Here is a 119,626-nt window from a genome sequence, read left to right on the forward strand (position 1 = left end):
CACCTCTAGGCTATGTAAAGGTTAATTGAGCATGAGGAGAGTGAAGGAAGGCTGCATTAGATGACCTGTCCTCTACAATCACCAGACCTCAGACCTAATTTGAGATGGTTTGAGATGAGTTGTACCAGTGCTGTAATCAAGGCAATGGGTGGCTACTCTGAAGAATTAAAAATAAATAAATAAATGTCTTTGTAAACAGTTCAATGGAAAGGAGGAGGCGAGAACCGGCCTGGCGATATAAACAATATTTTAATGATTAACTTAAACAAAAGACAAACACACACACGATAGACATGTCCATAAACGATCTCTCTCTCGTCGCACCACCATCCACAATCGGCCTTTATCCCTCTCAGAGGCTTAATTAGCCTGATAAGGGACCGGGTATGTATAATCACGACCCGGCCCCGCCGTTGTGGTCGCGGCTTGCTTACAACCGTGAGCAAGCCACTCCAGCCGCCCCCCCCGTGTCGCTCCTTCTTCCCACGGGATTGAGGACGATGCGGCTGGCGATGGAGGCGATTTGGGGATGGCAGGGGGTGCAGCTCCGCCGGGTACGCCCCCTTGGACCACCCGCGCCCCGACACGCTCGTTGATTCCCGTCCGTGCTCGAGGTAGCGGTGACTTGCCTCACAGCCAGTCGGCCGACCCTCTCGCGATGGAAGCCGATGAGCTCGCCGCGGCATCGGAGGGCGGGTTATCTGATGCTGAGGACTCCCTGGGCTGCCGCTTGGGCCTGCACGCCCAGGCTGAGGCCGACGCACAGATGACCGAACATGCTTTCCCGGGCAGCCGACAGCGTGGGTTTGGACTGGAACCCTCCATCCTCCCCACAACCATCACGGCTCGACGACTGGTTCCTGGGGTCTGGGCGCCGCTCGCAGCCTCGCCCCCCCGGTCCCGTTTTTCCCGGAAGTGCATGACGAGCTGACATCTTCGTGGAGAGCACCCCTCTCCACTCGTCACATCGCCACAGGCTCGTCCGCCCTCGCCACCCTCGATGGCGGAGCGCGCCATGGGTACGAGGCAATTCCCCAGGTGGATAGAGCGGTTGCGATCCATCTATGCCCCGGTACCCCTACCACCTGGCGAGGTCGCCCCGTACTCCCTTCCCGGACCTGTAGAGCAACCTCCTCGCTGACAGCGAAGGCCTACAGCCTGATCCCGACACGCTGCAGGAACTGCGCTCAGCGACCGACCTTGCCCTGAGAGCGACGAAGGTCACAGCGCAAGCACTCGGGCAGGCGATGGCCACGCTAGTGGTCCAGGAACGTCAACTGTGGCTGAACATGGTCGAGATGCATGAAGCTGACAAGACTCGCTTCCTCAACGCCCCTGTCTCCCAGTTCGGCCTCTTCTGCGACACCGTCGAGGACTTTGCCCAGCAGTTCTCCATCGTGAAGAAGCAGACGGAGGCCATCTCTCACATCATGCCTCGCCGCAAGCCTGCCGCCACGGCCCATGCCCCGTCTGCTCGCCGAGGGCGTCCTGCCGCGGCCAGAAGGCAAGCCCCTGCTCCGCCTCAACCCGGGCCCAGCTCTCAGCCCCAGCGTCGAGCAAACTGCGGGAAGCGCACGCCCCCTGTCTCACGGACCCCCTCGAGGACCCAGAAGGCTCCCAGGCGCTCCTGAGACAATGCACCCAGAGCCCAAGACGTTAGCTCCGAGGTGGTAAGACCGCTCCGCCCCCGGTGGAGGGCCGGGAGGAGAATTCTTTGTTTTTCATTTGCCGCACCCCTAACACGGGCTGCGGTATCCAAATTCTCAATAAAAGAGCTATTTCCTTTGTCTCTGGGGCACATGGCCCGCAAATGCCGCTTCTGACGTCACTCTGCTTTCAGGCCTCAACAGTCCCGCTCCACGGACGCTGTGTCCCCGCCTTCAGTGCCACGACTGTTCCCCGGCCGGCCGGTTCAGACGAGTCCAGAGGACGCCAACATCAGACCTCCTCCTCAGTCACTGAACCCGCCTGCCGGGTGCGCGGAGCAAGGTAAGTGCTTTGAGTTCATTCTCAGCACCAGAGCCTCGGACGCCACGCTGCCTCCCGACGCCGCGTTACCTGTTCCGCGACCACTGCAAAGCCCCGCCGGGTACGCCCAAAAACCCGTCCCCTTGGTGCCCCTAGCACGGAGTTTAGAGGCGTGGCTTTCACTGCCCAACCCGCCACGCTGGCTGCACCGACCATTCGACTCGGTTACGCAATTCAGTTTGCCAGGTCTCCGCCCCTTCGTGGGCGTACATTTTTCCACAGTACACGGCCAACATGCCCTCTCCCTGCACGAAGAAATCGCCTTCTATTAAAGGACGTAGAGCCTGTCCCTCCAACCGAAATGAAGAAGGGTTTCTACAGCCCTTACTGTTGTACCCAAGAAAGGCGGCGGCTTACGACCGATCTTGGACCTGCGAAGTTTTCAATCGGACCTTGTCCAAACTCCCGCTCAAAATGCTCACCCAGAAACAAATTCTATCTGGCGTCCGCATCTAGATTGGTTCGCAGCGGTAGACCTGAAGGACGCGTACTTCCATGCCTCAATTCGCCTCGACACCGCCCCTTCCTAAGGTTCGCGCTCGACGGCCAGGCGTATCAGTACAAAGTCCTCCCCTTCGCCTGTCTCTGTCCCTCGCCTTCACGAAAGTCGCAGAGGCAGCTCTTGCTCCGCCCGAGAAGCCGGCATACGCATACTCAATTACCTCGACGACTGGCTCATACTGGCCCACTCCCGAGAGTTACTATGCACACACAGAGACCAGGTGCTCAGCCACCTCAGCCGCTTGGGGTTTCAGGTCAACTGGGAAAAGAGCAAGCTCTCCCCGGTCCAGAGCATCTCTTTTCTCGGTCTGGAGTTAGACTCAGTCCCAATGACAGCACGTCTCTCCAACGAGCGTGCTCAGTCAGTGCTGAAATGCCTCGCTTCTTCAAGCCAGGCGCCATGGTCCCGCTTAAAACGCTTCCAACAGCTCCTGGGGCATATGGCATCCTCCGCGGCGGCAGCCGCTGGGGTTGATGCATATGAGACCACTTCAGCACTGGCTCCGGACTCGAGTCCCGAGATCGAGCATGGCGCCGCGCACGCACAACATAAAAGTTACCTCTGCCTGCCGCCAAACCTTCAAACCCTGGACAGACCTCTGCTTCCTAAGGGCAGGAGTACCCTTGCAGCAGGTGTCCCGACGCGTTCTGGTCACAACCGACGCCTCCAAATTGGGTTGGGCGCCGTATGCAACGGGCGCGAGTCGCAGGCCGGTGGAACCAAGGCCCGCTGCGCTGGCACATCAACTGCCTAGAGCTGCTGGCTGTTTTTCTGGCCCTGAAGAAGTTTCTCCCATTAATTCGAACAAACACGCCCTAGTCAGGACAGACAGCACCACGGTCGTAGCCTACATAAACTGCCAAGGCAGAGTACGCCCCTCCACATGTCACAGCTCGCCCGCCGCCTCCTCCTTTGGAGTCAGCAGCGACTCAAGTCACTGCGCGCCACTCACATCCCCGCAACCTCAATGTGATAGCGGACGCGCTGTCAAGACAAAGCTTGCCCGGCGGAGAGTGGAGGCTCCACCCCCAGTCGGTCCAGCTGATTTGGGACCGGTTCGGCAAGGCTCAGGTAGACCTGTTTGCCTCCCAAGAAACCTCCCACTGCCCGCTCTGGTATGCCCGACAGAGGCTCCCCTCGGGCAGATGCGCTGGCACACAGCTGGCCTGCGCGGGCTGCGCAAGCACGCATTTCCCCAGTGAGCCTTCTTGCACAGGTGCTATGCAAGGTCAGGGAGGACGAGGAGCAAGTCATTCTGGTAGCCCCTTACTGGCCTACCCGACTTGGTTTTCGGACCTCACGCCCTCACTGACAGCCCCTCCCTGGCGGATTCCCCTGAGGAAGGACCTTCTTCTCAGGGACGGGCACGCTCTGGCACCCGCACCCAGACCTCTGGAACCTCCACGCCTGGCCCTTGGACGGATGCGGAAGATCTAGCCGCCTACCACCGACCGGCCATAGATACAATCAATCAAGCCAGAGCCCCTCTACCAGGCATCTCTACACTCTAAAGTGGCGCCTGTTCACGGACTGGTGTTCTTCCCGAGCTGAAGACCCGCAGAAGTGCGCAGTTAGGTCAGTGCTCGTGTTTCTTCAGGAGAGGCTGGAGAGGAGGCTGTCCCCTCCACCCTCAAGGTGTATGTCGCCGCTATCGCGCCCACCACGTACACGGTAGACGGCAAGTCTCTTGGTAAGCACGACTTAATCGCCAGGTTCCTAAAAGGTGCCCGGAGGATAACTCCTCCCGCCTAACCTGTTCCCCTCCTGGGATCTCTCGGTCGCCCTCACGGGCCTCCAGAGACCCCCTTCGAGCCGCTTGACTCAGCTGGACTCAGGGCCCCTCTCTCAAGACTGCCCTGCTGATCGCGCTCGCTTCCATCAAGAGGGTCGGGACCTGCATGCGTTCTCTGTTAGCGACGCTTGCCTGGAGTTCGGTCCGCAGATACTTTCGTGATCCTAAGACCGCGACCGGGCTATGTGCCCAAGGTTCCTACCACGCTCTTCAGGGATCAGGTAGTGAACCTGCAAGTGCTGCCCCGGGAGGAGGCAGACCCAGCCCTTTCACTGCTGTGTCCAGTACGTGCTTTACGTATTTATCTGGACCGCACACAGAGCACCAGACGCTCTGAGCAGCTCTTCGCCTGCTTTGGGGGACAGCAGAAAGGGAATGCTGTCTCCAAGCAGAGACTCGCCCACTGGGTTGTCGACGCCATTTCCCTGGCTTATCACACCCAGGCCGTGTCCCCCTTGCGGGTCCGAGCTCACTCCACCAGGAGTGTTAGGCCCTCATGGGCACTGGCTAGGGGCACTGCCCTAGCAGACATTTGTAGAGCAGCAGGCTGGGCAACACCTAACACTTTTAGCAAGATTCTACAATCTCCGAAGTTGAGTCAGTATCGCCCCGTGTTCTCTCAGGTACCGAGCCCGTAGAACTCGGTGGCACGCCCACGATCTGACCAGGTGAATCGCTTGCACCTAGCTCCTTCCCCTAACCAGGGGAAACAGTGCTCTTCATTCCCAGGAGATCTCAGGTTTGGGACACTGGTCGATTCCTCCCTAGCCCTCGTGGGTCGCAGTTCAGCGGAGGAACTCGCTGACCCAAGCCACTGCGGTACCGTAAGCTACCCTGTACTGGTATAGGTGCTCCACAGGTAAGGCCTCCTTCGGACTCCCCTGTGTGTAACACCACTGGTTCTGTCCCTCTGGCTAGCTGACTCCTGTGTTCCCTTAGGCAGTCATGGCTGCCTCGGCTGCCGTGCTGTATGTTCCCCTCTATAGGCTGGATCCACCACTCAAGACCGACTTTTCCACAGAGGCCCTAAGCAGGCCTCTGATGGTTTTGCCACTTAAACTTGCCTCCCTCTCGGGTAGGCGTGGCCTCCGCGAGGGTCTTCTCCGCCCTGGATAAGGGCTAAGACCCCTTCCCTCAACGCGTGTAAGGGCCCCTGCCTAAGTTGCTCTATGCGAGAAACATAGAGAGAAAAGAGGCCCGCCAGGCTTGGCCCGTTCCCAGGTTGGCGACCAGCACCTTGTTCCCCTTCAGGGTAACGATAAGGAATCCTGATGGCTTAAATGGGGCATTGGGGAAGGGTACGTGCAGCCTGATACAGTTGGTCGTCCTGCACGTAAGGATACCTGCTCGCTCCTGTATCAGCAGTTCACGTACACGGCTCAGCACATGGCGCTTTTATAAGTGGACCCCTAGTGTCGCTTCTCTGACACAACGTGGAGAGAGTGACAGAAGGGGAACGTCTAGGTTACGTATGTAACCTCCGTTCCCCGATGGAGGGAACGAGACGTTGTGTCTCCCCTGCCACGTCGATGAGCCGAGCCACTGTTGTGGCCGGACCATTTCCGGCTCCTCAGAAAATTCCTGAATGAACTCCCATATTTGCGCCGCTTAAATACCCGTATGTCCGGGGGCGGGACATGCAAATACTGGTTGCCAACTCTCATTGGCCTTTTTTCATAGTCCAGAGGTGAATATCGGCGCCAAGAGAGACCCCTAGTGTCGCTTCTCTGACACAACGCCTCGTTCCCTCCATCGGGAACGGAGGTTACATACGTAACCTAGACGATTTATATATATCTGTGTGTATATATATTTATATATATCTGTGTATATATATTTATATATATCTATATATATATATATATATATATATATATATATAACACACAAAATTAGTTTTGTTTTCTCTAAAAGAGTGGCGCAAAAGGAAAACGTCTTTTTCAAGATGCCTTTTAGTTTGTGTTTATTTCCTGGTTGCGGTCGATGTCGATCTTGGTTACAAGAATGGGGGATGTCCAGAAACGGATCAATTATCTGGAGTTATCGGAGAGGGAATTAGGTGCTAACCCGCTAGAGACCAAGGTGGATTTGCAATGTGTTTGGGAAAAACTAAAGGATTTGGAGAATCATTATTGACGAAACAATGTCCGAATTCTTGGAATTCTTGAGCATGAGGAAGGCTGAGATATGGTAAATTTCTTGGATGAGCTTTTTCCAAGTCTGCTCGACATAACAGGCCATAAGCTGGAAATTGAGTGAGTGCATGGGGTTCCGGCTCGGAGATCCGGATTCAGAGGCCCCGAGCAATTCTGCCAAATTTCTGAGATCTTCCGATAAAGATCTCCTGTTACACGAGGAGTAAAGGAAAGCTTTCTTGGAAGAACCACAGCATTTTCTTGCACCCAGACTTTGTGAATTCGACAAGAAAGAAATGTGAACGATTCTGGTAATGCAAGAATCTCTTACATCAATGGAAGGTCGCTTTTGCTCTGATGTTTACGGCCAAACTGAGAATAGATACTAAAGACGGCCATAGAGAATTTACATGCCCACAGCAAGCATTGTCCTACATAAAGACAATGGAGTGAGTAAGCCATTTGGTGAATTTCATCTTGCTGCCTAGTGGGCCTGACTCACTGAACATATACTTGATTGTCCAAGGAAGCTGGGCACCTTTTTAGTATCTTTTTGTGCTGATTCCACCCAGTGGTTTGGAATGGTAAACATCCCAGATTACATTTCAGTAAGTTGCATAGGCCGATTGACAAAGGTGGGCTAGGTCTACCCAAGATTTAGCTTTATTATTATGCATACGGTCTCAGACATTTGGCACATTGGTCGCTTCCACCTCAGAGAGCCCAGAGTGTTTAATTCAGACATTTCTTTAAATGTTGCCTCAAGCAAATGGCTGAACCCTAAATTTTTATTAATAAGTCCCCTTTCTGCTGGTCTGACTGGATTGTGAGGGGGTTACTACACTCAGTGACCTATATGAATGTGGAGTATTGAGATATTTTGAAAATTCGATTCAACATTTTAGGATTTCCAGATCTCAATTCTATAGGTATTTACAGCTGCGCCACCTGCTCTGTATTGTTTTTGGGATTAGCGCACACACCCCATAAGCAGCAGTTACTCTGGGAGTGGTGATTACTGCTTTTGGAAAAGGTCATGATGCATCAGTGTATTACACCCTGCTAATTCAGAGTCTGGGGGACGGAGCTTCAACTTCTCACAAGAGATTATGGGAGAGAGATTTAAACTTGGTATTAGAGGAGGGAGTGTGGGCTAGGATTCTAAAAAATGTCAAGTCTACATCTAGAGATGCAGAGGTGCACCTTATACACTTTAAGATTTTACATCGATTCTATTGGACCCCCTCTAGATTGTATAGGCTTGGTCTTAAATACACACCCACCTGCTGGTGATGCTACTCAGAAGATGGAGACACAACCCATGTTTTTTTGGGGGTGTGTTAAGATACAAAAGTTTTGATTTAAGGTTCAGAGTTTCATATGTGATATTTTGGGTATTCAAATTTCATTTAGCCTCAGACTCTATATTCTGGGCGATGGGGCAGTCATACATTTGGGAGAGAAACACACAAAAAATTGGGTCCTGACTACTATTATGATTGGCAGGCAGATTATTTTAAGGGGATAGAAGTCAGATGGGGCTCCCTCATTTCCAGAGTGGTGTGCGGATATGGGGAGTATAGCGGCTTTTAGGAGATGTTGAGCAGAGGGGATGTTGAGCAGAGGGCTGGGGGTTAAAGATTAGTTTGATAGGAAGGTATTTGCTGTTTTGGGGGGACACGGGGAGGGGCTGTGGAGAGAGAGATTTAGTTGTAATTATATATGATTATTACATTTGGGGGGTGGTGGTATTTATTTTTATTTTTTTGTGTGTGTGTGTATTCTATTTGGGATCACAGGGGTGTTCATTGGGGGTCAGGGTAGGGTTGGTGATTGGGGAGGGGTAATGGGGGGGATAAATGTTAAATGTTGACTCAATGTATTTATGTTGTGTTTTTTCTTTGTTATATGTTTATTAGCCAATAAAAAATGTTAATTGAAAAAAAAGAAAAGAAACTGGATGAAGAAAAGCAATTGCCAAATGCTTTTTAAAAAGCAATTTAAAAGGTGCATTTAAAAATTACTTAATGTGCTGTTTTGTCGCTAAATATAAGTACATTTAAAAAAAATAATTAAATAAAAACATTTAACACATTAAATGAACACATATTTATTTGTCCATTTATGATTTGGTTTATTTATTCATGTTTAAATTTGTCTATTTGTCCATTTATAGATTGATAATTTATTCCTTCTTTGTTTTGTAAATGGCACTTGTGGGCTTCCATACGTACCTTAAAATATGTTATGGCTGCCAAAGCTAATTTACTGGTACCATTTAAAATGCGTAACATCATTAAATTTCTCAGGGCAGTGCAGTCTTGTGTTTTCATTATCGCTATCTAGTGGCATTTTCATGTTCAATTAAGAGATATTGTAAAATGGGACAGTTAAGCTTGACCACTATTGTATCTAAATGCATGTAAATCTTTGAAAAGTAAAACAAATCACTTTTTGAGGTTTTAAATGATTTACATCAGGATGTGTGGAAGAGTTAATTTCATGACCACTGGTGGGAAAAGCCATGGTAAAGAAAATTACAAAAATTTGACAAATCTTTTTAAGGTTATAAGTAAAATTTGGCTTAATGTTTGTCAATGGTACAAATTATAATTTATCATTTTTATGTTGATGTGTATGATGTAAAATAATTTGTAGATGTTATTTTTCATCTGTCCCATAAAAATCCATCAATTTATGGAAACAAAAATGTGTATGTCAAAAATATTATTGGCTAGATATTGTTTAAATCAGTTAAATAGAAAGATCTGTGATTTAAGAAACTGAAAAAGTTTAAACATATCAATGTCATATTCGTTTATTTATTTTTTCCAACATCACCATTATCACATTCAGTTTTAACTGCTTCAATATGAGGTACTAGTCTGACTCACCTTTTCTTGTAATATACAAGGATAGAGTACTTTTCACAAATGTTCATCTCCCCTATTATACCCATTCTGAGCCACCATTACAGATTACAGAGATTTATATTTAAGGTTGAGAAACTTGCATAATATTTCAACAGAGCCCCTTTACTACATCTACAAAATATACTATTTCCACAACCCAACTAGTTAAAATAATATATAAAAACCAATACAAAAAAATGCACAGAAAAAAAAAAGACTCAACACAAACAAAGCCACCTTTCTAAGGTCATCTAAAATTGCCCAATATAAACATGAAGTCATGACATTTCTAAAAGTGATCAAGGCAGCAATTCCACTAGATGCAGGCTAACATTCAATTTCCAATCATCAGTCAAAAAGGGCAACTTTGGTGTCATCACACATTTGTGTTCATACCACATGCACATAGCATAATCAACCAAACATGCTCTACAGTGTTTCAAATGATACCACTAAACCCCAGGAGACTGTATAACCCAATATAATGTACTCAGACCCCTTTGAGTGGAAAGCCCTCCAACCTCCCAAAGATCAAATGTAATGGAAACAATTAGGGATGGGAGGGCAGGCCTAATGGGGGCTGGGCTGGATTCATTCACCAGGGCCTCCACATGGAGGGATCACCCCCAGGAAAGAAAGGGGGGAGGGCTGATTGTGCCAGAGGCAGAGGGGAAGGAGACCTGGGTGGAGAGGGCTGTTCTTGGGGTATGGTGCAACTTCGCTCTCTACTGAGTGGGACACTAGGAGAGTGAGAGGAACTGCAGGGAGAGGAGGGAGGGGTGTGCAGGTGGAGAGGGTGGGACTGTAAGGAGGGCAGGCTTAGAGGGGAATGGGTAGGGGATATCGGAAGAGGACTGGAGGTGCCAACAGAACATGTGCCACTGGCCTCAGTACTAATATGAGGCAGAGATTTCAGTAAATGGTTTAGCAGACGTGCGCCCAGAGACTTGTCCATCCCAGGGCAGCTCAGGAGCAGATTATGTACCTCGTGCATGCACTGAATATAACCGCTACTGTATCTTTGTCGTGACTCAAACCCAGTGCCTGGTCCTTGACTACCACCTGAAAATCAAAGCAAAATGATACATGAATATCTAGGGGTCTGATTTTCTGACCACATGTAAAAATTTGGTCAATCCTGAATTTCACCTCAGAGAAAAGTAGGCAATGGGCACTGTCCATCTATATGTTTCAAATAATACAGAGCAATGTTGGGTGTAATCCGATTACAAAGTAATTAGTTACTGTAATTTAACTACTTCTAAACCCTAAAGAACATTTTTACATTTTTGTAGACAGAGTACAGTTACTGACTTTCAATTAAGTTAGTTCAGTACACGTAGTTTTAAGTACATTACTTGGGTTTCTCATTGCCAAAATAATATTAACACTTAAAACAGGGTAATGGGGTGTGCCCCCAAATGAACCCTATGCCCCCTCAAGTGGAAGTGAAGCACTTGGCATCATGGCGCTAAACATAACCCTAACCAAATATGGTGGAGACACACTCACGCAAAACTGGTATCAGTGCGTGAAACTGTCACAAGTCAACCCACAATGACAACATAACACATCATCATCTACATGATTTCACTTTAAACCCCCAATGTGTGGGGTAAAAGGCTCCATTACCACCTTTTTTTTTTTTTACTGAATTTTAATCGAAACAACCTTCTGTTATTATTTCTTTTAACACAAACTATGTTGCTCCATCTATATTCAATAAAAATTTTTTTTTTTTTTTTTTACCTTGATACATTTTGTGAACAGAAAAAGCTTAATTTCCTGAAGGGGTGCCTTTAGCCCTGTTGTACCCTATTCATTATATAGACTGAGTGTCAGCAATTGGGCAACTATCAAGTTTATTATTATTCTTTTTTTTTCATAATATCAGTTGTGAAAGCAATTATATTGAATTTGTGAAGCAGAAAAATAAAAACATCAGAGTTATGCAAAGTAACTTCATGTAAGTAATTATTAATGTGATTACTTTCCCATAAAGTAATCAGTAAAATTATCTGATAAATTTTTTTTTGTTGTTGTTGAAATAATTAGTCATTTGTAGTGAATTACTTTTTTTTAAAGTGACTTACCCGCCACCACTGATTGTGAATTAATACATTTTTAAAAAGGTCATTTTATGGACCTAGAAACTTGACTAAACTAGATTTAACACAGAAAGCCTAACCTTGTCCATGGCCTCTTTGAAGTTGCTCCATGTGCTGAACTGTTATCTCAAGAACATCAGCCTTCTCCAATTTAGATTGCTGTGGAACGAGTCAGGAAAAAAAAAATCAGTCAATATACATATGTACAAAACCAATATTAGTCCATATTGGTGCAAAATGATAATGTAAATATATGATTGTTGTTTATGTGGGTTGTCACTTACATCCAAATTGTAGGCATCCACCATAATTCCCTTTAGTTGCTCAAGACTTGAGTTTATCCGCTCTCTGCGTCTCTTCTCTATCAAGGGCTTGCGCAGCTAAAAAAAAAAAAAGAAATAGCATGCCAGTTTTGATTGTGTACTCAATAATATATATTCATAAGACATCCATAAGAGGTAAATTAAGTATATGATAAACCTGCCCTTTTGTAAGGTGCCGAAAAGTGAACTATTCATCATACATCCTCAATGAGTAAATTATTTCTGGTCACAAAGTGTATCAAGTATCCACTCTTGGGGTAAAAGGACCTCAGGGAGTTATAGTAATAAAAAGCATAGAGAAAATAGCAATAGTTTTAGGGCAATATTTGTAAACTAATGCAAATTCTTTTTAAATATCAAGATGCTTTTTTGAGTAACAAATTAAGCTCATTATTATTCAAATTGGCCACTTCAGAGAAAGATGCACCATTTCCATCAAAATTGTCATTTCATACCATCTAATGTATTCTATAACTAATTAATCTGCATTGTGATGAGCTCAGTCAATGTGGCTTCATTTGAAAATTATTCATAACAAATCTATTCTCTCTAGTTGGGAAGAACAATGTGTTTAATAGGGCCTTTAGCCTTTCACTTATTGGACAGTTTTTTCTTTTTTTTTTTTTATTATATTTTTTTCTTTTTTCCTGTTTTACTGGATAGAAAAACTTTTGATTTAATCAACTTGAGCAAAACTTAAAATGACAAATAAGTATTTTATCTCAAAATAAATGTGGTAACTTTAGGGATTTTCATTAGCTACAAAAATGTGCAACATTTTAAAAACAATTAAATGTTAGATGATCAAGTTACCAGTGATCTCATGAATCAGAAAAATGTTGCGGTGCATAGTGTCAAACAGGTGTTTAGGAAAGTGCTGAGGAAGTTTTTGTTGCTCAAACGTGTCTTGTATCCCGGGTGCCTTTATCCCAGCTGAATCTAAATTGATACAGTTTTCTCCCATCAAAAATATTCAACACAAAATGACGACGTTGTCAATGCACACTACCTTTCGCTCTTCTTTTGCGTTGAAACTCTTATCCGGACCGTTGCCGAGATTGGAGGCCGTCATTTTTCTGCACCAAATAAAACTTCTTAAGTTTAAAACTTTTTCGACCGCGCAACTGCCTTCCCACGACTCAGTCTGAAAATGTAGGTTGCGGTGGCGTTGCCTTGATATGATGGAAGAAAAAACTAAACAGACTCACTTAGCCTCCTTTAACATGTAGCTACTCTTGCTCCCCCTCAAACCTCCACCCACTGAAATTACCATGACAAAACGTGGGTGCTTTTTGCTGCACAATTTCCCACAGTCTCGGGTTCGGCCCATTAAATAGCGTGAATCCCACGATCCATAGAGCTGGAGTCTCCGGTGGACTCAGAGATGAAGCACATGGTTCAAAAAGTTTGATTTCACAAATGACCCACTGTCAGGAGTGGTTATACGGATTTGTCTCAGCTGATAAAAGAGATTAACCTACAAGCTTCCTATTGAAAGTTGATCTTAACTTATTTAGGAACAATTTTAGGTGACGTTTTTTCACAATCATAGATGCACCTGTGGATGGATGAAAGAATGAACGGTTGATCATAATTGTTTAATTGCGTCCACGGTGTGCCAACTTTCTTCTGTCCCTTATCCTGGCATGCAGACCTATTATTGGAGAATTTTGAACATTTAATTTGTCTTGTGCAAAGATATTCTTAATATGCAAACAGAAAAACAAGAATCGGCTATCCGCCCCCCTTAACAAAGACGGAGGACGGTAATGGTTGGAGGATGGTAACAAGCAACAATAGCAAAGAAATCTTAGTTTTAAAGTGTTTTCACAGTGGGAGAACTGCCATTATCTCCTGGTTTCCCACCCCTTCCTCCATTACGCACGACCCCATCCCCTCTACCCCCTTCACCATTGTTCTTTTCACCTACGGGACGGGCACACTCCACTGAAGCACGCCAAGATCTCTTTTTCTGCTGTTGTCCGGTCATAATGACCCCGCAGTCAACAGAAGAATAGACAGGGAGGTGCAAATCCGCAATGGCCATCTTAGACTCCTCAGCAGCTTAGCTCAGAGAGAGAAAAAAAAAAAGACAGAATGAATGAATGAATGAATGAATGAATGAATGAATGCTTTATAACTAATTGAATGTGTTCAGAACGTTATAGTCTTTATACTTACGGAAATGTTTGAAACTAACCACCAGATGGTGCTCAATCTATGCAGAATAATTTTCCTATTTCTTCAAAAGTTTAGATGACAGTTGGACAAGTCAGGAAAATACAATTCAGTTAATAGACATATGCACAAAAATAACATGTGAATATTCTTAAAAAAAAAGCTGAAAATGATGATATGCTAAAACAAGTTATAGCGACCATATAGTGATCAATTAATGCAGATCAATGACTTTAGTCTTATGTCTTATATCATATATATATATATATATATATATATATATATATATATATATATATATAATCAGAAAGTTTTGATTTCATGAACGCTTCCACCTATAATATTTAAATTGTTATAGTTCATGAAAAGTGTTTTCAAGTTTAGCTCAATCATTCACTGGACAGTTCAGCATGTGACTTGGTGACTTGGTTTGTTGGGAACAAATCAACAGCAATATTGAATATTGACAATACACAACATTAGTAATTAAGGTTTTAGATTTAGATTTCGTTTTGGCACGACATAGTTTAATGACACTAAAGTGCAAGATATAAATGCAGCTGATAAAGCAACCTGACATTTAAAACAAGCAGGATGCTATTGAAGGCAGCAGTACAAGTCAAAGAATATAACCCGTAAATCTGACCTATGTGTAGTTTAAGCTGTCCAAATTGCCTGTCACTACAACATTGGTGCACAATCAATTAGCAGAATTGACCACCTTCTGAATGGGTTCGACAAATGGGTAGCACATATTGTCAGACAGAAAGGATGTATAACTTGAGTGGGTTGCACATCTTGAAGGAACTACTTACGAGAATACAGTAATACCACCACCATAACAAATTTGGTGAAAACACAGTACTTAGAAAATATTTTCCAGAATATACTAGCACCTTTATGCAGGAAACACATATAGTATATCCCAAACCAGGGACTAAAAACAGTTCAAGGAACAAAATCATAAAACGCAAATGAATTACATTTTTTGCAGAACGCAACTAAAAACGGGAACAAAATCCTTTTCAATTGTTCCGGAGCTAGTTTAAATGCTGTTAATAGCCAGTTAATTTTGTTCTGATTATTTTTTCATGAAACCAAAGACAAAAAGGTTTATCAAAGAAATCACAAAATTGGGCTTCTTTCCTTTCAAAAGAACATAAGCATGCACTTTGGTTCTGAAGGACACAGCTAGTTTAAAACCAATGCTAAAAAACACAAATCATTCGGCATGCAAAAGGAGACGTTTGGTGCACACAGTGTGTATGCAGGAGAGAGAGTTTTATGCTTTTGATTGATTGATTTAAAAGACGATCGCTTATATAGGCTACTGTATGCTATGCTTGTTATGATTTTTATTCTGAAAATTCACCACACAGGAAAGAATATAATTGCCTATTTTCACTTATTTTGGTGAGGCAAGTGGTTTATTTTGGGCTTGTTTTTCCAGACCAGGTTGCTTGTTTCGCTTGTGAGATTGTGCAACTCTGAAACAGGTATATCACCCACCCCTCAGCGCAGAGTACTGTCACTTAAAATATAACTTTTTAAACATTTCTTTTATTTTGTTCTCACCGGTTACCATTTGGAAAAGAAGATCCGGAACTTCTGAACCGGAACTAAAAATTACAGCTTTTGCCAAGAACTAATCGAAATGGAAAACCTTTTTGTTTTTAGTTCCTGACTCAAACCCCAAACCCTACCTGTAAAACAAGTTAAAACTGTAAATGCACTTTTATTTAACCACAATCATTTATGCAATGAAAATTATGTTTTCAAGCCAGCAAATATTTGGCATAAAACCAAATTTAAACAAAGTACAATGATAACCTCTTTAATTTAGTATTACGATTCAAGTTGTGCTTAGCAAACACTTCGTGTAAGGTCAAACGGATGTGTTATAGAGGGGGAAGGGTGTAAAAACATGCCTGACAGGAAGACGGTTTTTGTGGCATGTCAAATTATATTCAAACTACTAATTTAAAAAAAGCAGTTGTGAAATTTGTCTGACTTCCACGCAGTCACACAATTCTACGAAAAATCAGCACATGATCTTGCAAGTATCTAATTTGTAGTTAATTTATGATACAGAGATTTACAAATTACTTACAAATATGAACATTTGAAAATCAACAACACCAAAAAACACCACTACAATCAAAATATTCTCAAACTACTCATTTCTAAAAAGCAGTTGTTGAATTTGCCTTTCTGAGAATAAATCAAAGTTAAATTCAGTGGTCTTTTATTTAAACTATATTTAACCAGGTAAGTACCATTGACAAAAGAGACCTGGGTTAGGTTTCCCAAAGCACAAAGTAGAATGTCAGTAACACTTAAGCGGTACTTAATCACTAAGGCGCATTTCCCAAAACCATTGTTAATTTAGTAGTTCGAAAAAACGTTTGTAAATTAACGAGACCTTTGAACCAACCTTAAGTCCATTAAGTGCAACTTTAACATATCTTTCTGGCATCTTTCACAATTTATCAAAGACGATTAGACATTTAATAAATTGAATTGATATATTTTGATGATTAGAAAGTGATTGTAAATTATTTCAGAGGATTAAAAAAAGTGTTGAAAAACTGCAATGAAATTGCAAACTTGTTCCAAGAAAATGGTGCTGAAAACATAAAAGCCTTTTTTATTCATTTCAGAGTAAGCTACCATTTTGCGACAAAAGCTACAACATTATCTTTCATATGCCTAAATTGCAGTTCATTTTATGATACAAAAACTTTTTTACATACACCATATTTACATTCGAAAAACAACACCACCAAAAAAACAATACTGCAAACTGAAAGGATATTAATAATTAATAATTTCTTCAAACTAAATATAGCCAAGAAACTTCAATATGATGCTCTAATCCAAAACCTAAGGACACATTCAAAATGATCCTAATTTGTCATACTGCTATGTTCATGTCAACATGTTTGATGCTTGAAATAGCATATTAAAGGGACTTCCCAGTGAGTTTTTTTTTTTATGAAAAAATGAGTTGTTTACTCTCTTCAAAGTTGCATATTTGAGAAAGAAGTCTTTCTTTGATCTGCATGAAGGAAGTTCATGGCAACACTTTTGTGCGCACTGTGCTCACATGCTCTAGTCTACAGCTTGTCAAAAGCTGAATAGTCTGACAGATTGTGGTTTTGGCTTGTGCTTTTCTCTAGCAAACTTATATATGTATATAATTTAATGCCAATTTCTAACATTATTCTTTGTGTTATATTACCATGGAATAAAAAAACTAAACAAAGACAACTAGTCGATAAATCTGCTGAGGGAGTGACAGTAAATTTGCATCTTTGTGGAAACATAATGGTGGATTGTGTCTTTAACTATTACAGCAAACGGTAATGCAAAAATAACATTTGCTATGGTACCTTTACAGAAGTTTCCCCCACTATAGGGCAGCACTTTAAGTTTCTGTGGTGGATTCACCCTAGCCCCCATTAGACCCCACCATAACCCGCTATAGTTTACTTCCATGTTCCAAACCCGGAAATGTGAAAATGGTCCACGCTTACGTAGAGAGGGGGGCTCGGGAGCGATTGTTCCCGTCAAAGCTGTTACTGTTCATATGCCATATTTTACGCACAGCATCTACATCCATTTTGCTGCGGAAAGTTTCTGTGGTGAAGTAGTAAGCAAGGGGGTCCAGCATTGCATTCAGGCAGGCTATCATGAGGCTGTACTGGTAAGCTGGTACCAGTGAGCATGGAATGCTCTCAGGTTTTGAATAGGCATACAGCAGGACTAGCATAAAATGATATGGCAGAAAACAACACAGAAAGATTCCCAAGTTAGTCGTTATCATCCTCTTGATCCTGTCGCTGTCTACTAGCTCACTATTCTGGGCAGCGGTGCTTTTACTTATAGCCCGGATGAGCCCCCATGAGCTGAGACTCATTACAGTTAATGGAATTCCAAACCCAACAATTAGTGTGGATGTGAGAGCAACTGTTCGAGTGGCATACTGAGGAAAGTTCGCAAAACACTGCTCTGTATTAGAGCTAATGTTTAGTGGAATGGTTTTCTCCTGTTTGAAGTAGATTGGCAAGCTTGTTCCTATAGTCAGAAACCAGATCCCCAGACAAACACACCATGCTTTCTTGCGACCTTCACGAACTCGAGAAGACAATGGGAAGCAGACTGCTACACAGCGGTCAAAGCTAATGCATGTGAGGAGGAAGATGCTTCCATACATGTTAGCTAGCAGTATGAGACCAGTAAACTCATGAATTTTCTGGGGCAGACCCTTAAAACCCCCATGGTAATAGATCCGCACAGGAAGTGTACAAACCAGAATAAGGTCTGCAAAGGCTAGGTGGATCATGTAGATGGTGGTATGCGACTGTGACTTAGAGTTACGTAAAAAAATCACAAGTGCAGTGAGGTTGAGGACTAATCCAACAATAAATACCACTGTATACACGGTAACAAAAACTACATCCATTTGGCCTTGGGCTGTATTCTGAGAAGTAGAATTTGACATTGCTGCTCTTAGGTTGTATTTTCTTCACTAGTCTGGAATTACCTGTAAAATTAAAGAAGATCGTTGTATGGTAGCAATTATATTTTGTAATGTTAGCAATAATATTTGTGATTAAAAATATCAAAAGTACATTTCAATTATGAGATCTTTCTGACAATTGTATGTAGAGGTTTAGCGAAGTGCAGATTGAGACAGTAGAAAAACAGAAAATGGTCTGAGAGCAAACGCTTTCTGTATTTTTTCTGAGTTTATAAGCTGATGTAGGCATAGATTAGCAGATGCACACCTAAATTTCATGTGGCAAGAATTTTCTCAGAAAGTGCACATTCTGGTCATATTCCACCCACACTTGTGTTCTCATTATTGCAAAGATTTTCTTTCTTGCACAAGAGTCATGTGAACTAAAAAATAATTATAAAAAAAAAAAAAAAAAACCCTATTCACCTCTCGATTCTGAGTTGTACACTTTGAGGCTCTTTTCATTGACCTTTGTTCTCTCTGAACCTCTTTCAGTTCCTCTCTGTCTCAACAGCACCAGATCTCTCTTCACAAATTCCTTATCATAGCACGATATTGCTATGTGCTCTATTGTGGCAAAGTAATGCTTTTCTTATTTACAAGTATGGCTGACAAGCTTGGCCACTTAGACACAACAGACATTGAAAACGTTTTCTGATTAACCATTTTTATTGATTCACACAGTTGACAAAGAAAAGCAAAATATATATTCATAGATTTTGACAACTTTAAAATGTCTCCAACAGTTAACCTCAATGATAAGAGACAAGCCATCAGTACTTCCTTAAATAATTTCCCTTTCAGAACTTGTGAAAGCTCTCTGTAAATACAATAGCTCCACTATGTTAAATTCATCTATACTTTTGTTTAATTTAGCCTTACCACTTACAAGTGGTTTTGACTTCTTTAAAATTCTTGCATTAGGTTATGAATGCTTTTTGTTTATTAGGAAAATTACAATTGTACACATGCATGGAGCACAATTTTTCTTCAATATTTCAGAAGTGTGCAATAATTAATTGTTCATCCAGACCCAAACACTGGCCTTATTGAACAAGAGGTTCCTTAAATAGCTAGTGCATTAGAGTACACCCAAAGCTGTCAAAAGTATCATAGTAAAAAAACATGAAGTGGGTTGTATTACATGGATTGTGTTGTGATTACACTCACCGTTGGGGTTTCTAGAAGAGGACAGTTCCTTCTGTTGGTCCTAATGCTAAAGAGCCAGAAGGTTACTGCTCTTACGTTGCAGTCTCACCTCTCCTTTCCTCCATTTCAGGAAATGCATTTGCTGTGAGAGCGGAGAGTTCACAACTCATTGTTTCTCTTCTCTGTTATATTTCTCTTATGCTACTTAGAGTAACCACCTGAATATTGATGTTTAATTAAGACAAATACTGTATGCACATAAATGCAAAAAAACTGACATAGATCGACTACCACACTGTCCCTCAGTAATGCATCACAAAAATTATCACTGGAGAGTGAGAAACATGCAACATAAGAGCAAAAACCATCCAGACTATCTGTTATAAGTTATAACCACGTAAAAAAGAACTTGCCTTGAATAATTAGCATACGTTTAAACATGTTTTTACATATACATTTAGAACATAGTTAAATAAAAGACTACCTCATATAAAGTTTCAAAAGTGACTTTTGTTTTCGATGATAATGCTCAATCCTTTCCCTGCATTTTATTACAAAAGCCGCTAGACTGACAAAATAGATATATACAAGATTATACAAAAATAGATATGTTTTAACACACAGTGTGGATATTTTAAACATAAATTACATAATATAGCACCAGTGGAGTGAGTTTTGCAGTTCATTTCTCATTTCATTGTGTTCACTTCCACATCGACTGATCGTCACTAATCAGTAATGATGAAAAAGGAGAATGTGTAGGGTGTCATAATAAATCTGGATCCCTTCCTCAATTTTATCTAGTCTCTTGTCATGTTTATTTTATGCCACCTAAGGAATAAAATGTAATTTAGACCCATTATATAATTTGAATATGAAAACATTTAATAAGCCAGTGTGCTGAAACCATAAAACAACTACAAACAATATATTACTGTTATTGCAAGACCATTTTACTATCAGTAGTAAAGACATTAAATGAGTAGTGAATCGGCCTGTAGAAATCAAGTCTATTTACCTCTTTGTTATTGCATGTACCACAGATGCAGCCAAAGAGACCATTGAACATCTGGAATCCACAGAGAACCACTTCTAAAAACCCAGCCACCAACAGGGCGCTAAACAGGCAAATGTTAAACTCTACTACATGTTCTGGCTCTTTGCAGCTGTTCCAAATGTCAGAGTTTCCCAAGTAGCTTTCACTGCTGCAATATTAAAAAGCAAAAAAAAAAAGTATTTATATAAACAATACAGTAGCAGTTCACACAGCAAATTTGATGAACACCATTAAAATGGAAATACTTTTCATACCTGTTTTTGAATGGTCTGCCCCAGATGCCAAACTCATTCATGCAACCTGGCCCATCAACCAATCCAACAGCAGCTACAACGACACTGTACAGCGCTCCAACCACACCAATTGCAGCAAACATAATGGACAGGAACATCTAATGGACAAAAAGAACAAACAACAAAGGTGAATTAAAGGGTTGCTATACTGAAGAATGTAGGAAAGCCAATTTGGTCATAGTGACTTAAAGGAATAGTTCACCCAAAAATGAAAATTCACTCATCATTTACTCACCCTCATTCAATCAGATATGTGATGACTTTCTTTCTTCTGATGAACACAAACAAAGATTTTTAGAATAATAAAATTTTTGGAGTGAACTATCAATTTAAGTGTCTTATTTTGTCTTTTCAAGTAAGATGAGTCAGATGACTATTTAACTATGACACTATTTTAATGCACTCAGATAATAAATTTTACCAAGAATCATTTTCGGTGGAGTAACACAAGCAGAACTATAGCAGAACTCACCCCACAGCGGTTTGCACAACATCTTTGCCTCCCCGTGCTGTGGATGTGAATAGCAGGGATCTACACCTTAAAGAGAAAAACAGTATATCATCATAGAAATTTTAAAGTACAATGAATTTTTAGAGCTCTGGAATAACATTAATATTCACAACCTGGTCCCAGAAGCTGGTCTGACAACACTGGAAATATCAATTGAAAACTCATCGAAAAGGGTTTGAGGACTGTCGAAGAAGCGACACTAGGGGTCTCTCTTGAGTGCCGAATATGCCTCTGATCTATGAAAAAAGGCCAATGAGAAGTTGGCAGACAGTGTTTGCATACCCCGCCCCCGGACATCGGGCCAGCATGCTCAGGCTGAGGCTGATGCGCAGATGACCAACATGCCTTCCCGGGCCGCCGCCAGCGTGGGGCTGGATTGAAACCCTCCATCCTCTACACAGCCACCGGTTGGGTTCCGCCCTGCACGCCATGGCCCTCCTGCAAGTCCACCAGGCCAAGGAGCTCAAAGATCTGCACAGGGGTAGCCCTGATCCCGATGTGCTGCAGGAACTTCACTCAGCGACCGACCTCGCCCTCAGAGCCACGAAGGTCACAGCTCAGTCAGTCGGGCAGGCGATGGCCACGCTCGTGGTCCAGGAGCGTCATCTGTGGCTGAACTTGGTCGAGATGCGTGAGACCGACAAGGCTTGCTTTCTCAACGCCCCTGTCTCCCAGTTCGACCACTTCGGCAACACCGTCGAGGACTTCGCCCAGCAGTTCTCCGCGGTGAGAGACGGAGGCCATCTCTCACATCCTGCCCCGCCACAAGCCTGCCGCCATGGGCTATGCCCCGTCTGCTCGCCGAGAGCGTTCTCCTGCGGTTAAGAAGCACTCTGCTCCGCCTCAACCCGGGCCCAGCTCTCAGCCCCAGCGTCGAGCACCCCGCAGGAAGCAGATGCCCCCCCGTCTAACAGGGACCCGGAAGGCTCCCAGGTGCTCCTGAGACGTTCGACCCAGAGCCCAAGATGTTAGCTCCGGAGCTGGTAAGACCACTCCATCCCCCGGTGGAGGGCCGGGAGGACAATCTTTTGTTGAATTCATTTCATTTGCCACCGCCCCCCCACACGGGGCTGCGGTACCCAAATTCTCAATAACAGGGCTATTTCCTTTGCCTCTGGGTCACCTGGCCCACAAATGCCATTCTCACGGCACTCTGCCACCAGATCTCAACAGTCCCGGCATGCTTGACGCGGATCCCCCGCCTTTAGCCACACGACTGTCTCCCGGCTGGCCGGTTCCGACGAGTTCAGAGAACGCCTACACCGGACCTCCTCCTCAGTCACTAACTCGCCCCCTGCCGGGTGTGTGGAGCAAGGTAAGTGCTTTGAGTCTTTTCTCAGCACTAGAGCCTCGGGACGCACCCTTGCCTCCCGACGCCGTACTACCTGCTCCGTCCCGCTGCTCCGCCCCGCTGGGTATGTAAAAAATACTCGTCCCTTTGGTGCCCCTAGCACAGAGTTTGGATGCGTGGCTTTCACTTCCCAACCCGTCACGCTGGCTGGCCCGGACCATTATACTCGGTTACGCAATTCAGTTTGCCAGGCCCCGGCTCCCCCTTCGCGGGCGTCCGCTTTACCGCAGTACACAGCGAACATGCCAAATCCCTGCGCGTGGAAATCGCTACTCTTTTACTCAAAGACACGATAGAGCCTGTCCCTCCAACCGAAATGAAGGAGGGTTTCTACAGCCCTTACTTCATTGTACCCAAGAAAGGCGGCGGCTTACGTCCGATTTTCAACTTGCGAGTTTTCAACCGGGCTTTGCTCAAACTCCCGTTCAAAATGCTCACGCAGAAACACATCTTAACCTGCGTCCGGCATCTAGATTGGTTCGCAGCGGTAGACCTGAAGGACGCGTACTTCCATGTCTCAATTCTGCCTCGACACCGACCCTTCCTACGGTTCACGTTCGAAGGCCAAAAAAAAAAAAAACTGTCTGCAAACGTCTCATTGGCCTTTTTTCATAGATCAGAGGCATATTCGGCACTCAAGAGAGACCCCTAGTGTCGCTTCTTTGACACAACTTCTCATTCCCTCCATCAGGGAACGGAGGTTACATACGTTACCTAGACGTTAGCTGTAGCTCACCAAGATGCCACCTCCAATAATGCCTCCCATGTATTTGACCTCATCTGTAATACAGTAAAGTACCTCTGTTTCCTGTTTTGCATAAATGCTTTTCCAATCAGGGATGAACATAAAAATATTACAGATGATTGACAGCAGTGCCAGTGGATAAAGACTGATGCCAATACACTTGGAGCACTTTCCAGTACACATGATCTAAATTCTCAGTTATAGTAAGGCAGTTGCTGACTTTAAAAATATAACCCTTTACAGTTTGCCAGAACATTGATTGCAGCCCTTCTTCTTGAGTTCTAAACTGAGGCAAGGGACAGTTATAAATGCTGTATGTCATCAGACTAACACTCCTCCAAGTCATCAGATCCAGTGCTGATATCACACCTTTATCATATATTAGTTGCCATAAAACAATTACTGCACTTTGACTGTCCTGGACAGAAAACTGTGAGACAGAGAGGCGGTCCTTACATGTTATTTTTGACATCATTAAACAATTATCCACATAAAAACAGCCCCTAGGTGTTACTATGCGTTGTCAGGAAGCACAGACCTTTTTATAGCCTGAACATGAGCATTTATTTCCAATTGTGGTATCAGGGCCAGCCCAAGCCTTTATGGGGCCCTAAGCAAGATTTGTTTTTGGGGCCCCTCGGTGCCGCCAATACAATTGACTATAGTCGACGCTTGATTATTAACACACTATAAATCTAACATACCCATTATACATTTTTTTTGTTGTAGCTGTGTTGCTTACATCATACCAATGTCTGCCTGGTATGTTACCCTTCTGCGGTTTTTAATTGTAACAATAGCAAACCCACAAGAGTGGTCAGGTGTTAATTTGCACTTTATTATTCAAATTTTTACAGTACTAAGTGGCATACTTAATGTGGTGTACTGAGAAGTAGCAAAATAAACCAGCAGACAATGCATTTACTGTAAACAAGTTAACCACTTTAATTGCTTTTGGTTAAAAAAAAAATAATAATAACTTAAGATAAACAGTATTACATTAATAATTATAATGAGAAATACTAATCTCAGGATATTCTACAGTAAACTGAGCAAATACAAAAGCTGCTGTGCAAATTAACTTGCCTGCCATATCCGCTGATGTTGAAACAGACATGCAGATTCTGATAAGTGCTCCTCACCTGCAGAGGATGGACCTGATGAAAGTATTAATAATAATTATAAAAACTAGCCATGTTGGGTGTGATATTAGAAGGTAATGCAACTGTCTGTCAAAAAAAATACAAATAAAAAAAAATCTCACAAAAGGCATGGTTTATCCACATAAATATATTGATCTGGGATTGTTGAAAACTCACCTGCTGTATCATCAGCTGTAGCACTGGCACTTGGGGCAGGTGGCATTGGCTGTGCCCCACCTCCAAAATATTTCAACAGTGCTCCCAGGGAAGTTTCATAAGAGAACATAGTTGATGGAACAGAATGTTATTTTACAGCAGCAAGCCATCTGTACACCTAAAACAACCACTCTTAATCTATAACTAGCTAACTGAGGCATAATGATATTGGAATATAATAGCAAAGACCCCAAAATGGAAGGCTAATGTAAATAATGTTAAACTGTTATCAGTACCAAGTTTATGGAACAGAAGCTTATTTATATTACAAAAATATATACCCAAGTTATTTTACACAGAAGACAAAAATTTTCATCTAAAACTAGCTAAGTAATATGTTGTATTATAATATATTAAGATGTCAAGGCTATTTACAGATGTTTAATAAAAAGTGAACTTTCCTAAAACAAGAAGATATGCTAGATAGGCTATGTATGTTAACTAACTAGCCAGCTAACGCTTGCTCGCAACATAGCCTAGCTATTGAAGCTAAAATGGACAATAGAAAGCGCAAAGGCGGCGCTGAAAAGGCAAGATTAAAAAAAGAAAGTTCTTCAAACTGACGCGGCAAAATGTGCAAAACTGAGCAGCTTTTTAACCAGCGTACCAAATGAAGATGATGAGAGGGCCGGTAAGCTAGCGTTAAGATAGTTAGGAGCAGTGCAAGAAGCTAGCGGCCTAGCAAAACAATTTTGTCTGCAAACCACCGTTCGTGTTTATGTATCACATTTTTCTTGTAGTTCTTCAGCAGCAGCCTCTATTGCTCATTGATTGAGTATAATAATTAGAAGAATTCATGTTAATGAAGAGTATGTTGTGGAGCTGAAACGATTAGTCGACGTTATCAACAATAAGTTTCGTTGTCGAATTTGTCGTTTGATCTCATTTAGCGTAACATGGGATCACAATAAACTGTAAACTGCAACTCGCGCCTAGGAAGAATTACACAGATCACCGTCCAGATGCACTCTAAACTTTCCAAACAGCTTCAGGTGATGTAGATCACAAAGTATTGGGGAATTATACAAAAATATCTAATACGTAAATACAGAAGCACTCTCGTTGTGGAATAAGTGGAGTGGGAGTTCTTACACCCTGGTGTTACACCTTAAATGCAGATATATTTAATGCGTTACAGCTTTATTAAAGTTCATATCATAAGGAAGCAGGTCTTGCAACGCCTCTTCTATGAGTTGCGCAAATGTCCCGATCTAAGGGGGAGAGATTGAAACTGTACCCGGCTGAGAGACACTCTGTCACGGGGAAGCTCGTCCCTGGAGCCCGCAATTACTAAAGCTAGATTATAACGTGATGGCTCACGACTTGCTCAATCATAATATATGTCACTGTGCATTTCTTGTCGTGAAGAAAATTGGCAATACGCAGCTTTATTAATAAAAGGGAGTTTGTTTTTTAGTCAGCTAAAGATGGATTGAAGTGAACAGGAAGGTGAGAGAGGAAGTCTTCACCCCGTTATACACCGCAACAAAACATGTTTTTGATTGTTTTTTTGTTTTGGCTTGTTGTCTAATAAATATATCTAAAACTAATTTAAAACTATGTACGTTTACTTTAACAAGCTATACTGCAGAATAATTTTTTTTTTATCTGAGAATGTTGAATATAATATTAAAAATACAAATATGTAAAAATATATAAAAATCCTATTAGAAAAGATGCATTCACCTGAGAAGCAGCATATGAGATATTTAGACTTGCTTATAGAGAATAGATCTTGAAAATATGTATATTTAGTCTTTACTGCACTTGCAGAAGTATAACCACATGAAAAAAAATACACTTATATACAAAATACACTTATATACAAAGCTCATGATTGAAAGGGAATAGGATAAAAGTCATATGAAATATACCTGCATATTTTACCATTTGGAAATGTATATAGTTTCAATCAAAACGTGCTTTCAATGTCAAGTATGTTAAAGCTGTTACATTGTGTTGTTGTAAAGAATACTGTTGTTAATTGTTCTAATAAATCTTCACTCTGAATCAACACTTAGGCTACTCTATTTGCACTGAATTGGAAATTATGATAATTTTGAAAAATACAATGAATTACAAGGCTGTAGAGAACAGTGCACTATTGCAGACTTATATACTGAGGTTTTAATAAACATTATTATAATAGTCAGTCGTGAACTAAAGTGGACCGGTCTAAGGCATGAAACTCCAGGGCTGAAAACGAGTCCCACTCCGGCCCTGGCGATACCTGTGTGGTATCATGTGAATTCGCAAACAATAAATATATAGCATATCAAGAACTACATGTTAGATCAAATGAGCTCTACTTACAATGATATCTATAAGCATATGTCATACACTCACCTAAAGGATTATTAGGAACACCTGTTCAATTTCTCATTAATCCAATTATCTAATCAACCAATCACATGGCAGTTGCTTCAATGCATTTAGGGGTGTGGTCCTGGTCAAGACAATCTCCTGAACTCAAAACTGAATGTCAGAATGGGAAAGAAAGGTGATTTAAGCAATTTTGAGCGTGGCATGGTTGTTGGTGCCAGATGGGCCGGTCTGAGTATTTCACAATCTACTCAGTTACTGGGATTTTCATGCACAACCATTTCTAGGGTTTACAAAGAATGGTGTGAAAAGGGAAAAACATCCAGTATGCGGCAGTCCTGTGGGCGAAAATGCCTTGTTGATGCTAGAGGTCAGAGGAGAATGGGCCGACTGATTCAAGCTGATAGAAGAGCAACTTTGCCTGAAATAACCACTCGTTACAACCGAGGTATGCAGCAAAGCATTTGTGAAGCCACAACATGCACAACCTTGAGGCGGATGGGCTACAACAGCAGAAGACCCCACCTGGTACCACTCATCTCCACTACAAATAGGAAAAAGAGGCTACAATTTGCAAGAGCTCACCAAAATTGGACAGTTGAAGACTGGAAAAATGTTGCCTGGTCTGATGAGTCTCGATTTCTGTTGAGACATTCAGATGGTAGAGTCAGAATTTGGCGTAAACAGAATGAGAACATGGATCCATCATGCCTTGTTACCACTGTGCAGGCTGGTGGTGGTGGTGTAATGGTGTGGGGGATGTTTTCTTGGCACACTTTAGGCCCCTTAGTGCCAATTGGGCATCGTTTAAATGCCACGGCCTACCTGAGCATTGTTTCTGACCATGTCCATCCCTTTATGTCCACCATGTACCCATCCTCTGATGGCTACTTCCAGCAGGATAATGCACCATGTCACAAAGCTCGAATCATTTCAAATTGGTTTCTTGAACATGACAATGAGTTCAGTGTACTAAAATGGCCCCCACAGTCACCAGATCTCAACCCAATAGAGCATCTTTGGGATGTGGTGGAACGGGAGCTTCATGCCCTGGATGTGCATCCCACAAATCTCCATCAACTGCAAGATGCTATCCTATCAATATGGGCCAACATTTCTAAAGAATGCTTTCAGCACCTTGTTGAATCAATGCCACGTAGAATTAAGGCAGTTCTGAAGGTGAAAGGGGGTCAAACACAGTATTAGTATGGTGTTCCTAATAATCCTTTAGGTGAGTGTATGTTAAAGTTCAAAAACTCGATCCTATGTGTGGTGTAGTGGTCTAAACAACATAACTGGTAAACTGGTAATCAGAAGGTCGTTGGTTCAATCCCCACATCCACCACCATTGTGTCCTTGAGCAAGGCACTTAACTCCAGGTTGCTCCGGGGGGATTGTCCCTGTAATAAGGGCTCTGTAAGTCGCTTTGGATAAAAGCGTCTGCCAAATGCATAAATGTAAATGTAATGTGCATGGAGGTGTAGGCTTTTGTTTCTGTCTCTATAGGACAGGGTGGAACGCTGGACCTCTCAGAACACTGATTTACAGATCCTACAAACTCTCTAATCAGAAAGTCTATAAAACAACAGTGGAAACTCTGACAAAATTCCTATCAGTGGATCAGACTATTTCATTTCTAATTTAATGTAATGACAAGCGAAATTAAATCAAGCCAACTGGGTCACGGATCAAGGTACAAATAAGTGAATGTTTCAGTTAGTTGGATATAAACATGGTGAGAGAAAAACATGTTATTTCAATATAGATTATATCGGATTTTTGTAAAGGAAAATAATAATTATAATAATAATAATAATTGCATATGATGCACAGTTCAATAAATACTGAATTGTACTGTTAGTAAAAGTGCAAACAGTACTTAAAATATTATTCTTCATACAGGCTTAACAAGATCAATCTAAATAACCAAAAAGTGGTTAATTGAGAAAAAAAAAACTCCCTCAGAAGTTTGTTCACCACAAAACACATCATAAAAACGAGCCGGTATTTCATGAAATGTGTGTTGGGACCACACACTCTTTGGTTAACCACTGAGGGAAGTTTACACTTTGACATTTAAAACCTTACCTGACCTTAGCTTAACCCATAAATGAAGATAAACATTGTACAAATCGGGAAGTAGAATATAAGAAATGTCTGAACTGTTGGATCAGGAATACACGGACAGTGAGTTACCACTTAGATTCCTATACAATTGAATTGCTATCAAAGCCATTGTTTTAAGCTTACTACTCAAGAATTAATTTTGCTAGCATATTTCCCTCTATTTTTTAAAAGACTGGGGGTCCATTACTTCCAACCTCTACATTATCAGGATATTTGAAGTCCTAAAAGTGTCATTAACCGGGCTTGGAAGCAAAATCCTTTGTGTTTAAAGGTTTGGGCTGAGAAGAACAAGAACAGCAGTAAAATTATATTTTAATTCACATTTGATTTTAGGATGTATAAGCATTAAATATACTGTATAAGGAATTGGCTTTACATTTATTCACTTAGCAGACGCTTTTATCCAAAGCAACTTACAAAAGAGGAATACAGCAAAAGCTATTCATCCTAACATGAGAAGTATAGGCTACTGCAATGCAAAGTTTCAAACTGCTCAGAGAGGTACAAGTAGGGGAAAAGGTGAGAGATAGTGGTGAAAAAATGGATTGAGATTTTTTTTTTATTTTATTTAGGAAGAAATAAAAACAGTTATGAGTAGGATTGAGTCAAGTGCTCACAAAAGAGATGCGTCTTTAGATGTTTCTTGAAAGGAAAGGAACAGTGGAAGTGAAAGTCAGAGAAAGTGATTTTGAGCCTCTGTAGGCGACACTATGAAGTGCCGCTAATCTGCAGATCGCGTGCTTCTGGAGGGCACATGTAGACATGAAGTAGTAAGGCACGCGGAACCAGCATCTTTTCTAATGCGAGCATCAGAGCATTGAACTTGACACGAGCAACCACTGGCAGCCATGCGGTGAGATAAAGAGAGGTTTGATATGTGCTCTCTTGGGCTCGTTGAAAACCAAACACACCACCATGTTCTGGAATCTGAATCAATTGCAGAGGTTTGACTGTGCATGCAGGAAGTCCTAGGCTACAAGAAGAGCATTGCAGTAGTCTAGATATGTCAAGAGGTTGAACAAGTTGTACTACGAGTAGCCCCAGAGTGCAGTCTGGACGATGGGGCGGGGCGACACTTTTGGGCGGAGCGACACGTGTCGCCCCGCCCCCTTAACGTTTATTGGTTTATAATAAAGATGATATTATTGGTGCAGAGAAGTGTGACGCTATTGCAGATTATTGGTGCAGAGAAGTGTGACGCTTTGGGCAGGCTGGGAATGCGGAAGAACATAACAGACGAAGAAAGTTGTTTATAAATTTCGCGTTCATTGCTGCGATTCCACAATATTCCAATGAAGTAGAAATACATAGACAATAGAAATACTGGTTTAATTCACAATCACTCCCTCAACAGCTGTAGTAGACGGTTCGTTACCTCTGTATTACTCACTGGAGTTTGTCAGTTAATGACACAGTTTGTAATGACAGTTTGTAGTTTTAGTATGGTACACAATGTATACAAATCACACACACACACACACAGATATATATAGGCCTATAGAGAGAGCAAACTATAGCGGACATGTCTCGAGTGTCACCTGATAAAACCATGAGCCCCTACAACCATTTTATTTTTAAACTACCTATACGGCTGTTAAACTTCACTGATCATACGGATTATTGCTCCAAAAGGGCATGGTAATTACAAATTTGCCATGGTTGTGCTATAAAAAAAAGGTTTAATTATAGTATGTGCGTTTACATAAATGTAATCAATAACCATTATTTTACAACAATAAACCTGTAAGGGAGCATCTATACACACTCTTAAGAACAAAACAAAGACTTTGTCACTTTTTCTTTATTATATACACTTCAGTCCAAACTGCACTTATGTAATTACCCCTTCTATATAAAATAATAAATTTAATCATCATCATCACCCCTTTAAACATTTTCACAACTAAATGAATAATTAACTTGGTTAGATTTCATGCCTGTTGTTATAGCAAATCACATTACATGAAATGTAAGAACAGCAGAATGGCATTTATACAAACATTAAAGGACCAAAAAGGTACCTTACCATATGCACAATGAAACCTATGTTTTTGTCATACACGTTTGCCATAGCTTTTCAAGTTTAACTGTCAAAACCAGTCCATCTCTCAATTCTTATTCTGTACAAGTTTTATGAGTTTAACATAAACTCATTTCCTGCAGCAAAAAAACAGTCCTGCGAGCAAAATCCTGCACAAAGATCTTCGGAGTAAAAGCCCAGCAGTTCCCCTCGTCTTCCTCTTCCCCTATACCCTGGTGGACAGGACTTGAAGAGCTTCAAGCATTCTGAGCATTCCCTGATGCTGTAGCTCTGTCTGAACTCTTTACAATAGTCCTGTGAGAAAATCTTCCAGTTGACCACACCTTAAAATGTAAAGACAAAATACAGAAAAGATATAAGTGTGGAGATTCAAGTATAAATGTCACATACCACAAATTTCAATCCAAGAAATGTGCAATGAACAGGAAAAAACATCTCACTGTCTAGCCAGGCAAAGTGTGCTGCTTTCCGAAAATGTTCATTTGTGACCACATCCCGAAACCATCTGCATACAAGTGAAAGCGTCAAATATGCAGAATCCCCAGTTGCTAAAACAACTTCCTTGAGGATCTCAGAAACAATTTCATTGGGAAGCTGTTGAAACAAAAAAAAAATTTATTTATACTTGTATATAAATATTGTTAAAAAACATAAATAATCCTTGGTTCAGACAAACCTGATATATTGTTGTCATAACTGCATGGTCTGAATAAAATAAAAAATTGATTAATATTCTCTTATAACGATAATTTAAAATAAATATCAATTTAAAGCTCCAAAACACATTAGCTGCTTTCCCACTGTATGGCCAGTGTGAACCAGGGCTTTCAAGGGCCGGGTGGATTTAATAACCTTGGACCTATGGCACCAAGCACAAAATCACACTGTGTTTCCACCGTTGGGAAAGAAGCTCTGCAGCGCTTCACTAAAGCCCTCCCTTAACATGCCTGTCTTGAACAATGACAAATTCCGTTGTTTCACCAACAAATGGAAGTTTTACCAGAAAACTATTCAAAGAAATTGCTGGAAACGAGTAAAATACCAAAACAAACATGCGGCCGACTGTTTGCAATTTTAGTTTTTTTAAACCCAAGTATTGATGTTTTACAATAAGTGATACATTGATCCTAATTATTTTGTGTCAGGATTGCATTGGTGAAATTCAGTAACATCTGTATATTTTTAGTCAATGAATGTAAATGTCTGTGCTGATAATGGCCCTGTCCCAAATGGTACCCTTAGTAGTAGTGGTCTTCCTCCGCAACGTAATGCTGCTTTGACTGTTGGGAAAAGTCTGCTGCGGAGCTCGCATAAGTGTGGGCTCAGCAAAAGTGTGCATCAAGGGCTCACTGCTGTCTGTGAGTGAGTTAAGCTAAAATGTTTTTAAAGGTCTTTAATGTTAACTGATAGCTATGTATAGAATGATTCATGGCGCTGACTCTCTGTCCATACTCATCAAACTTGCATTTGACCACTCAAGCCCTAGTTGGCCCCGCTTTGTACCAAGGTATTCAGTCAGTGGACTATAAAGCCGTGGCTATTGGCCTCGAGGAAGCCACAATGAGGCACAATCAAGCCTCAGAAGTCACAGTGGAAACACGGCTATTGAGCAACCAATATAGTACATAATCTATCAAATTTCATATCTGAACAACTTTGTAGCTGTAACAATTTAAAATTATTAGTTCTTAATGAATGTATGTGCACAATAAATTACCTGCTTTGTCTGAATCTCCCCGAAGACATTGCCTTTTGTCTGGTTGAGCGCTAAAAGAACAAATGACAAGAGGTAGGTACGTACATTGGTAGATATAGTGTATGTATATATATATATATATATATATATATATATATATATATATATATATATATATATATATATATATAATGTTTAATGTAGGAACATGCAAACAGCTACATACATTTGCAGAGTGAAGTTGTCCAGTATGAGAGCACACCACCACCTCCTGATCAGGGGCATGTCATCCTGAATTTAAAAAATAATAATAATAATATAAATAATGTCTGTTTATTTAACTTGAAAGATGTAATGAGGTAATGACATACCTCTGTAAAATCAAACCGGAGCCCCAAAGCCATGTATAGAGTGTACTGTTACAATTCACAAAGTGCAAGAAAATGAACAGGGTATAACTTAAAATAATTCACTAAAATAACAAATCAAATGTAACCTACCATCAGTATGTAGATCCCACAGTTGTTCCCACCCACCTGCTTCGGTATTCCCTGTGGTTTGGATTAAAACAAGTACACACATTTACCTTCACAGATTTCCATCACATCAGCACACATATATCCTGTGTAATGAAATAAACTTTTGTTTGCATTTAAATTAAATGTTTCACTTCAAATGTAATCGCAGTTTTCTCTGTCCACTCTTGGGTGTCAATGAGTTTTGCAATGCTCCTGTAAAAAAGAAAAATAAATTCCCCATTTTTTAGAGAAACTATCTATATCTATATCGATATACTATCTTTGCAAACAAGGGTCATATCTGTGGTTTGTTGACGCATAACTGTTTATGCACTGAAGATTCCAGTAAACACAAAATAAAAGTTAATAAACAAAACGGTGGAAATAAAAGATTACAGTTTAAAACAGAACCACTGTAATCTCTGAACACATTCTGAACATTTCTATAACCTGAAGGTGTCAATGTATGGTCCAAATGCTGCTTGTTGCATAGAATCGAGAAAAACATTTCTCTTGTCTTTGGTTTCAAAATCTGTAAAATGCACATGCAATGCTGTACAAGTAAATTCAAATTGAAGTAAATTCAACAGCACATTGTTTAGTACACATTAGATTATTCTTTAGATTATTGGATATTGCTTAAATTACAACTGCCTGTTAACTTAGTTCTCATTTAAATTATAATACTTACACACAGCAGCCAGTGGCCAGGTACCCAAGCTGGCAGAGCCACAAGGTGTGTCTGACTGACATTAGCCTAAAATTTATGTAGGAATTTGATCAATTTTCATATCAGAGCCTAGGAACTATTTATTGTTCTTTATATTCAGCTATAATAAAATCTTTCACAAAATAAACCTTCCAGAACTCACCGGAAGGGACAACTCTGGGAAACAAGAGAATGGCGGAAGCCAGGTCGCTACCACGTAAGAATTAACAACATACACACTGATATCCTGTAATGAAGAAACAATTATCAGATGGATACAAATGTATCCGGTTTTCAATAAAATCTTCGAGACTGCTACCTTACCCTGCGGAAAGCGTATGTGCTCTATGATTCAGTAGGCAACAGTTCAAAATCTATAATTTTTTTCATAAAAACAAATGAAATCAGTTCCTTTGATATTTTTCCATCTCATTTTACAAATAAAAAATTATTTTACCGTTGCTTCAACTCCTTCTGACAATCCTAAAGACAAAAAATCGGAACGCAGCAGCACAGTGGACCCCACAGAAACAATACGTTCCTTTGGGTCACTGTTAGGGTCCAATACACTTACAACCTGAAAAATAAAATGAAAAAGCATAAACTAAGATCATGTTTTAAGAATTTTAGTATGGCCACAAACTAATTACTACCATTTTCTGAAGATGTTCTGGTAATGGTTGGCCCCAAACTGCTTTATTTGGAAGCATGTCCTCCACTGCCCAGAAGGACTTGTGGCTTGTCACACTGTGACGTTTGCTCTTCATATGGTGGCTTATAAAATAAAAACAGAGGAATAACAACATGAATTATCACTTATATGAATAATCAAAGATGTCTTAACTTTTTACCACAACTGCACCTTAATACCTGATTTGACTGAATGCTGCAGTATCAACAGTGTTGGAGGATTGAGGATTCACAGCCATGGATGCACACATAAAAACACACATAACACACATAAACAAACATCTTCACTCTAATAAAACATACACACACATATATAAATATAAAATATTCTTAATCAAAGATTATTGATTTTCCTACCACAACAAATACAACGTCATACCTGATATTTGACTGCATGCTGCAGTATCAACCGTGTTTGAGGATTGAGGATTCATGGTTGCACCTAAAACACACAAGCGTATACATGCACATTTATTTACATATACACATACACACATATAACACACAATGATAAAACATTACCCAAAATTATCTTTCCATTGCAATCAAACTGGAATTCAGTGTTCTCATCTGTAAATTTTTGTAACTGCTTCACAACTGTATTGTTCCGTGCAACATTTTTATGGTGCAGAATATTTCTTGCAAGGAATATGTGGGATGATGGTTTCATCATGTTGAGGAAGTAGTTCTTTTTCTTCATATCTGAAAAGAGTTGCTCAGCTGTCTGACTGTTTATTTTTCCTGCAAGCTCCGGGACAAGTCCAATCTTTCTCAAGGAATCCCTAGGATCCTTACTGTTGTTCTGATGGAACACATCAGACAAGACATAATGGTCACATGAACCAGTAACAGGATGGCCATCTTGATCAGCTGGCTCTTTCTTGTGGTTAAGCCATGGCAAACTGACTTTCAAGTCATTTTCTAATGCCTTCTTAATATTTTCTTCAGATGGTTGCAGTAATCGACCCTCAAAAGGATGAAATAATTTATTTGAACGATGGTTTGTATGCGAGGCTAGTCCCCTTGGGTAGTCGTACACAGCAACATTGGGAACATGTTTCCATGAAAGCAGGAGATCAGCATAATCACGAAAGCTCTCTGCTCTAATGTTAAATTTCACAGAGTACACAACCCCACAAGGGCAGGTTATAACAGCCCAGCCACCTAAAGTGAAAGACATGTCAATTTATTATCCATGAAAACTCAATATGTCAATCTTTATACATTTTTACAATCAGAGGTCTTAATTTACAAAAATCACATCACCTCAATTTGAACAGCAAAATGATTACATAAACAAGAACTGTTATATTAATACTTTTATGCCACCCTAATACATAACTGTACAGTCTGACTTACCAGATGCACCCCACACTTTTTCAAAAACCTTGTTGTAGGTGACTCTATTTGACATCCTCTCTTTTAGTCAGATAATTAAATCCATTTTAGAACCTTTGTGATCTATTCCACAACCCATAGAAAGGGCTCTTATTTCCTCAACCTAGCCAAAAAGAAAAAAATAACAAAATGATTACACATCATGACAGAACAAAATATCTCAATTAATATATTGCTGTGATGTAACAAACCATACCCGGAGATTTAGCAGCTCATCTGCAAGCCTTTCTTCTGTAAGTGGTACGTCATCCTCAGAAGAGTCTTGTGACACATGACGCTTAGCGTACTCTGTGTTGAGAACAATGTTGGATGATCTAGTATAAATACCAATCCATGGCGCCCAAAAGCTGTAGCTTGGGGGCACAACGAAGGGGTTCCTCATCCCACCTAATAACAAAAGAGAAAGAAGTTAAACTGTGGTTAAAGAAAGAAACTTAAAAAAAGGCTGTATAACTGAAAAGTGATGCGAGACATACTTGTATAAAAACCTCGGCTTATCATCTCTACTGTTACTGCCTCCCAAAACTTCTCAATATCCACATAGCCGTCATAATTTGGTGGGGGGGGGGTCAATTTCACTCACTACAATCAATTAATAAAATGAAACAAAGACTATAGTATTTAACAGTAGGATATATTTAGATTACATTAACTTACATTTCAATTTAAGCATGAATGCAATTTATCCCCGTGAAATAATAGGATTTTGAAAATATATATAAAAAAATAATAATAATTAAAAAAAACTTTACAATGTGGATGTGATTATTTTCTTAATTTATTCACAAAATATATTTATCCATAGTTATAAATAAACATTTAAATATATCAAACGATAATGTTTAAACATACCAGGCATGCCGAAGGCTCCCTTCTTGTGGAGATCCATGATGACTACACTTGGGTAGTGCCCACAAGTGACACAATTGTAATGATAATCCAATTCTGTCATGGCCTCAAAGTGCAAATAGGCTTGTAAAACAAGTTCATTTTTAGGAAAAGGCCCACCTTCAACTGAATGTAATGTATCCATTACCCTACTTACTGCTGTACTATTCTGGAATTAAACAAGTTAAAAAATACATTGAATGAATGAAATGTTGAATGAAAAAAACCCAGCAACTTGACATAGAGACAATGACATACCTCTACTGAGTTTCTTAGGAACATGCACAAATGCAATGACACGAGAATGTGGTCATTGAAATTATGTATTCCATCTGACCACTCTTGGTACCTATATACCATTTCACAGTGTGGGCACTGTCTGTAGTAAGTAGATATGCCTAAAGACGTAAATAAATGCATGAATCTAAAATATACATAAAAATATCTGAAAGCACATGTTAATGTAATATTACAATAATCAACCATACCTTGGATTACACCAGAAAATGTCACTATCTTGGCATCTTTTGTGATGAGTATTGGATCACTTAAGCTTTCAGCTGTGCACTTGGTACATTTTAATTCTGTGGGCACCAGATTCCTTGGAAGACACTGGTTGGACTTTAGATCTCTGGAATGATCTAGTAATGTCTTGGGAAGCTCACTGGGAAGTTTTTTGTGTGTCATCATGTAGTGGATCATTTCTTTGATGTTTGAGTCAGATGGTGGATAGCTGTTGTTGTCATCTTTTTTCCTTCAGGTGATTCAGGAGGAACTTCCTCCACACTTTTCACCTTCTTGAACAACTCTTTCTGAAGGTGAAAGAGATGCCACTTTGAAACAGCCTTGTGAATACAAGATTTCCTTGGCATTGAGCAAGGGCAGTACCAAGAGTTTTTCTTAACATCATACGAGACCATTACTCTGCCAAGTCTGCTGTAGTATGAGCGTTTTTTTCAAACACAGACACATGCAATTTATTGAGTTGGTCTCCAATTTTTACAGACACTGACAATGGAACTCCTTCGGCCAGAGATTCCTTCTTCAGATCAATTAACTGGTGTTTCCTTGCTTCTCCAAACCACTTCTGGTCAACCATCAAACACAATGTTTCTTCAGCAAGATCAGTCTGTATTTGACCAACACGTGGACAATAAGATAAAGACTGCAAATGGTCACACTCAAATGGCAAAATACCACTTCTGTGGGCAAAGTCTCTGGTAACACAACACTCATCCAATTCACACTCAGACCTTTGTGACTCTCCCCAGGTATTTTTAAGGACATGGATTGGAGTGGATGCACCATGGAAAGACTTTTCAACAGCAAAAATTCCATTTTTGCCATCAACACACTGGCACCTTAAATACCTTTTGGATGATACAGTCTCCCTGCATTCAGTGTGGCGTCTTTGGATGTGCTTTCTTAAGTTGTTTTTTAATAGTGTCAAATTACAGTGCACACACACAACTGTATTAGGCTTCACATTATGAGTCCTCAGACCTTTTTCTTCTGCTGGAGTAGTTGTTTGAATGTTTTAAGATCACTGTGCATACTAACTTTTATACAGTATATTATTTTAGGGTTGCAGCAGTATGACAGTTTCATGGTTAAGAGTTATATCTCACACATCTGCTTATTTATAGTACTGTAACATATATCATCTATATTAAATCTTAAATCACAAGATCACTGTTTTAGCCTATGCTATTTTCAGTAGATACCAAACTAAACACTATTTATTGCATTCCTTCCATCCGTAAAATTGTGATGAGCTTTGTTTCTAGTCAAAAATAAAACCAAAAAGTCTCAAATTCTGTTACTTTTATCACACAATTCAAACAGTAAATTAACGAAGTTTTGATAATCTAGGCTATCTGGTGTGACAGCAGAGGTGGGCAGAATATCCAAAAGCTGTACTCAAGTAAAAGTGCTTATAGAAATAATAACTTGAGTATAAATAATTATTATTGTACAAATAATTATTTTATTATTATTGGAGTAGGAGTAAAAAATGATCCAATGACAAATAATTAAAAAAAAAATGTTTTAATGACTCTCACATTTTATTGAGCAGGACCATATACCATTAAACCAGATAATGTCTAAAACAGTTTTTGTACAGTGAAAATCTCATACCACTGCAACCCTGAGTAGTGCAAGTTTACAAGTCGGTTACCTGTAGAACTCTTGACATTTTCACACTGAAGTTCAGATTCAGGTGTAACTGCTGGCTTGTTCCTTTTATCCATTAGGTTTTTGGACTTCATGTTTGGAAGAGATTCTTATAAAGCAATAAAGATATTACCAGTTAGAACAGATCACTCTACGTGGAGAGAATTATGCCAAACAAATATGTGATATTTTGTTTTTGTCAAGAAGTCTAACCTCTGTTTGAAGAAGCGGACGTTGTCGATGTGGGATCTTGTGTTTTTGCTGTATCACAAAACCTTTCCACTTTCAATGTAGGGCTCTCTCTAATGCAGGATTCAGCTCCAACCCTCTGTGCTCCCGAGCTGCAGGCGCTGTACTCGTGCTGTACGCTCAGACCCACTACACAATCAACAATTATTTAATAAAAATATAGAAAAATTATTTGTTCATTCATACTTTAACAATTCAGTAATTTATTGCTCTCGATTTCAAATAAAAAAATTAAACATAGCTTTAAGAAAACATATTGCTATTGTATAACAGAATAAGTTCTTCAAGATTCAATTACCTGTGTCTTTATTCATAACATTCTCAATATGCATGTCTGAAGTAACTCCTGGTTCAACACGAGGCTCGTGGTGGCTTAATATGTGGGTCATTAATTGTGACCTATTAATAACAGTCTTCTCACAAAAGCAGCAGTGAAAATGGGCCTTTTCTCGGCACTGGTTGCTGCATTTGACAATGAATAAATCTGAAAATGAATTAATTAAGCACATTACCAAGCGAACTTAATTTAATATGGTTATAGTAATTATTTAATACAAATCATCCATTTGGAGAACCAAACCTTTGTATCTTACTGCGGTCTCAAAATGTCTACGAACATGGAGATGTACCATGTGCGAAATATAGTTCGTAAAGTCACAAAATGGGCACAGTTTAAGAGTGGACTTCATATAATCTTCATGTTTTGCTCTGGTTACGACGGTGTGGTGCCCCATGTTTGTTAAAAAATAGAAGAATCTCACAAATTCTAAGAAGGAAAAAACAAAAAAACAAAGAACAGTTTAATTATATCATCTGAAATACACTGGGATATGCTTAAGCAATTATTCCAGATTTGACTCTCGAACATCATGATACATTTTTAAATATATTAATATAAATCTACATAACCATTTTTACTCACCACTTATCAATCAACGTTGAGTATCATTCGTTCGTTCGTTACTGCCGCCGCTGGCGTTGCCTTTCATCGCAAACTGCCCCCTGGGGGGTCGGAGGAAAATGGCAATGGCGGGAACGTAAAAATAGGGGCGGGGCGACACATCGTCCAGACTGCACTCTGGGGTACTACCTGTGGTTTGTGAAGCCCAACCGATCGTCAAACATTACCCCAAGATTTGTGGCTGTCCTATGATTTAATTGATAACGCGTCTAGCTGAATGAAGTTATGTTTTGTAGCTGAGCTCACTGGAGCTACTGTGCGATCGTCAGGCTGGAATGAGAGGTAGATTTGCTAGTCATCTGCATAGCAATGATAGAAGCAATAAGTGAAAATTCAGAACATGTTACAAGAAATGTACATTTAAATATTTTATTATTCCATTGCAACTCTTCTTCTTTCGGCTGCTCCCATTAGGGGTCGCCACAGCGGACCATCTGAGATCTGCATATTTGACTTGGCACAGGTTTTAAGCCAGAGGCCCTTCCTGACACAACCCCCAGTGGCTGGGGGACTCTCAATCACACCTAATGGGGCAATTTAGAGACTCCAATTCACATAACCTGCATGTTTTTGGACTTGTGGGAGAACCCAGAGGAAACTCACACAAACACGGCAAACTCTTTTATATTTAATACAGGTAGCACACATTGACAATGCAATAAAATAGTATTTCGATAACTGTATTTAATTGTGGCCTATTACCGCTGCACAGCTGTCATAACTACAGAAGAGTTCAAAATCAAAACAGTCGCCTTTCTTATTTTTAACAACAGCACTGATATATTCTTACACGTTTAAATGATTTACATGACACACATAAAAATATTTTGAAATAAATGAATCCATTTCATACCCAGATTAGAGCAACCTGGTTCTGTTTTATTGTAATATATAATGTTACTGAAGTAATTAATCAGTTAAGCACATCTCAAATAGACAATTTTTCCAACAAAAAAGGAACTGTCAGTAGCCTAATTTGAAGTGCATTGAACTGAACGGCATGGGCAAACAGGCAGACCAAGGTGCCATATTATTAGAACATCATTGCGTCACAGACTCAAAGTAGTTATGTTTTGACCTGTTTTTCCAGGTCAAGGTTTCATAAGTGCCTTATTCGAACACTGACTGAACTCAGCTTCAGAATTACATCAATGCTATTATTGTCTGTGCACCCTAAACAATGGCCCGTGTCCAGGAATGATGACATCAGCAGTCTGTAACGCCATCTGTCGGTTGGTCTCTTGTATCTGAGGGTTCTCACTCAGCTCCTTCCAGGAGTCTTCATCATGACAACGCTCAAACAAATCCCCAGCAACAAGGACTGTGCCCTCTGAGGTTCCCTTTACCAAGACACTGACATCTCTTCCGGTGTGACCAGGAGTGGGGATGATGGATACCTTGTGGATTAAATGGATTGCTACATTAGTGTTTTCAAAACTAAAACACTGATTCGTTAATTTGAATATTTGAGCAGTCTGATTATTAGATATAACTTTGACTAATCTAGTTTACCAAAGATTTACCCATTTCAACACTCATTAGATATAAAGGCATTTTTTTTATATAATCAAATCAGGTATTATTGAATAATTCTGACTGATTGTGGTATGTTTTATCATGGTCATACATTCTGAGTGTGTATGCAAGTTCACAGTGTGTATCAACTTAAAGTTGCACTCATAAAGTTTTTTCCTCATTAAAAACATTTCACTTTGAAACATACAGTAGCCCCCCATAAATTATTTGGACACTGAAGCTGCACTTAAATTCCATAGCATCAGAGAACAAAGTATGAGAAAAGAAAAGTGTCATATATTGTCAGAAAGATATAATGAAAACATTATATTTTATATTATTTACATTATAATTAATGCAAAACATTTAACAAAAATAATTTTGTTACATTTTACATTATAAACAATAGATATAAAGTTCAAAATTAACATAAGGTATTTAAACACTTTTTGTTTGTCAAATCTAAGTGGAGCATGACAATAGTCATATGATAAACTACACCTGTGGTTACTCTTAACAGGGCACCTGTGTGAACTTGAGGTAAACAGAATCACTGCCACACCAGTTAGTTAAAAGTCATTGTAAAAATGGCTAAGAACAGTGAAATAAGTAAGGAGCAAGGTCCATATCATTTCTTTGCTTGAAGTCTATTCACCAGACAACTCAATGTTCCATTTTCCACAGTAGGGTAATTTTTCGAGATCAAAGAAGGAATGAGAACAGTAAAGCAACCAGCAGATTGGACAAAACAATTTTAAGTAAAATCAAGAGAAAAATTCAAGAAAAAGTGGCAAGGATTGCCTCAGACATCAATGAGAATTACCAGATACAATTTAGATAACATACCATTCAAAACAAACTAGTGGGTACAAACTAGTAATGCAGCAGAAATCATTGGCTGTGTCTTGTTTCGAAGGATGCGTCCTTCGGAGGTCGCATTTGTTGGCCGCATACATCATCGAGGCTGTCTCGTTTCGAAAAGAGAGGACACTTCGAATGCAGCCTTCAAATGCAACCTCCTTTCACGGGAATTCGGAGGATCCATATGGTGTATCCTTCGTGGGCACTCACGACCCACAATTATTTGCTTCAATGGAAATGTCTAAAAAAAAATTATGCCAATTTGCCCGTAAATATGATGTTCAAATGCAAGTAATGTTAATTTCCAAGTTGAAGTACCTCAGTAGATGGGTGCAGAATATATAATATGTATAATAAAGTATTAGACTAAAAGTACACCTGTAAAATCTATTTTCTTTTCTTTTTACAACATTATAACTCTCCTAAAACGTACCTCATGAGTTCCCTTCTAAAGTGACTTTGTTCCTTTCTCACTCAAAGCACTCGTGCTTGTTAAGGAGCGGCGTGCTGTCATAGCAACCATGTTACGTTACTGTTTGTCCTACTAAGACTGTCTTGTTTAAACAAGGCTTGTTTAAAGGAGGACACCCAGTATACTGCAGCCTTCTGCGTCCTACCTAGCACGCAGCCTTCCAAATGAAACACAGCCATTGATAAGCTTAAAGAATTAAAAAGCCAGGGTGAAAATGGCAAAAGACTATGCTAGCACAGTAAGAAAGCAGCTTGTGGTAGAGAATTTGTGTGGTGTGGAGAAACCCATCAGATGAATTCCAGCCGTAATGCACTAAGAGCACTGTAAAGCACAGAGGTGGAAAAGTCAAAGTCAGGAGCAGTTTCTCTTACAGTGGTCATGAACTCTGAAGTGTACAGAAGAATTCTGGATGCAAACTTGCAGAAAACAGTGAAGAAATTATATAAGAAGACAAAAGTGGATCTTTCAACAGCAAAACAATCCAAAGCATATCAGCTGCCTGTTAAAAGACAACTTTGCAACAAAGAAAATTAAGGTCCTAGAATTGCCCTCCCAAAGCCCTGACCTCTTTGGGATGAAATGGAGATGAAAATGTCAGATGAACGGTGTTCAAATGTAGATGAACTGAAAACTTAGGTGGCTGAAACAATGAGAAAACTTTCACTAGAGCTTTTAAAGAAACTTGATACTATGCCCTGAAAATGTCAAGAACTAAATAGAAAAACACTTAAAAAGTGATATTTAATTAAAGCAATATTATGTGTCCAAATAATTGTTATATTATTTAAAAACTAACAAGTTTATTTTTGTTAAATGTTTTTGCTTAAAAAGTCCACACTTGCCATCTTTCTTTACAATAAATCCCATTTGGTTTGATATTTTGTTCTTTAATGCAATACAATTAACATATTTTAAGAGCATACTAGGAGTCCAAATAATTTTTGGGGCCACTGAGTGTGTATATATATATATATATACACACAGGTGAAACTCGAAAAATTAGAATATCGTGCAAAAGTTCATTAATTTCAGTAATTCAACTTAAAAGGTGAAACTAATATATTATATACACTCATTACAAGCAAAGTAAGATATTTCAAGCCTTTATTTGATATAATTTTGATGATTATGGCTTACAGCTTATGAAAACCCCAAATTCAGAATCTCAGAAAATTAGAATATTGTGAAAAGGTTCAGTATTGTAGGCTCAAAGTGTCACACTCTAATCAGCTAAACACCTGCAAAGGGTTCCTGAGCCTTTAAATGGTCTCTCAGTCAGGTTCAGTTGAATTCACAATCATGGGGAAGACTGCTGACCTGACAGTTGTGCAGAAAACCATCATTGACACCCTCCACAAGGAGGGAAAGCCTCAAAAGGTAATTGCAAAAGAAGTTGGATGTTCTCAAAGTGCTGTATCAAAGCACATTAATAGAAAGTTAAGTGGAAGGGAAAAGTGTGGAAGAAAAAGGTGCACAAGCAGCAGGGATGACCGTAGCCTGGAGAGGATTGTTAGGAAAAGGCCATTCAAATGTGTGGGGGAGCTTCACAAGGAGTGGACTAAGGCTGGAGTTACTGCATCAAGAGCCACCACACACAGACGGGTCCTGGACATGGGCTTCAAATGTCAAACGTCTTACCTGGGCTAAAGAAAAAAAGAACTGGTCTGTTGCTCAGTGGTCCAAAGTCCTCTTTTCTGATGAGAGCAAATTTTGCATCTCATTTGGAAACCAAGGTCCCAGAGTCTGGAGGAAGAATGGAGAGGCACACAATCCAAGATGCTTGAAGTCCAGTGTGAAGTTTCCACAGTCTGTGTTGGTTTGGGGAGCCATGTCATTGGCTAGTGTTGGTCCACTGTGCTTTATTAAGTCCAGTGAGTCAACGCAGCCGTCTACCGGGACATTTTAGAGCACTTCATGCTTCCTTCAGCAGACAAGCTTTATGGAGATGCTGACTTCATTTTCCAGCAGGACTTGGCACCTGCCCACACTGCCAAAAGTACCAAAACCTGGTTCAATGACCATGGTATTACTGTGCTTGATTGGCCAGCAAACTTGCCTGACCTGAACCCCATAGAGAATCTATGGGGCATTGCCAAGAGAAAGATGAGAGACATGAGACCAAACAATGCAGAAGAGCTGAAGGCCGCTATTGAAGCATCTTGGTCTTCCATAACACCTCAGCAGTGCCACAGGCTGATAGCATCCATGCCACGCCGCATTGAGGCAGTAATTAATGCAAAAGGGGCTCAAACCAAGTACTGAGTACATATGCATGATTATACTTTTCAGAGGGCTGACATTTCTGTATTTAAAATCCTTTTTTTATTGATTTCATGTAATATTCTAATTTTCTGAGATTCTGAATTTGGGGTTTTCATAAGCTGTAAGCCATAATCATCAAAATTATATCAAATAAAGGCTTGAAATATCTTACTTTGCTTGTAATGAGTCTATATAATATATTAGTTTCACCTTTTAAGTTGAATTACTGAAATTAATGAACTTTTGCACTATATTCTAATTTTTCGAGTTTCACCTGTGTATATATATATATATATATATATATATATATATATATATTTAAAAAAAATCTCAACCACTCCTATGAGATAAAGATCCAGTCATATCAGTAACCTTATAAAAGCAGTTTTATTTTACATGGAGAGGATCCCCTTATGGGGGCTGCCATGTTAGGATCACATGACTAGCAGAATACTACTTGCTTTATCCCAGTAACTGTCCTGTTATTGAATACATTAATTAATATTATATTAATCATAGCTGACTGTGATTAGTGCAGTGTATGTACAGCTCTGGGAAAAATTAAGAGACCACTGCAAAATGATCAGTTTCTTTGGATTTTCTATTATGTGTTTGAGTAAAATTAACATTTTTGTTTTATTCTATTAAGTACTGACAACATTTCTCCCAAATTCAAAGCATTTATTTGCAGAAAATATCAGACCTCAAATAATGCAAATACTAATAAAAAAATATTCATTTTTAAATAACGCAATACTAATGTTTTAACTTAGGAAGAGTTTAGAAATCATTATTTGGTGGAATAACCCTGATTTTCAATCACAGCTTTCATGCATCTTGGAATGCTCTCTACCAGCCTTTCACATTGCTGTTGGGTGACTTTATGCCACTCCTGGCACACAAATGCAAGCATCTCTGCTTTGATGGCTTGTGGCCATCCATCTTCCGCTTGATCACATTCCAGAGGTTTTCAATAGGGTTCAGGTCTGGAGTTTGGGCTGGCCATGATAGGGTCTTGATCCGGTGGTCCTCCATCCACACCTTGATTGACCTGGCTGTGTGGCATGGAGCATTGTCCTGCTGGAAAAACCGATCCTCAGAGTTGGGGAACATTGTCAGAGCAGAATGAAGCAAGTTTTCTTCCAGTATAACCTTGCACATGCTTGATTTATGTGTCCTTCACAAAGACTAATCTGCTCAATTCCAGCTTTGCTGAAGCCCCCCAGAAATCATCACTGATATTGTCAGTACTTTACAGAATAAAACAAACATTTTCATTTTATTGATAGGTATTTTACAAACACATACATATCAATAGTAAATCCAGAGATTTTTTTTTCCAGAGCTGTATGGAAAACTAAAAAAAAAACACAAATAAAGACGATTACCTTTGAAAGATGCCCATGCCCCGCCCTCGGTGTACCCTTACCATGTAAAGACGTCTAGTGATGCTTCTCATTAAATGTCTGTACATACTTAGCCTCTTTTATTTAAGACTTACAAAATCATCAATAGGATATGGCTGTCCTTCAGCCAGTTGATTTGGCAGGTATCGATCTCCCACACTTATGTCACATCCCACGATTATTTTGGCGTCTGGAAACAACCCCAAGTTTCCCACGTGGTCAGAGTGACCGTGTGTTCCTACTACTAGAGCCACACTGTCTGGCGTCAGACCCTTCTCCTTTAGTCTTGCGACGAGAAAGTCCCGGTCCCACGGACCCCCCGTATCGACCAGAACAGTGTTTGGTCCAGTAATTAAAGAAATAGTACCGTCCGCTTTGAAGGAGCCATCGGGTTGAACTGTGCAGTAGCCCTCTTTTAACACCGACACGCAATAAGGTTGGCCTGGAATGTCGGGACTGATGCCAGATTCACTCTTTCTTATTGAGCGGTGCATGTCCATTGGCGCTATTATAGCTGCGATCAACTTTCTACACTTTAGGTTCCATTTTTACCAGAGCCTTTCGACTTCTACGGGAAGTCATTGAGGACAAATTAGTAGCGGATCGTTTGAAAGCAGCGTTATTTTGGCGCCACCCTTTGTTGACAGAATTCAAAGCACATATTTTATAAACAATTTTTAACAAGAACCGCCGTTGACCTTTTATTTTTAATATCTGTGTGTACAATAATTTCTATAGCTAAAACGTGAAGATCCAAGTGCACAAGGAAGCTTACATTTTATATACTGCCAATCAGTGGCAGGTATAGGCATTTGTTAAACAAATAATTAATTAAAATGTAATGTATATATATGTTTATATTGGCAATTGTCTCGTTTTATAATCTTTGCTGCATTTTATCTGTTCCTGTATTATTTACTAGTATATTAAAACACTGACTTGATCATGTAGGCTACACTCACACTTCCTTCTTAAGCTCAAGCTTTATACATTTATAATAAAACATATTTATAATATAGAATAGCATATTAATAATTTAATATAGGATATATTGTATAATGATGGACTATTACATTTATTTTAAAACCTGGATAGTCTGCTGTTCTATCAATAACGTTTCAGGTTCAATACAAGTTAAGCTCAATTGACAGCATTTGTGACATAATATTGTTTACCACAATATTAATTTCAACTCATCCATAGTTTTATTAAAAAATAAAATCTGGTTTACAGTATGCCGCTCACAATGGAAGTGAATGGGACCAATCCATAAATGTTTAAAACTCACCGTTTCAAAAGTATAAAGACTTAAATAATATATGCGTTAACATAAGTGATACAATTATATCCAATTTTACAACTTCGTTGTCATAAAGATTAAAATTGTTTCCATTGAAATGTGTTATGTTATTTGTGTTTGGGATCTGTAACTGCCCAATACCACACTGTATTACTATATTTGATGCTATTGTTAGCTTTTATTTTTTATTATACATCATCACATTGCACTCATTGATAGATGACTTAAATAGCTGTTAATAAATGTATCATGTATCAAGTGCATCATGTCAGTTCGCGGAGGTCGATGAAAGGTTCCACAAACACAGGGAAGAACAACAATAAAGGACGACGTCACGTGACGTCACAATCTGACGTTTTCCATCATGGCGGCATCGGAAGCAGCTTTGGCAACATCGTTCATGGATCCTTTTAAAGATGTGCTTGTTAATTATTTAATGCCGGAAAAATGTTATGACGAGTTTTTCTTACAGTTCAATCTTCTGCACGGTAAGAGCACATCTGACTAGTTTTGTGATAATTCGACAGAGAAACGGATGATATGCTTTCTATTTGGTGGACTGGCAGCGATTCAATGACAGTGAACTTCCATCAAAGCACTTGTCACATCGGCAAGTTAGCAGTTGACTGTATAATTCACTGTCTTGTTGGCGCTCTCTCATGAACAACAGACCTTCTAAATCACAACAATTGCAGTACATTTATTGAATGTCTATAAAAATCCTGCTAAGTTAAAAGCATGAACACTGGTCAGTTTCACAATGTCAAGAGGCGTAACCAAACACGTGGCACAGTCTTACTGGACGCTAGTCTCATTCTGTCTTCTTTAAGCATCGACAATTAACGTAAAAAAAGTAACTTCGAGCTTTTAGGTTTGTTGTTCTCAATTTTCCATGAACATGATACTGGCAGACAACCTATGTTCCTTTGATTTTCTAAAGGTAAAGAAACATACACAGAGAAATGTAAAAATGACATTTCTTGATATATTAGATCTTGTCTTGACTTCAACTGTTCTTCCCACTCTGAATGACAATTCCGGAACAATAAAGGAATAGTTCACCCTAAAATGAAAATTATCTCATCATTTACTCACCCTCATGCCATCCCAGTTGTGTTAAACTTTTGAATCTCCAAAAAGCACACATAGGCAGCATAACAGTAATCCATAAAGCCCTAAGTATACTTAGATTTTGACGTAAACGCTCTGTGTACAGTGTCGTGGAAAATCACGATGAATCTCTCTAAGTTGTAAGAAAACTCTCGCAGTCTTGACTTCCAGATGCCAAAGTTGTAGTTTATTGAACACCAACAAACATGAGACCGGCCAGCTGTCCGTTCTGACCCATTATCCTAAGTTCTCAGTTATATACCTTTTTGTTATCTTGTTGCCCATTATCTGACCAATGGGATTATTACCCTTGTCTCTTTCTCTCACCACCAATATGTTTTATTTCCTTCGTTAATTAAATATTGGTGGAAAATCCCCCACCTGTCTATTTTTAAAAAAACATACATCAGCTGGTAATTGGTAATTTGAACATATGTCATAGTTCATGGTAAGAACACTTCAACCTAGAAACATTTGTGTAAGAGACAAACAGCCTTGTCCTCATCATATACCTTTTACTTTTCACCCACATTTCAGCAAATCATTATAATGAGGTGGCCTTGTTTGTTCCTTCACAGTATCGTTTGATTAATGAAAGAAAATACAAGCTCCAAAGATATTTAACTCATTAAGGCAAAACACCATGCCAGAGACATATCATATCAGAGATATCTAAGAAATACATCAAGGGTATATGTCAGAATGCTGCTAATTAACAGAAATGCATGCTGTTTTTGAAGGTTTTTAAAGGGGTTTTAGTAACCTCATATGCTCTCTCCTGGGTCACAGAAAGGCCTGGAAACTCATATAAGTATTTTGATATATAAAAATATACTAGAATATTGAAAAATATACTATAACAGTCAAAAGTTAGCCTGCCAAAGTATGCTCCATTTGACGGTGTGCGCATACACAGGCGTTTGGTGCATGCACGCTATGACTGTACGAGATACCGGACTGTTTCTGTTCAGGAGTTTAGATTTGGACTGAGTTTGGGCTTAAGACTCCAGTGGTTTAATCCATGTCTTCTAAAGTGATGCAGTCGTTTTGGTGAGAACAGACCAAAATATATCTCCATCGCAGTCTCTAGGCACGATCATGATTTCAAACTTGATTACATTTCCTAGTGCTTAACGCATGTGCAGAGTGCTAGATGGTGCAAGGAAGTGTAATCGAGCTTGAAATCAAGATTGCCAAGGAAGCTGCTGATGTCAAAATTTATAGTGAAACATTTGGTAATATTTTTGTCTGTTCTCTCCCAAAACAATTGGATAGCTTCATAAGACATGGACTAAACCACTGGAGTCATATGGATTAATTTTATGATGCCTTGATGTGCTTTTTGGACCTTCACATTTCTGGTCACCATTGATTGTATTGACCTAAAGAGCTGAGTAGGACTGGGTAGAAATGTAGATTTCACCATCTTTAGTTGAATGATATCGATTTTTAAATACAAAGATCAATCTTTTACTCCATGTACAATCCACTACTACAATGAAAAGAAAATACCTTTTACCAGCAATTGTGTAATTTAGTGGTATATTATTCAGCAGAGAGATCCTTTCACTGCATGTTGAGAGTCAAAGTTGTTCTGTGTCCAAAGACAAGATCCACGCGACCCATTTGTCATTGAATAATGTCTCTTTTAATACCATTATGTTCTTTACAGTCAATTGTTGATCAGAAACCACAAAAAAATAAACATTTAATTCTAAACATGCATAGAACATATGAGATAAAGTCTCTTTCGTTATTATGCACTCCTTTACAGACACTCTTTACAGAAATGTTTTGTTAAAAAGACGGCACCGGTTTTAGCACGTGTTCAACAAATCAATACTTGTAAATAGTATAAATTATGCAATTTAACAATAAATATGTTACAAAAATAGTAGATTAAATATAATATTATTGATTGATTGAAAACATGGATTTGTTTGTTTTTAAAAAGCCGAAAATGTGACAAATGTTGACAACCAAAAACATATATAATTAGCAAAATTAACATTTTCATAATGTACCTAGAATGTCCCCTGTATAATTAACAGCATTAGCTGGGAGATAAATTATTTCATATGCAAGCAAAATGGACATCATAAATATAGCCATATGAATTTATATCAAATCAAACTGAATCAAGAGCTTGTGAACTGAATCGAATCGAATTGGGAAATCTGTATTAATACCCAGCCCTAGAGCCGAGATATTCTACTTTAAATCTTTGTTTGAGTAAATCATGAGAGACATTTTTTTTCTGCATGCAGAAAGTATTTAGATATTTTTTTTAATCTCTGCTAAGTCAGTTCCCAAGAGAAGTCCATGGTTGTTGAGCTTCAGGCCCTTTATTTTCAAAATAAAGTATGTTTGCTGAGAAGGTTGTGTTAAGATATATCACCTAAAAACATGGCCAGGGGTGCCCAAATGTTTGCATACAACCGTATTGCAAATTTTACTGAAGGTTGACAGAAGTTTGCCTTTTGTTCTCTACAGTTGATTGTTTGAAGATTGTAATCAGCAAAGGCTTGGGCATTGGGATTATCCTTGGCTCTGTATTAGGTAAGGACTAGTGTCTTCTCATACTTTTTGTACTTTACAACACGCAAACAATTTCCTCTAAACGCTGATCATTTTGTGTATGCTTATCGGTAGTGAAGCTACCTCAGATTCTGAAGCTGATTGGTGCTAGAAGTGCTGAGGGCCTGAGTTTTAACTCTGTACTACTGGAGCTGTTTGCTATCACAGGCACAATGGCGTACAGTATTGCCAACAGCTTCCCTTTCAGGTACATCAGTCAGTTTTTTATGATTGTACAAAAGTGTGTTATTATTACTCATTCTGAATGAGTAAGTTCACGTTTGTCCATACATGCACTGTTTAGTAACTATCAAATGACAAAGTGAAAACCGATAACTGGACACATAAAGTACAGTGTATATTAATGTGGTTATCTTGACAGTGCCTGGGGTGAGGCCCTTTTCCTCATGTTTCAGACAATGATCATTGGTTTCCTCATCCAGCACTATGGAGGAAACACCATCAAAGGTAAGATCATTTGTAGTGTCTTTCTACTTCAAGAAAAAACTTAGAAAATAATTATTGCATGTGTTATTCTTTTTTACATTCTGACTGCGTTGCTGACCGATTTGGTTATTTACAGGTTTGGGGTTTCTGGTAGTTTACCTTGGTCTAATGGCAGTTCTCATCTCTCCCTTGACCCCCATGTCCATTGTCACTACCATGCAGGCCTCCAATATGCCTGCCATCATCTTTGGACGAGTAAGCTGGACCCATGGAAACAGCCCTGTTTAACATTTGACCCAGTAGAAATGTGTCTGTTTCTGATTTTCTCTGTATTTTCAGTTAATTCAGGCTGGCACCAACTACAGCAATGGCCACACTGGGCAGCTGTCAGCCATCTCAGTGTTTCTGCTGTTTGCAGGCTCCCTAGCGCGCATATTTACTACAGTGCAGGTATAACCACAGTATAGAGTTACCATGCAATACCTTTGAATGTTGTTTTTGTCCTTCCTTGGCTTTTGTGTTGTAAATTAGTTTGAAATGTAACCAACAACATGAGTACATTTTCTGTGATAATTTCATATGTCTCTGTACAGGAAACAGGAGATTCCCTCATGGCTGTCACCTACATCATATCCTCTTTTTGTAATGGTGTGATCGCAGCTCAGGTCCTTTACTATTGGAACAGAAGCCCTGCCCTTAAGAAGAAAGCAGAGTAGATTCTAACAAAAGCCGACATGCAGGCAGATTTCTAATTTGGTGACAAGTGCTCTGAACAGCAGATTTAGGATGAAATGTATCTGAATCAAAACAATGGATCTAGTCTATTTGAGCACTATTACTTGTTCAGTTGTTTAAGGCATTTTTAACATCAGTGCATGCCCAAATATGCTGGGATGAATACTGTATAAATATTCATATATTTCAGGCTCCGTTTAATGGACCAAAAAGCTAATGTGCAGTATAGTGGGGGATCCTTCTATAAATTTTAGGACAGTTTTGTTTTTCTATTTACTCTATGTTAGGGTAGCAGGTTACCAATTCAGCACTTTCTTGGACCATTTTCTTAGCTCAGGGAGGGGAAGTGTCCATGGTATTCTTCAACCCTTGACCATCAAACTTGTGTATGGATTTTCTCTGATTATGATTAGTCATGTTTCATGTTGCTGTCATGACATTAATCTTGACATTACCCTGCCTGACTGTATTTTTTTCCAAAGCCCAGGCACTAGATATTATGTTCTTTCCCCAGTTATTCCCCTTCATTCCTGCTGCAAATCCTTTTAATTTTTGGGTAAACTATCCCTTTATTGCTACAGTTGGTGACAGCTTATCTATTCTGTTTCTGAAAAATAAATACTAATTTAGTAATGCAATACTAATCTAAAGTATTTTGATATGGCATATATTTTGAACTCTCCTAATCTGTGGGGCAAATCTGCAGAGTGAGATGAGCTTTCCAAAGTTTTCAAACATGAATTCTAGAATTGTAAAAGTAAAAAAAAAAAGCTTGTATGATAAATAGTCCTGTCATTAGTTTTTCCTAATGTGTAGACAAATCCACCCCATGAACACTTATTTCAAGTCTTCCAGAAACTCCAAACCTAGAAAAACTCTTGTTGCTTGACGCTATATGTAACATTTTCTTATATGTTTGACAAATTAAATAGTTTTTCTTAATGTTATGGATAGGTATTTTAGTGAGTCACTGTTCTGTTGTGTTTCAGTAGCAAGTATCATTGCCTGCATGCAAAGTGTAATCTTGAATGACTGATGTATTGTAAATCAAAGTGGGAACTGGGCAAAATATGAAAATACAAATCTACGAAGCACTTTTTCAAATAAAATGATAGTGTTCAAGTTTTTTTTTTTAATTGTAATTCTATAACAAAATTCCATCAAATTTATTGTGTAATTTTAACCAAATTTAATTGAAATATTTAGTTTTTTTAAATAACTAGTGGTCATTGATGTTTGATCACAAAGCATTTCCTGACCTGTAGTGTGAAATGCATCAAAACAAGGAGTATTCACTTGTAGACATTTTAATAGAATAAAAGGTTGTATTTTTTTTATTATGGTAGGGTTGAAGGAGAGGTTTGTGATATATATTTGTACCACCAGGGAGAGGCAAAGAGTCACTGCAAATCCAGAAGCGAGAAGTTGGTATAGTTTAGTTCAGGGATTGTCCTACTGGCCACAATGAGGCGCTATGGGTTCAGTGGACAATTTAAGAGAGAGATAAATGTATTTTTTTTTTAATGTAATTTTAGGGCTGTCAAACTTATATTTATGCAAATTACATTGTACTAACAAATGTATTTGTATTTATTTTTTAAGTTACCTAATTTTAAATCATTACAGTTTGACTCTACTTCCTAATGATCTTTTGGACATAGAGCACCACAAGTGTTCATATCAATACGGTATATAGACTACACACACACACACTGCAGTTCCTCAGTTCCTGTTTATCAGTCAATGACTGCTACACCCTCATCATCACAAAAACGAAGTCACAAATTACAGGTAAAAGAGCCAATCGGGGGCGGTTGTGTGATCTGTGCTAAAAAATAAAAAAAAGTCTGATTGTAATCTTGACCAATCGTTCTCTATGTATCAAGACCATAGGTGTGTCCAACTTTAAATTAATTGTGATTTACCAATCGGCAAGAACCGAACACTTGCACTTCCCATCGAGAGCTGGACCATCAGTCATGGCAGATCACGTGAAGATTGTTTTCTTTATTGCAGACAAAGTGGAATTCAGATGGTTTGAATTTTTACAAATAATAGTCAAAAACGTTATTCATTTGAAAGTGTTATGTGCTGCCTGCTGTGTGTACAAGAAATCCCTATAATTCCATTAAAGGAAAGTCAGTATTTTTATTAATTTTTAATAGTTTTTATGAATAAAAATGATGTTACTATGATAAACATAATATAACATGATATAAACGTGATATTTAACAGAACCGAAGGTATAAACACCTTATTAATGCCATACTACCAGACTACTCTTATTTCTGCCTTAGAGTTATATAGCAAAAGTAGTAAGAGTAGTGTGTGTATACCCAGGTTGGGGAGTAACGGAATACATGTAACAGGATCAGAGTAATTTTTTTTTTATCAGATCTAGCTCCATTTCCATCAGCCATCTCTCCAACACATTATCATTGAGTAATCATGCTAAATTGCTAATTATTTGATTCGTTAAATTAAGCTTAACATTGTCTTTGTGTTTGTTTTTGAGTTGCCACTGTATGCAATAGACGGGCGTGTCTTAAGGTCAATATTAGGTCAAAAATGGCAAAAAAGAAACCGCTTTCTTTAGAAACTTGTCAGACAATCGTTGTTTTGAGGAATGAAGGCTATTCAATGCTTGAATCTGCCAAAAAACTGAAGATTTCATACAAATGTGTAACTGCAGTCTTCAAAGACAAAGGACAACTGGCTCTAACAAGGACAGAAAGAGATGTGGAAGGTCAGATGTACAAAACAAAACAAGAGGATAAGTACATCAGAGTCTCTAGTTTGAGAAATAGACGCCTCACATGTCCTCAGATGACAACTTCATTGAATTCTACCTGCTCAACACCAGTTTCATGTACAACAGTAAAGAGAAGAATCAGAGGTGCAGCCTTATGGGAAGAATTGTAAAGAAAAAGCCACTTTTGAAACAGAAAAAGAAAAAGTTAGAGAGGGCAAAGAACAGACATTGGACTACAGATAACTGGAAAAGAGTGTCATGGATCTTAACCCCATTGGGCTTTTGTGGGATCAGCTAGATTGTAAGGTGCGTGAGAAGTGCCCAAAAAGACAGTCACATCTATGACAAGTGCTGCAGGAAGTGTGGGGTGAAATGTCACCTGAGTATCTGGACAAACTGACAGCTAGAATAACAAGGATCTGCAAAGCTGTCATTGCTGCACGTGGAGGATTCTTTGAGAAGAACTATTTGAAGTAGTTTAAGAAGTTGTTTTTCAAATTATAATAGTAATTTTCACATTATTAATGTCCTGACTACGCATTGTGATCAGTTGAATGCCACCTTGGTGAATAAAAGAAACAATTTCTTTCCATAAGAGCAAAATCTGTACATTATTCCAAACTTTTGGCCGGCAGTGTATATATATATATATATATATATATATATATATATATATATAAGCAGTATCTGTGATGTTTTGTGGATGCAAGTTTGAATAAATCACGGAGACACTGGTTTCATGCGACTTGCTGTTTTACTGAACTTTGTTATTCTCCCTTTTTACAGGTTATAACCCAACACATCTTTAGACTGCTAGCGCCATCCTCAGGTAAGGAATAATAATACAATTACCATACATCACAGTATCCAGGGTTGGGGAGTAATGGAATACATTAACGGCATTACATATTTAAAATTTTCAACATATTCCACTACAATTTAAATAATTGGTATTTAGAATACAGTTACATTCAAAAAGTATTAGATTACTGAAGAGATTACTTTGCATTTTATTGTAATTTGTTTCATTTCATATTTTGTCCTTTCAGATGGAAACATTTATACATATAAATGATCCAAAGTGCATTTGAACAGCAGTGAAACACTTTCTTATAAATTCTTAAAACAATTTCAATTAGATTTATTTTGTTTTACAACACTGAATAAGATATTTAGGTATTTCATTGAATATATTTTTACCATGTGAATTTTGTGATGTTACAGCCTTATTCCAAAATGGATTAAATTCATTATTTTCCTCAACAATACCCCATAATGACAACGTAAAAGAAGTTTGTTTGAAACCTTTGCAAATGTATTAAAAATAAAAAATGAAAAAAAAAGTAATCACATGTACATAAGCATTCACAGCCTTTGCTCAATACTTGTTGAAGCACCTTTGGCACCAATTACAGCCTCAAGTCTTCTTGTATATGATGCTACAAGCTTGGCACACCTAATTTTGGGCAGTATCTCCCATTCTTCTTTGCAGGACCCCTCAAGCTCCATCAGGTTGGATGGGGAGCGTCGGTGTACAGCCATTTTCAGATCTCTGCAAAGATGTTCAATCGGGTTCAAGTCTGGGCTCTGGCTGGGCCACTCAAGGACATTCACAGAGTTGTCCCGTAGCCACTCCTTTGTTATCTTGGCTGTGTGCTTAGGGTCGTTGTCCTGTTGGAAGATGTCCCTGTCCCAGTCTGAGGTCCAGAGCGCTCTGAAGTATCTCAAGGATGTCTCTGTACATTGCTGCATTCATCTTTCTCTCGATCCTGACTAGTCTCCCAGTTCCTGCCGCTGAAAAACATCCCCACAGCATGATGCTGCCACCACCATGCTTCACTGTAGGGATGGTATTGGCCAGGTGATGAGCGGTGCCTGGTTTCCTCCACACATGACACTTGCCATTCAGGCCAAGAGTTCAATATTTGTTTCATCAGACCAGAGAATTTTGTTTCTCATGGTCTGGGAGTCCTTCAGGTGCCTTTTGGCAAACTCCAGGTGAGCTGTCATGTACCTTTTACTGAGGAGTGGCTTCCGTCTGGCCACTCTACCATACAGGCCTGATTGGTGGAGTGCTGCAGAGATGTTTGTTCTTCTGAGAGATTCTCCTCTCTCCACAGAGAAACACTGAAGCTCTGTCAAAGTGACCATCGGGTTCTTGGTCACCTCCCTGACAAAGGCCCTTCTCCCCCGATCGCTCAGTTTGGCCGGGCTCTAGGAAGAGTCCCGGTGGTTCCAAACTTCTTCCATTTACGGATGATGGAGGCCACTGTGCTCATTGGGACCTTCAGTGTTGCAGAAATGCTTCTGTACCCTTCCCCAGATCTGTGCCCCGATACAATCCTGTCTACAGACAATTCCTTGGTATTCATGGCTCGGTTTGTGCTCTGACATGCACTGTTAACTGTGGAACCTTATATAGACAGGTGTGTGCCTTTCCAAATCATGTCCAATCAACTGAATTTACCACAGGTTGACTCCAATCAAGTTGTAGAAACATCTCAAGGATGATCAGTGGAAACAGGATGCACCTGAGCTCAATTTTGAGAGTTATGGCAAAGGCTGTGAATACTTATGTACATGTGATTTTTTCATTTTTTATTTTTAATAAATTTGCAAAGATTTCAAACAAACTTCTTTCAAGTTGTCATTATAGGGTATTGTTTGTAGAATTTTGAGGAAAGTAATGAATATAATCCATTTTGGAATAATCTCAATAATATGTCTAGAGTGAGTTATAGTGGGCATTCCTGTGTTCAGTGCCATACTTCCACAAGATGACCATGGCTCCTGTATATCTTGTCTTAGTTTAGAACATGCATGGCAGAGCAGTGAGCAACCAGAAGGTTGCATTAAATGCTTTATCCTCTCAGCTATGTTAGAGAGGCTTGGTGGCAGTATTTTAAGCGTAAACATGCTGGTATTTCCACCAGTGCTCCCCAGCCAAAGCACAATAGGCAAGATGTGGCAGCCTCAGTATTTGCCAGATATATTGTAGATAAATCCCCCCCTGGACTGTTCTCTTTTTTCTGAGGCCATGTCTATGCAAAGTATTGATTAGCCACTGTGATCCCAGAATGAGAGAACAGTTGAAGCCTTGAACATTCCTCCAGTTTTTGTGGCAGCTGTAGCTCCTTCCTGGTTTGACGTGGCTGATGTGTTGACATGATCCAGGCCCTTTCTCTCTCCCCTCTTGCCTGATTTTGAGTGACCTACCAAGCCCCCACCATTTCAAGTTAGTTTAAAATTCTTGAGGCTGTCCATGAGGCAGCTACAATTGGATGTGGTCCCCTTCCTTCAATTGACCAGCCAATTGGTGCTGTGACTTCACCACCCAAATCACTTTTTGTCTGCCCGGATGGACTAAGCAAGAACTGCCAAGCCATGGACTGGATTTTGCACCTCTTACATGGTGATGTTACCAAGACATCTTGCCTGGCTAACACAGGTGATATTTTCCAGCTCTATCTCAATCAGCTGTTGCAGGGTCTCAATGAGTCACTCAGCCCAAAGAATACAGCTGAACTTCATCCAGTCAACCTTATAGTTCAGTTGGAGGCTAGAAATGTGTGCATGGGTCCTTGGCAGCCTAGACACAGAACACAGTCTGTAGCAGCTACCTGTAGATAGTGTGAGGACCTCCATCTTGTTTCTGATGGTTATCAGAGCCTGCTGTGTCTCCTCCAACTTTAGCTCATTTGGCAGCCTGGAAAGGTATTAAAAACTATCCTTAGGTCATCACTACAATAACCCAGGGCTATCAGCTTAAATGTATAACCAAGCCCCCTCTTTCAAGGGTTCTGATTATGTCCTCCACTTTCTGGTCATTCAGAAGATAAATCTTTGTTAGAGGAGATTGGAACTCTTCTTGAAAAAGGAGCTATACAAGAACAGATCAGGTTCTATTCCTGTTACTTTTATGTGCCAAAGCCCTCAGAGGTCTGAACAGCTTTCTGAGACCCTTGAGGTTCAAGATGTTAACTATGTGAACAGTGAAACAGGCTGTGCAATGGGGCAACTGGTTCGCATGCATAGATCTGAGGGATGTCTACTACCAGATCCAAATCTTGGAAGGACACAGGCGTTTTCTTTGGTTCGTGTTCAACAACAGGGTGTTCCAGTTCCACATTCTACATTTGGCCTGTCCCTCACTCCCTGCACTTTAACATGGTGCATGGATGCTGCGCTTGCCCCCCTGCTCCGCAAGGGTGTGAGAATTTAGAATTATTTGGATGATTGGCTGGTATGCACACAGTCAAAGGAGACTTGTCACCAGCATGTGGAGCTGGTCATCTGTCACATTCAATACCTAGGGCTTCAGCTGAACAAGGACTGAGTCCTTCTCAGAAAGCTCAGTTTCTTGGGACGACCCTGGTCTCCCTCAGCATGTCTGTTTTCCTGACAGTCTCTCATCACTGTCCTGTCCATGTTTTGATACAGTCAAATGTTTCAGTGGAGAACTTGTCTGTCTGTTGGGCCTCATGGCACTCCACTGGGGCTTCTGCTTATTCATCCAGCCCAGAGGTGTCTACAGTGTTCAGGGTGCTGCTATCAGTAAGAAGTTGCCTGTCACCCGGGGACTGCTAAATGCCCTCCATTGGTGGAGGAATTCAGGGAAACCACGAAGGGCTCTAGGTTGGGTCCTGTTCTGTGGCAACAACTGGTCTCAACAGATGAATCCCTAGAAGGCTGGGGTGCAGTTCTCACTGGCGCATAGGCCAGAAGCCTCTGCGTACCTCCCTGGACTTCTCAGCAGATCAATGTGCTGGAATTTAAGACCATTCACTTAGCAATGAGTCACTTTCTGCCACAACTCTAAGGTCGTCACATCCTAGTAAGGACAAACAGGCTGCATTGTAAGTGCAGGCAAGGGGGGCTAACATCCCGTCTGCTCTGCAGAGTGGCCCACACTCTACTCACTTGGGTGCAGCCACACCTCCTCTCACTGAACGCAATGTATCTTCTAGGGCACCACAATTAGGCTGCAGACATGCTGTCAAGGGAAGTTCCCTGGCCAGGAGAATGGCGTCTCCACCTAGATGTGGTGAGGACTAACTGGGATCATTTTGGGATGGCAGACGTCGATCGTTTTGCCTCTTGGGAGTCAAAACATTGCTCTCTCTTCTTCTCACATGCAGAAAAAAACAGGCACCACTGGGGAGCGATGCCTTGTCAAAGGAGTGGCCTCAGGGTCTCCTCTGTGCTTGTACACATTTTCTCCCGGAGGATACAAACACAATCAGTCAGTTTGCGAAGTGGCTTCACTGTGGCCCCACATGCCCTGGTTCTTGGACATACCACCTCTCCTGGCAGGTGTGCTCCTGGAGCTTTATCACTGATTGAATCTTTTCTCACAGGCACAGAGAACACTGCTCCACCCCTTTCCCCTGAGAGGGCCCAGCTGTTAGCTATGGGGCTTCCTGAGTCTGTGGTGCACATCTTGCAAAGTTCCATGTTACCATCAACAAGAACTTTATATTCCTATAGAGCCACCCCAAGCTGGACTGAGGGGGGCCCATTAGGTATAATTTTTCAGGGGCACAGTTGGGAGTTTTTGTGGGCCTGCTTGTATTCATAAATAGCTGCCTTGTAGCATTTCCAAGATGGCCAGATAGTGATACGTCTTGCCTCAAAAGGACTTTGGCACCTTGTTGCATTTTCTCTTAACTAATTGGCTTCCATTATACACAGAGGTCCATATATCAGCCAACCAACTGCTCCTCATGTGGTTAGATGACTGCTTATAATTTTAGCTTTAAAGGGTAACTAAACACCTGCTCAGAGTCTGACTCCACCCACTAGAAATATTTGAAAATGCAGGAAAAGTGGGCAGACCCCGGCGGGGATAGAGGGAACAAACCGGATGCGGGGCAGAGGGGGGGGGGGACCTGAGGCAAGACCTGAGGCAAGACCTGAGGCAAAATCAGGCAAGACCTGAGACTCGTAGTGACGGATTAATTGACAGCTGCTGTCAGACTCTATGTTACTATTATTCCTCACACGGTCGCAAGACGACATGTACATGAATCTGGCGTGGTGAGCTGGAACCTGCTTACGTCAGCTGTCACCGCTTACGTCACGAAGTACCGCAACAGCCAATAGGAAAATTCAACTGCAGTAGCCACCGTTCAACCTGAAGAGGGCAGCACTCAGACGTTTTTACACCATATATCGTAGAATTAAAACACTTTATACACAAATGTCAAAAAAATTACTTGAATCAATGACCAGTACTAATAAAGCCCCATGCTTACAGATCATTAACTAAAAAAAGTTGGTTTAGGGTTTAGTTAGCCTTTAAATACACAAAGTCAACTCAGGGACAACATTATGTTCAATTTCGTAGCAAATGTTGTTCCTATGGCTCTTTTTTCCCCCATCTTCACCCTCAACTGCAAACGTCTAACGTTGCCGATTGGCAAGACTAGGTGAAAGCATAAAGCACACCTATTGTCCATTATGCTGTTGCCAGACCCTGTCTCATCAAATAAATTTACTAGATAGGAAATACATTATGTCATCTTTTTTCCTCTTACCAGGTATGCTTGTATGCTGTGGCTGCTCCATGTTCTTTTCTCTCCTCACCTGAGAAGGAGAGTGTTTCCCATATCCATATCTCTTAATCAGCGGTACACACCACCGGCAAACTCCAGGCCCCACTTATGTGGGGTGCTTGACAAATACTTTATCCAGCGCTCAAATCTTTAGCTCTCATCTTTTTTTTCTGTCAAAGCATAAAGAATACTAACATCACAAATGTATGTCTGCAAAACAAACTGTAGTTACTTTGAGCCACTATAAAATCACAGAACTTTATATTTTTTTGGTAAAACAGTAGCCCTGAGTAACTTGTATCACTTTGTCTCATTGTTTCACCCCACCCCCCTCTCCCTCACTTTGCTGCAAGACCAGACTAGCCCAGGGTGTGGTGCGCTCATTAGTATTAGCTGTCAATCACTCTTTCATTGCCGTGCAAATGCTTCCACTATTAACCACATTATCCCAACAAAAATGTACACACGTTCTGTCAAAGCCTGCTAGAGCTGCTAAGAAAGGTGGGATTTGACCTCTGGGGTGACTATTATGGAGCACATTTAGTCTGTATTCAATATACTGAAACATTACCTACTGATGTTCTCCTAGTTTTGTCATGCCCTCTATGAAAGTTTATAAAATAGGCTTGAAGAAAGGCCATTAACACATGATCTATTTTGTGTTCCACTGCTCTATTTTTTTAATTGTTGGTCCATGTAAACAAGCCCTAGATGGACCACTTTACCATTGGGACTTGTCTTGCTGTGTTTTCAGAGTCTCCACAAAATCCAATGGTTATAGCATAGGCATTGCCGAACATGAGGTAAGGTAAAGCTTGTTGACTACCGCTTTGGCCCTATGCCACTTCTTTGAATTATATGTTTTGTTGGCAAGCTGGAATCTGTGTGTCTCATTTTATTTAGAACTGAATAAATAAAGTGATTATAATCACTTTGTAGGTAATCACACGCCTACTCTTGGTTAGAATAGTATCGTTATCTTGATACATGAAAGATAGCTCAAGGTCTAAGCTATCAACAGATTTGGCAGGAAATTACCGCCCACTGTGTGCATATTTGTCGTTATACATTGCGTTGCTCACTTTCCTATTAATTTTTCACATGGTATACATGTGTTTATGTGTGCACACAACACAATAATGTTTAAAATCTGGCTCTGGTAATGAATATGCCACATACAAATTAATTAAGGGCTGAAATTCCAACACTCCAAAAAACAATTTAGCCAGTTTTTAAGATTTACACATTTTTAAATTCATAACAAAATTCCATAAAATGTAATTGTGTAATATTAAACAAAAATTAATTCATAAAACTAAAATGTTCAGGTCTTTTTTATTTTATTTTACTAAAGATTACTCAATGCAATTTGTAATTGTAATTTTGTTATGAAATGCATACATTTTAAAACTATTGTTGCATATTTTTTGCCTGTAATTTCTGCATTTGGCAAGTGGCAGACACAACATAGACTGTTATCGGATAAGTCTGGCTGCCCTCCAGTTATGGCGTGACAGGCTGTACTGGTCTAGTTTGACTTACGCACATGCATGTATCCAACCGTAGAGACTCTGTTAAAAGAAGAAAAATTTACGCCCACTCACTCACCTGTGTGTACACAACGTCTAAGGCATGACTGACAAGCCATTGAACAGGTGAGTGATGAACCAGGTCTTATTATCATGACTGTCCCTAAAATTCACAGGGGCCGGCACAGAATTTGAATGGGTGGGCCTAGAGAACCTTAGAGAACCCTCACCCTTTGTCACAGGGCCCCAGTTTCCACCCACCCCCTCCACCGACAACCGCCTTGTTTATTATACAGCAATTCCAACTTTAGTGTATAGTAAGTGAAATAGGCATATAGCCTTTAAAAAATTGGTTCACCCAAAGATTTTCATTCTGTCATTATTTACTCACCCTCATGTATTTCCAAACCTGTTTGCTGTTTTGTGTGAGAAATATAAGTTATTATTTACAGATAATCTTCGCAAAATATCTGAATATGTGGTATGGCAAATGAGATTTGAGTTGCGGCAGAGCAGGGCCAGTTCTAGGGACAGTGAATATTCGGAGCTTAGCCCAGACCTCTGTGGAAACATATGGGGCTATCCTTTGATGAAAAATATGATTCTAATACAATTTATAATGAAAGTTTAAAAGCTTACATTTGTGATATGTGGTTTATATACCCTTAAAATAATTAATTATTTATAATTAATATAATTCATTATAAGTTTGCAGTTTTTTGAGGGTATAGTAAATCTTTAAATATTACTGAAACAAAACTAAAAGATCCCTCTAACTTTTGTCTCGGCTTCAGATATGCTCGAAGATCAGAAATTACATGCTTTTACTTAAAAATGTGATTAAAAACACTATAATGTCCATTTTGGCTTTCCATAGGTAGTTTAGAAGATAGCAATCTGTAAATAGGCTAAAATACTGTAGGTGCTTATGAGACAAAAAAGGTTTTTGATAGGTTTGCCAGAGTTTGTGAGGTTCATGCCATTGTATCATAATAAACTTTGCAAAAAAACGCAAATGTCGTGACTTAAATTTAGCAAATTCCTCGAGCACATCTGTATATAGTACTCTTTGTTTTCAGGGTAATATATCTTAATATTTGGTACTTAATCTGGATGGACTAACTCAACACAGTTCCCAATGTCTCACCAAGACAGGAATATTGACCAGACACACACACATATCCCTAACCGAATGTCGCAAGTGCTCACATTACATGCTCACATATATGAGTGATGGACAGCAGCAGCCAAAAAGACAGCATGTGTATTCTTTGGTGTTATATCAATTATCGTGTTATTTGTTGTTATCAATACTGTAGAAAGGTATCATAATTGTATATTACTTAATATTTAATGCTATTGTTAAAATATTATATATCAACTTGATAGAAGTACTGAGGTCACTACAAGATGATACAAACTTTTGTGGTTCAAGCCCTGGAAGCCCACCCCTATAGCGCCACCCATGCGGTAGAGATAGATTATCAGCGATAACAACCAAAATTTTTGTTCCTCAAACAAAGCTCAATTTATTGTGAATGCATCGTATGGACTTTTGTGGCGTTCTTTACACCCCGTCTACACTGGACGAATAAAAGTGAACATTCTAAACCGTTTATTTGTTTATGATGCCGTTAGTTTAGTTCAATTCACGTCTGGTGTAGACAGGGTGTTTGTTCTTTTTTAAGCTTGGCAGACATGGTTACTATGAACTGTCGTTGGATGGAAAACAGCTTGATGAAGATTCTTCAAAAACATGGGAGTGAGTAGGCTAAATAACAACAGAATTTTAAGTTTTGGGTAAAATGCTTTGGCCAAAATATTTAAATGCTGCAAGCAAGGCTTGATCAAAATCTACACTGATGTATGTTAAGGTAACATGTGTTTGTGTGTGTGTGTGAGCGTGTATTTATCACTTTGTGGGGACCAAATGTCCTCATAAGGATAGTAAAACCCGAAATTTTTGACCTTGTGGGGACATTTTGTCGGTCCCCATGAGGAAAACAGCTTATAAATCATACTAAATTATGTTTTTTGAAAATGTAAAAATGCAGAAAGTTTTCTGTGAGGGTTAGGTTTAGGGGTAGGGTTAGGTTTAGGGGATAGAATATAAAGTTTGTACAGTATAAAAACCATTATGTCTATGGAAAGTCCCAATAAAACATGGAAACACAACATGTGTGTGTGTGGTGTGTGTGTGTGTGTGTGTGTGTGTGTGTGTGTGTGTGTGTGTGTGTGTGTATTATTTCAAATGTAAATGAAATAAAAGGTTTAAAATGGAACATAGTATCAACATTTAACTGTAAGTTTGTTGTAATCACCACTTTCTTGATATTCGCAGTTTCAGTTTGACCTGCTGAAGAGTCCATATCTTGTGTGTGTGCAGGAGGGGAGCGGCTCTAGATTTCCTTCGGAATGCATGTAAATAATACGCACCCAGAGTCTCCAGAGCAACCATTAATATCTCGTTTCCGCGTTTATGACGCAATAGTAACAGGTTGTCAAAGGATTATCATTTTCTATTGTGTAGGGGAATAAAAAACAGATTAACAAATTACGCAGCAACAATCGTGCCAACATATGGCGCTCATTCAATCTGTTACTTGACACCGAATTTTAGCCTTTATCTTCAAACTGGCAACCCACAACTTCTGACAACTTACCATGGGGACCGTTTGTTGAAGCCTCACTGGTCGTTGCTAAGAGATCGTATATTTCTCACCATAAAATCCAGCACCCCACCTTCTCCTACACCCACAGTCGCCCTTTTAACCCCCTACCACCCCATAGTAAAAGTCGTCAGACGAGATAAGCGCATGTGCGGCTCTTTTGGGACCAAAATGGCCTTGATTTTCTCCCATTTAACATTTTTAATAAATAGGTAATGGGTAATGTATTAAGTTACATTGCATCTAAAGCTTGAGAACCCGCCCGGCGGGTTACTTCTGTTATCAGAGTAAATGAAAGTGCACCCTCATCATCACACCCCCTCCTTTCGCCCTCCGATTAGCGGCAGCGAGCTCTTACATTTTCATGAGAATGACATCAGGAGGTGTAGGGGTTAAACCCGAAGAGAAAACGCGGAGAGACGACGGCAACGCCAATTTTCTGCGCAGCGGGAAGCGAGAAAAGAGAACAAAGTGGTCCAAGGGAGCCCCTCCGGATTCAGCAGCTTACTATGTACACCTGCGAGCTCAAAAGCAGCGGACAATGTGCCTCCGAAACGGCCAATTACTCCCGAGACAACAACCTGTTTTCAGTCTGTAGAGAGAGGGTTATACAGAGGTGGACAGTGAATTTGATGGGAAAGTTGATGATTTCGCCCTTAAATAGTTCCATCCTTGGAGTCTTTTGACCGTGAATATTTTGTCCTCTCTCAGACTGCTGCATTTTAATGAAGTCCACCAATTGTCGACACCGTCCCATTTAACTCTAAAAAGGGCAGGAAGCTAATGCATTTCCATCTTTTCATTAAAAACGTTTGTTTTAATTTTTTTATCTCGCATATATCATTAAAAAATTTAAAATATATTAACTTTTGCAAGAATATAAAGGTAGCCCATCTCTGAAAATTAAAGTTATTTACCAACACATTATGGTCATCAGGACTAAAATATCACTTTTATTTGGAATTTTACAGCTGGTAGAAATTAGGAAAATAACATTGAAAAGATAGGAGCATTTGCCTCCCCAAAGGAGGTAGCTGCCTTGCCCAAATATGTTGCCTTTTTACTTTTAAAGATTTTTAGTCGATCCCAAATGTATGTAAATTTGCATGTCCTCAGTAGTTGCAGGGAACTCATTGATCCTCTCCCCCACCAAGTGGCATATCCAAGTTGGGCCTGGGTTCACCCAAATTAGACCTGGGCCCATTCAGAATATTAGTGATTATTCTTTGAATTCAAAAATATATGTAAAAAAATATTGGTAAAAAAATAAAAAAAAATGCATGCATTCAGATTTCTAAAACTGATAAAGAACTGTTTGAATGCGCAGCTTCTCTGTTAAAGAAAATTTAGTAAAAAAAAAATTAAATAAAAACAAAAGTAATTTCCTGGCTGTGCACACTAATGTTTGTATTCTACTAAATCCCTTTTAAGGTCAGAAATGGTGCCATGTTACTTTTAAAGATTGCAAGTTTTAATACAAAGTCACAAACTCAGTATTTGCAGGGACCCCAGTCTAATATTTTAGCACACACAAAAGATTCAATGGTTTGGTTATTCTTTTGAAGAAAATAATCCTTGTCATCACATTTAACAGATGTAAATGTTCTTGAAATTTCAATTTCTTTGGCAAAGATTTATGTTCAACTTGAAAACATGAAACCAGAGACATGTTGTTGATGCCATTTTTATTTTGTGTATTTTTTTTATTCTGTAAAATGGGCTCTTATAAGAGCCACACAAATCAAGAAATATACACTGTACAAAAAAAAAAAAAAAAAAAAAAAAGGTATTTACAACCTGTATTAAAAAAAAACCCAAACATTTAAACCACAAGCTACAGACTCACTTTGATGGAAATGTAAACTTGAGTTTCAGTCTTAAATTATCACATAACTGACCACAATATTAGTAACTAACTGACTGCAGCTTTAAAACAGCAATACGTCAGGCTGACAGACATATTTTTTGACTGCCATAAAAAAAAAAATACCTACACCGTTTACTCATTTCAAACCAAATCCCAAAACCTTGACAAACGTGTGTTGTGTTTTGCTGCAAGGACTTGATGACTCAGCAAGGTCAGGCTACAACAGAAGTTCATACTAAAAAAAAAATATTTCAGTCAAGTGTTTTCCATTGAACACACTGGTCAACCACTCTGCACTGAAAGCAGAATTAATGTGTCAGAATGAGAAAAACCACAGTAAACAGTCTAATAGTCTATAAATAGTCTAAATTGCCTAGTCCAGTGGTTCCCAACCACCCCAAATTATTTTATATACACACACACACACACATGTTGTGTTTCCATGTTTTATGGGGACTTTCCATAGACATAATGGTTTTTATACTGTACAAACTTTATATTCTATCCCCTAAACCTAACCCTACCCTTAAACCTAACCCTCACAGAAAACGTTCTGCATTTTTACATTTTCAAAAAACATAATTTAGTATGATTTATAAGCTGTTTTCCTCATGGGGACCAACAAAATGTCCCCACAAGGTCAAAAATTTCGGGTTTTACTATCCTTATGGGGACATTTGGTCCCCACAAAGTGATAAATACACATACACGCACACGCACACACACACACACACACACACACACACACACACACACACACACACACACACACACACACACACACACACACACACACACACACACACCTCCATATAGGCCTATTCCTTTTCTGACACACTCCATTCAAGTCTTGGAGTCTCCACTACCAAGCTGATGAATTAAATCAGGTGTGATTGATTAGGCAGATATCCAAAATGTGTAGTGTTGGAGGAGGGGTTAGAAGTCTTCAGAAACAGAGCTGGGAACCACTGGCCTAGTCTAATGAAGTGCATTGACTGAAAGTGAAGATCAGTGCATTCAGTGGATCACAGTTGGACCCATTAGATGGAAAGGCTGGAATGTCAAGACAGACAAACTTAACATTTAGCAATCTGAAAATAAGGCCAAAACAGTTGACCATTTAAGAGTGCAATTTTCTTGGACTACAAACTGAAAATTCACAAACATAAAGTATGCTCACACCGGTATGGTATCAAAGAAGATCTGTTAAAAGCAGGAAAACTTCAAGGCAGCTAGCGACAGAAATTAAATTACTTTCCAATCTTGGTTCTAATTAGAGGCAATATTATAGCTGCTGTCATCCATTTCTGTGAAGAAAACCCTGAGATCTAATACTTTTAAAATTATGGTATCCTCCCATACAACTAAACATGCGGTGTTAGAACAACATCAAATGGCCAACTTGACCCATCACTCAGCTACTCACTGTGCCAAGCAGTTTTGGGCATACAAGGGACATCAGGGTTCTGAAAACAAACTAGTTCTTACACTTCTCAAGATCACACTGATTGTATGTCACCAGCCATTGTGATAATTATGGAACGACCCGTTTTCAGAGTGCCCTGTTTTGCACCCCAGTTAGATTTCTGATCAAGATCGCCCAGAGATGCATAAACAGCCTGCGTTCGAAACAATGTACAACATATAATTAAACACTGTAAAAATCAATACGAGTTTAAGAAAGAAAATAAAAATAAAAATAGATCTCTGAGCTAAAACATCTGCATTAAAAAAATAAGCGTCTATTTAATAAAAAAAAAATAATAATAAAAAAAAAGCAAACTGACAAGGTCCATCATGAGAAATTAGGACATGGTGTGACACAGTGAGAAAACAGACTCAAACAGCTCAATTTTCTACAAGGGTTCAGCATACTTCGAGGTAGCAAATAACCAGAAGTTCTAATCATCCATCAGCAATCCATAAAGGCTATGTGTGTCACAATAGTCCTAGTATGGGTCCAGCTTGTTTTCCAAACTTCACATGTGAGTGAGGGGAACCGTTCCACCAAGATAATGTTGCTGGACACCATGGTAGGCCCTCTGGTTTGAGCCATCATTGGCATAACCCTCTGGAATATACATGCTGATCATGTCCCTCTGATCCCCTTGGAATGCCCCACGGTGGGGGTTTGGTGCTCCAGTAGGGGAATGGGATAAGGGTTCTGGTTTGACCATAGACATCACTGGACTGGGCTGTTGAGGGCTGCCATTATAGGACATTTGGCTGTGGACAAAGTAGTGGGCATAGATTAGCAATAAAAATAAAATCAACAATAGAATCAGGACATCAATTATGGGGTTGTCCAATTTTACAGAAATTGGCACAACATGGTTATCACTAAACACACGAAGACGTGGCAATTTTAGAATGTCAATCTTACATAAAACGCCTCCACATTAGTTCCGAGCAATGCTGACAAGCAAATAACAGGTCTATACAGGTTAAGCCAGCTTAGATGGTGACTTTGAGAGAAAATCTACACAGAAGTGCTGAATAAATGGAGGACATGATCAAATTAAGCGGCTAAAGAGTACACATTCAATTTATTACATGGGTCAATGACATGACGCTCAAATTTTTGTCCAGATCTATTTAAAAAGAGTGAAAATTTACACAAAAACAGTTACTTGAATTGGACCTCATCTACGATGAGAATATTTTCCATTTCCGAGCCATTTTTATATTTTTTCTGGGGCTTAAAGTTAAAAAATAAATAAAAAAAAAATAATCTTCCAGAGACATCTAATTAAAAGCCAAATGTGGACTACTGCAGAATAATATATTATTAATATTCTATAAAATAAAAAAAAAGCTTTTCAGATTTAGAAAACTTTTTCCACCAAATCAGTCATGTGGGTTAACCAACATGTAGCTAGATATTTTGTTGTCCATCTTGACCAAAAAAAAAAAAAAAAAAAAAAAAAACCTTCAGACCCTCAAGATGGAGCATGAAAAATAAAGACATTTACATCAGTCATATGGTGTAACCCTGAGAAAAACGTAAACTCTGATTTATGCTCTCCTGTATTTGATGCGCAAGGAAAGTTGTTAATACTTCTTACTTAGTTGCAACACATTACAAGTCATTAAATCATTTAATTTTAATAGAAAATTCTAATGTTCTCCCCAATCATGAAACCAAATTCGATAAGATTACATTTCTAAGAACTTGGCACAAGAGTAAACAAGATATTTCAGACTTATTTTTAACACCTCGGACAAACTTATTTGGTCCATTTACCCACATAAGGTTATGCAGGTAGTAACTTAAAATCGTAAATTTAAAACCAGAACTCAAAATGCCAATTAGGCTCATCTCTGTTTGGTAAAACAAGTATTTAAAGTTTCGAGTTGTTGACAAATGTTTGAGTCTTCAGTTCATGCCACATGAAGACTGCCAGGTGTCGCAAACACGTGAATTTAATCGGTGCACGTCACAACGTTCTCTTGTTTCTAAGGTTTAACGAAAGTAAAATAAATCAATGGCTACAAACCTGTACGAGCTGGCGCCGTTCATGTAGCTCTGTGTCGGAGGGTACTGAAGAGCTGACAGTTCGTAGCGGTGCAGTTGCTGCGGGTATCCCAGAGTTTCCCCCTGCATCCCCATATAAGCACCTGTGTGACCCCAGCCATAACTGTCCATTCTCGGGCTCCCACCTTGTCCCTGTGCCACGGCGGATGCCAACAGGTTGCCAGGCGCAAGAGGATATTTGCCCATGGGATTGTCCTTCTTGAGGAGAGGTTTCGTCTTGCGCCGAGGCTTGTATTTATAATCGGGATATTCCTTCATGTGTACGGCGCGCAATCTTTTGGCCTCATCGATAAACGGCCGCTTCTCCACGTCCGTCAGAAGTTTCCATTCCGCTCCGAGGCGTTTGCTTATCTCGGAGTTGTGCATTTTGGGGTTTTCCTGTGCCATCTTTCTCCGCTGACCACGGGACCAGACCATAAACGCATTCATGGGACGCTTCACTTTGTCCATGGGGTCCACGCCGGGCGGACAGGCCGTTTTTGATCCAACCCCGCTGACCGGAGGACACATGCCTGGACCGCTCTGGTGAGAGTGAGGATGACCCGCGGTCTTCAGCTCATGCTCCATCATGCTGTACATCATGATACACACTAGTCTGAACTACTCTCAGTGTGTAAAGCAGTCAATTAAAAGTGGCCGAACTAATCTAATCAGGTCAAACAAATCCGGCGCAGGTGAAGTCTCTTTACAGCCGGGGTCCTGTGACCGAATCAAACGCCAAAAAGCAACTATCAGAAAATAAATTCAACATGAACCAAAACGTGCATGATCATTTCTTTGAATTCTCACAAAGTTGGATGTCTCTCTAAAATAAAAACGGAGTGGAAAGCTTCTCAATCACAGCTATTAGGAGATCTCGCAACTCTGTCCACAAGCCACTTGTTGAGCATTAGCTTGTAGTCCACGCTGCACCAGTTGTATTTCGAGTCTGACCAATGAGTGCTCAAAAACTTGCTCTTTGCTTATTTACATAACAATTGTAAGGGTGTGGCATTTGACGTAGAAGATCACTTGATGCACGGGTTAAGCGGTTCGCAGAGGACAACGTCGAAATGTTCAGACAATAACAATGTATTAGGCTACTATTATTTATTTATTTTGAATGGCTGCGGCCATGAGATGTGATTTAATATATATTTTTCTTCCTTCAAATAACAAAAAATTCACCCAAGTGTTGCTTTGTTCCATAATTCACTTTTATGACATAATTAGTTTCACTTTACACCTTGACACTTTCTGTGTCTTTTAATGTGTTCGCAAAAGACCTTAACCCTTTCATCCTGGAGCCATGGGAACAAGGGGAGACATTTTCAAAACTCTGCATGTACTTTTTAAACAGTTATTGTTCTGTTTGAATGGTGAACGGAAGTGTGCATGGTGTTAAATGTGTTTAAATCTTGTGTGTTTCCACTGTTATGTGTTTTCTGAATGCATATATGTAAAATGTCTTTGACACTGTAAACCGTAATAAGTTGAAGTTACTCAATTGACTGCGTAAACCTGTTCCCTGATTTGAATTATGAAAACTTGTGTAAGTGTACTTAAAGGGTTAGTTCACCCAAAATTGAAAATTATCCCATAATTTACTCACCCTCAAGCCATTCTAGGTGTATATGACTTTCTTCTTTCAGCCAAACACAATCGAATATATTAAAAAATATCCTGGCTCTTCCAAGCTTTATAATGGCAGTGAATGGTACCTTAGATTTTGAAGGCCAAAAAAGTGCATCCATCCATCAAAAAATGTATCCATACGGCTCCAGGGGGTTAATAAAGGCCTTCTTAAGCGAAGTGATGTGTTTTTTGTAGAAAAATATCCATATTTATAACGTTATAAACTATAATCACTGGCTTCCACAGGTTCATCGGCCGTCCACGGGTTCACGAGAGTTCTCCGGTGAGAAGTGACGAATGCAGAAGCACAGAGGATAGATGAAGCCAGTGATTATAGTTTATAAAGATATAAATGTGGATATTTCTCTTACAAAAACACATCGCTTCGCTTCAAAAGGCATTTAGTAATCCCCTGGAGCTGTATGGATTACTTTCTGATGGATGAATGCACTTTTTTGGCCTTCAAAATCTAAGTTACCATTCACTCCCAGCTTGGAGGAGCAAGGATATATTTAAATCCACTCCGATTGTGTTTGGCTGAAAGAAGAAAGTCATATACACCTAGAATGGCTTGAGGGAGAGTAAATGATGGGATAATTTTCATTTTTGGGTGAACTAACCCTTTAACTTCATATAGAATTAACTTAACTTTACATTTAGGTAGCCTTACTAGATGGAAATAGACTTAACTCAGATTTGCTATTTAAATGTTGTTGTTGTTACTTAATCATTTTAATTGAACGGACTAAAATTTAGGCCATGCAATAACACAGTTTACAGTAAAATAAGATTCAAACTGATTCTAGGGCAATCATTATACAAACTTATTTCTCAATAGAAATGCAGAGATGCCTGTATTTAAGTTGCACACGCACAAAGAAAACTGAGAAAGTGTTAATATGGTCCAAATTTGACCAAAGGGGACAAAGATCACCCTAATGGTGTCATTACATAAAACAATATTTGAAACAAAACCACATAAATGATACAAAAAAAGAGCTAAAACCTGTACAAATTCTTAATAACAACTAATAAATTGTCCCAATAATTTCGCTTTGACCAAGCAAACATAGTTAACTAATTAAAGCACAATCCCATTGTGGGATTTCCCCTAAGCCACAGCTCTGTACTCAATTGTTTGTGTAGCCTAATTTACACTTAACATCAGTGGATTTTTTAAGAAGAAGAATTTCAAGAAACATAGAAATTTGAGTTATGAGCCCCAAAATTGACATTTTAAGCCGTTTAATTAAGACAACTGGATTTATCCAGTAATGCCAATTGGGGTTTACAGTGTACTTGTTTTCACGTCAGACGTCCTCAAGAACAGCGGGGCAGTGTGCCACTTTTCCTTTTTGATGATAGTTTATGATGTGTGAATGTCACAAACTTCTATAGCTGTGTGATTTTCAGGTGTGTGTGCAAAGCTTGTTAGATGTTTTTTTTCTTCTTTTGTAGACACAGGTGTGAGTGCTGGTGAGTTTGCAGGTGCTTTGTGAACCATGTGAGTAGCCTCTGTTCGTGACTGTTCGTTACACCTGTATGCCAATCAAATCACAAATTGTGGGGCTTCATTATTCTTATAACCGTATCCAGAAAACCTTTTTTGACAAACAGAAAACCTTTTATGGAGAGTGTCCAACACTTTCTTTCATTCTCATCCTCTTCTTTTTTTTGTCCCATTTGTGTTCTGCTCTGTGACAGGACCAAGATGTCTTGACAGCTGAAAGACATTCACAAAAATGTTAAGTGCAGCCCTTACACACACAATTTGTTTTTCACGTTCTTTTGACTTGTATTGTTTTTGTACTGCACTAATATTTTATATCGGCTACCCCTAAACCTAACCCTCACACAATCATTATTTACACCTTCATTAAGATTGTATTTAGTATAATCAGGGGCAGTGGTGGCTCAGTGGTTGAGGCTCAGAGTTACTGACCAGAAGGTTGGGGGTTCAAGCCCCAGCACCAAGATGCCACTGTTGGGCCCTTGAGCAAGGCCCATAACCCTATCTGCTCCAGGGGTGCTGTATCATGGCTGACCCTGCACTCTGACCCCAGCTTAGCTGGGATATGTGAAAACTAATAAATTTCACTGTATATATGCAAAAAACTGTGTGTATAATGTGTGACCAAAATAAAGGATTCTATTCTATTATGAAGTTGTTTTCCTCATGGGGGCCATTGGCTGCTCCAGACAACAAGCGATTTCGGGTGTTACTATGTTGGCAAAACCTGACACTCAGAACGTTAAACTACTACCTCATGTTTGCATACACATGTGCTCCACACGCCTCTGTATGACCATTTTATCACTTTTTAAAAAACAGTGTTTTCATGAGTTTGAATATGTAAGTCCACAACAAGTTACAACACAGTTGTTTTTCCAAAGCGCACAAAAGATAAACCACCCATTCAGCTGGGCTCTAAGCTGCTCAAAGAGCTACCTGAATGAACCTGTACAATAGTGCACAGAATCAACACAACATTTCTCAGACTGAGCAAAATAAATACTAGACTGTTCTTGTTTTTATTTTTTAGTTTGCCTCAGATGGTAATGATACTTACCAGACACCTATTTTTTTCAGAATTTTTGATTTGGTGATCAACAAATCTTTAAATTTCATATTTACAAGGAATGATTTTCAATTGCCATAATTATTGCATTCTAGCAGCAAAAAGTTAATGGTATGTGGACCTTCTCCAAAATTGTTAGGTGTTTTAAATTTGAGGAAAAAAAGTAGTTTATTGATCACTGAAACATTCCAAGAAAGTTTAATATTGTGTAAAGTCCTCTCTCTAGAAGCAAAGTAGTTTAACCCTAGCTTGTTTTGACAAGAACTCATTTTGAAGAGAGAATATTTAGTCATGTCTATTTCAAGAACCCTTTGATGTGTATTGGCTTGAACAGTGAATTTAGAGAATTTAGCATAGACGTGTTTTATCATTAAAGTGTGTTTTCTGTTTAATTAAGTCATGAAGGGATTAATGTCTATCCCTTCAGCATATTCATTTTGTAAGATGCTTTGGATGCTAAATGCCTTAAATAGAAAATCTTTTCGAAACACTGTGTCTGCTTGGAAATATATAACAGTTAAAAGACTGGTGCGTGTTTTACAGATGGTTTACAGTAGGGACCCCAGCTTGCAATGTATACTTTTTTAAATGAGAGCGCATTACTAACTTATTAACTTCTTTTTTATATTTTTATTTATGAACAATGAAATTGTAAATGCCATGTAAATAGGCCTGCAATGTAAATCATCAGAACAAATATCACATTTTGAATTGAATCGGGAGACTCAAAAGAATACAAAAATGAAGTGGCCAAAAAATGAAGAGACTAAGTTTTCAATAATTTACAATCACTTGAAGAAAGGAGGATGGATGAGGAAAAGCTTGAGAAAAAGGGAGAATGGCAAAGATAGCAAAGAAAAGAGAGCCTGAGAGGGGAAGAGGGCAACTTGGAGAGAGAGTGCAGTTTGTCCCTGAGTCCTCCTTGACAGACTGGCTGAATGGGGCCTCTATTCTCTCCCTTCTTATGTAAATTGGGGTTTCAGTCTCCTAGCCATCCGTCACTGCACAGAAAGACCCTGGCAGGCCCTTTACGAGCCTCCTGCTCACATAATCCCTGAGCCCACAATCGTGCACCCAGCGGGGGTGGGGGAAGTGGCAGGGGGGTTACCATGCAGACAGTGAATGTGTTTCAAGGGCCACCTACACTGAGCACACATAATCAAAACATTTCTCATAAGGTGTACAGCCTTTGGCAAGATGGAGGGTAGAGGTTGTTATGCTTCAATTGGAGGCCTGTGATAGGACGAATAAGGTTGGAAAAGAAGATTGTGGGTATAAAAGGATAGGAAAGAGAGGGGGGGTTGGTACAATGAATGGAATGAAGGGGACATGGGACAGGGGTACATGATGCGGGAATTAACATAGTGCTTGCATGATGGACAGGTGAATGAGAACCTATGCATTATGTCAAGGGAAGTTGGCGGAGTACTCCCACTGAAGTGATCAAAAGTTGTAGCCATGGAATTGTAATGACAGGCCTTCCTTGAGTTTGGATATCTATTGGCTCACATATGTGTGAAAATAGCATTTCCTAATATATACTCATGCATTGGAATGACAAGTCTTTGAATCTGATTGGTATGCATCCCTAGTTTGTGGCACAGCTGATGAAAGGTCCCTTCTCTTCTTTGAATGCACATGGAGCACTTATCTGCCCTCATGTGGACACTTTATGAATTTGCCATTAGAGGAGATATAGGGCAAACTCTTGATTCTTGGTTGAAGTGTCCTCCTCTCAGGAGCGCTTTAAAAAACGAAATCCTATATATATATATATATATATAAAGCAAATGCAGTCAATTGTTCTTATTTATTTTGTTTTTAATCATTACAATTTTTTCATTATATACCAAGCCTTCTCATGACCAATAATTATGCTAGTTACAAAACACTGAAAAGCTGTAACACACTATGTCTACATCATATCCAATAACCTTCACTAATTATTGATTCTGGAAGTCGGGACAAAAACAAATTGAACCTGGAAGACTAGTAAAAACAAATCATTAATAAGAAAAATTCACACCATCTTTTTCTGTCATCTTTCACAAATTAGCAAGTAAAACACACAGAAATCATCAATTCTCCTATTTTGATTCATTAGGTTTCCTTAAATACAATTAAGCAATGTTATGTTAAAGTAGTATAGAATATCCTACTCAAACGCATACGACATCCAATAAACAAGACTTAGATAAAAGGTAATCCAAAAGTAATCAGATTCCCTAAAAATATGTTCCAAAAGAAAGGTTTGTACCAACGTTTGTAATGGGGGTGGGAGGAGGAAGCGGGAGGCGGCAAATCCAACTCAAACTGTATTTATTTTATAACAAAAAATTGTCTTTTAAGCACTTGACTCAATAAACATGCTTTTCAGCGCGCGCACAGCTTTTGTGTGTGTCTTTTTAGTCATCATTTGTAGTCAGTACTCAGATTGCAATTCTCAGGTAATCTATATCACTGTTCCAAGTGCATTTTATTTATATTAAAGGGATAGTTCACCGCAAAATGAAATTTTTCATAATTTACCCTCATGCCATCCCAGATGTGTATGAGGTCCATACAGCGCAAGTGAATGGGTGCCAAAATTTGGACACTCCAAAAATCCACATAAAGGCAGCATAAAAGTAACCCATATGACCTCAGTGGTTAAATCCATATCTTCTGAAATGAATTTACAGGTGTGGGTGAGAAACCAGTAGGGCACATCCAAAAACACAAGAATGTGATCATTAAAGTGCAGCCTAACTGAGCAGGGAGAATTTATAGTCAAAATCAACATAAATATTGATCTGTTTCTCACATATAGCTTCCAGAGACGTTGATTTAACCACTGGAGTATGGATTACTTTTATACTGACTTGTGTGACATTTGGAGCTTAACATTTTTGGTGCCCATTCAATTGCATTGTTTGGACCAAAAGAGATGAGAAATTCTTCATTTGAGTTCTGCAGGAGAAAATCACACACATCTGGAACTATTCCTTTAAGTATGAATTCTGCTCAACCGTGCATTATTAAACACATTTACTATTTATTTACTACTTGTGATAATACAAATTACTCCATTCATTTATATTTGTGTTAAATCAATGTAAAAATAAATAAATACTGAACATTTAAGCAACATTTTTGAATGCAAACCAGACATCAATTTGATCACTTTCTGGTTGCTCATGAAAATAAATGTAACACCTGCAATTCACTCTATGAGCAACTGGACAGGTTTAAAAATTGTATATTAAAATAGTAAAAGCAAAAGGAACTTGCATTCTATTCAGTAATGCACAAATCCTCAAAACTTTGATTTAGATTGATTCTTGGAAAATGTAGTAAATATTTTGTTCACTTGCTTACTATCATACATAATGGTTAATTTAAAGCAAATTTTTGCCATCATGATTGCAAGGCCAGAGGAAGGTAACATGCATTATATGTCAGAACACAGTGACTAATTCATCATAACAGGACAACAGGCATAATGGCTCTTGATATTTTATGCTGACTGAATGTATACCATCTAACCCTACAAAATGACAAACATCCACATTTAGACTGATTCAACTTTGTTAAAGAAACAAAAGTGGCACAAAGGCATTGACACAAAAAGCTTTAAAGAAAACCAGATAAAAAAGCTTTTCATCATTTCTGATTTCCATATTTTTTAACTGTTGTAGAAGTTTAGTAGACTTGGAAACTTAACACATAAATATAGCTGCAAGCAGCGATGATGGGTCCAAGCACAACTAATCCAACTAGGCATTTCACATTATTCTAAACCGTTTTGAAGCAATCTGAGTACACGTAAGAGGTCTGTTGTAAAAGCCACACTTCCTGCTGCCAGGTGGTGGTGCTGTGACCCAAAATAGTCAAATCCATGTGATTAGCCAACAAGACTAAACATGTCTCCATTTTGATCTAAATCACACATCGCACACAGAAGTTTCCCATTTATCACCATTAATGTAACGCCTCGCCACGGCAACACCGTTCAATATATCAAAATCCGTTCACAATTTAGCATCTTCAGTGTCTTGGCATAATGTTGTCATGGTTTCATGTATCACCTAGGAGTATTTAGAAGTTCAGACTGCAATATTCAAAAAATCAACTTGCTGTTGGGCAGACCTAATGACTATAATTATGAAACTTGTCCAGTTTGATGAGAACTATATGCACCCATTTTAGTGACTGTAGGTAGAAATTAGGGTGCTACAGCAGACATCTTCCACACCCATTTTAAAGGGGGTCCAACCATTCATAAACTTTTGCCCAGACCTTAATGGTCAACGACTGTGTGCAAAAGTTCCTAAAATTTTAAGCATGCCGAGTGCCTCAAAAACATCAAATATAGGAAGGAATAACAATTAATGTGTTGTCATGACAGAAGTATTTAAGATCAAATATCTTTTTACAGATTTACATCAGCAGTGTCTTAACCTTATTTAAAGAACTTTGAATAAACTAATGTAAACATAAGAGGGCCATTTCAAACTGTTAAAATTGCTTACTCCCTGCTGCCAGTTGGTCACGCTATAACAGTGAACCATAATAGCCACCTCAATGTGATCAGCCCCCATTACAATACATACAGCTGAAATTATCAAAATCATACAAAAGATATAAGAAACTTCCTGTATAATTTTCTTAGCCATTAATTTATTGCTTTGCCATGGCAACAACTTAAAAAAAGTTAAAGCATCTACAACGTCTTGGCATGATGTTGAACAAATTTGGTTTGTCACATGAATCCCCTAGGAGTATTTAAAAAGCTTGCAATTTTCAGATAACCCAAAAGGGCCAACTTCCTGTTGGACAGAGCTAATGACTATAATTATTAAAGTTGTTCGGCTTGGTGAGAACTAAATGTACCAAGTTTGGTGACTGTAGGTGAAAATTGGGGAGCTACAGAGCTTGCCTTACATACTCATTTTCAAGGGGTGGGGGGTTAACTCCTGCAACTTTGGCCAGCGACTCTGATTTGTGATAAGTACCCCAAAAGAACAGAAAACCTTCAAATAAATATCCTTAAAAAAAAAAAAAAAAACAAGTGTCTCTGCCCATTCAGTGCTTGGGCCCTAATGAACAAGTAATAAAAATGGGGAACACCTTTATTTCAGACCATTAAAATAAATACTATACAGAGTCCAATGTCAAAAAGATTTAATACATGGCTTTGTCTCAAAGGTAAATAATTGTCACATTTGTAATAAATTTGTTTAAAAAAATAGCGCTGACCAAATGTAAATCCCACATCCAAACCCACCCAAAAAACAGAGACATATTTTTGAACAATGCAGAGACTTAATATCGATATACTCTACTACTGCAGTTTGGTCCTTTACATATCTAGACCCCTCCAACATGTTTTGGTGAGGTAGGTTTTAGGAACATCACTCCCCAAAACATCAAGGAAGTTGATGTAGAGAATAACTGAGCCAACCCAATGGTGGGCTGTTACCAACCATCCAAAATCCATTTCTAATGCCACATGTCCCACCAGAGTAAAGCATATTTATAAAAATCAAAAAGCTACAAGCACACACACAGGACAATACATGAGATGTAACAAAAGAATTGGACAGTGGGGAAAAATGGCTTCTGACCACATTCAGCAGTCCTACAATTGCGTTTGTGTCCCTCAAAATTCCTATTGGACTGAAGCATGTCGCTGCTCAAGCAGATTGTGTAGAAGTCTACACATACACTTCTGTCCAGGAATGGCAGTGACTCGCTATCTGTAGTAGAAGTCCAAGGCCCCCGTATAAAACAATGACGTCATTCGGTAATATACATCCCTTGCCAACTGTTTTTTTTTATTCCAATGTAAACAGTCACATCTCACACATGATTAGACCAACACTCGAGAAGCAGGGCATATCTAACCCATTATGTCGGTCAAGAGTGCATTAACATTTACACCATACATGCACAAAAGCCCTGTAATGCTTCCTTCTTGACGAGTAGATGGCACCATTCAGAGAACTGGGCAAGATTAAATGAGCCTTACAAGAGTAATCCTGTAAACTCAGATCTTAAAATGGAGTATTCACTGAAGTAGCCAACAAGTTACACCAGACTCATAAGAGAATATCTTGCCTTCAGAAGGGACAGTACTTGATTTGTGAGGGGGTGGAGTTGCATGAAAAAGGGGTGTGGGCTGGAATAAGAGTCATAAAGGAAAACAACTAGGAATCGAAAGTGAGGGAGGGAAGGATGAGGCAGTGGTCTTAGATCAGATCAGCAACGTTCAAAGGCATCTCCTCCACAGTAGTATTGTAGAAGGTCTCAATGTCTCGGAGCGTGCGCTTGTCATCTTCGGTGATCATGTTGATAGCAACGCCCTTTCTGCCAAAACGACCACCACGTCCAATTCTACATAAAAATAATCAAGTTATTACAATACAACCACTCAAAAAAAAAAAAAAAAAGAACGAAAAAACCCCAGAGAAAAAGCTTTAACTCACCGATGGATGTAGTTCTCCCTGTTGGTTGGAAGATCATAGTTGATGACAAGGGAAACCTGTTGCACATCGATGCCTCTTGCCTAACAAACAATAATAGTCAACTTTTGTAATGCCAATTTACTTACAAATTCAAGAACAACAGTTCCAGCCCAAAAAATTGGCTCAACTGTGACAAACATTTAAAAGACATTGTTGAGATAAGCCATTAGAAACATGTATATCAATGTCAACTGCTTTATTAGTAGTGTTGAGGGACTTCAGGACCCAAACACTGTGGAGAGCAGTTAGAATTTTCTACCAAAGAAAATATTCCCAGCACAGCACAAAACACTGTCTGGTGTGGGAACTCTGGTGTGGGTAGAGAAAAATGAAACGTTACTCACCAGCAAGTCAGTAGTAATGAGGACTCGGCTGGATCCAGAACGAAACTCTTTCATAATGATGTCCCTTTCCTTTTGTTCCATATCACCATGCTACAAGGTCAGAAGAGTGTCAAAAGATAGACAATTGATGCCACATAAAAAGGGCTTACAGAAAACTAGAGGTCACACCACATCATTGGCACACGCACCAGAGCGGAAACTGTGAAGTCCCTTGCATGCATTTTTTCAGTCAGCCAATCCACCTTCCGGCGAGTGTTGATGAAGATCACAGCCTGAGTGATGGTCAGTGTTTCGTAGAGATCACAAAGAGTGTCTAACTTCCACTCCTGAAAAACAAAGCAAAAAACATTCATGACCAATGGCTTCAATACTGACTGTAGCCTTTCCACTAGGTGGTGCTGTTTTCAGACTCGAGTAATGATCATGTTCCCAGAGTCCTACATGCTCAAATACACTGCTAAGCAGAACGCTAATCAGGCATTGAGCACTGCAGGGAGTCTGGGATCAGTTGACACGCATGGGGATCATCACAAAACAGCATAACTTTTTCAGTTGCAAATTAATAGCAAGTTGAATTAAAACACATCTTTAATAATTTTGCAATGCTTGATTCACTATTGGGGAGATTTAAAATGCAAAGAGATCCTTTTCTCAAACTTTGAAATCCATTTTTACCTCTTTTTCAACATTAATGTAAAACTGCCGGATACCCTCGAGAGTCAGTTCTTCTTTCTTGACCAGGATACGAATAGGATCTCTCATGAACTTCGTGGTCACCTCCAGCACCTCCTGAGGCATGGTTGCAGACAAAAGAATCACCTAGAAAAAGTCAAATGTTCTCATTATAACTCAGTAAGAAACTAGAAAAATGACAACACTACTGCAAAAGGTAACAAATCTATGGTTATCCATTACACCAGAGTTCAATGATGTGCAAGTGGAATAAAATGTCAACTGCTTTATAGTTATGCAGAGGGACCTAGGGGCCCAATCACGGTGGAGAGCAGATTAAATTTTCTACCAAAGAACTTACTACCCATCACAACACTGAAAGCTGGTAGGAGAGGGAACTTTGGTGTGGGTACCAACTTCAGCACAGTACAGAAAGAACAGGCTTTGCCGGAGCAGTAAACTCTGACAACACTTTACAGACTGACACACCACATAAAGATAGAATTACACTGCTTATTGATACTGAATTGATGCGGATTCGTGTACCTGAGTGTCTGTGCCCAACTTCTGAAAGATCTCATAGATTTGGTCCTTGAAACCACGGCTTAACATTTCGTCGGCCTCATCCAGCGCAAACTGCTTTATATATTTAGGAGCTGAAAGTGAATTAACATAGGTTGCCACCTGTCAAGACTCAAAGCAACAGCAGTTTCAGACACATGGATATGACTAAATTATGGCAATACCAGAGGGACAACTGTACAAATATACAGTCATTGAATTAAGTGTGTAATTATTTGCAAGTGAAGTTCTTTGTTGTTTGGTTAAAACCAAACAACTTCATTTAAATTGGCCCCGTCTCAATACCCCCACTTGCGGTTTTGGTCTTGCCTATTTACCCACTTTTCCTACATATTTCAGATGTTTGGCAACTAGTGTGCAAGTAGACGTGAAGACATGTGTGGCTGACTTTTGATTGCATGTCGGGACACTCGTAGACTTATAGGTGATGGTTGCAACAGCTGTTTTTGTCGCTTCACTCATTGTTCACATTGTTTTTGGTAGCAGTGAGTGTTATAGACTAAAAATAATAAATAATTGAATTGTACCCCTCGTTTCATTTATTAATACACTACTGGTTGTTGGAGGTGTATTGTGCTGTTGAAAATAATTGTAAGTTCATTATTTTTACTCATTTTGATTTTCAATACTTTGCACATTAAAACAAATTAACTACAAACTTGCACGATCCATAACTGCTGTAAAATATGAAATAAGCAATCTCTAATTTGTTTCTCAAACTGCATAAAATCTCATGTAAAAAAAAAAAAATACAACTTAATTCTATAAACCTGTGATCCATTAATAGATACTAACACAAACCATTTAAATGACATGCTTTGGCTTGGCATTTATAGAAGATGACCAAAGACTGCTTTACACAACTAATCCGTATGTGTGTTCATACTAATTAAAATCACTAAAACATATTTGAAACAAAACCAAAACCTGTGGTAGTAGTTGATAAATTCATTTTAAAACATTTACTACGCTGCATATTGTATGCTACACTGGCTAATAAATGACCAGCAGTATTAGGCAAGAACAAACTAACTGGGCAAGAACGATAACAAAGGATATATATATATATCTATCTATCTATCTATCTATATATAGATATATATTAGGGCTATAGATTTAACGCGTTAATTCAGTGCGATTAATTTTACAAAAATGTTTTTGAAAATTACTACCGCAATTAAATCACACCATAATAAGGAAGATTCCTGAGAAATGCAAGCTTGTATTACCACCCGTTTACTCCACAGGGCAGTAAGTGAAATTTCAGCTGTGTGGGCAACGCGTAGTTTATACAGTGAAGAAAATATTTCAGTAGGTAGAACACAAACATGCGTTACGTTCTAAACACTTGAAGGAGTGCAAATGCGAACTAAGGGATCTCAAGATGTGTTTAAAGATTGAGTATTAAACTATATTTAACTTGACCCACTGAACTAAACATTTTATGTTTGCAACACACCAGAGACGTCTAACGTAGGTGTAAATTGACGCGCCATTAAACAAGCCCTCGTAGTAAATCTCCAACTGATTGACTTATGATCAATAATATGGTAATAAACAATACATTGTATTCTAAAGGCGCTTTTTGGATCATTTCATATATTGAATTAGTTACATGAGGGGCTTTCTCAGCAAATATTTTTATACGCAATTAATCAGTACACCATGTAATTAATTCGATTAATTTTTAATCGATAGACAGCCCTAATATAAATATACACAAATAATATTTATGTATTTATGATGCTGATATCAAGTCATCCCAAACAAGTTATATAAATGTTGAATACTTTCATTTATACTCAAATAAATATATGCTTCACTTACGTTTCACTATCTGATTATAATAACTTGTTGAAATGCTTCCCTTGATGTCATCATGGTGAAAATACACTGATCGCTCGGGGAGACGGGGTGTGGCTCCTGCTTGCGATGAACTCTGGGATACACTTAGCCTGAAAGACCGCTCCAAAGCGGTATTCGCACTAGTATAGATTTAGTGCGGGTTAAGTGCACTGAGCTTTGGCATGTTTTAGACATGGGACGGTCTTATTAACTTCTAAAACACCAATGACAATCATCTGTACTCACAGAGATATCTGCGGTTGAGCATGTCAAAAACACGACCGGGTGTTCCAACTACTATATGGGGCACGTCTGCCTGTAGCTTCTGAACATCATTGCGAACATTGGTGCCACCAATGCAGGCATGGCAGGTAGCACCCATGTAGTCTCCAAGAGCCAGGACCACCTTTTGAATCTATGGAAGACATAAGAGTTTAGCAATAGCATAAAATAGACCAGATCCAATTCTAACCCAATGCATGGCTGAAAAAAATCATCCATGCACAAGTCATAGGGCAAGAATGAACATGGCTGGAGTGTATCAGGTAATACATCTGTGCCCAGAGCATGAAACAGTCTTCATCTCATTGTGTTGAGTTGACTGGGATGAATATGGCCTTCATTTATTCTTCCCCTACCAGATATAGGACTTTGTGTCACTGACAGACACTGCCTTGCCCAGATGATGGGGGAATCAAGCAAAGTGCATTCTGGAAAGATTACCTTCTCTTTTCCCATTCTGTCTCTTCAAAGCTACTCAGGACAGAATCAGAAATGAGCATAGCAACAGTTTAAGATGCGTAATGGTTCTCACCTGTTGGGCCAGCTCTCTTGTAGGAGCCAGCACCATAGCCTGTGTGGCCTTCAGCTCCACATCAACCTTCTGCAGGATGGAGATGGCAAAGGTGGCCGTCTTTCCTGTGCCAGACTGAGCCTGCGCAATGACATCATACCCTGCATAACGATAAAGGCACGATATTAACCAATGCCAATCTTTAAAATCAAATCACAATGAGTTTAGCAATGGCTGTGACAATGGAGGATAGAGCAATAGTTCATCCAAAACATTTATGGTCATCATTCTCGCTCACAAGCGTCTTAAACCCGTTTGACTTTCCTCTAAGAACACATTAGTATGAAAAAAATGTAATGAAAGTTAATGGTGACTGAAGATAATGGTACCTGACATCTTGTGTTTAATAGAAGAATAAATGGAAGTAAATGCGAGTATATGGAATTTTTGGATAAACCATCGCTAAAAATAAAGGTGGTTTTGAGGCCGCTTGTGCCCATAGCATGAAACAGTCCATGCCTCACTGTATTGAGTTGACTGGGATGAGTATGGGTTTTATTTCATCTACCCTTAACAGATATAGGTCAAAGTGCCACTGGCAGGCACCGCCTTGCCCAGTTGATAAGGGTGTGAAAAACTGACCATAATAGCTGGTTAAATCAACTAAATGGGAGATAAAAAAATATTTATACATACCCTTGATACAAGGAAGAATTGCCCTCTGCTGAATTGCAGAAGGTTTCTCAAAACCATAAGCATAGATTCCTCTAAGAAGAGCCTCTCGCAGGTTCATATCATCAAAACTATCAACGATCTCCTTCCAGTTGCTCTGTGGAGGGGAAATGTGATTTATAGCTGGTGGTGATAGAACATTCGGTAAGCACATAAAAGGACCAAAACCAGATGATTTTTATCTGACAAGCTTAACAGTATAATCAGGTGCCCAACACATGCTTAAATACTTTAGGGTAATTAAGTATTTAATTGGCTCTTAATGACACCAACCTCAATGACTCCATCTGGCTCCATCCCCTCAGGGCCATTATCTCTGGGTCTGAAATGAGACTTTGTAATTAGCACTACATTGAGATATAGATGCATATATTCTTTTTATTATATATATATATAAAAAATCAACTCTTAAGGCCACACTTAATTTCATAGAAACTCAAAGTCTAAAACAGAAATGCATTCGGTTTAATTCTAGGGTCATCCATCGCCCCAATATAGCGTTGGGCTTCTTCATGCCAACATACGTTTATTCAAGCATAGTCAGGTCTTTATCAGCCCGTTTCTTCGCTAATGGTAATCGTTTGTAACATTACGGCAGGCCACCGTGATATACTTGAATATTTAAGATTGAAATAAACGCACACCGTAATTTCAGAAAGTGGCCAAGAGACAGCCATCTTCGTTCGGCGCCATTAACAACGTGGTTTCCACAAACTCGTCGATTAAGTTGGTTGCAACAATCGCGCTTTACGCAATATCACTTTAGAGAAGCGATTAGCTATCTAGCTTTTAGATTAGAAAATTAGCCTGTGCCTACACGACATTTCAAATTCAAAACTTTCTACATAAACGGTCCTTTACAGAAATCCATAGGCCAGCGACATTGTTTGCCAAATGTATTAAAGTAATTATGTTTCAATCCTCAATATAATGGGCGTATCTGAGGACAGGCCTTGGGCCTGCTCTGCTCTTTTGTCTCGCCCAGGAAATGCCATGTGCCCTGCATATTCCCTCATGTACAGGCCTACATCTACAAACTTGATACATGCCGCAAGTTTTGTACCCCAGCGTACCCGATACAGAGTTCACATGTATAGTACATAAAATGTAACGCGTTACGATAATTTAGGTCAAGTGTGAAAACGCGGGCAGCCATGTGCCGCATGGCCTCGCTCGTCACACGTGGACACGAACTAGCGAGCGAGGCTGCGTCACACGAGCCGGCATTCGAAAGGATCGTCGAACAGACGTAACAAAAGCATTTATCAAGAAGCATTACCTCTGTCATTTAAAATAAATTAATTATACGTAGATCACTGACAATAAACCCGATTTCTAGCTCATTTTAACGAGGCAATAAACGTGCCTAACCGGCTGGTTATAGTCGCTTCTGAATCGTTGGTGAAAGACAAATAATCTACATATACAAAACAATTTATGTCAACTTAACACGATTGACTAAACATACCCTATACTACGGTCATCATTTGTATCGATCATATTATCATCTTACCTATCTTCATGCTCAGACGACATTATTACAAAAGACAGTGGAGTGGCGGAATCGCGCAGATACTTCTACTGTGACGACAGCCAAAGGACATTGATTGGCCAACTTCCGAGTCAATCAGGATATAGAACCGCCCAACAGGACTTCTTATTGGCCCACACGGTTTGCACCGCCCCGCTACCAGCGTCTTTTCAGAGACGTCATGAACAGTAAAATCACAAAAGTTGCTACGTGCATCGCTTTTTCACATCGTGCGGATTTGTCTGGTCTGTTGAAATGTCAGCCCTTTGAAAGTTTAACGTTGCAACAGAATTGGTTTCTTAAACGTATCTACTTCTATTTTAAATAAAGATTGTATGTTAAAACGACTATTTCAGCCGTTACTTGCCCTCTGCTCACTCCCAAAAATACAGGCGGAGGCCCTGCCCCTCTTATTGGTTACTCAGTAGCCGTAATGTTGTTGCAAGGACTAATGAGCCATATATTATTCACATATATTTTCTCTAGCGAGTCATAGATGGATATTCATGGATATTGGTCAAGATATAGTTAAACCAAAAATGAAAATTCTCATATCATGTACTCACCTTCATGCCATCCCAGATATGTATGACTTTATTTCTTCTGCAGAACACAAAGATTTTTAGAAGAACATTTCAGCTCTGTAGGTCCATTCAATGCAAGAGAATGGTGGACAGAAGGTTGAAGCACAAAAAAGCACATAAAGGCAGCATAAAAGCAATGCATTTGACTCCAGAGGTTTAATCCATGTCTTCTGAAGTGATCCAATCGGTTTTGGGTGAGAACAGACCAAAATATATCTCATTTTTCACTGTACATCTTAACATCGCCATCTATAAGCATAATCATGATTTCAAGCTTGATTACACTTCCTGGTGCTAGACCATGCACAGAGCGCTAGAAGTGTAATCAAGCTTGAAATCATGAGAGAGAGTCGATACCAAGATTTATAGTGAAAAATTGGTAATATTTTAGTCTGTTCTCATCAAAACCTAATGGATCTGATAGATTACATTTATGATGCCTTTATGTGCATTTTGGAGCTTCAATGTTTTGGTCACTATTCACTTGCATTGTATGGACCAACAGAGCTGAAATATTCTTAAAAAAACTAAAAAAAAAACTTTGTGTGTTCAGCAGAAGAAAGAATCTCATACATGTCTGGGACGCCCTACGGGCAAGTTAATGATGAGATAATTTGTATTTTTGGGTGAGATCGATATTCCTTTAAATTTGCTTTACCAGTTATATGGAGTCATAATACTAATCCTAAAACTGATCTGACACAAGAAGAGTGCTTTTCCTGCTTTCCTCTGTGCTTACCTAGTGTTTTACAGAGAAGTTAAGAATAACATACCAATCCACTGGTAACATTTCCATGGCCTAAATGAGTGAAAACCTCCAATTAAAGAAACACAGTGTCTACTCATCTATCAACACTGGATAACTGGAGCATTCATCTAATTCTGGTTCAGTAACCCCTCGTAATCCTTATGAGTTTTGTAGAAAAGTTGTAAGCTCACCAGGTCCGACCCTGACATACACTCCATGGACAACCTTATGTTCTGTATCATCATAAATCGTAATGTAATGTCTTCTGAAAACCATCTGGATCATTTTTACATAAGATTATTTATTTAAAAACAAAACTGCAGACATGATTCTCTTCTTACACCACAGCACAGTACCCTCATGCCAACACTTTTGATCAGGCAACATCTTTAAGCACAGAACAAAAACAAACCCCCAAATAAAGCTTTCCATTTAGGTAGTATGTCAGATACTAGATGTTGGGCTCCAGTTACCAAGAGAAAAAAACTCATACAAAAAAGAAAAATGACAAAGTGAGTGAGGATTCAATATCCTCAGTGTAAAGTCTCTCAGGCATTTGGACAAAGATGTCTTTAGAATGTTTCGTTCTGCCCACTGGCTGTGCAGTCTACACACAAACATCACAGTGAGAGCTTGCAATGACACAGTTCTTTGTACATAAGTCTCCTCAGCTTGGGCATGTCCTGTTGACTGAAGCTGAAGGGCTGACCCAATGCAAGACACTTGCAATACTAGAGAAGAGGAAGATAAAGATAAATAAGAGGTGAATCTTGTGTGTGCAACTGCATGACTTCTCTAAAAATATGTTTTGATAACTTTTCTGTACACTTAGTGCTGTGTGGAGTCCAGATTGTGTTGTTTTGGATAAAGAGTATTAATTGAATAATAATTACTACTAAATTAAACCTATTTGAAAACTACCGTTGACCTCTGACTGAGAATAAAGAAATACTGATAATATTGCATCAAATAATGCATCATGTTAAACACTTCAAACAATACTCATAGTGAATTTTACTCAGGAAAAAAAATAGCACTGTCTCAGTAAATCTGAATGCTCTCAAGCACTCATAATACTACATGCATGAAGTCTTGCAAGGACACACAGGCAATTATAAAGATGGTGTAAATACATACCTGTAGGACGAATGCCCCACAATCACTGTCATTATTCTGTCTGCCAACATTCTGTAACACAAAAAAGAAGCTCTAATAGTTGTCTTTTAATCCAAAATAAATCACATTTTACATCAAGCTGTCACAAGCTGCAATGCCTCTGTAGTGTCTGGACTCACCATTTTAAAAAAGCCTTTCCACCCTGTGAGAAAATCTCTCTTCTCTTTTATCATAGCTTCTGCCTGGAGGTATTTAAAAATGTGCTATGGAGGAAAAAAGTGAGAAATCCATTCAGTTTGTCACTTGGTGAATTTCAGTTACATATTACATTTATCTGCAAAGTTAAGATGCTTAATATGGTGTGGTAGATTACCACAAAGATAATTACACAAAGATCCAAATAAAATTCATGGCAACAGGAGAAAATCCTGTCTGTATTATGACACAAAAAAAGAGAGATTCTTACCTTCGGGCAGCGACGATTAAGGGTTCGCTGGGAATCGAAGTAAGTGATGTATCGCCGTTTAATATCAACTGAAACTAGTGACCAGTGTACTTCTAAATGAATGGGAATCAGTAACAGATCCTTCTGGAAGATGTCCACCTGAAACATGTTTGAACTTTAATATTACTGAAGGGTCTCAATAATTGTTATTATTGGTACAGACCTTCTTCAATGATCAGCATAGATGGCCAATCAGAATAATATCATATAATATGTAATTGCATTACATCTATGTACTACATAATTACCCTGTTTACACCTGGTGTTAAGATACGTCTTGGGTGATCAGATCACATGTGGTCAGGCGAGACACATTGCTGTTTACACCTGGTGGCTTAAATGTGTCTCCATTAACCACGTGTTCAGATTTTGAGGGGTGAGTCTCTAATATCATGACGACATACATCAATCACTGTGTTACTGCATGATATTAAAGCACAACATAGTCAGAAGACAAAGAATGTGCAAATAAAACCGGCACAATGTTTCTCCCAGATGCAGTTGAAATTGAATCTAGGCACAATGTAACAATTCGAGCAGAATTATCTTTAGTGGACACACTGAAGAAGACGCGTGAAGTTCTCGAGCTTGTGTATGTATCCACTTTTTAACATTTTCGGATCTGAAGGTTATTTCCTTTTAAAGCCGCTCATATCTGGCAAAGTTTAAACTCTAGTTTTAGAGCTGTGGTTGAGTGATAAGTGGTGTTTTACTGCAGTCCGGGACACATCAGGACGGATTAGCGTTTATACCTCAAATGTGATGTAGTCACATGCGTTGTTGACTATCTACATCCAGGTATGTGGTTTTTGAGATCCGATCATGAAACGTTTTGGACCCCATTTACACCTGTATTTAGTGCTGACCACATGTGATAAATGCATCTTAAAGGGATAGTTCTCCCATTTATTCACCCTCATGCCATCCTAGATGTGTATGACTTTCTTTCAACTGCTGAACACAAATTATTTTTAGAATAATAAGAAGCTCTGTTGGTCCTCACAATGCAAGTGAATGGTGACCAGAATGTCCAAAAAGCACACAAAAGGCAGCATAAAAGTAATCCATATGGCTCTACACTGTAAACCCTAAAGTTGTCATGACTGTAAAATCATGTTGTCTTAATTAAGTATTAATTGAAATGTCAAGTTTTGGACTCATAACTCACATATATAGGTTCACTGAACTTGTGACTTAAGATTAGAAGTGTTAATAACTCAAACAAAATACAAAAAGTACAAAATTTAGGCTAAGGGAAATGCCCACAATCCCTTGCTACTTGAATTATGTTTCCCTGGTCAGAGAGAACAGATTGGGGAATATAAATTAATTAATAAATAATTGTTATCATAGACATTTTAGCTCTTTTGTTGTATTATTTATGCTTTGTTGCAAATAGATGTTTGGTGTAATGTCATTAGGGTGATCTGTGTCTCTCTGGTCAAGTTGGTCCCTGGTCACATTATCTCAGTTCTCTTTGTGCATGTGCAGCTGAAGTGCATATATGCATTTCTGTAAATAATTATTTAACAACTGATCAGTTATCATCTTTATTTGAGCTTTGCTGTTGTTTGATCTAAAACCAAATAAATTCAATTAAAATGTACAAAAGCAGAAACAACAGTATTTAAATTAAAATATGAGTCAAGTCTACTTGTATGTAGTTAACTCAACTTAAATAGTTAAGTTCACTCTACTTGAAAACCAAGTTAATTGAACTTAAATACACAAGTTTTGTGAGACCCCATTACTCAGTTGGAATTGAGGGAACGAGTTTACTCAAATGAGTGGAATAAACTTATTAGTTTTCAGTGTAGTGGTTTAATCTTTATCTTCTGAAGTGATATGAAAGTTGTGGGTGAGAAACAGATCAATATTTAAATCCTTTCTGACTGTGAATCTACACTTTCACATTCAGCCACCTACTGGTCAGTGCTGGTCAAAGGTGGAAATTTGTCTTTATCATGATTTCTAACCCAGACCTATCATATCACTTCAAAAGACATGGATTTAACCACTGGAGTCTTATGCATTACTTTTACACTGCCTTATGTCCTTTTTGGACCTTCTGAGTTCTGGTCACCATTCACTTGCATTGTGAAAACCAACAGAGCTGAGATATTCTTAAAAACAAATCATCATTTTTGTTTGGCAAAAAAAAGAAGCAAGTCATACACATATGGGATGGCATGAGAGTGAGTAAATGATGAGAGAATAACATTTTTTGGGTGAACTATCCCTTTAATACCAGTTGTAAAGGGGGTCAATATGATCTTACGTCAATATAATGCAATAAGATGCAAGTTTACAGTTTTCTTACATTCTTTGTCCACCGTTTTACTCCATCATAACCTTTGGTCCTCAACTTGTCATAAAAGAAACTGTTGAAGAAGTGCACCTAAAAATTAAGGAGGGACAGATACCATTAGATAGAATCCGTCTGTAGATTACAAAACATTGTTAATGAGGGTTAAACAGGTTTATATGGCAGAATTGTTAAAGAAAGGAGTAACAGTCACCTTTTCAGGCACTGAATCCATCACAAGGTCTCCATACATGTTCATGACCTTAAAAAAAATCAGATGAAGGATCAGAGTGTGCATTAGGCAGGAGAGGTAAAATGAAAATAAGTGCTGAAAAATAAGGGCTACATAATGCAAGGGTCAAATAACCAAACTTTTGCTGCAGTTGTTGCATAGCTCAAAACTGACCTGGTCATTGAGCCAGTTCTGTCCATAGAGGGTTGTAAGATCATCCATCGTGAGAACGTGACGCTTGTAATTCACCCGGAACCCTTTCACCATGGCCGTCCCTGATGACCTCTGATAGGACTGGATTAAATGTTGCACAACTACTTTTCTGTGGCACATGGTAAAGAAAATGTTTGTGGTTTAATTCTCAGAATTTCTTCCACAGTGCTGCTGTTTGTCGTGCATGATCAACACAGTACTGTTAAAAAACTAACGTGAATTTGAGGTTAAGCATATGAAAGACCTGTGAGGCTGGGAGAAGTCCTCGTTGAAGATGCTCTTGAGTTCCTCAACAACATCATCTGTGTGTAAAGGAATCAGACTTCCATACTTCCGAAGGTATTCATCAAGGAGATCTGGGGGAAAAAATGAATGTGTGAACTACAGAGTTTAGGACACATTCACCCATTGTATCACTAACCTGTGAAGAAATTCAAAGAACTGCGTAAACAACGCTGTCTGGATATTTTTGGAAATCAGGTCTAAATAAACCAAGCAGCAATCTGCAACATTTCCTAAATAGCTGTAACCCACTCTGGACTGTATTATCAAAATGCAATCACTGGAATGCTTTCTCATTACCCTAGGAGATATTAACTTTTTTTCTGTGGCTTGTACAGAAAACTTTTTAGTTGTAGATCATGTAAAACCAGAGAGCTACCATGGACATAATTCCTGTGCTCCTCTGTGAGAACCATCTCCTCCTTCTGAGCAGAAGGCTCCGCAAGAATAGAATGATATTCCCGTCGTCCACTGAATGCTGGATTTGACTGAGAATCCCCATGATAACCATTGAAACCACAGAACTGGTTTTCTGCTGAGAGGGAACAAACAAAATATAATGCAGTTTTGACTAAAATTCTACACATTTTTTTTTAAAGAGGAAACACAATGTTTATTTCACCTGTCTGTCCATCGCTTGTTGTCTCCAAACCTATATTGTTACGATCCTGGTCTCGTTTCTTGCAGGCATTAAGGCTATACTGGCGCCACCTCTTTGCCCGTCTATACCCTAAGGTGCCAACCCACTGTGCCCGCTGTCTCCATGTTTTCCAATTCTGCACAAGCCGGTTACGCAGGCCTGCACTAGAACGTAGCCTCCGCCAGCGCTTCAGCCTTTGCTGTCTAAGCCCATGAAGTCGAATCTGTAAGGGATTCTCAGGAATGTCTCTGGCTTGGAATCTAACCTCCGCCTCGTGTGAGGACGCCTGGTGCTGGTAATTATCATCATGCATGATTTGTGGCTTTGATTCCGATGCCATTTGCCAGTTTTCCACGTCATCATTCTCCTCCCATGGAGCACATTCTGAATCTATCTCTTCCTCATCTTGTTCTTCTTCCTCATCCACATTTTCTTCATTCTCATCAAATTCAACTTCATCAATCTCTACCGGTTCTATGTAGTCTCCAGACCAGACCCTCTCCTTGTGAGCTAGTTTGAAGTGTATGGGGCTGGTGGCATTGGGAGGAGAATTTGGAGCCATTAGACCACCTCCCATGCCCCCAACACTGCTGGCTTCCTGGCTCACTGTCAGAGAGAGTTCCTCCTGCCAGTGGTTCTGGGCCAGGCTTCCACCGCTGTCTCTCATGGTCCACTGGCAACCTGCTACCTGCGCCAGCTCACAGCCTGCAACAGTGAAAGTTTGCATTTGTGTAGAGTTAGAGCCCTGTATCTTCAGTTGCAAGCAGATAAGTCACATAATTAGGCTACATGATCTATATTACAGTATATAAAAAGCAATTACCGACCCAGTGTTGTTTGGCAAATTGAATACGTGTTAGTAAGCAATACATTTTTAGTCTCAACAATAGTGCATCTTACACACTGTTCTAATATTTTTTTCCCAGTAAAACGAATTAAATACAGAGGTCCAAGTGAGAAATAGAAAAAGTTCCATAAAAAGCTATTATTAGACATTCACATAGTAATTTAAGCAGCTGTGCGTCTTTTGTAAGTCGCTTTGGATAAAAGCGTCTGCCAAATGAATAAATGTAAATGTGTACAAAAGGTGATTCATTAGATTTGCACGTATATTCACACGAAATCAGCGGAAAACATATTTCATACAGCTTCACACCTAGAATGTCTAATCAAATCCTCTATTATTTATTAATCTAGGTGACCACGCGTCTGAAGTGTGTTTGCAATTAGGACGTACATTATAGACAGAATAATGCATGGTTTGCTTTTGTAGCTCAGGCATGTGCAGATTCGCTGATTAGCTGGCTAGCTAACAGCGACGTTACAACTGCAATCTCTCACAGTCTCTAAATAATGACAACATATCACTCACCTTTCACTAGCAGTTTTACAGTAATATTAGTTGAACACACACGGCAGCGTTGCCTTTATTTTCCAGGAAATTGGGGTGCATAAACACAATTGTGCATTTCGAGGATTTCCACCTCATTCAATGACTGCAGTCGCGTTCTTTACACGAAAGCGTAAACACTCGTGCAGCGCGTAACTGATGACATCATCATTGATCTTGAAAAACTGTTACAGTTCTTCTTCTTCTTCTTCTTCTTCTTCTTCTTCTTCTTCTTCTTATTATTATTATTATTATCTGTCTAAAAGTTAGTCGTAGAGATCCCAAAATTGGCAACAAATTTTAGTTTAGGCAGAATCTATTCTGTCAGTTTGTATTATTTGACTCCAACTGAATTCTGATTATTTTGTTTTTTTTCTTCACATGTCCTTGGATTGATTGTCGCTTGCAGCTATATTTATATATATATATTCAATGTATGTAAAGTTTAGCAATTTCTAAGTTTTCTAAGTATTTAGTTGCTATTTAGGTTTGGATTCAAGCTATGAAGCTAAAGTGTTAATTTCAAACATTTAGTTACATTTGGCTTTTCCTTCTCGTCAGTGGTATATTTTCCACTCCAATCTTTCCCAATCTATTGTTTCTGGTTATGATCTCAAGAGTGACACAAGACAACATAATGAAGTACCGACTGCATACTTCTGAGTCATAACATGATGGGAAGGAAGAATACATGTCAAAAATTGCACCAGTCAGGACAACACAAATCCAGCACACAGCTGACACAACAAGCTGATTCACAGTAGATGGGTTTTCCCCCAGAATACAGCTGTTAATTTAATTATCTGCTATATTTTATTTTATTTCTTTATTTCTTTATTATTCATTTACATGTCCAGGACAATACACAATGATCAAACATCTCACCGATCAGCCACAACATTAAAACCACCTGCCTAGTATTGTGTAGGTCCACCTCATGCTGCCAAAACACAGTCAACCCGCATCTCAGATTAGCATTCTGAGATTATATTATTCTCACCACAATTGTACAGAGTGGTTATCTGAGTTACTGTAGACTTTATCAGTTTAAACCAGTCTGACCATTCTCTGTTGACCTTTCATCAACAAGACATTTCCGTCAGAACTGATGCACACTGGATGTTTTTTGTTTTTTGCACAATTCGGAGTAAATTCTAGACACTGTTGTGTTTGAAAATCCCAAGGAGATCCTCAGTTACAGAAATACTTAAACCAGCCCATCTGGCACAACAATCATCCATGTGATTATCTAAGCAGCCGATCGTGTGGCAGCAGTGCAGTGCATAAAATCATGCAGATACGGGTCAGGAGCTTCAGTTAATGATCACATCAACCATCAGAATGGGGAAAGAAATCAGATGATTTGGACAGTGGCATGACTGTTGGTGCCAGATGGGCTGGTTTGAGTATTTGAGTTTTGCCAAAAACAAAAAACATCCAGTGAGCAACAGTTCTGTGGACGGAAATGTCTTGTTGATGAGAGAGATCGACAGAGAATGGTCAGACTGGTTCAAATTGACAAAGTCTACGGTAACTCAGAAAAACACTCTGTACAGTCAAACTGGAAAGACAGGATAAGAGAGGTATGACTAAGAGGCACAGGGGAAAAACACTGTTTCTAGTGCTTCTTATGATGCGTTCCTTTTATATGAGTTCCTTTATACTGAACGGACTAATACAAGAATGTCACGTTTCCTTTCACACCCATTTATTTTAAATAGTCATTAAACAATTGTTTACATCCTTGAATTGCCAACACATCAAAGAATGTGTATACAGAGTAAATTATGTAAATACATGCCTTCTGTGGAACACACATTTAATAAGTATTTTTAAGTGTAGTTAATTTTCATTTAGAAGTATGTATTAATATCATATTTTATCATTATGATGGTGAATAAAGAATGCAGTGCCCAATGGGGGCCTATGCATAACATTGTGAGTACAACTTAATAAAATGGAAAAGAGGGATTATCAACTAAATTAAATTGCATGGAAATCTACATGACAATCAGATGTGAAAAGACAGGATAGCAAGATCATTAGTTAGTTATATATCCAGTAATAGAGGGCATCAATCCAGCAGGTGGAGAGAGGGAAGTATTGGTGCTTAAGGGCGGAGAATTGCAGGAGGCGGAGGAAGTGAGTTCCGTCAGTCCGAACCAAGGGTATAAAATCATTAAAGAAGTCAGACTCTCTCTATTAATACATGTTCATGTAAAATTATAAACCACAGACGACTGACAGAGAGTGAGGTAAATGCAAATTAGATTGGATGTTTTAACGGGAAAGTTTGACATCACTGACAATGGACTTATAATTGACATCTTATACCTGGAGCGTCTTTTGTGTGCAATCTTCAAAAAGTGACTCGACACCGAGGAAAAACGTCGATCGTTGATTTGTAAGTATAAGCTTTTGTTTGGACATTTACTACAAATAGCCAGGCTATTCTGCAAAGCCCAGTCGAGTTAAAAGTGTTTATCCTAAAACAATTCACGTTTTATTCAAAGAGTAATAGAATCGAAACAAAAGAGCTGGTTGGTCAAAACTAACGATTTGCCATGATATTATTTGTCATTTCCGCTTCGTCTTAATGCTTTTAACTCATACCTGTGCACAATTATCAAACCTTATCTTCTGTCATGGCTGACTTATAATACAAGTGTAACCAAGATGATGAGTAGTGTTTCGTGAACGAAAGGCTTCCTTTCGTGTCAGTTATATTCATTATTCTGTATTATGTTAGGGACTGTAAAAGGATCTTTATATCGTGTTTTTGTACTCATCACAAGCCCAGGGTAGTTTCATCATGGGTTTCATTCAATCATATTAGCTCAGATCACTCATGTGATCTAGCTTGCTAGTAGGACTATCTTTATTTTTGTGAAATTTACATACAGTATATACTTTATAAATATAAGTTGCATGTTTAATAACACTGAGTGTCATTTCTACATAACAATTAAATGAAGTTAACTCAAAAATGATAATTCTATCATCATTTACTCACCATTATGTCATCTCAAACTCGTGCAACTTTTTTTTATTTCTGTGGAACCCAAACTAAGTTATTTTAATGGAGATCTGTTTATTCCATGTGAATGTTTACCAAAATGTCAAGCTCTAAAAAGCACAAAAATGCAACCGAAAGGTAACCCATTTGACTCCAGTGGATTAATCCATGTCTTCTAAAGCAATCGGATCGGATTTGGGTGAGAACAGACCAAAATATAACTCCTTTTTCACTACAGTACATCTTGACATTGCAGTCTCTAGGCCTGATCATGCTTTCAATCTCGGTGACATTTCCTGGATGCATGTGTAGAGTGCTAGATGGTGCTAGGAAGTGTAATTGAGCTTGAAATCATGATCGTCAAAGAGACCACTGATGTCAAGATGTACAGTGAAAAAGGAGTTTTGTTTTGGTCTGTTCTCACCCACAATTGATTTATCACTTCAGAAGACATGGATTAAACCGCTGGAGTTTTATGGGTTACATTTATGCTGCCTTTATGTACTTTTTGGAGCTTGAAATTGTGTTCAACATTCACGTGCACAGTACTATGGACAAACAGACATCTTATCTCCATTCAAATATCTTTGTTTGTGTTCTGCGTTAGACAGAAAGTCAACTGAGTTTATTATGATGTAAATGATGAGTGAATTATAATTATGGGGTGAAATATTCCTTTAATAATGAGCCACAGTTGCACCACATTGTGCCTTTAAGACTTTCAAAAAGGTTTTTAATGTCTTTGATTACCAGAATGCTGTAAGAGCCATGTATCCATTGCAAACAGAAAAAACTGAGCACTGCTTTTCAAACAAACTAGCTTGTGAGATACAGTACAGACCTGAATATAAATGATACTCTATTTGAACAATCTATCTCTTACCATCCTCACGTGATATTCCGGTTAGTTTTTTTTCATGTTCAATGAGTGCAGTAACACAGTAGATCTATAGGACTAGTTTAGGACTTGGTTTACAGACCCTGTAAACTAAACTGTGGAGCTTGAAGTTTCAAACGGGTCTCTTTTCTTGTCATCCGGGTTGTGGACTTTGCATGTGTAGTTTTGGAGAACACTATTTTGAGTTACCTGCTCAGACTAGCCACCATAGTTTGAGGTCTGGCTGATTATTCACTAAAGGTAATGTGTCTACACTTTGTAGGCCTTTTTGTTGTCATGGTTCTTTAAACATGGGATTACCCTAGTTGCTCAGTCCCCCTGTACACATGCTGATACCGATTCATTGGGAGTTTCTGGTATGTTTAGGTATGTGAAGTACTAGACAGACAAAAATAATTACATTTTTGGTTTGATCCTACTCATTGAATATCTCCTCAACACTGCTTTTCAAACTTTTCTCAAGCTATGAATCTGTTATAATGGTATTTCCTGGCCAACACAAACATGTTTTGATATTTTAGAGAGGTATTCAGTGCTGCCACAGTCATTCATAACATACCGTAATTGCTTTATGAGTTTGATTGTGCTGAGCAGGTTAATCATTCTCCTTTACACACATTCCAGAAGTATTAGTTGGCAACATTTCTCTGAACTCATCAACTCACTGAAAAAAGTGTTTTGTTTGGTTTATTATATCCACTGCTTCCTCAATTTTGCACCTCTTTTTGTTAACATGCAGGGTATGACTAGTATATTCTTTTCCCACTTTCTTCTCTTGTTTTCTTTTTCTTCTTCTTGCCTGTTTTCTTGTCTAAAAGGAATTCATTTTTAGTTATTGTGGGCACTGTGAAATAATAATAAAAAAAACTTAATTGAAAAACACTGTTTTATTGAATATTTTACATTATGTGTAACAATATTTGTGTGGGAACTGTTTATTTATGGTAGCGTGTGCTTTAAGAGGAATACACAGCTCTCAGCTCCCTCTTGTTTGTTTGATTGCCCTCTGACTTCTCAGCAAATTCCCTGCAGGCATCCATAGCAACCCAATGAGGCCTCTTATTGTAAGGAACAACAAAATGTCTATTCAGAATTTAAATACATTTAAAATATGTAAGGACCAAATTACTAGTAGGCATGGGCATTTTGAGTACTCATTTTGTAGTACTCTAACACACACACACACACACACACACACACACACACACACACACACACACACACACACACACACACACACACACAACACACACACACAAACAAGTAATCAATTACTTGAAATGTAGAATTTATGTTCAACCTTTGAAGAATTTGTTCTTATGAAAAGATCTAGATTTATAAATGACAAAAAACATTTGCACTCACACATAGAAGTGAATATATTCTGAAGCGAAATAATCACTTTAAATCATTTTAATGCTCTTTGTGAGTGAATTATTCCTATAACAACGTCATGCATCCACAGTGCCACTAACCTATGCGTTGAGTTCAGGGTTGGAAATTAATGGGGTCTCCGGGCAAAAATGCCACAGAAATTGACAAAATGTAAGAATAAGGGGGCATAATATTATAAAACAGGAAGTTCATTTCTGACCCTGATTGAGTTGTAACATTAACATTTAGGTGGGAGAAGCAGTTTCATTGTTGTCTATGACACAAAGGAAAATGTAATTGCAATATCCAAGTAGTGTTTTTATTAGCTGAATATTAAAAGCTATACAAGTACTCGATTAATCGAGTATTCATGCTCATCCCTAATTACAAGTTTCTTGGGAAACCGTTTTTTGTAATTTCTTCCTCTATGCAAGTATATATCTTATTGATCTATTTGACCAACAGGTGCAGGGTTGCTGTATGACAGTGTAATAATGATGGATCGTGACACTCAGTGGCTGTACCAGCTCCTTGCTGAAGTGCAGCTGGAGAGATTCTACATAAAGATGCGCGACAGACTCCACGTGACACGTATTGAGCACCTGAACTATGTTAAAGAAGCAGATCTTGAATATATTGGCATTAGTAGACCAGGTTTGTCTTGTAAAGCATTTTACTATTTTATCATCATGTCATTTGTTTTAGATGGCTATTTTTACTTGAGCAGACAAATTCCAAACTCCAACATATCCTTACAGTGGTGAAAATGATGATTCTGATATCATTAGTACCTTTACATAATGTGGTTTGTGTTAGTGTATTAGTTCATTGTTTGTTTGAATCATCTTTTTAGTTTTGTGATTATTGTTCCTTCAGTTCTGATGAGATTATTGTTTTTTACAGGACAGCAACGATTATGGGAAGCTGTCAAACGTTTTAAAACCAACATGCGACCATGGTCATGGGTGACCAAGGTAGAGTATTTCAACTTAACAGACCCTCTCTGTCTATTAATTATCTTAATATTCAAGCCAACCTGGTCTGTTGATCATTACTGGCTATATTCTGATAGGTCTTCAATGGTCGAACTCCAGAGGGAAGTGATCAGTTAAATGCTGTTGGACCCAGCCAGGGGCCGGACACAGGGCGTGCTCTCACCTACCTTATCCAGGACAGTGAACTGATCTTGGGGGAGAGGCTGGGCTCAGGCTCCTTTGGGGTCGTTAGGAAAGCAGAATGGCACACGCCAACTGGACGAGTGGTGAGTTGGTTATGTCTTGAGTGACCAAATGCTCCATCACAGGAAATCTGAGGTTCTGAAATGAAATAACTTCCTAGAACTATCCTCCTTTCAGTTAGTAGTACTCTGTTAAGTATTTAATGTTCCTGGTATTTGTTCCTGATTTCAAGAAGTTACATTTTTTTTACTTTTTACAAAAATAGACAAAATAAAGAGTAAATTGATGCTAGTGTTTCTTGAATATTTGATATTGCCACCATTCTGGTATTCCAAGGAAAAAGCATTTGGATTTTCAGCATACTACAGCAAACAATTCCAAAGGAAGTTGAGCAAATTGATTGCCTCAGTCACCATTCACTTTCACTGCATTTATTTCCTATTCAATGAAAGTGAATTGTGACTGTAACATTCTCCCATACATCTCCTTTTGTGTTCCACAGAGAATAGAAAGTAATACCAGTTTAGTGACCTTTAAACATTGCATTGGGGTTCAAACAATAAACATTACCTTGAATGTTTGCTTTAGTATGTTACAGGTATTTACTAGATTTTTAACTACACACCAAACATGAGTAGCATGCTTAATCATAACTAACTATTTAATCGTTTTCCACTTTTAAGCTGCCAGTAGCAGTGAAAACCTTGAGAGGTGGCACATCCAGGCAGGTAGACATAGTGACTGATTTCCTCCAGGAAGTGACGACCATGCAGTCTCTGGATCATCCCAACATTATACATCTCTATGGTGTTGTCCTTACTCAACCACTTAAAATGGTGATCTTAAAATTCTATTCTTTACTAATGTACCTGAATCAGATTCTTTGCTTCTGTATGCATTTATGTATAAACAACTCATTACCTTTCCACACCCTATTTACTAGAACTTTATAAAACCATAGGGGAAGACCTTTGTTTCAGTTCCAGATTTATTTTGAAATATGTCATAACATTGCTAGAAAAAAACAGACTTTTTCACTGTATTGTACTTTGTGCATACACTGCAATCACAGTAGTCTGTTTTACTGCTTTATTGTTTAGCCTCAAAATAATTTATTGCATAACTGCTTTTGAATTCTAGCAATTCGTTTTTAAAATGTAACAAATGGGGTGAAATAGATTATTAATGCAGTGATATTGTTTAAAGATGTAGAGAAAGTTGCAGAGCTGGTAATGCTTGGTAATGACAGATGACGTAATAACTATTTCATGTTTGTTTATCAGATAACAGAGCTGGCTCCTTTCGGTTCTTTATACGACACGCTACGCCTACGTCATGGAGCATATCCTCTTTCCCGTCTCTGGCTCTTCAGCACACAGATTGCTGCAGGTATGGAGTATTTAGAGTCCAGGCACTTCATCCACAGAGACCTTGCGGCACGGAATGTGCTCTTGGCTGCTAGAGAGCAAGTGAAGATCGGAGACTTTGGATTGATGAAAAGCTTGGATCAGGACAGGGACCGCTACGTCATGACGGCACGCGGACGCATCCCCTTTGCATGGTGAGAGACTGGATAGAAGTGCCATAAAAAGCATTTTTTTTTGTAGAAACAGATTAATAGAAACAATGAGTTTTTGTCACCATTAACTGCATAAATGTGGTATTTTGTGGGCTGAGGTATTCATTTCAGCCTCTCTTTCCTCTGTGTAGGTGTGCTCCTGAGTGTTTATGTGTAGGCTCTTTCTCTCATGCCTCAGATGTCTGGATGTTTGGTGTCACGTTGTGGGAAATGTTCACTTATTGTAAGGAGCCCTGGCTGGGGCTCTCTGGCAGACAGGTTAGCCACCTATGCTAAATGTTCCATGTCAATAGTGAGAATTAAGATGTGAAATTTAACTAATTAAAAATAGCATCAAATGATCTACAATGACATGCTAATGTTCTGTTTCCACCACTGTCTGTACTAAGGACTAAATGATGTGGGTTGTGTCTTGTATAGATCTTGTATCATGTAGAGCGGGGTGAACGGTTGGGGAGGCCTCCAGACTGTCCACAAGAGTTGTATTCTGTGATGCGTAAATGTTGGGCCTACAATTCTACTGACCGACCAACCTTCTCACAGCTTACCACCATGGTAGCAGAGGTTAGTGTTTCAGATTTGTCACTCTGGCTGAGAACCACCCACCAGAGGTGGGGGACTGGAATTACATGACTTGACTCAAGTCTGACTCGAGTCACAAATTTAAGGACTTTTTTCTTGACTAAATGAAGAAATTAAGTCTTGACTTTGACTTGAGAACAAGCAACTTGAATTGATTTGCTTGATGTGAGTCACTGACTTGACTTGCTTGATTTGTCTGCATTGGACTTGAGACTTGACTCGAGACTTGATGGTTAAGACTTGAGACTTGACTCGAGACTTGATGGTAAAGACTTGAGACTTGACTCGAGACTTGATGGTTAAGACTTGACTCATGTGTGACTTACTCCCACCTCTGCCAAAATGTTTCTAGTACAGTGTGTTGATTGTGAATTTACTAAAAACATATGAACTGCAAACATGAACATGATACACATATTAGATCTATTTTCCACCCCATTTCTTCTTCTTAAGTGTACCTTCTTTTTAACTTGTTTTTCAGGCACAGCCTATGGAGGTTTGTGCAGTGAAAGACTTCACAGAGCCCAGAAAACTCTCACTGCAGGCGAATGATCTAGTGACTGTAATAGACCATGGGTAAGATGGGGGGGAGGGAGGCAAGAAAGATAAAAGGATAAAATAAAGTGGGTAACTATTAACCTGCACCCTTTGAATGGAATGCTGCTAAGCCATAGTTTAAAGGAAGTAAAGTAAAACAGGGAAGCTAAATAGTGCTTTGTGATTGACCTCAGACTCTACAAAATGGACTGTCTTTTGATTTCTGTGCTCTTCTCCTGTCATAGGCTGGAGATGACTGAGTGGAAGGGGCAAAACCAGAGAACTCTAAATGTTGCCTGGTTCCCCCCTGCGTTGGCGGCCCCCTCTCTTACAGCAGTAGGTATGGTGACATGTCCTGGTCCTCGTCCTGGTCCTACACTGATCTCCCCCCCCCTTAGAGGTAGTCTGATGCACACTGGTCATGGAGACACTGACCCAGGACGGAGCAGGTGGACCCCAGAAGGAATAGATGAGTGAGTGACATATTGAAATGAAGTTATAGGCCTCGTTTACACCTGTTACACCGCGGTTGATCCAACAACAAGTGGATAGCAGTAAATACAGGTGTAAACGTTATCACTCAAACCACATTCAAGGGTAGTCAGAAAGCAGACGAACACTGTACATGTATTATAAATGCTAATATGTCCCAGACAGTTGTGCCTAACTTTGGATGGCTTTAAAAGATAACCACCGTCTGATAAAAAAAGGAAAAGGCAATACAAATACAGTACATTCACACGCTACATAGTGACACAGCTGAACTAATTGTCTGCTAAATTAAAAAATCAGTTTCTGCAAGTCTTAAAGGGTCAGTTCACACAAAAATGAAAATTCTCTCAACACTGACTCACCCTCATGTCATCCAGATGTGTATAACTTTATTTCTTCTGCAGCACACAAACAGAGATTTTTATAATAATTTCTCAGCTCTGTGGGTTATTGAATGCAAGTGAATGCTGAATTACATCTCCAGTGGTTAAATCCATGTATTCAAAAGCAATATGATAGGTGTGGGTGAGAAACAAATAAATATTTAAATCCTTTTTTACTATAAATCTCCAATTTAATTTTTACTTTCACATTCTTTGTTTTGTTTCTTCATGCATATCTCCACCTACTTGGGAATGAGGAGAATTAAAAAGGACTTAAATATGTATCTGTTTCTCACCCACATCTATCAAATTGCTTCTGAATACACATGTTAAACCACTGGAGTCATATTGATTACTTTTTAGCTGCCTGTATGTGCTTTTTGGAGCTTCAAAGTTCTGACTACCATTCACTTGCATTGGATGGACCAACAGATCTGAGATATTCTAAAAATCAAGTCATACACATCTGGGATGACATGAGAGTGAATAAATTACTTTAAGCTTTTTTTTTATATTAAGGCCTTAAATTATTGTCTTAAATTATAGTAAAATGTCTTAAATGTATGATATAATGGAATTAAATGTTATAACTAAATACAGGACTCATTTCTAGTTGTTTTAAAGTGGCATCACATTTTTGCATAAATTATTTCCTTATAGTAACGTTGTAAATGTGTGCATCTTGTGTAATTTTTCAGCCACGGAAGTTGGAGGATCCCATTAGCAAGAGAGCAGGAAGGCTCCAATCTGAAGAAAATGGCAGGTTAGAACCTACGATATACTGTAAAAAGTTACCTAAATTATACATTTTCACTTGATCTAAGCAATAAACATGACTTTTGTTAGTATAAACTACAAATACAATTTTAAATAGATTAAATAGACTTGAATATAACCAGTTAATTTAGGTGTTACTACATGAAGCCCATTTTTTAGGTTACCTGACAATTTATTTTTTACAGTGTATAAAACATAATCATATGAGTAGCAAGACCTGAACTTACTAGAAAAGAGGTTATGAGTGGCTACAAAAATATTTTATGATTTGTTTAATCAGCAGTGTCTCATTGTGTCTTTCTATGCTCAGGCATGTCAAGGAGTCTGGAGTCCGCCCTTGGTGGTGCACAGGACAAATGTCATGCTGGTGGGAGTGCAGCTCAAAGAACCAATGACCGCAGACCCATGCACAAATGCACCAAACCCCTGATGACTTTCCATGATCGGAGACCGGGAAACCCACTCACTGGTGCCTGGATCCTTCCAACACATTCACACCTACAGCTACAGTTCCAAAACCAACCACAGCAGAAGTATTTCGTTGCAAACAACCTTGCCAAAATGGCACAATTTACCCAGTCAAGCCTTCAGTTAGATAATGGCCTTGAGAAAGAGAAGGAGAGAGAGAGGGAACAAGAGAAAGAAAGAGGGCGGGAGAAAGCTAAGGAGAGGTACCCACCGCAAATTAACAAGGAGGCGGTCATAGCACAGGTATGCCGATTTCTTCTTACCTTTAGTATTCTTTATGATTCTGATTTGCATAAATATCAACGTATATAACAGAATAGAAATCTTATTCACTTGCAAAACCCATTCACTTTTCCATGCTGAAAAGATTGGTCACCAGAATATGTTTTGGTTGTTGGTGTCCCCATTATGACTTTTAACTACAGTAGCTTTACCTGCAAATGGGACGATGCCTAAAAGTTCACCCAAAAAACTAAATTCTCTCATAATCTAATTACACATCTGGGATGGCTTAAAGGTTTGACGTTCCTTCTTCAGCAGAACCAGTGAAGAATTTTATAAGCCCATTCCAGCTCAGTTTGTCCAAGTTAACTGATGCCATCAGTTTGCTGGCTGTTTGACTGTCCAAAAGGCATATTTAGGCAGCATAAAAGTAATCAATTAATGTCTTCTGAAGCAAATCGGTACATTTGTGTAAAAAAAAAAAAAGATAATTAAAACTTAATTAACTTTTAAAAATGGATTCCTGCCAGCAGTCGATGCATCACGTTACCGTTGCGTGGCGTAATCGCTATGGTGCATGCACTCATGCGAGATGTCTGAAGCGCACGCTTTGTTTACAACAGAGAAATGAACGTCACGTGAGAGTTAGGTCATTTCCAACAGAAATACTGCGCCCAGGAAGCAACAATTTAAAGTTAAAAACTTTTTAATTATCAATTTGTTTCTTACACAAACCTATCCATTTGCTTCAGAAGACGTTAATTGATTATCTGGAGTCATGTGGATTACTTTTATGCTGCCCAAATATGACGTTTGGACCAGAATATGTGAGCGGAGCAGAAGCAGTATTTATTCTAATATTAAAATAGTTACACCTTAGTTATAAAAAAAACTATATAACAAATTTTAAACGTTATAATTATTAGTAATTTTTCAGGTTGTTAACCCATTTTACCCAAACTTTGCATATTGTTCCCTTATACCTACATGTAAGTAATTAATAGGTACACTATTATTACAAAAAGGTACGCTGTAAAAAGTGTACTTGCGCTGTAATTTGCGGGCTGTCATCTAAAGCGTTACCTTGTTTACATTTCTGGTGTTTCTGAAATCTGGTGGGATTTCTCTAATGGATTTCATCAAGAAATTCGAGACCCTTCCTATGAAATCAAAACACACAGGTGTAAACAGTGATGTGTCTTGCTTGTCCACTTGTGATCGGATCTTCCAAATCTCGTCGTAACCGGTAACCTGTGTAAACGGGGCCTTTGATTGATCAGCTTCACCAGCTGGTGCATAATCTAGACTAACAACAAACTAGCATAAACCAGCATGGAAATGTATGCTGGCCTAAACTGGTCTTTTCAGGAGGGTAATCAGCTCTTTAATGCGGTTTGGTAATGTGACAAATGATAATTTTTCAGATTCAGGAGGCAGTACATGGAGTGACCAGTGAAGAGGTTCAGAGAGCTCTGCATCGCAATGACTGGAATCCTACACGAGCTGAACAACAGCTAAAGGTAATATAGAATGTTCGCTCAAATTTATTCTCCTTAAAGATGTATTTTTTGCAATGCCATGCATAAAATGACCCTACTACCTTGAAATATGTGTCCTGTGTCTGTGCCCTAGACTATTTAATGATCATAAGACAGTAAGGGAAGAACCCACACTTGTTTAGCCAATCAGAGAACGCTGTCTGCCGGTCTTATTTGAACAAGTTAACATTTTCTGACCTCGGGTGGGCTGACATGTCTTTGGCTTGCCGTCTTATTCAGTGGCTTGTGAAAGTGAAGCTGACGTTGTTTATGGCACTTTTGATTTCAATCATTGCATTACTTTTAGACATTCTTTTGTCTTTGTTTTACGTTATAAGACAGACCAACTGTATTACATGAATCAGTGCTCTCGTGAGGCATGTCAAAAAATCCTGGCTCGCTACAACTGGGACCTGCAGCATGCTGGCCGTTACCTCGTTCGACTGGCCAAAGACAGAACCAGAGAGGCTGCACTAGAAAGACGAGGAGAAAGAGTTTAAAGCAAGACTAAGTGAGCTATGTAGATGTCAGGAGGATCAATGGTGCATCACAGAGGATTTGATGCTTCATATCACTGAATTCTGTCAATAGGTCACAAAATGACGCCTTGTCGCCTTCCTACTGTGAACAATTTTCAGACCACCTCTTTTTTTGTGGGTGCGAAAGAATTGATAGTGACTCTGTGTGTTGCCCCTAGTGTGCTTGATGATTCAATTGGTGACATCAATGAAGCCATTTTCAATTGTATTAGGGGCACAGAGGTGCAGTTTTGGTTACAAAAACACACAAAGTAATAATTTTCACTAAACTCAGAAATTGCCTTTTTTATAGACGCCATTCCAGTTTCCACTGCGACTGCTTATTGTCCACTTACAATGTTTTGTATGTATATAGATGTAAAAATGTACCTGCATCTGCTAATTTCAGAGAAATTGTGTAAATGTATATGTTGAATTTGTGTGTGTGTGTGTGTGTGTGTGTGTGTGTGTGTGTGTGTGTGTGTGTGTGTGTGGCTGGTTAATAAAGTAACACATTTTTATAAATGTATATTTTTGATGATCATACAATAATTAATTGCAAGCATTGTTGCTTTCTCATTGGAAGCATACCAGGTCATTGAAAATGCAATGCTGAATATATTCCTAAAAATACACGTGGCAGTTCGCACAAATGTTAATGAATTCACTAAAAAGGAAATCAGACAGTTGTAGTCCAATATTTCATTCTGTTCCATGATGCTGGATGGAGAGGGAAATTATAAGGTTTCTTGAGTCTATTATGTGTGTGTGGGTATCTTCAGCTCTGAGCAGTGGTTTCTGTCTGTTTTGCATTCTCACTCTGAAAACCACAAAATGTTTCTTGCATTACAGACTGTGATGAGGAGGAGGAGGGTGTGGTTGGGCCCTGAAGATGCATGGCGGGCGCTGAACCACCTGATCAGTGGAAGATCGAGATAAAGGGGAGCCGGAGGTGCCAGTTGAGGGGGAGAGAGAGAGAGAGAGAGAGAGAGAGAGAGAGAGAGAGAGAGAGAGACTCACGCAGCTGCGCTGCATGTTTTATGTTCTATGTTGCTTTATGTTTATTTATACCATTCGATTTTACATTGACTCTTCAGCCTGTTCCCGCCTCCTCCTTGTATGACCTTGAATGGTTAGGGAGGGAGGGAGGAGGGATGCGCATTGTCACGGCCCAGCCACGCCCTCTTCTTCGTCACACATAGCCACCCAGACTAGTACAGCTCCTAAAGGGCTAAAAGAAATTAGGCAGATTAAGAACACTTTTAAAATTTGGGTTTGTACACTTCTGTTATCCTTAACAATCTAAAACTCTTGAATACTCTTCTTAAAATACCGATACTGGCTCTTCAGGCTTTTAATAAAATTGTGACAGATAAGTGACTTTTCATATGCACCATAAAGGACCGTTGCAAATTTCTTGGATGGGTGATGATAATGACTCCGTCTTATTAAGGAAGTCTGAGCACCATCTTTAAGGTGCAAATTTAGTCTATATTGTAAAGGCAATTAAAAATGCTTACATTAGCACAGAGGTAAGAACATTTCTAAGAGTTATTATTAATCAATATGTAACATTTAAAAGTGCACTCAGTAATTTTTCCTATTAAAATGTTACTCCTAAAGAAATTAACAAATTTTGAAACAAATGTACTCATGTGAGATGAAGAGTTTAGTCATATCAGTAACCTTAAAAGCTGTTTAATTCTACATGGGGCAGGGTTGCCCTCATGGGGGGCTGCCATTTTAAAATCACATGACCAGCTGAATACTACTGGTTTAATCTCAGTAACCGTCTTGTTATTGGACACTTTCACTATTGGATTAAATTATCATGGCTGATTGTGAAAAGTGAATTTCTACAATGGTATCTGTATCTGAAAACTATTGATTTTTAATGATGCTGCAGCCAAGCCGCTAGGTGTCAGTGTTAGTCCAAGATGACACAAAGACAAAAGTTCCTGAGTGCAGCTTTTAACAATAGTATCAACTGAAGTTCTACTGAACTTGCAATGGGTAAAGGCTAAAAAGAAATGAAATGGGACTGTGTTCGTGTGCGTGTGTGCGCATGCGCACTAAATATGAGAATTCTTTTAACCAGCCCCAGACTATGGAGGACAAAACATGCAAAAATAATAAATAAATGTAATAAGAAAATAAAGGAATAAATGTCTTGATAAATCAAATATAATTAGTTTTTAATGAAAGTTATTCCTGAATTTATTTTTGTATGACTTTTTTCCTTTATTTATTATTTTCTCTTTTTATTTTTATTCTTTAAAACATTTTTATTCTTTCATTTGTTTTTTAATAATTATTTATTTATGCATTCATTTATTTTTATATGTATTTATTTCCACATGTATTTATTTCTGTATTTAAATATTCCCACATTTATTTATTTTTGTATTTATTCTTACATTTCTGTCTCTTGTATGATAATGATGTGGGCGGGTCCTGCTCACCATTGGTTTATTGTAGATTGAAGCGTGTGCTCGATTACTCTTGACTTGTTTTGATGTGACGTTAGGTCATAGCCATATCGTGTAAACTAAAGCTATTTGTGGGGCTAAAAACATAAGAGCTTAAGTCAATCCAAGATTTATTGGTTATACTACAATCACAAAATAAATGGGGAGCTGTTTCTTCAACAAATCCACAAAATGAGCAAGTTTCATAAATGATATGATTTAACCTTCATACTTTTCTTTTTTATATTCTGTGTATATAACTTAATATTTTGATGTCCGCAAATCAGTACTATTGATTTCTGTTGTTATGATTGTCCATTGTAAAAGATACAACCATGCTTCATTTCCCTGATCGTTTATGTATGTATTTATAAGTTCTGCAATAAAATTTTATTTTTTAAAAAAATCTTTAGCTGACTCTTCACATATATCTAGAGAGTTGCGCAACTTGCGAATGAAGTCGATAACCGCACATCAAATGACTATGTTTCATTTAGAGTAGAGGTGCTTATTGATGTTTTAGGAGAGCTGTAGGATTGTTAAACTCTCTGCAAAACGTTTCCCTGCATATTCTATATCTGAGTCAGAGGGTGCTAAGGTGGGACGTCCATCTGCTCCCAATAAGTACTATTGAGCTCTCAACCAATGATGCACTGGAGCTACGCAAGGACCACCTCCCTCATTTACATGTTGCACACAGAAAAGATGATACATGTATTAATAAATAAATATATATGGGAATATATAAATATGGAAATAAATATATGTGGGAATAAATAAATATAAAAAATAAATTAACACAAAGATAAAAAATATGCAAAATAAATGAATAAATAATTAAAAGTTATAAAGAATAAAAAATAAAGTTAAAAATAAATATAGAAAATAATAAAGGAATAAAGTCATACAATAATAAATTCAGGAATAAATTTAATAAAAAAATAATTAGATTTGTTTTATCAAGACATTTATTCCTTTAGTTATTTTTTTTATTATTACATTTATTTATTTATTATTTATGCAGGTTTGGGCCTCCATACCAGACAATTTGCTGTACATACTTTGTTGTCTCTGATGCTGTGTGCCTCACTGAGAAACTACTACTATTTGTAAGTGTACGATTGTTTTCTTCTGTTTTTAAAATAAAAGTTTTTGTCGTGGTTGATAAAGCTCTGGGGCTGGAGACAGGACATGTCCCTGCTGTCTCTCAAACCACACCAAAACTCCATTCTGTTGCCCGTCTCACCCGAAGAAGACTTCACACAGCTCATATATTTTTTTTTTATGAAGATACCTCTGAATAAAGCTGATATCAGTCTGGCTTCAATGGCACCAGAATACCACGTCTGATGATCTAGAACAAATGTAAGTTAGTGTTAGTGATAACCACTGTACTATTTAATGACTTAACTATTTGCTTTCAATGAACTGCCAAACACATGCACAAGAATGTTGGATATCATAGGCATTGAAGGAGGCATCTATGCTGTCTTAGCAGATGGAGGCATTTGAGTAGAAAAGATGTAATGCCAAATAAGAAATTTGATGTGAAATTTGAAATACTGATCCCATCTCATATTTTTTTAAGAATTAAGTCGTAATAGTCATACCAAGGATGCGGGCAATATTGTAGCTATTAGGTAAAACACTAATAATGTGAGATTGAATGTGCAAACAATGGTTTGATCCTATTGGAGGTGTTATGAACTTGGGTGTATTTATTTGTGCAGAATATTGCCTTTTTTCACACCAAGCTGTGGGGTAATTATTTTATTTTCTCCCAAAACACTAAATAGCAACAATAACTACAACACTTTCCTAAACACCCGTTTGTCACTATGCACTGCAAAATGTTCCTGTTCAATGAGATCTTTGCTTGTGGTGTATAAAGGTTGATTTTTCTAGGCAGTTTGATTGAATTTTATAATTTTTTTAAATGTTGCAAATTTATGTATCTAGTGAAAATTCCTGAAATTAACACATTTATTTTGAGACAACATACTTATTTAACATTTTTCAGTTTTAAGGTCATTAAATAAAAACATTTTCAATAGCTGTAAGTGAAAGTAAAGCATTTGGGGTAAAAAGCCCCCCGTTGCAGGGGCTAATGGACCCATAAAACACATTGTTTTTCTGAAGTGGGGGGAATAGATTTGTTATGAAAAAACATGAATATGGTTATATCCAATCATAATAGAGATCAGTTTGTTTACAATGATTAATTTCAGAATAATTGAAATGTAATAAAATGCCAAACGTGTTTGAAATTAACAGGAAATAGTTGACTTTCTTAAGTAGATATTTTGAGTTAGTATCATCTTAATTTGTTACTCAAAAAAGCTTCTTGTTGTCTCAAAGTTATTTGCATTAGTTGACAAATTGTGCCCTCTAACTTTTGCCCCGGTATCTACATGATTTCTCTTTAAACCCATTAGGGGCCTTTTACCCCAAGTCACCAACCTTTTTTGCTTATTATTTCTTTTCACACAAATTATGTTGCTCCATCAATTTTCAATAAAAATTGAAAAATCACCTTGATACATTTTGTGAAAGCAAAATTTCCTTAAGGGGTGCCTTTAGCCCTGTTGTACCCTTATGAATTGACCATTTTCAACCAGGCTCTGAACAACATATTGCTAAATATTTTCCTAACAATGCATGACCCAGTTCCCACTTGTGTTGAAATTCACTATAGCAGAAAATTCAACTAATGGTTCTTGACAACATTCAGACCACAGATATGCAAATACAGAGAGGGAAAAAAGTATTTGATCCCCTGCTGATTTTGTAAGTTTGCCCACTGACAATGAAATGATCAGTTTATAATTTTAATGGTAGGTTAATTTGAACAGTGAGAGACAGAAAAACAAAAAAATCCAGAAAAACGCACATCAAAAATGTTATAAATTGAATTGCATTTTAATGAGGGAAATAAGTATTCAACCCCCTCTCAATCAGAGATTTCTGGCTCCCAGGTGTCTGTTATACAGGTAACGAGCTGAGATTAAGAGCACACACCCTTAAAAGGAGTGCTCCTAATCTCAGCTTGTTACCTGTATAAAAGACACCTGTTCACAGAAGCAATCAATCAATCAGATTCCAAACTCTCCACCATGGCCAAGACCAAAGAGCTGTCCAAGGATGTCAGGGACAAGATTGTAGATCTACTCAAGGCTGGAATGGGCTACAAGACCATCGCCAAGCAGTTTGGTGAGAAGGTGACAAAAGTTAGTGCGAATATTTGCAAATGGAAGAAACACAAAAGAACTGTCAATCTCCCTCGGTCTGGGGCTCCATGCAAGATCTCACCACGTGGAGTTGCAATGATCATGAGAATGGTGAGGAATCAGCCCAGAACTACACGGGAGGATCTTGTCAATGATCTCAAGGCAGCTGGGACCATAGACACCAAGAAAACAATTGGTAACACACTACGCTGCGAAGGACTGAAATCCTGCAGCGCCCGCAAGGTCCCCCTGCTCAAGCAAGTACATGTACAGGCCCTTCTGAAGTTTGCCAATGAACATCTGAATGATTCAGAGGAGAACTGGGTGAAAGTGTTGTGGTCAGATGAGACCAAATTCAAGCTCTTTGGCATCAACTCAACTCGCCGTGTTTGGAGGAGGAAGAATGCTGCCTATGACCCCAAGAACACCATCCCCACCATCAAACATGGAGGTGGAAACATTATGCTTTGTGGGTGTTTTTCAACTTCACCGCATCAAAGGGATGATGGACGGGGCCATGTACCATCAAATCTTGGGTGAGAACCTCCTTCCCTCAGCCAGGGCATTGAAAATGGGTCATGGATGGGTATTCCAGCATGACAATGACCCAAAACACACGGCCAAGGCAACAAGGGAGTGGCTCAAGAAGAAGCACATTAAGGTCCTGGAGTGGCCTAGCCAGTCTAGTGTAGTATATTTTTATCAAGTTAAGTATACATTAATCAGGTGCAATCAATGTAAACATTGTTGATTTGTACCACAGTTATTTCTGACGGGCAACATGCAGTTTACTGTGTGTGTGTAAAGGCCTGTGGTCATGATAGAATGTGTGCTCAACATATGTGTGACTATTTGAAGGTATGTGCAGGAACAGGAATAGCCTCATATATGTGCTCTCATGACTGCTGAGAAAATATATGGTGAGGCAGGTGTCTCCTGTCCACTTCTCAAAATAATCTGACCAGGGTTAAAGCATAGGAATAGCCCCAACTTGTTAGAGGACTGTATTTAAGTGAACCAATACCCAGAGATGCTTTAGTTGTACTGCAGGCAACTCGGCTTTATTGTATGATAATAAAGTCTATTCTTCTGAAATCAAAATCCCAAAGATGTTGAGTGATTTTTCACAAAATTGGCAGAAACTACTACAGGAGCTGAAGGTTCGAGTGGCCAAACGTCAGCCTCGAAACCTTAATGACTTGGAGAAGATCTGCAAAGAGGTGTGGGACAAAATCCCTCCTGAGATGTGTGCAAACCTGGTGGCCAACTACAAGAAACGTGTGACCTCAGTGATCGCCAACAAGGGTTTTGCCACCAAGAATTAAGTCATGTTTTGCAGAGGGGTTTAATACTTATTTCCCTCATTAAAATGCAATTCAATTTATAAAATTTTTCACATGCTTTTTTCTGGATTTTTTTGTTGTTATTTTGTCTCTCACTGTTCAAATTATCCTACCATTAAAATGATAGACTGATCATTTGTTTGTCAGTGGGCAAACATACAATATCAGCAGGGGATCAAATACTTTTTCCCTCACTGTACAGGCACAAGATTTGGATGCTTTGTGGTTGAGCATGGCACTAGCAAGGCAAAGATCAGGGGTTTGATTCCCAGATTTTCTACAATTCATGTATGGAATTTATTTGTCTAGAGAAATTTCTTGATTTTCAATGTTTCGTCAGCAGAACGATCCAAATACACTTTAAATAAGACGATGGTCCTCTTTTTTGTGGACATGTCCTCTTTTTCTGACCTTAAAAAAAGCATCTAGCCGGGATTTCAAAACTGCAAAAAATGTCTGTGGTTTGGCTTTGTCTTCTTAATGTGTTCTCAACAGTCACGACTATCCTACATTGTGTGTATTTGATACTGCGCATACGTTTTCACTGTGTTTACGTGTCCTTATGTATGTGACCTGTAAAGCTAGCACTTGCATATCAATGGCAAAAACTGAAAAACAAGACCTGCATCTCTATTCACATATTATCCATATCCAATATTGTGACAAACACAAAACATCAGCCAATGGATCATCAGCCAATTTTTTTTTTCATCAAAATTGATGCTGTGTAAAACAAATTTTTAATGGCATCTGATCTTTTCTGTTTTTTTATGTATTTTATTTTATGGGCATTATTAAATTCATATATTCACAAATACATTAAATGAACAGTACCACCCCATTTACCCCTTCAAAATTGTCCTCTTTTTGGACAACCACAATATATGGTCACCATAATTTAAACACCTGTATAATCCATTGAAGAAACTGTGTGAAAATATATATATATATATACACACACATATATTTGAGAAATAGACGCCTCACATGTCCTCAGCTGACAGTTTCACTGAATTCTACCCGCTCAACACCAGTTACATGTACAACAGTAAAGAGAAGACTCAGGGGTGCAGGTCTTATGGGAAGAATTGCAAAGAAAAAGCCACTTTTGAAACAGAAAAACAAAAAGAAAAGATTGGAGTGGGCAAAGAACAGACATTGGACAACAGATAATTGGAAAATAGTTGGATCTTAACATCATTGGGATTTTGTGGGATCAGCTAGACTGTAAAGTGCATGTGAATTGCCCGATAAGACAGCAACATCTTTGGCAAGTGCTGCAGGAAGTGTGGGGTGAAATGTCACCTGAGTATCTGAACAAACTGACAGCTAGAATAACAAGGATCTGCAACAGCTGTCATTGCTGCACAAGGAGGATTTTTTAATGCGATCACTTCGAAGTAGTTTAAGAAGTTCTGAACATTTTATTCAAATTGTAATAGTAATTTTTCATGTTATTAATGTCCTGATTACACATTATGATC

The 119,626-nt window shown here is 38.9% G+C and overlaps 8 protein-coding genes, 1 non-coding gene and 1 pseudogene across 13 annotated transcripts; 2 read left to right on the forward strand and 8 right to left on the reverse strand.

Annotated features, from left to right (window-relative positions):
• Positions 1–9,615: 9,615 nt before the first annotated feature.
• On the reverse strand, positions 9,616–12,965 carry her8a (hairy-related 8a). Its single transcript, XM_052137574.1, has 4 exons — positions 12,810–12,965; positions 11,762–11,857; positions 11,558–11,636; positions 9,616–10,431 (listed from the first exon to the last, which is right to left on the reverse strand). Exons 1-4 carry the CDS (start codon positions 12,870–12,872, stop codon positions 9,965–9,967), a joined length of 705 nt encoding a protein of 234 aa, XP_051993534.1. The 5' UTR covers positions 12,873–12,965; the 3' UTR covers positions 9,616–9,964.
• Positions 12,966–16,611: 3,646 nt separating this feature from the next.
• On the reverse strand, positions 16,612–21,539 carry LOC127649271 (transmembrane 4 L6 family member 1-like). Of its 3 annotated transcripts, XM_052134310.1 has the most exons (6): positions 21,472–21,500; positions 21,235–21,270; positions 20,961–21,097; positions 20,668–20,854; positions 19,671–19,791; positions 16,612–18,524 (listed from the first exon to the last, which is right to left on the reverse strand). In XM_052134310.1, the coding sequence occupies exon 6, from the start codon at positions 18,480–18,482 to the stop codon at positions 17,511–17,513; it is 972 nt and encodes a 323-aa protein (XP_051990270.1). In that variant the 5' UTR covers positions 18,483–18,524; positions 19,671–19,791; positions 20,668–20,854; positions 20,961–21,097; positions 21,235–21,270; positions 21,472–21,500; the 3' UTR covers positions 16,612–17,510. The 3 variants fall into 3 exon arrangements, with proteins under 3 accessions (XP_051990270.1, XP_051990277.1, XP_051990286.1); XM_052134317.1 differs by lacking the exon at positions 21,235–21,270 and having other exon boundaries at positions 21,472–21,539; XM_052134326.1 differs by lacking the exon at positions 21,235–21,270 and having other exon boundaries at positions 18,500–18,524; positions 21,472–21,539.
• Positions 21,540–31,207: 9,668 nt separating this feature from the next.
• On the reverse strand, positions 31,208–39,771 carry LOC127646860 (uncharacterized; annotated as a pseudogene).
• Positions 39,772–41,128: 1,357 nt separating this feature from the next.
• mblac1 (metallo-beta-lactamase domain containing 1) lies at positions 41,129–47,819 on the reverse strand. Its single transcript, XM_052109134.1, has 2 exons — positions 47,350–47,819; positions 41,129–42,135 (listed from the first exon to the last, which is right to left on the reverse strand). Exons 1-2 carry the CDS (start codon positions 47,752–47,754, stop codon positions 41,896–41,898), a joined length of 645 nt encoding a protein of 214 aa, XP_051965094.1. The 5' UTR covers positions 47,755–47,819; the 3' UTR covers positions 41,129–41,895.
• Positions 47,820–48,909: 1,090 nt separating this feature from the next.
• mpdu1b (mannose-P-dolichol utilization defect 1b) lies at positions 48,910–54,370 on the forward strand. Its single transcript, XM_052108093.1, has 7 exons — positions 48,910–49,042; positions 52,158–52,223; positions 52,317–52,449; positions 52,624–52,709; positions 52,825–52,943; positions 53,028–53,138; positions 53,282–54,370. The coding sequence occupies exons 1-7, from the start codon at positions 48,919–48,921 to the stop codon at positions 53,402–53,404; spliced, it is 762 nt and encodes a 253-aa protein (XP_051964053.1). The 5' UTR covers positions 48,910–48,918; the 3' UTR covers positions 53,405–54,370.
• A 14,241-nt stretch (positions 54,371–68,611) lies between these two features.
• On the reverse strand, positions 68,612–73,250 carry sox19b (SRY-box transcription factor 19b). Its single transcript, XM_052107846.1, has 2 exons — positions 72,292–73,250; positions 68,612–71,020 (listed from the first exon to the last, which is right to left on the reverse strand). Exons 1-2 carry the CDS (start codon positions 72,909–72,911, stop codon positions 70,774–70,776), a joined length of 867 nt encoding a protein of 288 aa, XP_051963806.1. The 5' UTR covers positions 72,912–73,250; the 3' UTR covers positions 68,612–70,773.
• A 6,400-nt stretch (positions 73,251–79,650) lies between these two features.
• On the reverse strand, positions 79,651–89,587 carry eif4a1a (eukaryotic translation initiation factor 4A1A). Its single transcript, XM_052107339.1, has 11 exons — positions 89,510–89,587; positions 88,270–88,318; positions 87,961–88,093; positions 87,286–87,425; positions 86,718–86,886; positions 84,591–84,700; positions 84,048–84,191; positions 83,561–83,698; positions 83,373–83,462; positions 82,990–83,069; positions 79,651–82,897 (listed from the first exon to the last, which is right to left on the reverse strand). Exons 1-11 carry the CDS (start codon positions 89,530–89,532, stop codon positions 82,753–82,755), a joined length of 1,221 nt encoding a protein of 406 aa, XP_051963299.1. The 5' UTR covers positions 89,533–89,587; the 3' UTR covers positions 79,651–82,752.
• On the reverse strand, positions 83,773–83,908 carry LOC127652031 (small nucleolar RNA SNORD10). The gene has a single exon (XR_007971652.1). It is a non-coding gene; the product is annotated as a small nucleolar RNA SNORD10 (small nucleolar RNA).
• A 1,595-nt stretch (positions 89,588–91,182) lies between the features above and the next one.
• senp3b (SUMO specific peptidase 3b) lies at positions 91,183–97,665 on the reverse strand. Of its 2 annotated transcripts, none has more exons than XM_052107097.1 (11): positions 97,525–97,665; positions 96,135–96,857; positions 95,892–96,044; positions 95,475–95,586; positions 95,192–95,339; positions 95,000–95,047; positions 94,801–94,878; positions 92,442–92,579; positions 92,155–92,238; positions 91,997–92,047; positions 91,183–91,590 (listed from the first exon to the last, which is right to left on the reverse strand). In XM_052107097.1, the coding sequence occupies exons 2-11, from the start codon at positions 96,817–96,819 to the stop codon at positions 91,480–91,482; spliced, it is 1,608 nt and encodes a 535-aa protein (XP_051963057.1). In that variant the 5' UTR covers positions 96,820–96,857; positions 97,525–97,665; the 3' UTR covers positions 91,183–91,479. The 2 variants fall into 2 exon arrangements, with proteins under 2 accessions (XP_051963057.1, XP_051962982.1); XM_052107022.1 differs by having other exon boundaries at positions 95,892–96,047.
• A 2,051-nt stretch (positions 97,666–99,716) lies between these two features.
• tnk1 (tyrosine kinase, non-receptor, 1) lies at positions 99,717–113,951 on the forward strand. Of its 2 annotated transcripts, none has more exons than XM_052106551.1 (14): positions 99,717–99,946; positions 103,296–103,484; positions 103,734–103,804; positions 103,903–104,091; positions 104,692–104,844; positions 105,292–105,569; positions 105,719–105,845; positions 106,008–106,151; positions 106,651–106,745; positions 106,952–107,179; positions 108,280–108,344; positions 108,669–109,069; positions 110,473–110,568; positions 110,925–111,932. In XM_052106551.1, exons 2-14 carry the CDS (start codon positions 103,325–103,327, stop codon positions 111,084–111,086), a joined length of 2,169 nt encoding a protein of 722 aa, XP_051962511.1. In that variant the 5' UTR covers positions 99,717–99,946; positions 103,296–103,324; the 3' UTR covers positions 111,087–111,932. The 2 variants fall into 2 exon arrangements, with proteins under 2 accessions (XP_051962511.1, XP_051962562.1); XM_052106602.1 differs by lacking the exon at positions 110,925–111,932 and adding an exon at positions 111,957–113,951 and having other exon boundaries at positions 99,718–99,946.
• The last annotated feature ends 5,675 nt before the right edge of the window (positions 113,952–119,626 follow it).

Source organism: Xyrauchen texanus, chromosome 1, assembly GCF_025860055.1.
Source record: "Xyrauchen texanus isolate HMW12.3.18 chromosome 1, RBS_HiC_50CHRs, whole genome shotgun sequence".
In the NCBI taxonomy this organism is placed as follows: domain Eukaryota; kingdom Metazoa; phylum Chordata; class Actinopteri; order Cypriniformes; family Catostomidae; genus Xyrauchen; species Xyrauchen texanus.

What these genes read in the sequence shown, in the direction of transcription:
- her8a (XM_052137574.1), bottom strand. Translation starts at nt 12,872, where the DNA reads ATGACGGCCTCCAATCTCGGCAACGGTCCGGATAAGAGTTTCAACGCA. An exon ending in ACGCAAAAGAAGAGCGAAAG is followed by an intron (nt 11,858 to 12,809) that starts GTAGTGTGCATT and finishes TTTTTTTTTTAG; the next exon opens with CTGCGCAAGCCCTTGATAGA. An exon ending in TGGATGCCTACAATTTGGAT is followed by an intron (nt 11,637 to 11,761) that starts GTAAGTGACAAC and finishes CTCGTTCCACAG; the next exon opens with CAATCTAAATTGGAGAAGGC.
- LOC127649271 (XM_052134317.1), bottom strand. Translation starts at nt 18,482, where the DNA reads ATGTCAAATTCTACTTCTCAGAATACAGCCCAAGGCCAAATGGATGTA.
- mblac1 (XM_052109134.1), bottom strand. Translation starts at nt 47,754, where the DNA reads ATGGACATGCACCGCTCAATAAGAAAGAGTGAATCTGGCATCAGTCCC. An exon ending in CATATCCTATTGATGATTTT is followed by an intron (nt 42,136 to 47,349) that starts GTAAGTCTTAAA and finishes TTAATCCACAAG; the next exon opens with GTATCCATCATCCCCACTCC.
- mpdu1b (XM_052108093.1), top strand. Translation starts at nt 48,919, where the DNA reads ATGGCGGCATCGGAAGCAGCTTTGGCAACATCGTTCATGGATCCTTTT. An exon ending in ACAGTTCAATCTTCTGCACG is followed by an intron (nt 49,043 to 52,157) that starts GTAAGAGCACAT and finishes TGTTCTCTACAG; the next exon opens with TTGATTGTTTGAAGATTGTA. An exon ending in CTGCCATCATCTTTGGACGA is followed by an intron (nt 52,944 to 53,027) that starts GTAAGCTGGACC and finishes CTGTATTTTCAG; the next exon opens with TTAATTCAGGCTGGCACCAA.
- sox19b (XM_052107846.1), bottom strand. Translation starts at nt 72,911, where the DNA reads ATGATGTACAGCATGATGGAGCATGAGCTGAAGACCGCGGGTCATCCT. An exon ending in AACGGCGCCAGCTCGTACAG is followed by an intron (nt 71,021 to 72,291) that starts GTTTGTAGCCAT and finishes CTTTGTCCACAG; the next exon opens with CCAAATGTCCTATAATGGCA.
- eif4a1a (XM_052107339.1), bottom strand. Translation starts at nt 89,532, where the DNA reads ATGTCGTCTGAGCATGAAGATAG. An exon ending in CAAGAGAGCTGGCCCAACAG is followed by an intron (nt 86,887 to 87,285) that starts GTGAGAACCATT and finishes TGTCTTCCATAG; the next exon opens with ATTCAAAAGGTGGTCCTGGC. An exon ending in TCATTACTACTGACTTGCTG is followed by an intron (nt 83,070 to 83,372) that starts GTGAGTAACGTT and finishes ATTGTTTGTTAG; the next exon opens with GCAAGAGGCATCGATGTGCA.
- senp3b (XM_052107022.1), bottom strand. Translation starts at nt 96,819, where the DNA reads ATGAGAGACAGCGGTGGAAGCCTGGCCCAGAACCACTGGCAGGAGGAA. An exon ending in TAAAACGGTGGACAAAGAAT is followed by an intron (nt 92,580 to 94,800) that starts GTAAGAAAACTG and finishes AACATGTTTCAG; the next exon opens with GTGGACATCTTCCAGAAGGA. An exon ending in GTGGGGCATTCGTCCTACAG is followed by an intron (nt 91,591 to 91,996) that starts GTATGTATTTAC and finishes CCTCTTCTCTAG; the next exon opens with TATTGCAAGTGTCTTGCATT.
- tnk1 (XM_052106551.1), top strand. Translation starts at nt 103,325, where the DNA reads ATGATGGATCGTGACACTCAGTGGCTGTACCAGCTCCTTGCTGAAGTG. An exon ending in CATGGTCATGGGTGACCAAG is followed by an intron (nt 103,805 to 103,902) that starts GTAGAGTATTTC and finishes ATATTCTGATAG; the next exon opens with GTCTTCAATGGTCGAACTCC. An exon ending in GGACGCATCCCCTTTGCATG is followed by an intron (nt 105,570 to 105,718) that starts GTGAGAGACTGG and finishes TCCTCTGTGTAG; the next exon opens with GTGTGCTCCTGAGTGTTTAT.